Genomic DNA, 120611 nt, shown 5'->3' with positions numbered 1-120611 from the left:
CTCCTCAAGCTTGCAAGTAAAGGTCGTAGCCATACCTTTAGGGACTTTTGCCTTGAGCTTCGCTGCTCCCACTGCTCTCTCCATACTGGAATGACTGCCAATATGGAAGAATCAGAGTGCAACCAAGTATTATGATACATCGTTATTACAAACTTATAGACCTATTATTACTAGGAATAATAACTCAAATTTTTTGGGTAGGCTAAGTCTCAACAGTCTCTTACGAGCTTCGCCACTGATTGTATATCATTTTGAGTACTCTGTACTGTCCATGATTATGTGACTCAACCACTCAAATATTCAGATTATACTATCAGTAGCAATGTTACTGAGTGTTAGTGTATCAATTTTCCATGCTAGAGAATTGAATTCAATTCCCAGTGAGTCAATGTGGGATTTCTAATAATCCTGATACAGGTTCATAGAGTATGGTACTCATCACATTTCCCTTGCTTTCTCACCATTATGTACTGATACTGTGATGTACTCGAAAATCTTAATGATCAGCAATAGATGCAACAATTACCCCTTCAAGAAAGGTACTTTTGGACATGAAAATGGACCAAGTATAATACTAGTAATAAAAAAATAAATAATAATAGATTCATGGCCAATTTACATGATTAATACTTTTCATATTTTATATAACTTTTGACAAAATATATATTTTTTTAACTCCCATCTGCTCCCCAACTCCCTCAGCTAATGGGAACTGGTCACTCACCTTTCCGGTGCATAGATATATTCCCTAACTTTCCTTCCACGCTTATCTGCTTGCCCGTCCACCTGCCGACCCGTCCAGTTGACTATCTGCCATCGAGGTAAGTGAAGGGGGAATGTTGTTTAGTTAAAACAACTCATTTTGACTCTATCATTCCATGTGCCTAGAGATGTCAGAAGCTGCATCTTTCTTCCCAACCATAATAATAAGAGGCGAATGGGAAGTATAAATAATCTGCCGATTTTACCTACAGGAAAGAACTGTAGTTCATCTCATATGAGGCTCAGTAGGCCTTACAATTAGAGCAGCCAATTTTTACGATCCCAGTACTAACTTAAGAATTAAATAATCAATTAAAAAGAATTCTCATACAACCATTGGTGCTGCCACATTTTCACTATTGCGACATCCTACTAACAGATTTAAATTCTAACTTAGCCCGAAGATTGCAGTGCGTTCATAATGTCTGCATACGTTTCATCTGCAACATCCGCAAATACGACCACATTAACCTTCCCTTGAAACGCTCCAATGGGTAAGATTACAGGACCGAAGATATGTCCATTCACTAATTTTCCTATATCACATCATCAATACTTCTTCGCCTATCTCTCGGTGTGTTTTAATTTCTTGTCCTCTTATCACAGCCTGGGTACTCGTTCAAAAAATGATCCTTTTTATTATCTATGCCTTGCCATAAAATAGCTCACTATTCTTCCTCTTTCACAGCATCAGCAATTCATTTCTGGAACTCCCTACCCAGCTCCCTCAGGAACTGTCGAACAATATTGCAATTTAAAAGTAAATTGTTTAAACATGTAACCAGTATTCATGATTAATTCTCCTTGGCGTGCGTGCGTGTGTGTATATATATGTATGTAATTTTCCTCAGTGTTCTTTAATTCTAATTTATTTCAATCGGTTATTCTTGTAATTTGTAATATTGGTTCACTTACCGCTTGCATATTCATTGAATGTAACTTCTAGCCTTATATTATTTTGTAATTATTATTTAGTATGTTTGCATTAATTTACTCAACTTGTGCTTGTATGACTATATAAATTTATTAGTGTTCTTTAAATATTAGTGAAATTGTATCAGCTTCTTTTTTCTTCTGGCTAAGTGGAAGAGAAGGCCTGATGGCCTTAACTTCGCCAGAATATATTATTATTATTATTATTATTATTATTATTATTATTATTATTATTATTATTAACTTGACTGTCACATTCCCTATAGATGGAATCTAATCTTCCAAATGAAAATAGTTCAAATAACAAGTCATGTGTCTCAGTACTATCACAGCTCTTACAGAATAAGTTTATGTATTAAGTCTTCATAATACTGAGAAGGCACGATATATGGAATATAAATATATATGAACTCTGGATGAAGAAAGCATAGCTTTACTAAGCTGCATATCTTTCATGTAAGAATTACATAAAACCCTAGATCATACATACCCAAATTGCTCGGCCTTATAGACTTTGACGGTAACAACTTTTGTCAGGTTTACTATGCTGCCATCTAGTTGTTACATAAGGAGACATGTTGTAACTCCCATTTGAATTGCATTAGCAACTGTTCTGCCATCTCGTGTTAGTTTACAGCAAACGGGTGGCGATCCTGGTGGTTGTTCTCTTCAAAGTGCCACCTATTTTAACATAGGGATGAACAATCTATATGTGATCTGGGATAGAACTAAGTGTGAGTGTGATCACCTGTCGACAGGTGCGTAACTTTACTATGCTCCATAGACCTACGTGTGAGTGGTGTGAGAAATGAAACAAGGTTGTGTATGTAATCATCATTTATTGGGTGACAGATCATGGCACTCTACAGATTCAATGGAATCCTACATGGCAAGAACAGAGCAATGATGTGAGAAGTATGATATGTGGTGGCTGTATCGTAAGCTGTCCAAATTTCTTACAAAGATCATATTGATGCATGAACTGCCAAGTGTTGTAGGTGCTGTTGTCGAGGCAAGTCTCAAACCAAACAGGTCGCACAGGAAGTCAATGAAGGCAGCACTGTTGCTTCTGGATACGTTTATGTTGAAATATCTGGTGAGCATAATGGACATGTTGCGGGAATACAAGGAGAACCAGGGGAATACAAGGACAACAATGGGGAATACAAGTAGCACAAGGGGAATACACGGAGAACAAGGGAATACAAATAGAAAATAGGGACTGCAAAGAAAACAAGAGGAATACAAGGAGAAAGGGGGATGCAAGGTGAACAAGGGAACAAAGAAAAGAAGAAAATAGAAGGAGAACAAGGGGACAATAATACAAGGAGTAGCAGCATTAAGAGACTGCATTTTTATGTGACAGTAAATTCCCAAGTTATCCCCCCATACCTCATGAGGAGAAAGACGTAGTTCTACGTAAAAAAAAAAGACACCCTTCATATAAAATGAGTTTTTACATCTGCTTTTCTTCCTAATTAATTCATAGGGAATTTAACAGGTTACACTTAGTTTGGAATCTTAACTATTGGATATAATGAAAAATATATTAAGTGATAAACAACAGCGTTTTTATTTGTGTTTTATTTAGTTAAGAGGATCTTCCCATGATTGTCTGCAGGTGGCAGCAATAACAAGCCGCCCCGCGTCAAAAGTAAAGTGCAGCTAGAAAATACAAAGTTGGACAGAAACACACAAGAAAACAGGCCAGTCACTTAGGTAAAAACTAGGACAGTCTGGTTCACTTTACATTCTTCAATAAATATACACTAGTGATAACTGCATTTACTGTATATAATGTCGTTTTAAAACACATAAAATTAGAAAGTTAAACTCATTCGGTTCCTAATAATTAGTTTGTTCAGAAAAAAAATAATAAAAGCAAAATGAATCTATTGTCAAGATGGTTACATTGGTTGCAGGTGTACTAAAAATCATAATATCTTAAAGCATCACAAAGACTACCTATTCAGTTTAAAAAAAGAGAAGCTGGGGCACGGGAGCTGTGTTGTCATGCAAAAGGAACACTCATCAATAGAAAAAGCAATGTGAACACGGAGGTCTCACATTCTGTTCAAGCTCGATAATAAGGAAATGCATGACTGACATGAAGCACTGTCAAACAGTTCCCCGCTAATAAATGCTGAGGTTTCTCTTTTAGCAGGATGTGTATCACACTTGTAAAGTTGCTGCGAGGAGGGATTCAACTGTTGCAGTCAACATGATGATGGACATGAATCCGCACTCTTCAATACCGACTACTGTTTGTGAATCCGGTAGTCTTCATCACCTCAGTATTTTATATTATATATATTTCTCTTTCCCGTTCGTCACTTTTTACACTTCCATTGTCACCGGAAATTGCACTGCTCCATCAAAAACAAAAATAAAAATGCATATCCATTCCATCTGATTAATCTGTTAAAACCTCCTACCTACATAATTGCATCTTGATGGATCGATAAAAATGTATCTACAATTGAGTTCTCTTTACAAAATGGTACAACAAACTGCAATATCATGCCTCTGGCAATATTCTGCCCAACAATGACATCATAGCTAAAGGCTGAAAGATAACAACGGTCGTCACTTTGAACTATACACATCCAACAATACAACAATTTTCTTACGTCAATATATATATATATATTTTTCATCTGTCTATATTTATATATATGTATATAATAACAATGTAAATATATAAAATATTAAAGGGTACTCACTAACTGTAAGAAATAATTACAATGTGCTACTTGCTTTGCAGCAAGAATAACTTACGTTAAAATATAAAATAAAAAAAAAAAAGATTGTAGCACCTACATATAGTTAAAAGTAGCCAGTAGCACTACTAGAAAATCATGTGTGCATGGAGAGTTAAATGACACAAAGTACACACTTAATACATTACTCATCTTGAGGGATAACATAAGTGATACCCATGGTTCAAATCTTGTGACTACTTGGGTGGAGATAAAAATCAATTGCTCTTCATAGTAATAGGAATTGAACAACAATCCATGACAAACACTGACGAAGAGAAGCAATTTCCAGGGATGGAATTAAGTCGCTACATTTGACACATTTTCTAATTAAACGTGAGTGTGGCAAATCAACTAGACCTAATTACAGTTCATACATCGATACAAATTGGTGAAAAACAAAAACTCGACATTTATTTTGCTGTGACATGTCCATATTTTATTGTGTAAATATCTGAAGAATATTCCATCCCTCGAAATCTCTTTTTTGTAACAATCAGTAAAGAAGGAAGGAAGAATTGCTAATAATATAAGGTATTTCCTTATTCAAAGGATAAAATACTGCACTTTGAAACTCGTAACTCACTTCGCTTGCTCCACGAGACTTCCATCAGGTAAATTTCATTCAATGGCTAACACCAAGTGTATTTTGAAATATAATTTTCGAAGTCTTAACTTCTTGTATTTTTAAAAAAATCAGTAGTAATCTATCTTACTGAATAATTATTCTCTGCTACTACAGTCCAAACATGTTAACTAACGTGAACCTCGTTAATAAATCAATATCCTACATTCCGTTTCGTGGTTCTATATAGGTTCAAGATAAAATGATAAAATTTAAAGTAACGACAATGCCCAACAAATACCATAACAAAATTTCTAATGGTAAAACGAAGCTATTCATAAAACAACTTTACATTACTATTTCAAATCTATTGCTCTTTTTGTTCTTTCGGTATGTGTGCCAAATAGTCTCATAAATCTTTATTTATAACATTCACATACCTCAGAAAAAAGAAAAACTAATATATGCAGTGTCTTGTTAACAAGAATCCCTTGATACTATTTGAATACCAGATGGTGGTATTGCCCATTGAAGTTGGTCCCAAAATGGCAGGGCTGGAGCGGCAGCTAGCTGCTTGAAGATGCAGGGATGGACAAGGGATTGTTGGCAGTGGTGGCCAAGTTGGCCGAATGCGGCAAAGTGGACGACCCTGCAACAACAACTGCACGATTCCAGCATGCCATTCATTTGTACAGAAAGGATCACTGAAAGATATTCAGTCGGAAGACTTTCTACTATTTTGAAAGAAAACAGTGGAACTGAGCACTATATTTACCTGGTGTGGTTGCAGCGGAGTCTGTGCCAGAAGCCATAGGGCTTGGTAATCCACTTGGAGTCACTGGAGTCAGATTATTCTGGGCCATTAGTTTCTGACGAACCTCTCTAATCTTCAACTGCAGACTTGACTTGTTTGGGAAGATATCAACATGGGCAGCCTGTAAAAGCAACAGTCTTAACTCACGGTATGTACCACAAGCTCTCAACAATTAGGTGTGACAAAGAATTTGTGCAGCAAGGAAAATGACAAGATCTACTGGGTCTGAAAGAAAGCGTTTTCACTGGAACACATTTGCGAAAGAAATGCAAACACAATCTCATTCTGAAAACCAGAAGTTTTTAATATAGATCGCCTGCACAAAAATGACTCAAAATAATATTACAATGAATAAGGACTGTTATCAATTAACATTCACCTTTCTTCCTTTCCTATTTACAGAATTAATGTTAAATCCTGAATTCATATAATTGCATATCCCTTGGGATATTTCTGAATTAAAATAATACTTATTCTGTTTTGGGTAAACAATTGTCATTGCACATCTAAAATTAAATTTCAAAGAAAAATAACACCAGTATAAAATAAACTCACGAACTTAAGAAGAAAATAAATATACATATTTTAGACGAAAGTGGGAAACTTAAATATAACATTCTGTCTTAGTCTTTTGGCTGATGGGACTACTACTTCCTGTGTATAAATATTGTGAATAGTACATCGAATAGCACATTTATCAGAATCTTCTATTTCTGTTATTCTTTTTGGAACATGATGTTTTTGTCTTCAATAAAACAGAATAACATATTATTTCAGTGTGCATCTTTCTGCTATTTAACGCTCTTGAAATCGAATATATCGAAGATTCCTGTTGCTTCCAAAACTTGTTCTTGTACTTTTGAACTTTGAAGTAAACACTGAAATAATGAAACAATTGTCTTTAGAGACAATTAATATTAGGTACCCTCCACAAAACTGGCTTCATTTATACACCAACAGGACCTTGATCTCCTGGGAACAAGGTGCAGGTGCAGGTGTTATGTGCTGTCTCTTCTCACTTTATAGATCTCTTGGATATGGAACAAGTTTTTATGGAGAAATCACTGCAATAAGTCTCAGGAATCTTCTATACCACATCAATAAATTTAAAAATGCAGTTATATTGTCAGACTCCAAAGCAGCTATTTTATCAATAGTCTCTATATACACACCTTCACCTCAAACAGCAGAAATAACTGAAATGCTCTCTTAATTAATAACACTCAATAAAAGAATTGTATTCCAATGGATACCATCCCATTGTGGAATCCTGGGAAACGAGAATGTGGATGTTTTAGCAAAGAAGGGCAGCACTGCTACTTACAGACCTGTTACTAAATCTACCTATTACAGTACTCTGTGAAAAGATTTATTAAATCTATATACTTAGACTTCAACAAACAAAATTTGATAATACAATTTCAAGGGAAAAAATGGAACTCTCTGCATCATAATTCACAGTTGATTCCCAATTTACCATGCAAATCGTCTGTAGCTGCATTTAGATTGGCAACAGGCCATGACTGTTTTGGCCTAGCATCTGCATAGAACTGTAATATATCAGTCCCATAACTGCCCATTGTGCAACTCAAATCAAGAAATGGATTCAGAACACCTCAAAATCTGTGCTTCAGTGGCTGACCATGACAATATCTTTGAAAAATATTGGAGTGCAAGCAGTCAAATAACTTTATTGTCAAATGCCTGGCATTAGAAAACAACAAGAACAACTTTTGTCATGAATCTTAGGGAACACAATTCATACCTGTTTTTTTACCTCCCACTTCGTGAATCCATAATTTCTCGGTTCTCGCTATGAATGTCTTTCATTTTAATTTAGGAAATGCAGCAAACATATTGCAAAATAGTTGCAAATGGAGTTCACTTATAGCATGCTATGAATTCACTGAGACTGTACTATGGTTCATCAGTATGTTTATAATAATCACATAAGCAGAGGATGTGAAAATATAAATAGCAATGGAGAACATTATCGCAACTGATTCATATAGAACAACGACTCAATGTATGTCACATATCAAAATCAGTTATGTCAATTGTAAACAAAGAAGTACTGGTAAAAGTGAACGAAGTAGACCAGAGCTATTTGGAAGGTTGGAATAAGCGACAGCATATAGGTAAGAAACATGGAAGATGAAGGAAGTCTGGATCGCAACCTCTGGTGGAAGAAGAGTGTATTTATTGGTTGAGAAAACCTGTGAAGAACTTGCATTATGCCTTAAACCATGGAGATGTTAAGTTTAAAAAGATAAGTAGCTCTCTGAAGATCATCTTCTAACTTAACTATGACAATTCGATCATCAACAAAAAGTAAAGAATCTAACGTAGAATTTCCACTTATATTCAAACCAGAGCTGGACTATTCTGTTCATATAAATTATGAAGAGATGTGGGCAGATGACACATCTCTGTCTTCTTTATTTATGGATATTCATGACGAAATCCCACATCCACTACATTATGATGATATAAATTATAATTAGCTATGTTTTATTTAAAGAAAACACAAAATTTAAAAGAATATACGGTGTGGATATGGTAAGCCAATAAGAGGAACTGTGTAGCCTATCATGGTGTTGTCACATTTAATGGAGCACGGGCTCAGAAATCCATTTGAATACATAGTGGTCTCATCTGTAGCAAACTGTACAACACCTATCTTTCATAATATTTTTGTAAAATTAAACACTACTATTATGCAACCAAGCTCGGAATAGAATCAGTGAGTTTGGGAACTATAACCCTTGTACACTTGTATTACAGCTGTCAGTTGCTTCCTCGCACACTGATGTCTTATTACTCTGTTAGATGGCTGACTCTGGACTTCAATTTGAAGCCATGTATGGAAGGACACTTGCACGGCAAAAATGCACGTTGCATTATATATGGTAGGAGAAATTGGTGTGGTTAACTGATGTTATTGTGAAGTAATGATTAGCCTACAATATACTTTGCTGAAAATGGTCAGATCTTGCAGTTCATGTAACTGTACAGACAACACAAAATAAGCAAGAAAACAAATCTTTTCATAGGCAAATAATTATTGTGGACTTTCTTTAGATATACTACCGCAATATATATGAAAAAAAAAAAATAAATAAATAAATAAACACCTTTTTAATTATGTTTATATACGATTTAACATCTATGGTTATATCGCGTGTGTAGGATCTTTGAGTATACCAGTAGGCCATTGACTATTGTTGAGTTGCTGTTTCCATTGTCGCTGTTATAGATGGTTTGTGTTCATGTAGCTGAATTAGTTTTAATATTTATGCTTATTTATTTACTGGTATATCAGTCCCCTAACTGCCCATTGTGCAACTCAAATCAAGAAATGGATTCGGAACACCTCAAAATCTGTGCTTCAGTGGCAGACCATGATAATATCTTTGAAGAATATTGGAGTGCAAGAGGTCAAATGACTTTATTGTCAAATGCCTGGTATTAGAAAACAACAACATTTATTTATTGGTTATGAATCATGGTATGTAAATGTCTAATCTGGCATTTGCCTTTGTGACTGAGGGAAACTATGAAAAACCCTAATTAGAATGGCTAGCAATGGCGTTTGAACCATTGACCTCCCGAATGTGAGTCTCAAATGTCACCATCTCAGCCACTTCACTCGTTAAAAAAGAAATATACTGATTTAATTCAGAAAATGCTAGTTGGTATAGAAATTTTAGCAACAAACTTGTAGACTTATTATTCTTGGGATTGTAACAATTAGGGTAATAAAAACATTTAAAAAAGCAAAAAGTTATAACTCATTATTGGCATCAAGTCAGTTGCCTCTAATGATGTGTTAATACTCGTGACATCATCGGCTATAAGGTATTCTTACATGATGATAAACATTTGCTGTGCAACATGGCAGCATTCACGGCTTCATTGAGAACCAGTACAAAACAAGTCAGTGATCCATCTAGCAGAGTAGTAGAACATCATTGTGCTCGCTATAGTAGCACCGCCAGTCCATTCTATTCTGAGCATGGTTAAGTAATAATAATAATAATAATAATAATAATAATAATAATAATAATAATAATAATAATAATAATAATAATAATAATAATAATCAGGGAACGGATTTATATGGACTAAAAATATATGAAATATGTAAATATATATGTAGTTATTTTTACCAAAATATGGAATTAAATATGGATTTTTACCAAAATATGGAATTAAATATGGACTTAAAATTATAAAAAAATGACTATGTACGTTAAATATTGGTACATTTTAATCAAACTAAACAAAAAATATAATGGACGTACCTTATCTTCCAATGTAGTTTCAACAAAACACAATTTTTATTGTCTGTTACCATAACAATAGGTTACAAACATTTCTTTCAAGTGCTGAAAAGTGAATCTTCTTCTATTGTCTCTGAGGATAGATTTATACTGACTAAAAGAGCGTTCGACGTCACAAGAAGTAACTGGTACATAATTCAATTTCACAATGTCTGCTGGGGATAAGTCCAAGTTAATCTTCACTGTTGATTCACCACTCATCACAGCAACAACCTTTTGTAGTTCTTCATATCCAGGGTTTTTTGAAAGTACAGTGTCCACCTTAGCTCTTACTGCATCTGCAACTTTACCTCTACCACGATTCAGTTGTTCCACAGTACTATTTATAATTTCAAAACTTTCAGATAGTGAAAGGTGCCTATTTTGGAGACTTTTGAGCGTTTTTATGATGCATGAAAATGTATGCTGAATGTGAGCTAAGTCATTCTTCACACTTATGTCACAGGTAACTGTTTTCGCAGTATCAATTGAGACTGCATCTTCAGAGTCCAATGCAAGGAGAACATTGTTAATAGAGTCTATATGTTCGGCATAATATTCAACTGCTTCTAGCCATGTACCCCATCTAGTTAAAATTGGCTTTGGTGGCAATGGAATTTCAGGGTACATTTCTTTCAACACGTTAACTCTACTGGGAGCTTTGAGAAATACTTTTTTCACTGATGAAATCAACAAATCTACTTTAGGGAAATTGTCTCTGACCACTTCTGCCACACGATGAAATGCATGCGCCACACAAGTAAAATGAGTCAATTTAGGATATACAACAGATAATGCTTGTCCAGCTTTGACCATATAAGGGGCAGGATCGCTAATAAAGAATAACACATTATCGTACATAATACCCTTTGGCCACAGGATACCCATAGCTTCGTTGAACAGTTTAACTATAGTTTTGTTATTGCACTTTTCTAGAACATCACAATGTAAAAGAATTCGTTCAGAATATTGTTCACTTAACAAACCGATAACTACATTACCAACAAGTCTACCTTCTTTGTCGGGAGTCTCATCAATGGAAACCCAAATTGAACTATCTTTAATTTCATCTCTTATCTTCTGTATTGTCTCATCGTAGATGGATGGAGCATACGTCTTCCTAAGTGTTGACTCATCCGGGATTGTATGTTGAGTATATTTTTCAAGGAATTCCCTGAAGACCTTATTCTTTAGTTTGTAGAGAGGAATATCAGCAGAGATGAGAGAACGGCACAGGTCGATGTTAAACTCGGCACAGGTCGATGTTAAACTCAGATCTTACATTCGATGTTGTTGGTTGTGTTAAAAACAATTGTCTCTGCTTGGAATTTAGTTGTTTGTTGGCCTGATGTTTACTAGTTGTAATGTGTTGTTGCACCAGGAACTTTTGTGTAGATGATACTGCACACTGACACAAATTACAAAATAATATTTTATTGTCAGTTGATAAACCATCTTCTTTAAATTCTGAAATGTAACTTGTTAGTTTTGATTTTAAATTGACTGAATGACGTACTTTTGGCATATTTACCGTCTTTATAGTATGATTTACAAAACTGAACCTATGTGTACTCTGACTGGCATTTAACTGTTGAGCTGCACAACTGAAGTCTGTTAAAAATTTTAAATTAAATTAATACAGGTTTGTAACTTACTTTCCCATTGTTGATAGGACTGCTAATTTTCAAATAACTCTGATGTTAAAGGGATTACTGAACATGTGTTTAAATCTCTATTGTTGAAATGTATTTTTAAAAGTTAATGGAATTTTGTTTTGTTTTATTGTTAAACCTAATATAATATGGACTGTTTTATATGAAATATGGAAAATATATGGAAATTAACGAAAATATGTACTAAACTCTAAAATATGGAAAAATATGGAAAATAAAAGTAGGATTTTTCAACCCTACACATTGCTAATGCTAAATATAAATTATATTAGCTTTATAAGTAAATATGTATTTACATATAAATCCTTTCCCTGATAATAATACTAATAATAATAATAGTAATGTATTTATTTATACTGACAGAGTTAAGGCCATAAGGTAATACATTAAAAAAAAATCAACAGAAAACAGAGGAGAGTGATATGGTCATTGGTTGACTTAAATTCACAAACAAATTTAAAGGAAGGAATATTTTACGTCATATATTCTAAAAAAAGAGGGCCAAACATACCTGGAAGGCAGAAGTTGCTTGAGTGGAAGGGAAGAATCCATTATCATGGAACAATTGCATAACAAGGTGGCGTCGCTGCTCTAGAATTCGGCGATGTCCTTTCTCCTGGTCTTTGCCCCCAGGTGTTTTAGGTGTGCGAGGTGAACTAGCTTCTCCACTGTCTGTCACTTCTGCTCCTGCTATATGACAAACAAGCAATATTATTTTTCGGTAATTTTTCAAGTATGGTGACAGGCACTTGCAACTTAGAATTAAATGAACAGTAAAACTTCTTTTATATGTTTCATACTTATTTTCAGGGCCGGATTTAGATATATTGCTGCCACTAGGCAGTGATAAAATTTGCCGCTCCAAACTCCCACAAACAGTTTATGAGCAGCTATTACATAAGTCATGTTTAGTAGTTTAAATTAGTCTTAAATGAAATGTTACATTGCAGAAAACAATAAATTACTGGAACCAAAATACATGCTTCTTACTTGTGAATTATAAAGATTTCCTTTGCACTTTCTTCACAGAGAAAGCATTGATGATGTCATCAAGTCGATCTGATGAAGTACATCAGATCAGACTCGATGCAAAGAAACATATTCAAACTTATACATTGTTGAAACAAAATTGATTTGTGAAAGGCAGGTTGCAGTTTATTTCTCAACATTGGTTTTGTTGGTAATGTAACTATTACGAGTATTTCTTAATTCGATAGGAAGTATAGAGTACTCACGCTTAAGCAGAGGTTTTATTACTAAACTATCTAGATTACAAAGGTATCATACACAGTGGTGTAGGCAGGAGAGTGGGGAGGCTCACCAGCTCAAGTATAAAGAAACAATCCACCATTAGCATTGCAAGTGCAACAATGAAAAGAAAAAATTGTTTGATTGTTTCTACCAACAAACCAATATCTAGAACAGGCCTGCACAAGGTTTCCGTTCTCCGAGCCGGCTCACAGCTCATGAGCGGAATGCAGATATTAGCTGCGCTCAGTATAGGATGGACTGGAAGAAGGGGTGATCTCGTACAAAATATACACAAAAGGAAGTACTAGTACGAGTGTTTATGAAATGAATTCCCGTTCAGTGTTTGCAAAACTATCTTGGACTTATTAATTAATACAGAAATATTCATTTTACAGAAATAATAGAAATTTTATACCTACTTAAATGTACAATATCATTTTGTTATATTTTTATTTATCAGTACATGAAAACGAGGTTTTATGCTGTTGGCAGCTGAAAGGAACAATAGCCTACTGATCATAATGAAACATCAGTTACAGATGTTCGATGCCTGCCTTTATTAAAGTTGATTATAGAAAACAGTTGCTCACAAATATAAATGTTGAGCCAAACATAGCAATCATTTTCACAGCCAGCCTGTGTAGTCGTGGATATTATTGCTAATGTTTAGTCTTGTAAAACTCAACCAGGCCAGTAGTATTATTCAAACGATCTTTAGCCTTTAGGCCACATTGAAGATCAATAAGTCCGAGCTGTAAATCGTTAAATGTTATGTTTTATTTAACGACGCTCGCAACTGCCGAGGTTATATGAGCACACTTAAATGCAATCGACCTGGCCCGGAATCGAACCTGCAACCTCGGGCATAGAAGGCCACCGCTATACCAACTGCGCCAACCAGGCCCACCTGTAACTTATATGGCATTGTTTCAACTGGTGTTGAAGAAACTTCTTTCCAATTAAGACAAGATTTTAGTAGGTTATTTTACGACGCTTTATCAACAGCTTACGTTATTTAGTGTCTTAATGAGAAGAAGGTGATAATGCCGGTGAAATGAGTCCGGGGTCCAACACCGAAAGTTACTCAGCGTTTGCTCATACTGAGTTGAGGGAAAACCCCAGAAAAACCTCAACCAGATAACTTGACCTGGGAATTGAACCCGGGCCACCTGGTTTCGCGGCTAGATGCGCTGTTACTCCACAGGTGTGGACCTTAAGACAAGATCTTGGAACCTAGAATTAAATTCATTTTGAATTTCAATTAATATTTGCACATAATCGTTTAATATGGCTTCATCACGAGCAGTTTCTATTGCTCGAAAGTAAGCCATATTACCTTCCCGAAACTGACTTACGAAAAGTGTAAGTTTACGACTGAAATCCCGTAATTTATTCAACATATCAACACTGTGCTGGCCTTTTCCCTGAAGAGAGATATTTAAATTGTTGAAGATTAATATCTTTAGTATCTTATGTCTGGACTCGTAATGACGCATTATGTTATGTTTCTTTCTACCTTTCAAAATGTTGTGGCAGATAAAGCACTGAGTATTTACTCCAGTAGCTATAAAAAAATAAGCATTTTCCCATGCAACATTGAAAGAATTTGCCTGATCACTACTTTTCCGTCTTTTAGATTCCTCCATACTGTACTGTAGCAGTAGGTAAGCAACGTGAAACAGTTACTGAGAATATGCACTGCACTCCACTAGATAGCTGAGTGGTCGTTTCCCTCTCCTCTAGCTATAGCAGGTCTATGTCATTCTGACGTATCTTCCTCTCCGATTCGGCGAGCAGTAAACACAGCTCTCCCGCTCGTTGAGCGCTGTTTGTGCAGGTATGATTTAAAATAACAAATTCTTTATGTTTGTTGCTCCCCCCCTCCCATCTTAAATTTCCTGGCTACACCACTGATCATACATATTCAAGCTACAATTATTCTTCCCTTTTTAAATCCTGTGTGACACTCACCTCGGAATGCATCGAGATTGAAGTCAGGTCCAAAGAAAGTGCTTCCTATCAGTTTTGCAGACTTTGGTGCTGCTGAAACAGGCTCAGACTCCGATTCCTCTTCTGCATCTGGAAAAAACGACCAAGTCCTATGTGAGATAATGGCACGATTGCAAATGAGATGGTGTGTTAAACTGGTGAATAGAAAAATTTGCAAGCTGCTGACTTTCACCACGTTAAATTACTATTTTTACATTAGAATACTACAACTTTTGATGGCGAAATAACCGCAATTCATACATCCTTAACGAACCTTCTATACTGAATAAACAAATTTCAGGATGGTGTTATACTGTCAGATCTCAAGCAGCTATACTAGCCATTGCAAGTCTTTACTCACGAATATCACAACAAATACACGAATGCAGAAAAATGATATACCATCTAATAAAATTAAAACAAAACATTATTCTTCAGTGGATCCCATCATATTGTTTGATTAGGAATGAATCCGCACACTTTTTGACTAAGAAAGGCATAGAAATCAAGGAAGCCCGCAGATCTAATGTCAATGATAGCAAGATGGTTAGAAAATTAGAAGAAATGAATGGACGAGGAAAGAGCAAAATTGAAGATGAAAATAGCCAGTTCTGAAATCAAAATTACATTGCACATGAATTTATAGTTTAAAGCACTCCCTTTTGTTGAATTGTTTTCCGGGGTTTTGAGAAAACATGTATGGAACATGTAGAGAAGAATAAAAAACCGCGTAAAAAAATAAAAATCTCAGTGGTAGCAAATCCTACAAAAACATTCAATAAAGTTTATCCTACTATTCTATAAAACTACTAGTCAAGAGAAAATTTCAATCAATGTACATATAAAACTGCAAAAACAATGCTGAAGGCAAGAAGTGGCAAATTCTTGTGTCTAATCCAGGAATTGTTCAATTATCACGAAAATCTACAGTTGCAATGTACTGATTAATTACTGGCCATGACTGTCTGGCAGAACATCAAACTCTTCCTTTTGTGTGTTATGCAATATAAATGAACTCATGAACTTAGAACATACAGGAAGATGTATAACTCTAAAAAAAGAAGATACACCACAAAAATACTGGAGTACAAGAGGACTAATGGCTTCGATGTCAAATGTCTAGGCATTGAACAACAGTAACATTAGAATTCAGTAGAATCACAAGAAACCTTCACAATAGTCTGCCAGAAAGTGACTAACTCATATGACTCTATTTTCCTGTCTGGTCGAAATGTAAGACAGACCTATTTTCTGTCTTCATATTTTTTCCTACACTTCCATTTTCCATATTGAGTGAACAGTGGAAAATGGAAAGAGGAAATAGTCGTCACTATGGATCTGAAGATAGCAATATCACACTCAATTTAGGGTTGAGGAGTGTTGCTAATGTTAATTTACAAGGATGGAAAAGTGGACAGTTTATGCACATCGAAATATGTCCTCCTCAGGCTTGTAATGTTGACTGCAGCATGGTACATAGACCGGAAATGTGAGCTAGTATGAGGACATTGACTTTGTTCTGCGATCAACTACGTAAATAACAAGGTGAACATAAACAAATCTGGACAGCTCTAAAAGAAAATATAAGCTACATAGCATTACAAAGATATATTTTTACATACCTTTCGATATGTGCAGAAGAATTATCATAGAATTATTCGTGGGTTTGAGTTTCCTTCTTTCTTTTCTTGTGCTACAATGTCTCTGTATATGTTGTTTTCTAATGCCAAGCGTTTGACAATAAAGTCATATGACCTCTTGCACGTCAATATTTTTCAAAGATATCGTCATGGTCAGCCACTGAAGCACAGATTTTGAGGTGTTCCGAATCCATTTCTTGGTTTGAGTTGCACAATGGGCAGTTAGGGGACTAATATATTCCAATTCTATGCAGGTGTTTGACCAAACAATCATGGCCTGTTGCCAATCTAAATGCAGCTACAGATGATTTGCGTGGTAAATCGGGAATCAACTGTGGATTATGATGCATAGAGTTCCATTTTTTCCCTTGAGATTGTGTTATCAAATTTTGTTTGTTGAAGCCTAAGTATGTAGATTTAATAAATCTTTTCACAGAGTAGATTTAATAACAGGTCTGTAAGTAGCAGTGCTGCCCTTCTTTGCTAAAGCATCTGCATTCACATATCCCAGGATTACACAATGGGATGGTATCCATTGGAATACAATTCTTTTATTGAGTGTTATTAATTGTGTCTCTGTATTATCGCAGCGGTCCCATGCTTAACATTCGGCAGGTCTTCGAGCGGCCTCGTGCGTAACATTCGGCAGATCTTTGAAATTTAATTGTATTATTATTTTCAATTTCTTGTGTCGCCGCTCCAGTCACTCACCTCAACTTCAATGTTGTAACCAATAAGCTGCTTCCATTATAAAATGACACCTACTTGTCTGATCCACGTGGACTAAAACCGAGGTTGCAATGTCTTGTGTTGAGGACGAATATTAAGGTATGTGATTAAAAATTATTATTAAAGAGTTATTATTAAGAGATAAGAATGTCAACGTACTTGTATATGAAACAACAATAATAATAATAATAATAATAATAATAATAATAATAATAATAATAGCAGCCATTTAACAATATAACAAACTAGTGCTTATTCATATCGAGGAAATAGATGTGACGTGACACTTAAGAGTGAAACCTACAGAGCAACAATCAGTCGGCAAAATTATGTTTTAAAAGCACACCACACGTTATTGTATGATGCCGGCATGTTAAGTATGAGTCCGCAGCGATAATATATATCGCTTGTCACCTCATATTTTTGTATTACATACAATGTTCACATCATTTATTTCAAAACACTCTGCTGCAAAAATATGCGCCACAGAACCTTTAAATTTCAGCATTATTATTCAGCAGGTACACTGTTTACACATGCTACGGTAGTGACTGGCGAACGGAGAGTAAACTTCAAACCACTGTAACGTACCCTATCAGTCCTCAACATTACAAGCCTAATCCTCATGTACTGCAACTCTCCACCACTAGGAAAGCAGATGAAATACAAATCTCTAGCAGACAATGTTACTAAACCTTTCGCAAGGAAAGAACCGACTTCTGACAACTCCATAACATCTACAGATGTTGTTGCATTATATCTCTGCTGGTGACCAATCATCAAGTTTCAAGTGGCTTATCTTGATCCTGGGCATCAGAATCTGGTTGCCTTGATTCCAATGCTGTGGCATTGCTTGCCTAAGTGTAAGCTGAGCATTTAGACATACTTTTTCTGACAGATTGGTACAACCTTTTGCTATCTCTCTTCCCCTCTCCATAAATTCTGACATTGCACAGAGGCAGAGATATAATATAAGATCAGTATTTTTGAACTCTCTTCTACTTGCTATCTGCATGAGCCAACCAATAGAAACTGAATCAGACTGATGTAAAGAGTCTCAACTACTCTACTACTTACTGGGAGGCCTGGGTGGCTTCTTTCGATAATATACAACCCGAGGACTTGATGGCACAGAGATAGCACTTGGTGACTGGCATTCCTGAGGGTTGAATTCGGGTAGAGAAGAAAACTTCTTTTCGAAATTAACTGTCTCCAGCACCCTAAAAACCCAAGAACAAAAGGTTATTGTTATTATCACTATCACTATTATTATTATTATTATTATTATTATTATTATTATTATTATTATTATTATTATTATAATACATGAAAGAAATATTCCAAATGTTAAAGAAAGATCATGAAAACCTAAAAATTAGAGAGATGTTAAAGTGGTGACTTTTCAAATAACAGTTTGAATTATGTGTTGTAAATTTTTGTAAACTGTAATGTCAATGGAAAATATTTGAATTATGTAGAGCAGTGATTCTCAACCAGGGGGGAAAAAGACCACTTAATGGGAACCATGAACAAAATGATAATAATAATAATAATAATAATAATAATAATAATAATAATAATAATAATAATAATGACCTATTTTGCGACAAAAATAAAATCATAATTAATTTTTTTTTTTTTTTAATTTATATCTATCAAATTCCACAGTACTATGTTCTAAATTTTACTTTCTACCTTAGGCCAGGGAGTCACACTAAAGTAATGTGAGGAAAAGAGGCCGGAAAACACTGATTTAAGTGCATAATCTTTCTCACTATTTTATAAGTTCTGAATTCATTTCTGGAGGTAAATATTAATATTACGAGTATTAATTCTGCAATTAGTTGATGTTCTAGTTCTGGAACATACTACATAATGTAACGACTAGGAATCCAATAGAAGTGTTAACTTCTTTGTTTCTATACACTGGATCAAGTGATGGTAATAACTAAACAAGAAAAAAGTTACAAGCTCCAAAGAAGAGATTTTTAAGAACAATAATGGCGATCATATGGATAGATAAAATTAAAAACTAAAACAACACAATTAGATAAGAATTAGAAATATACAGCATAAATGGAAGAATTAATTACTATTATAACAAAAATGACTAGTCCAGTACCGGTATACACTTGCCCAAACAAATCATAAATTACAGACCCAGAGGACAGAGATATATACATCGATCTTACAAAAGTGCATAAACCAATTCTGGGTCTTAACTAATAGCCTAAGTTTACAGTTTATGTTAGTAACGTATTATAAATTTGGGTAATAGTATCAATTTTTAATAAAATACTATGAATGGCTAATCATATGTTATAAGAATCTAAGAAAGATAATTTCAAATATAAAAAAATGGCTACACCAGTGTTTACAAAAACCTAAAAATTCTGACATCAATCACAAGTTCCACAGAATTGGAATTCACAATACCATCAGGCTAGAAAAGTACATTATGGATGGGAGAACTCCTGTAGATCACGAAGCCAAGTTAATGTCAAATGTGAGGACCTAGCAATACATACCTATCCATACCATCTTCCACATTCTTCTTGAAGAAGCTTTTTCTAGTTGAAGGAGAGGAAGGTACTGTATTGTTAATGCCAACTTCTGACCTCGCCTCATCCTCCCCTCCACCTCCTGGACCACTATTATTTGTGCTTGAGCTACATGCGATTCCTCCAGAAGTTTGTGTCATCACCATACCTTCGCCACTTGAGTTTATGACACATGTTGACACAGCTGCAAGCCAGGAAGGATATCACGAAACATTTTAAAATTTTATTTTATTTTATTCTTGGGTGTTCTGCCAATGCCAATGGTATTTTGGTATTTCGGGCTCTGAAAAGTTCATTTAAATACATGAAAGCATGTATATGAATGAATGTACAATATTTTTTCATGTTTATTAATATGGCTGCCATAGCCACCACAGATGACTACAGTTGCAGTTTTGTAGCAGAAGTTACATGTAGCTCTCTCTCCACTAGTATTATTTACCTCGATAATCACGTCAAATACCAACAATTATTACTTTTTTAATCATATTACGATTGAGGTGGAAGTGTACATGTGCACTATCGTTTATTGGATGGTTCTTTAATTAAAAAAAAGCATTGCATCTACTAGTAGCACAGAGCTCAATATGTACCTATCAGCCATATTACTACTAAAAACTTCTGCAAACAAGGCATTGGATACATACATAATACATACTTCTGCAAACAAAAGTAGCTATAAATAACTAAAAAATCACTAACAAAATACTAGTGGAAATATCTATGGACGACGATACTGAACTTGAAGTTACCTCAACTATTAGTTACAAGCGCTGATAAATCTATATTTAACTTCCTGGAAACTCATGAAAGTTATCAGTGCAGTTAAATTTATAAGAGCAGTTAAGTAACTGAGAGTTAACTGAGGTGTACCAGAAACCAGGCATAAAAAACTTAAATTAGCGCTTCTTTTTGGAAGTAAAATACTAAAGAAATTATAACAAATCTACACTTTCATATAATTAAACAATTAACATGTCTGAGTATAAATAAAGTAACCTACATGACCTTGGTGAGAAAGCTATAGGTAAAAAATGAAAATTCTTTGAACCAATCAAAACTTTATATACTAAAAAAAAAAAAAAATTGCAGTGGCAACCTTTAGATTTTCACAGGTCATTACTGTTTGGCTAAGCACAAGATTGGACTTTATCCATAACCTCTCTGTTCTCTATGCAAGAAGAAATGGATTAATATCATCTCTAATAATATTAATTAAAAAAAAGGTCTACTTGTGAAAAACAGTGATAGCTAATGGCTTCATTGTCAGCAGTTCAGCATGTTCCTTTATTCATCTTTGTTTCTGAACAGAAAAATCTTCTGTATGCATTAAATGTACTACATAAAGGCTTAGAAAAAGAGTTTAGAATATTCTATATTGATCAGATCTTCATCAAAAATTTAATATAAAGAAAGAACAACACTACAAAAAATTTCCACAATTCGAAAAAACTGTTATGCAATGAAGAAAGTGCAACACATCAGCTGAAAATGCCTATACTCACCCATGGATTGTCTACGTTGAAGCGGGGCTCTACCCAATTGAGCTGGAGTTGGAGCCAGTACGAAAGTTTGGTTCTCTTGCACGCCCTGATCATTCATAGGAGCTGCTGAAGAAGATGCCGGTGACTCAATCACAGAATAGCTTTCAGTTCGAGGCGGGGATGATGGACGAGGGTTGCGTGGGGATGCCTCCATATTCTGACAAAACATAAAAATGACTCAATTTTTAAAGAAAGATTGTGAAATTGTAACAGTAAAATTATTCTGTTGCTATAACAACATAATTTACCGTATTGTGGTAGTACTGTAGTTTTCAATTGATTTATTTTACGATGTTTTATCAACTGCTATCGTTGTCTAGCATATGAATGAAATAATAGTGATAATGCCAGCGAAATGGATCCAGAGTCCAGCACCGAAAGTTACCCACCATTTACTCTTAATGGGTTGAGGGGAAAATCCCAGAAAAAACTTCAACTAGGTAGCTTGTCCCATTCAGGATTTGAACCCAGCCCCACTTATTTCACAATCAGGCATTCTAACCATTAGTCCACAATGGTGGATGTAGCAGTAGTGATTAACTTGAAAATAACTTGGTAACTTCATTAAAAGTGGGAATATTAACTGAACTTGATAAAATTAATTGCCCAGATAAAGTCTGGTTGGCAATTAATTGAAGTAAACTGATAATTTTAATCAGTCTTTGTTTTCTGGCAGTATACATCAGTACACTTTACTGGCACTTCTTTAGACAGAAACACAAATTTTAATAATCTTGCAGAATATATATAATTCATATACAATTGACTACTCTCCAACTAGCTCAAGAAAGAACCTCACATAGACAATGCAGTTTGTATCACTCCACACTCAAGGAGCATGACTGGTCCATGGCATCTACCTATCTACAGTGACTTCCTCTCAGCACATATTCTTTCTGAGCATCACGGAGTATTAGACAAATGCTGTTTCTTATTAAAAAAATATTACAGTTGAACCCTGTTTATCTGAATCAAAGGGACCGTTTCGGATAACGTTTTTTTAATAATCCAGGGTTACTATTTTCAGTACTGCACTAACAAATGTTTTACATCTATAGCATGACAGAAGTAAATACACACAGAATCAGTTCCTTATCACCTCTCATTCAGACATATCTGGTTCCAGAATTCTTAGGGTACATGGTAGACGGAACAAAAAGTATATAAACAAAGAATAACTTTCACCTGATGGGACCAACATACACCCATTGATTGCTAGGAACACAAAACAGTGAACTGAGGTTGAGAGCACCCAAGTTTCGTCGAGATAGTACAACTTACGTCCTTTTGCTTGATACTGCCGCACTACTTTTAAATACCAATATCTCCACAAAAGTTTATTGTCCTAACAAATTAATTTTACCCCTTCTTACAAACTCAAACCCAATTTCCTTCAATTGCATGCGAAAAGGTTATATTTAAAATCTCGAAGTTTCAGATCACTGTTTACAAGAGAGTGTACTTTATCTATCATAGGCAGCTTATTGTAAAAAAAAAAATTATGCACTTTAACACAAACAGGCACTTTTTGCAAAATCGTCCACTTGTCCTAATACACTATGAATTTTTCCCTCTTTTTTTCCGGTATTTTTATGGTTCCTGTCCCTTTTTTTTCCTTACTTGTATTATAAATTGTATGTCCACATACACCTGCTGCTTCTGATGTTAGCTTAATAATACCTTTTACTGCAAGAATAGGGTAGCATTTGAGGAAAATATTAAAAATATCCACTACAATAATTTTCTCTCCACTCTATAGAACTTTACTGCTTTACTGCTTCACACTCTGTCATAATATCATAACTGTAGGACAGGTTGTGAGTGGTGACTTATGAGCAGGCAGTGCATTTTCGTTCCCAAACAAGTTAGGAAAGTTATCGGTTAGTATATCCTGGAGTTTTAGAGTTTAATCTCTGACCCTAAATGCTTATGCTAGGATGCTACGAAAGGTATAACCTAGCTTTGGTACACAATAATAATGGAGCATGACAACTGTAAGTGGGATTGCTACTAAATTGAAATGGTCTGTCCAGCTACTTTTTGATCATATAAACGCACTAACACTGCAAAACTAGCTCTGTACAAAATATTAGTGCTACATATTACATAAAATATACATAATTAGATCGATAACACTACTGAACTAGTATATACAATATATATTATAGAACATAATAGTAAATATGATACACATTAACTGTAAATACTCTATATATAATATAGTATACAATTAATTCATTTAAAGAAATCAACTCCATTACGGTGAACAAAAACATATATTCTGAGATTATGAAATTCATATCTTTTACTATAACTGTCAGCAAAAATTTGTTTAAACTAAGAAAATGTTCTCCCTATGTCACATGACGTTACAGGGACAAAATAATAATAACAAAAATCAATATACAAATTATCAATATTTACATTTTACACAGTATATACAAATAATTCGTTTATCAAAACCTATCCAGTTGCAGTGAACGAAAACATATATTCTAAGGTTATAAAATGCAAATCTTTTACGAACATCACATAAAATTTGTTTAAACTAGGAAAATGTCATTTCTACGTCATATGACATTATAGGGACATATTTATAATACATTACATCATTATTATTTAATGACACCATGCGTACCTACTTGCAGTTCTACCTTGCTTATGAATCCACGTGACGTAATAGATGTAGCTACCGGAAGAAGCTACTCGATCTGCTGTACGTTTGGGAATGAAAATGAGCTGCTTGCTTATGAAAGATGAACTCTTTTGAAATAAAAGTATAATGATTTATTTAATATGCAAGGCTGAGTCAAAAAATAACCTTAATATATAAATAAAAAATCGGACTCACATAGTAGATCGTAGTACTACACACACATAACATTTGTATAACAGGAACATTTGCATTGAACGTAGTGAGGACTATGTTGAAAGTGATGAAGTGTTTGTAGTCTTATTGTGATTGCAATGATTTGGGGACCAAATATACTGTAAGATCAAGACATGGGGCATTGTAAGAATTATGATTGGTGCTAGAGGCACAATCTCACGAGAGTCCTTAGAAGTCTTCTGGAAATTAAAAGTTCATGACAGTACCTTGGAGATGATATCCTCAACTGCACTGAAGTCATCGATTTGCATAATTAATCATCATTTATATTCTTTATAAAATGTAATTTGTGTTGTAGCCTAAATTGTCTCTTGAATTTCCAATAAATTTTTCAATGATAGCCTACCTAACTAGGGTTTCTATTAAAAGAAAAAATTGAATTAAATATATTCATTTAGAATTGATTAGGAGGCCGATTCCCTGGTTGGGACGGCTATCAAATGCCTATCTTCAATTAATAAAACAATTATTAAGGTACTTTTTGACTCTCCCTCGTAGATTTTATTTCATAAAAAAAACACACGCATGCGTGCGTGCGCACACACACACACACATTCTTTCATGCTGAGAAGTGTACTATGGAGACATAATAACACAGGCATTTGTTGACTCTTGAGTTGCATGGACAATAATTCATGGAGTAAATTTTAGAATCAAGGGCGATATTACATCCTACATATTCTTAACAATACCAATGTGCTTTTCAATTCATTAAAGTGCAGTGATTTTAACTGCATAAAAGTAACTGAACCAACATTTTTAAATAGGACTATAATTTATGTTAAATAAAAGCAACTTAAGTAGATATACATTAATTATGTAGCAGTGAAGGTATTAGTGGTATAGTATGTAACCTTATTGTACTCACCTGATCGTGGAAGTTAACTGCCAATGAAGGTGAAGGCAGAGATATATTGATCTTATCTTTATTGCCACTTGGGATTTCATTTTCCTCACTAGCTTTCTCACCTGCAACTGTGAACATAGTCTTCTTGGCATCATGTCTTTCGTTATTGTTATTAAATATAAAACATTACAATTAATGACCTCTTAAGTGCACAAATTAGCACAGTTCTCAATGTACTGTCATTTATCAGTATGATATTCACATTCAAAGTTACAAACATTAAATACAATTTCAGTAAACATAAATTTAAATAAATGAATATTGATCGTTTGCAATAATTTGATAATTGGCCTGCATGTGAGGAATGTCAGGAAGAAATATGGAAATAGCTGGAGCAGGCCAGAAGAGTCTTGCTATTCAGATGGAATCCGAAACAGTGAGATTAGTCTGACATAAACAACAAAAGATACACTCACCAGAGTATCAAATTTAATTAATATTGCTTTTAAAATATTTTAACTTTGAACTTTTAGATATTTCTTCAAAAACGCCTTCGCTCTTTTGTGAATAGTTTTGGTAAGTATATTGAAACTGAGGGACTGGAAACATAGGTTAAATTATTTATAGGAGTCATAAGAATTGCCACTCATTCATCAGATGAGAAGGCGGGGTGATATGAGTATCTAATATACTCAGGAGTCTACCTCGAAGTTATTCTCCGAATATTTAAAAGTAAAAGCTTCATGAAGCTTCAGGCAAAAAGTACAAAAAAATTGCTCTCCAAATAGGCTTATATAAGTAGCTTGGATAATGATACAAATTTACCTATATATTTCACATGCATTGCATTAATCCTTTGAGTTCCATGTATTTCAGCAGTTTTTCAGATTCTTTGCTTATTATATTTCTATCAGCCTTGATAGTTACGTGACTCATTTTATCAGCTTTGATATTACTGTCAAGTATTATGGTGTCTGGTTTATTTGCTTCTACGTACTTTTCTGTCAGTCTGCATTGCAAAGCACAGTAATATTAATGTTTGTCATGATAACTTTTGGAATAATAATAAGCCATAGCGGTCCAGTGGACTCATAATCCTGTGAACCTGGGTTCGATTCTCGGAATACTCTCTATTTATGACTTGTGTTGGATAAGCCTGTGATCCAGGTAAGAGGGTTTTCTCCAGGAGCTCCCGTTCTCCTGTGACATCCCAACAAATCTCCAACTTCATCTCATCATGGTTCTAGGTTTCCTCAACCAAAAATACATTCTTCTTTTTCCAAATGTCACGATCCAAAAAAATTAATCCTGCATGTCTCTTTTCTGCATGCTTTCCCTCATTCCATCATTCCATGTACATTGTGGTCTTCCATGCTTCCTTCTTCCAGATGGTATCCAATGTAAGATTTCTCTACTTAATTTGCTATCATCTCTTTGCATTACATGCACATACCATCTTAACTGTAGTTATATTTCTTCAACAATATTTATTTGTAACTTCCATTTTTTCTCTCATATTGTTTTCAAATTTACCTATTCTAGAAATTAATGCTGAACGTCTTAGGTAATCCATTTGTGTGACTAGCAATTTATTTTTGTTTCTGTTTGAGAGCAATGCCTCAGCCACATAAAGTAAAATACTTTTGACTGTTGCTTTGTATATTAATTTTTTTAATAATGTTCCTGCTCCATAAGACTCGTAAGTAAAATACTTTTTTTGTCTAATAATAATAATAATAATAATAATAATAATAATAATAATAATAATAATAATAATAATAATAACACTAACAATAATAATAACCCAAGCGAAGGGATGAGTAGTATCAACAGATAGCAGCATGGTAACTGTTCTAATGAGTACAACTCACTCCTGGCCACCTAAGTTGTCAGCAGACAATTCAGAATCCTAACTTCAAACTCAATAATCCACAGTTGATTATTGGGACAGAACAGCACTTAGCCAAATTAGAGAGTCCTGCTATCATCCCCACTGGAAAACTCTTCTTCTTCTTCTTCTTCTTCTTCTTCTTCTTCTTCTTCTTCTCCTTCTCCTTCTCCTCCTCCTCCTCCTCCTCCTCCTCCTCCTCCTTCTTCTTCTTCATTATTATTCTTATTATTATTGATTTTGTTACAGCATGCATAAAGTATATTGTATTTACCTGTATAATAATGATTACTTTGGTTGTTTGGTACAACTTGACTGACTCTTTCTTCATGGGAAGAATCATTTTGATTCGTGCTCACTGACTGAACAGACCTTCCGTTGTTTTCTTCATGATGAAAAATGCTGTAATTATAAATATGGAGTTATATTGCATTATGCTATATCAATAAAAAGTCAATAATACTTTCAAGAAGCAATACTTTTTTTTCCATTCTCATTTTGATGTAGATATTACTTTCTAATCAGTATCCTGTATAACTATTTAAAAAATGTTTTAAGAACTCGTAATATTACCCAGTCCTTGTACTATGACTGTAGCTTGCAGCCTGGGTGACTGGTGACTGGGCTACACTGTATGGCTTGCTGACTATAACTGTAGGTGGATCCATTGGCTTTGAATGTACCAACTGTAGAGGTGTTATAGGCGTCCCTTGATGCACGGAAATGTTATGTCCAGATGTGTCTTAAACCAAAAACAGTTTCTAAAAATACCAACCAAAACATAACACATGAAGTGAATCTAATATGGAGATCAACATGCAAATTCTGGAAGATTTTTTTTTTTCTATAAAATCCGATTATCTATCACCAAATCTTGTGTTTTCCGAAATCCCCTCAGAGTGAGAACTTATTCAATCCAGAATAAATGCACTTTATTTTGATCTGGATATTTGCTATTCAATGCTGATTGAACAGATCCACAAATAGACCAAATATAACAAATGATTCTCAAGTCTTTACTATTACAAACCATTCTCATACGACAGCCACTAGAAAAAATAGATACATGTCTTCACAGGTGGTACTTACTAAATGACTTAAGTCTAAATTTAGCCTGTCCATTCCCATGGTGGTGACGAAATACCATATGATAACATTAGAATACGTTTACCATTATTAGAGTTGGAGTGTTGTAAGAAAGTGGGTGTCTCCTGCCATTTGATGAATGCACAATGGCAGAGGAAATGATGTAGTCTGTTTTGTCCAATGAGTGTCAGTCAGTCTTTGTACTGTGTGGATAAGTAGCTTCATTTGGACTATTTTCTGTGAGTTCTGATCTTTATTCTATATTTATACTCCTGTTGTCCAGAATATAAGTATGGAAATAAAAGGGAGAAAAACGTAAACGTCAGGTTTTACATAAATAGGCATGTGAAATTGTGTTTCAGATGCATTAGTTCTTTCAGAACAAGTCACGAGTTCTAATGTGTGTCCAGTGTGCTCTTCTGCTAACAATATAGCAAACACTTCCCAGCGACCTGGCTTTCAGGAAGTAGTGTTATTGAAGGAGCACAAAGGAAATATCTTATAACTTATGATTGTTTTATCCAATTGCAGAAATAGTGCCTACATTTTTTTTTTCAAGCATGCACTTCAAAACATTAATTTCTCAGCATAGTTATTACTAGAGGCATGAAAATATAGCAATTGTGATAAATGCAATAAAAATAAGAAGTGTGCTTTTTGCTTCTTTATTCAGTTTTCTTTACATTTCATCATAATTACAACTCTTTGAAGCCAGCTTCATTATTGCGAACTAAACCACCATAAATTGAGTCCACTGCAACAGGGAGCTATGTCACAACCACAACCACAATAAAGAGAGAAAAATAAGACCTTCACAAAAAGGTCCGTATCCTACAATTAGTCAGAGTGCGGTAGCATTGGCAGGTGCAATGCCACATAAAATGATAATGGATTGTAGGAGCTGCCTAAAACACATGAAATTTCATTTTAAAGAATTCTGTGACACAGCTCCTTCTTGCAGTGGACCACACATTTTCAGCGAAATACAAGCAATTTCGAAGAAAGCATACTCTTTTCTTAATTTCAATTTTAATAAATTTTCAGATTTTGTTTCGTTCTTTAGAACATGGGCAGGAACTTCGTTTTGTGGAGTCTGGGATACCATATATAGGCCTATATACAGAGTGGAAGTGAAATAACCTTGCAGATTTTCAAAGTGAATAGCTCATGTTGTTTTTCAGGAAAAAAAAATTTTTCCCAAATGTTTAACAACCTCTTATTCAGTAGCTATTGCGAGTAGGATCGCGATTTTTGTCCACATTGGTAGGAAATCTAATAAAGAATAATTTATCCCTCTGGCATATTTCAATAGCGTGGATGGTTTTCATGTAAATTTAATTTTAAAAAACCTCTAATTTCAAGCCACTGCACGATGCCAGCAAGTGGCAACATCGAGGCAGAGAGCAGCTCACCTACCGAGACATACTGAGTTCGTTGATCTCTTACATCTACGAGTAGTGTGTGTTAGTGGCGATGTTGCCAGACTGCTGACATTTGAAACTTAATTTTCTAATTAATCGTGCATTTAATCACAAAACATAATACAGATTTTCTATTCATTTAAGTGTACCTACTCTATCATCCCTTTCAATCTGCAAGGTTATTTCATTTTCACTCTGTATATTGCAGTTTCATAGTTTATCTTTTTTTTTTTTTTTTTTTTTTTTTTTGTGTTATAATTGAAACTATAGTTATTTAGCTAAACACTGTAACATTTATCATGTATGTCCATTCCTAATAAATTATATATAGGGCTAGGATTTTGATGACCTAAAAATCACGAAAAAATGTCCTAAAACAATGCATTTATGATCTAAAAATCTTTAAAAAAATGCCCTAAAAATTGATCTTACATTCTAAAATTGGCTTAGTAGGAAAAGAGGTTTTGTCCTACTTAATATTTAGACTAGTAATTAAATTAAATTCTAGTACCAACATTCAAGTTTATTATTTAAATTTACATAATTTTCTTTAAGTAGTACACTTTAATTATTTTACCTAATGTAGTTTCCATGTAGTCCATGTTACTTTACACTTACTGAGCAATTGCGTGATTGCAGTGTACAATAAACACTTCATGTAAATTTTCAAAATCGAAACTCTGACGAGTGTCAACTAATAAAGTCTTGTAAGCTTACATAGAAAATGTCCTTTCTACCTCAACTGAAACAATAGGTGCATACTTAAATACGCAATGTCACTGACCAGTAAATCACAGTCAATTGTCTCCAGAGAAAATTGTTCCCCAGACAGAACCTTTGATATGGAGCACATCACTGCATAGCCTACATTCTAATTTAAAACTTTGATTTTTTCATTTATGCAAGATCCAATATGCCCAGGAACACCCTCTAACTTGTTCACTAACACTAATTGTTCCACTAGCTTGACTCCAGACTTCTCCAAAGAAGTTATTGCAGACAATAGAAAACCAAAATTAGATCTAATGTAACAGAGTTTTCCTTACATCTCTGAATCAGAAAAGAGTTTCTGTGCAATTCTGATGGAAGCGGCTCACCATTGTGGAAAGAATCTACCACCTCTTTCACACACTTGAAATATTCGTTGTAATATACACAGACTTCAATCCAAAGTTCCACACCTCGTGAGGATAGGTGCTGGCGGCATTGGTACTCCGGGGTCCATGGCCTTGAAGGATGCTACTCTTGACGGTGCCTTCACAAACACTTTCTTTACATTGCCTATAAATTGGTCTACCATCGGAAAATGACTTCACACTTCCTCTGCGACTCTGTGACATGCATGCGCAAGGCATGTCAAGTGTACCATTTTCGAGTAGAGTGCCTTAAGGGAATTACCTGCTTTCACCATATATGGCGCAGCATCAGTCACAAACAAAAGTACATCATCATGTTTTACTTTGCCTGGGCACAGTAAATTCATTGACTTATCAAGAAGTTTACAGACTGTGGAATAGTTCACTTTCTCAAGACACTCACTGTTCAGCAGAAATGTTGAACCTGATCCTTCTTCCTCCATTGTTCCAATCACTACATTGTTTACAAATTGCCCTATTGAATCAGTGGTTTCATCCATCGACACCCATATTTTCTTTCCACCAACAGATTGTCGGATATTTGCCGTTGTTTTTTCGTAACACCAATGTACGTAGGTTTTTTGTATAGTAGAAGAGTCTGGTAGATTTTTTCCAGTGTACTTTTCCATGAATTCTCGTAATTTCACGTTGCTCAGTTTACTCAATGAAATGTTGGCACTAATGAATGCTTTGCACAAATCCTCGTAAAACTGTGAATGATTTGATGAACAATGACCCAGAAATTGCTGCTGCTTATTTTTTTCCTCCTGAAGACGTTGACGTCCGCACGTGTGTTTATCACGATTTACTGTTGTTCTACGGTGAATTTATTTTCTGCTGCCACCTTCACACTGCAGAGCTGGTAATACAAGACTGTTCCATCTGTACTAAAACCTTTTTCACCTTACTGCAATACATACTGTTCCAATTTCACCACCTTACTGCGATACATACTGTTTAAATTTCACCTCGGTATTTACTCTTGTTTTCAGCATAATACACTCTGAATTTAGTACACTACCTTTTAGCCTGCAGACAATATTAAGAGTTGAAATTTTTACTTGTCCGACCCTACAAAAGTGGAGGTGAGTTTCTCGTTCAATATGCACAATAGAAGACAAGTTTACTGAAAAAGTCTGGAGTTTAAGAAGTCGCTGGTCGTAAGCTAGTATAATGCCAGTTTAGTGACTGAGTTAAAAAACCCACTGGAACCTGAGTTTACCCCCACATTTGGCAACATTGAAACTTAGGGGTCTCTTTTGTCGGCAAGTGGGTCAGTTTACTGTCACGCGTGAAGAGGGGTGAGTATTTATGGCCTTCCTTCGAAGGAAGAAAGCTGTCATGGTCTGTCGCGAAGTATACATTACAAATACAAAGAATGAATAGGCGCCCTGTGTGGAATGGACAGACAGCCTTGCGGTCACTTTTATCTGGAACTAGCAGGTATAGAGAAGTCTATATTGAAGGAGTGGTTGGACTAATCCATTACATGGGGTGTACTACGTTAAAATGGCAATATTTGTGTGGAAAAACGATTAAAATATTATAGGCTACAAAAGAATGGGTATTACTTACTTACTGGCTTTTAAGGAACCCGGAGGTTCATTGCCGCTCTCACATAAGCCCGCCATTGGTCCCTATCCTGAGCAAGATTAATCCAGTCTCTACCATCATATCCCACCTCCCTCAAATCCATTTTAATATTATCTTCTCACCTACGTCTCGGCCTCCCCAAAGGTCTTTTTCCCTACGGCCTCCCAACTAACACTCTATATGCATTTCTGGATTCGCCCATACATGCTACATGTCCTGCCCATCTCAAACGTCTGGATTTTATGATATTATGTCAGGTGAAGAATACAAGAATGGGTATTAATGGACAAAATATGTAGAGAAAATATCAAAGGAAATAAAGATTATGTTACATTAATAATGGGGATTTATGGCCAAAATTAAACGAAAATACCAAAAAATGACCGAATAAAACAAAAAATGCTGTTGAAAGAGGTAAAAAAAAAAAAAACGCAACAAATATGTCTTAAAACACTCAGTTTATCACATAACATATAAATACTGAAGCAGCTATGTTTCTGACTTACTAGAAAAAAGATGCAATTTCATCAAAATCCTAGCCCTAATTATATATCTTATTTTCATTTACCCTCTCTCAAATGCATAATATAGCAAAACAAGTTTTAGCCAGCTAATAAACATTATACCTTCAAATAATAATTAATACTATAAAATGCTGTTTTTAAGAACATCTTTGCTATAATTACAAAAAAAAATTAATGCTATTATTTCACACCTCTACGTAAACTGTAATGTCAAAACAACCACCTCACGAAAATTACACCTGCCTCATTCATCACAAGGTCACGACTTTCACCTGCTTTAATGTAATATCTAAACTCTTAATACATATTCAGATTTTACGAAGGAGTCAGTCAGAGGTTTTATCTACAGACAATATAGTATCTAGACAGTCCACAAAAATAGGCTTCTGTTACACATAATCATTACCCATGTAAAGCATAATTACCTGGAATCGGGACCTGGAACTGTGGCAGGTACACATTCTGAAGACGACCCCCTTGCACAGTCACTGAGGGAACCAAATACTGCACCGTCTCTGTGGCAGTGGACGTCTGCGTGCCATTCCCTGCATTCTGCTGTGGTGGATGAAGGGAGGTGTGATCCACTTCCAAGTTGATGCTTCGAGTGCCAGCTTTGAGCAGCAGATTCGTGAAGGGCCCAGAGTCAGTCAAGCTGAGGGTGGCAGCAGTTGGGGTGAGAGTGGTAGGACTGAGAAACAGTGTCAAGGGTTGTGTCTGGTATGTGGAGGTAGGAACGGAGTGTGTCTGGGACTGAGATGTAGAAGGGGTAGGTATGGTCCTGCTCACCAAATGCTGCTGAGTATCAAATCTTTGCTGTTGCTGTTGAGCAGTGATGGGTTGCTGAAGAATGGTAACTGTTGTGGGTTTGGTCATGTTATTGGCTTGGGAATGTGTGAGGAGTTCAGACGATGTGGAGGTGGCGGCACTCTTCATCCAATGTCTATTATTCTCTGTCAGATTGTGATTGCCGGGTGTCGTGATAATATTGACGATGCTCCCGACAGGAGCTGATGATCGAGAGGCTGTCACAGATGTCACCACACTAGCACTCCAACCTGTCGATACATTTGAAATCCTCTGTTCAGCATCACTGATTTTAGTATTCACTTGCGACACTGGAGGTGGCAACTGCTGTTCTGGCGAACTCTTCACAATCTTTGGTGAGACAGGCATAGTCTTGAAAGCTCCTCCACCTGTTGGCTGGAACCCTGATATTCCCATCGGATTTACAGGTGAGTGGTAAGGATACAGGACACCAACAGAGCCAGTCTTTTCTCCCGAACCATGATGAATCTTGGAGCCAACTTCTATACTTCCTGAGGGTAATCTATTCGAAAAAGAACAACAAATGACTGATTTGAACAGAAATGATATACCTCATACCAACAACCATATTTTGTAAACAGTTCAACATTAACATGCACATATTACACACAGTTTCAATTAGGAGACTAAAAGAATAGTTAACTTCAAGAATACATGTAGTGGCAAATTATGCAATATACAGAGCCATCGGCATGGCTCAGTCAGTTAAGGCGCTTGCCTGCCGGTCTGAAGTTGTGCTCGGGCACGGGTTCGATCTCCACTTGGGCTGATTATCTGGTTGGGTTTTTTCCAAAGTTTTCCCCAACCGTAAGGTGAATACCAGATAATCTACGGTGAATCCTTGGCCTCATCTCGTCAAATACCATCTCACTATCACCAATCTCATCGACGCTAAATAACCTAGCAGTTGATACAGCGTTGTTAAATAACCAACTAAAAAAAAATACAATATACAGGATTTCCAGGTCTTCACACTTCAGCCCTAATGAAACAAAACAATATTCAACCTAATGGCTTATACTAATTACAGCAGAACTTCATTTACACGTTATTTTATGGGGATCTGAATAAAAAAAAAAAGTATGTTAGAAAAACATATAACTGAAATGATATTTAATAGCATCCAAAATAGCATTTGAAGACTATGCTAAACTGGAGAATTAGCTACGATACCTTTCAACCGTGCCATAACGGTTACAACCAAATAGAACTAAATACACAACGTCGCCAACATAAGATCATGACATTGACCTGTAGTGTCATTAGGAGGAGAAATTTGTTTTTTTTTTTTTTCCTCTTTACCTCCTTCGTTCTGAACATTACTGAGAAACAGCACCACTGTTAGCGATGAGGTTAGGTAGGATTTAATGAGCAGATAATATTAGTCTAAATTAGAAACTCGGACAGTGATGAGGCTTATTAATATTTTGAAATATACTCTCGTTAGAATTATGTTGTTCTTTAAAAGTATTTTGAAATATATTATCATTAGAACTGTTTTTTTTAATTATGTTATTTTACGACACTTTATCAACATCTTAGGTTATTTAGCATCTGAATGAGATGAAGGTAATAATGCCAGTGAAATGAGTCTGGGTTCCTGCACCGATAATTACCCAGCAATTGATCATATTGGGTTGAGGGAAAACCCCGGAAAAAAACCTCAACCAGGTAACTTGCCCTGACCAGGAATCGAACCCAGGCCACCTGGGTTCGCGGCCAGACGTGCTAACCGTTACTCCACAGGTGTGAACATTATGTTGTTCCTTTATCAATATTTTCAAATATAATGACGTTAGCATTAGATGCTGTTATTTTTTCTTATTAACAAAAAATCTTAGGAGGGGCTCGCAACAATAACAATTTGGCTGTGGAACACGTGCGGACCTCTCATGCGGTGCCGGCATGATCCTTATCTGGATTTATTTTGTATGCACATTCCAGACCAAATCAAGACGTTCCCTTTGTGCTCCGGTTACACATCTTGCATATACAAAGGTAAGGTTTGGTTAATTTAGGTCAGTGGTTCCCAAGCTTTTTGAAGGTACGATCTACTTTTGGGTGAAACATTTGTTTGCAACCCCATCCCCATTACCATACCAGCAATTAACCCCATTCAAAAAATACAAATGACTGTAAGCTCGAGAACAATGATAGTTTTACTCAAAACCAGTAGATATCACCTAACTTCTAATGTGCTGATACCTGCAAGACGAGAATTTGCAATATGCAAACCTATTTTTAAATTCTTTTTGGCTTCTTAGACTGACCTTCCTTTCTGATATATTTTTTCAAACACTTAGAACACTTGAAATAACAGTTTGTGAGGCCAAGATGTAACATAATAGCCAGAGACCCAATTTACTCAATTTTATAAAACATTTTTGAAGAATATAAGATTATTTGTATGAAATCTTAGTTGCTTAGAGTCAAAACTGGCTGATATAACATTTCAAACTCCAATCCAAAAAATTTTACGACATTGACTTACCTTATTTTTCCAGTGTAATCTTCATTTAATAACATGTGATTATTTTACAAAATATGAGTTATTTTGGACTGCTTGTTACTAAGGAATAAACCATGCCCTCAGATTGTGATAATTCTTCCATAATTTGTTTAGTTACCCCATGGTGTGTTATGAAACATTTCACTGTCAAAAGCAGTAACAGCGTCTTTAAAGGACACAATATTGTTAGAGGTAAGCATGGGCAGTTTCGAATTTCCAAGAATTTCAAAGTGGGCCGCATCTTAATAATGAACACATACTGTATTTCTGCATTCTTACATTTTCACGATGAACTTAATTTCGATAAAAACTGATTTAGAACATACAAATTACGTTTCTAATCTTCTGAGATTTAAATGTGATTGTATAAGTGTAAAAAGCATATATATGAAAAACGTATAACCAAAATAAATTAACCTGAAAAGTATGGGAATTTTGCCAGAACTTCAGAAAAAAAAGGCATAAGTGTGAAAAATGTATAAGCGTGAAACATACAAAACAAGCTTCATTGTACTTAGACACAAGTTGTGTTTTTTACAAAAAATTTTACGAAACTGTATACTTCTTAATAACATGCACAGCAAAATTGCTTTAATCATTAAGATAGAAATAATGCTCAATGATAGTTCAAGTATCACTGTAACTGTACTCAGTGAACACAATATGTTATTTTAGTGTAGGACCACAGTCTTGGATCACTGATTAGTGCTAATGAGATTAAAGAAAGTGAATCAGAATGAGGAACAAGCAAACAGGAATACATACCTTGCTTTTATTGGTTTGGGGCGGCAGGTCACCTCTCCAGTACTGCTTTTGATGCCAGACACTGGACTGAACCTCTGTTGGGGGAATGCTTTGTTCTCTATCAGCGGTTCCAGATCACTTTGTGACTCTGAGTCAGAGTCAGTTACTTTCTCTTTACATTTCAAATCAATTTCAGGTTGAGGATCCTCGCAAATCACCTAAAAGTAGTAGAAAGACGAAGGTTAATGAAACAGACGCAATAAAACAGAAGAGAAAGAGGAACAAGAGTGGCAAAATAGGGAAGGAGAGAAATACTTTTAACCAATAAATGTCATTCATACAAATGCATTCTTCCCATATGTGTATCTTCAGATTCATTGAATATTTTATATTTACTTGATTACTGAACAATGTAGATCAGGCTGAATGAACTTTTTACACGGAGGGACAATCATTACATGTGGGATTGGCTGTGTCCTCTTTTTATTTGTACTCATAGTGTGACAGTGCATGGAGGGCCAAGGTCGACTAGCTGACTGCTGGCCACATGTCAACATGTCTCAAACTAAACAATCATCCAATCAGTACGGGAATAACATGTGGTCAGCACAAAAATCCCCCAGTTGTTACAGTTGGCTTACAAAACCAGATTATGCTACTCACTGTAGTTTCTCAAATTTATCACGATGCCAGAGGGTACTGGTCCCATACAATAGCAAAAATTTTATGAAAAAATTTCTTCCCCCCAATGAAAACTCAAAACGAACAATCATTCTGTACAGCTAGTCCAAGATATGACGCCTTACACCAAGCAGTTACAGCGCAGGACATACATTTATAAAGATGCATTATACTAAATCACATTTTATGAAATTAGTTATTACTTGTATGAGTTGTATGAAAGCATTTAATGTAACTTTGTATTACATTCAAATCCACAAAAATTGGTAAAAATTATATATGATTATTATCTGAAAACCTGGTTTTACTATGGCAACAAATAAATTGATATGCTACTGGATAATGAGTCGAAAATATGAGTCCAACATGATGTACGTAATTTATCAATTAATTTTAATAAGTGCTAAAATAGATCAAACAGAAAAACTTGGCAGTCTATCTTACAAGTGATGGAAGTGACGCAATGCAAAGTATGCTTTACTTGGTTTGCATTCTTGAAGAGTTTTAATGTCTCTAAGGCTGACTCCTCTAGCTTAAATAACACATCCCACTTTCTATACTACTCTTGCTCATGAATGTTATCACAAACAGACAAGGAGAAGTTTTGAACGAGAAACATAATATTTTAATGAAACCAGTAACATTCCAACACTCTTTGGTTATAGGCATTAATACTTTATAAAATGGTGCTACCAACATAGTCCTCAACTACAATTCAGCTGAAGTTTGTGTATACCAAGTGCAAGGATAGTTGAATGGATAACAAGAGTAACCTGCATGTATCAAGTTGTAAGTCTGAATCTAGTATTTAGGTTTTTCTCTTACTTCAATATTTCCTATTATTCAACATAATTTACAGTATGGGGTGTCTATAAATGATTGAAGTGGTTTAAAAAAAATCACTAAGTATATTACTTAACATACAATCACAGAACTGTACAGTTACATAGAAAAACTGACCAAGTTCTTTTGGCATATTACAGGTTCTCAATAATGCCCCTCTAGTGACTCTGCACACATCAATTCTGTAATCAAGATCGTCCTACACTCGATGTAGCATGTTTCTGTCAATTTGAACAATGATGTGAGCCCAGAGTTCCGGTAGATCAGCCAGTAATGGTGGCATAAGCACTGAATCCTTCACATATCCCCATAAAAAAAAATCACAAAGGTTTATGTCGGAAGAGCATGGAAGCATGGAAGCCATGACAGCAATTTGTCATCAAGACTTTCCAAATGATCGATGTTCAATTCACTGCTCCCTCTGCGAGTTGACTTTTATGGGCTACGCACGAAAACTGCCCATACAAGCTCAACTGTTTCTTCAGGTATAGGACAGCCCATTGATTTCCCTTTACATCCCATAGATTTAAACTGTTCATGCCATCACAGAATGGAATTGGCACTGAGTGAATCTTTATAGAATTTTGTTCTAAAGTGTCGCCAAACAGTTGTGAAAAATTTACTTCCTTATTATTATCATTATATTCTTCCACGATCCCCACATAATGCTCTGTGATAGTTTTCCATATTAGCCAACAGATGCTGCTATAAACAATAATCACCTGTCAAAATTAATTGTTACGAAATTGCAAACACTGCAAAATTATTGAAATGGTGTCACAGAAAATGAAATTGTTTCTTTTGAAGGAAATAGAAGGAAAGATATTCTAGACCACAAATTTATCAAAATATGTATACATTAGTACATGTATGTATTAGTTTTGTGAAGGATTTTACATAAGGGCACAAATAGCCATAGCAGCTGATGCGCCCTTTTTAAACCCCACTAACTAACTGTATGTATTAGTCTTTTCATTAGTAGAGAATACTTGGCAATTCAGTATTAAGTTATAAATACTAGTACTTTTGTGGAACAATCATGAAACTTCACTGATAATTTGTGTAAGTATGGAGTGGTAAAGTACAAAAGTAGAAAACTCTTTTGTGGAACAGAAACTCTCGTACTTGTACTACTTACTGCAGAATTCACTTTTAATGTACAACACCATACCTTTGTGGAATAGGCACCTGGTTGGGACAAGTTACCTGGTTGAGGCTTTTCTCAGGAATTTTTCCTCAAGCTATTAAGAGAAAACGCTAGATAAGTTTCGACTCCAGACCCTGGATTCATTTCCCCGTCATTAACATCTTAATCTTCATTCATCTTGCATATTTCCATGACCATGTCATCCCATGATATGAAACGAACAGAATCTGACCCCACCCCAGAATAGAATTCTCTATCATAATCGCCAAAAAAAAGTATGCAGAGGAGCAACTGACTGTGCACAGAACAGAGTGGAGGTGTTTGTGAGATCAGTGAGGAGATGACATGCTCTATGATGCCTGCATGAGTGACTGAATGATTAAAACATACTTTATATAAAGAGAAATTAAAGTTTTTCTTTTTTTATTGATTTTTTTTAACTAATGGCAGTACATGACTGTTCATCATTCACCCATATGAAGCTGGTCTACGCTACGCTCACAATGACATGATTATGGAGATTTGTTGGGATGCCACAAGGGAACTGGAGCGCCCAAAGAAAATCCCTCTGTTACTTGGACAACAGGCTTGCCCAACATAAGTTATAAATCGGGGGTACGCCAGGGATTGAACTCAGGTTCACAGGGAATTAAAGATATATAATACACTTTATTAAGTGGTACAAGTTACTCTAGATCAGTGGTCGTCAGCATTTGCTGAAATGGGTAATGGGTAAGCAGTGTATTGGAATATTCACCGTCGTGCAGAAGGGATAGAGAGAAAGCATACCTGCTAGCAGCCACAGATGCACAATAGTGCAGTCTCTTATCCGCAGGTAAGAGATGCTAGCCTGAGGGTGCACTGTGCTGATAACCACTGTTCTAGATTGTTACTTACCATCTGATCATCATCTGAGAATTCGTCCTCAGGTAATGGAGGCAGTCTATCTCCTTGATTTTCATCAACCTCAGATTTCAACTCTTGCTTCAGTCCTTGCTGCTCAGCACCCTACATGAAAACAAAGTATTAATAATGCGCTAATGTATGCTTACTTCTTTTCGGTATTATATTTTTGTCATACAATTGAAGAGTGTGACACCAAAATGCCGTAAGTCCATTTTTATGAATGGCTGGGCTAGTTTTTGGATCCACAGGTCTATGGACTGAGAGAATTTTCGAGTGAAATACATAACAACACAACCCTTTAGACAAGGATTGGCATTGTTTTGGAAGAAAGTTTGCATAAAATATGATGACAGAGGGTTCAAACAATCATGTATATGCATAAATCATAAAAATGGACAAATGGACTCGGCAAGTTTTGGGATTACACTCTTCAACTGTATATATTATGAAAAAGTATTTGCATTCCAACACGGAAGAAAGTGAGAATAAGTGAAGACACAAATTTAATTGATGACGACAAAAACAAATCATTAAATTTTGATAACACAATCTCAAGGGAAAAAAATGGAACTCTCTGCATCATAATCCACAGTTAATTCCCGATTTACCACGAAAATCGTCTGTAGCTGTATTTAGATTGGCAACAGGCCATGATTGTTTGGCCAAATACCTGCATAGAATTGGAATATATCGGTCCCCTAACTGCCCATTGTGCAACTCAAACCAAGAAATGGATTCGGAACACCTCAAAAATCTGTGCTTCAGTGGCTGGCCATGATAATATCTTTGAAAAATATTGGAGTGCAAGAGGTCAAATGACTTTATTGTCAAACGCCTGGCATTAGAAAACAACAACAACAAATCATTAAATTAACCACATTTTATTATTTTGGCATTCACTAGCATGACATTGTTGTGTAGCAGTAGGAGAGTCTATCTCACTTGGATCTTCACAATCAATAGCATTTAGATAGAATATAATACTAACAAGAATGGAACCTTTCATAAAAAAAAAAAAAAATCTGTGCTCTATCAGACATACACTTGCACACAGAATAACAGAATATGCCACCCAGTTTTGGGAGTGGAACTACAGTTGTATTGATTTGAATGTTTTATTTTTGTTTCGGTTTATAAATGGAGAGTATGAGTCTATGATAAGAGAAGTAATTAATGAAGAGCCTGCAATATATTTTCTATTTATATTAAGCAACATTTCGAAATTATTTCCAGCTTACAACAAATTTTTCACTATTATTAACTTAAAATGTACCCTATTATCATTTTAATATTGCAGAACTCGTGATTACAAATCAAACACAGATCTGTAGCTGCTCTCGATGTCGAGATATTACTGAAAGAACCTGCACAGCATGACTAATTTTATAGGCAACTTCAGTGCCCTCATGCCCAAGCAAGGGGAGATGGTGTCATTGGGCGTGGTTATAAAAATCATATTGATTCATGGCCTAACTACTAATAACATTAGTATTCGGCTGTGGTTTAAATAAGCATTTGAAATTGTTACATTTTTTCGTTTCATCACGAATCCTGGAACAGGTGTCCGCACTCGGTGCAGGGAAGACATACTTTATGTCAAAATAATTGCACGAGAATGAACAGTAACTAATTACCAAAAATGGCTGCTTTCATACAAAAACCGCATGAGAATGAACATTAACTACAAAAATGGTCTCTTTCATTATATAAAATAGTAAGTAGCACAAGTATGAACAATTTCTAATTAGTAATTTCCATTACAAAAATAAAATTTCAACAGAATAAAGAAAAACAACCAAAACCAATCCTTTTCATTAAAAACATTTTAAGGGAAAGCACCAATTGCAAGTAAACTATGCATTAACAATATAGTTGAACAAGTAAATACACTTCATTATTTAGGTTCCAGCATTTTATTCTTAGAAGGAAAAGATATAGGCATAAAAATATAACAATTTGTTACAGTTACAGGCGCAATTAGCCAATTTTTCAAACCATCAAAAGTACACACTGAAAGTACATATATAAAGTCTGCACATGACAAGTTTTGGTTTATGGCCGTGAACAAATTAAAATCTGTTCACAACTGTAGAAATGAGATTTATAAAATGAATTGCAGACTACTAGATCAATGAAGAAAGTAAGACATATTGAAAGAACTGGAAATAAAATCTATACTATAATACATACAAACTTGTAGGATAATAATTAGAGTAATCATGTTGACAGAATGGATAAAAAAAAAAGTATAACCAATAAATCCTGAACCACACCCCCAGAGGACACAGGAATTTAGCAAGACAGAAGAAGAGATGGGCAGAAGACAATAATTACAGTCTGGGTCAGCTTACTTCATACCGTAAGGGTGAAACCTAACCATTTTTCCCCCTTACTACATATGCTAATGGATTGTGGTGATTTTCTAGTTTACAGGTTGAATTTTCTTTTGCCAACTTCGTTTCGAATTTCGAACTGACAAATACTACAAAAGGTAGTGATTTTGTAACTGGTATGTTGGCAGCTGAGACAAATATTGACAATATTTGTCGGTACTGGAGTACCATGAAATTAAAATTGTACTAGATTTCTCAGCCGGTTACTGGAAGCTAGTGAAATTTGAACATACTAATAATTAATTAATATCAGTATTAATATTAATACATAACAGTTATTTTGTGTGTTGCGTTGTGGTTATAATTCAAGACTATAGTCAGGTAAGTTTTCGGAGTTAGTACTAATAATTTCATGTGGTCAAACAAAATACATTTTTAGGTTAGGTCTCGTGAGTCAATTGTTTAGTCAAACCAATGAATTTCGTATTGCCAGACAAAATACTTGATATGTTGATCTCTTTCCCGTATAGTTTGCCTATGAAAATATGTTAAAAATTATTGAATTATTTAGAATAACCTTCCAACATAAAGTACGGTAAGTAAATAAGTCATTTAGTACGTATGATTGTGTGATATCTGGTAACAGTTGGCAACACTGACAAGACGACAATATTTGCTGTTTAGGAACTGTTCTTATGTGACCCTCACTATACACTAGAATGAACTACAGCCAATTACCACGAAGAAACAATAATTACCAAGAAAAGTTCACACTCTGCATCAAAAGTAGTCAAATAAGATGAAATGTAACCAATACAGATCAGTAAGGTCTAAAAATTGGTAGGAAGAAAAAAAAAAGAGGAGATAGAAGAGAAGACTAGAAAGAGAAAAGAAAAGTTCACACAGTAACATATCACTCCAAATCTATTTCTCACCTCAATATTTACTTGGGAATCTTCCCCATGTGTTGAGTAATTCGTTGAGGCCTGCTGTGTACTGCCATCACTTGAGTGAGGTTGAGCATCTGACAGAGAAGGTCCTGGACTGTGAGATGAAGACTGCACTCCTTCACCCATTCCACTTATCTGCTGGGAACTTCCTTCAGGCCCTTCATCTATTGAGCCCAACTTCCCCCTCGTCTCTCCTTTGCACGAACTAGTAGACGACTTTCGTCTATCTTTACTGCACCATTTCCAGTCTGGATGAGCCTTAAAATGTGCCTCTTTCACCTACAAACACACATTCCCTTTATATATTTTACACCATAACTAATAAAATGTATAGTTATGTTAAAAGAATTATTGTTCACGGTCATTTATTTAAGTATCCTGGTGTTTACAAATACAGTGTATCACATAATTAAGCCAAAGCTAAATAATAACCACTTCAAATGAAGGAAACAGACTCATGTAGATTCTCTACCTGTTCTCCTTCCCATTTGTCTAGAGAGACAGAGAGAGGCAGAGAGAGAAATTAGAAGGGAATAAGAAAAAAGAGAGCCACACAAAAAATGAAGCATAATGTTTCTTATGTCACTCATTATACGTACCTCTGACGCCAACTCATGATATTTCTGCTTTTCATCAGGTCCTAGAGCATACCACCATTCACCCAAAATCTTCGACACTGTTCGATTGTCTTGATTTGGATGTCGTTGATGAACCAAGGCTCTGTGTCGTTTACTAAATATCATGAAGGCATTCATGGGACGACGAATTCTGTCTCGCTCCTTCACCTGTTATTAAAGCAAACTCTTTTATATCACTGCTCACTCCAGTTACAAGCAATATCTCAACATAATTCGTATAACAGATGAGGATGATAGATCACCGAAAAAATTATTGTTATGTATCAATGAATATTGATTTCAATAAGTTCCCATTGCTCAAGCCACTAGTAATATCTTGAATGTAATGTATATAGCTACAATGACATTCAAACTTATTTATTTTTGCAACAATGATATGTTGCACGATGCATTGGCCCACTGCATCTAAGCAAGAATGGTATGTTTCAAATTGCATTGGTACACTCCCACTAAAGAGAAAGATGTGCATACAGTAGTACAGAAATAAGTGCTCTCATAAATGTTCCATGTTAAAAGGAGCTGTTAATCTTTTCTCTGATGAAGGATACCACTTCGAAACTAGTCAGCCAAGTAAATTGCAAAAGTTAACACAGTAAAGATAATAAAGTTATACAGTTAGTAAGTTTTATCCAGGAGGGAATCAGGTAAAGCTGGATCCTTTGCCACATAATATATGTGACATTTCAAAGAGTCTTACGACATTTTGTAAGTAAAATTCTCAGTCCAACTTATGGTGAGAAATTTCTAAGTGTTAAAGGAGTGTATCGAATAATGAATATTAATATTTTGCTGGCCAGAACAACGCAAATATCACTTTAATAAGTATGAAGCAATAAAATATAAATACACAAAAAGCTTTCGCAGAATAATTTTCTGTTTTCTATTAGTTACAAACAAATTTACTTCTTAGGTATAATTCTGTATCTGTGTAATAGACTAGCCTCTGCTCTCTACACCCTAGTGTTTCAAGGTGATGGTTTTAGTTGTTTAAATAAATAACTTTCTAATGAACATGTATTTTTTGGTTGTTTAGTATTTTATTTAAGGAAATGAATATTGCAGTTGTTCTACATGATCTAGTTTTTTACATACTTCCTTTTAACACTAGATATACTTACTTACTTACTTATGGCTTTTAAAGAACCCACACATTCATTGCCGCCCTCACATAAGCCCACCATCGGTCCCTATCCTGTGCAAGATTAATCCAGTCTCTACCATCATATCCAACCTCCCTCAAATCCATTTTAATATTATCCTCCCATCTACGTCTCGGCCTCACCAAAGATCTTTTTCTCTCCGGCATAACAACTAACACTCTATATGCATTTCTGGATTCGCCCATACATGCTACATGCTCTGCCCATCTCAAACATCTGGATTCAATGTTTATAATTATGTCAGGTGAAAAATACAATGCGTGCAATACACTAGAATACACTAGATACAAGTTCAAACCCAGTCAAAGGCATGAGCTTTTTTACACAAATCAAATTAATCCTTCATTCACGAGGGAATCAGGTAAAGCCAGAGTCCTTTGCCACATAATGTATGTGTCATTTCAAAGAGGCTTAAGACATGACATTTTGTAAGTAAAATTCTCAATCCAACTTATACCATTCACATACAGCTCCCATTTTAAACTGTACACTGAACTCCCAACTAACCCCTGATAATTGAACTCTGGCATCTAAAGGTGGAAATGTAATACCTCAATACAGCAGATGCACCGGAATTCTTCAAATAGTTGTAGCAATGGAAATAGATTTCTGTGCAAGAGACACAAACACACCTTCTGCGGACTGTGAGGTTCCTTGCTGCTCTGAAGGGCACTCAAGGACTGTGTCCTTCGTTTGCCTGCCGCCACTGCGTCGAGTCCACCTGGCTCAGAGGGTCCCTCAGGCTCAAACACATCATCATCTTCATCTCCTGCCTGAAGATCCACTGTTTCCCCATCGAGATCATCACTATGTCTTGGTTCCACTGTTCCCAAACCACCACCATTAGCACCACTGCTACCAACACCAACAGGATTTCCGTTGTTGCCAGCAGCAAGAGCACTGCCTCCTGAGACCGGTGGTGCTGAACGTGGAGTTGAAGGAGATGAGGGAGGTGGTGATGTACTACACTGAGTTGCTGCTAGTAGTGGAACCAAGGAGTTCCAAGGGTATACTGATAAAGACTGTGAAGTGTTGATTGCTGTAAGAGATGTTTTCGAAATTTAACTCCTTTCTAGCTCTAAAAAAATCTTATCACACAATGTACAGTAATTAAAATACATACAGTAATTAAAATTAAGAATGTGGGATGAAGAAATTTGTAATTTTTTTTCAAATTCCAAAACATTTTTCTTTTCTTGGCACCTTGCTCCATTTTACTATGTGTAGCACCTGTTTGCAAAGATTGTCTGAAGTTATAACCTGAACTGCATATCTGGATTACAGTATGGTACACAACTTCCTACCACTGTTTGTAAAATGTTGTTGGTATGACACAAGAAAAGAGTTCGACCTAGTTTCTTAAAATTCAGTTCTTGGCCAATGAAATGTTTTTGTCACAGTAAAGTGAAAACGTTAGTGATCACTAATTAAATTAACAGCTACCTGTGAATTCCTCTAAACAACAATCTCTGTTTAATGTACGTAGAACATGAATTTTTTTGAAGAACTTAAACTGCTGTTAAACATTGCTATAAACGAGTTTTGTTAAAAAGTGTTATAAAAATAAGATAAAAACTGTACTTCTTAATGACTATCACTGTAGTCGAGGTGTTGTTATAACCAAGTTCAACTGCACAATATATAATCACTAATTACTTTTTCACAAATTTACATAAAATAGGTAACTATATATAGTAACCATTTCTAATATTGTTCTTCTACTTGTGAAAATCAGCATTTAAAAGAGAGGGAAATGTTAAAATGTATTAGACTTCGCTCTGGTTAACTTAAACACAACAAACACATTTTTTATGAAAAGAGGTGCTACTCCTATAACAATGAGATATTCTTTACTAAGGGTAATGATTAGGGAATGGAATATTTTGTTGTTATAACCAAGTTCAACTGCACAATATATAATCACTAATTACTTTTTCACAAATTTACATAAAATAGGTAACTGTATATAGTAACCATTTCTAATATTGTTCTTCTACTTGTGAAAATCAGCATTTAAAAGAGAGGGAAATGTTAAAATGTATTAGACTTCGCTCTGGTTAACTCAAGCACAACAAACACATTTTTTATGAAAAGAGGTGCTACTCCTATAACAATGAGATATTCTTTACTAAGGGTAATGATTAGGGAATGGAATATTTCGCGACCACGAATTTCATTTTGGAAAAAAATATTTCTGAACTTCTAATTACAGTAAATATTTATCCTTCAATCCATTTATGCCTGATTTGAACTCGTGAAACTTCGCGAAATCCGTGTCAAGTCGGGAATTTATGTTTTTCCGAAAATGACGCGATTTTTTTAAGCACTTAGCAAATAATGTGCGCGAATTTCCAGTTTTTTATTTTTTTTTTTTGTATCTACAATCGATAATCAATAGCCATAGCATAGGCAAGGTCGATATTTATGGTCGCTAGTATTGCACATTCGATAGTACTAAATCTGTTTTAGTTCAAATACCTGGTCTGAACACACTCTTAACGTCACATCCGACGTATGTAGCATGGTAAGCATTGTTAGCCTGTTGAACCATTCTTTGTTAATATTATTTTGGAGTATGTGCGTGTTTTATTTGTTTATAGTGTCGCGCATAGGCAAAAGAACGTTATTGTGTCCCTGTGCAAGTAAGGCTACAAGAATGCCTAGTAATAAAATATCTGCAAGGGACAGAGCTTTCCAGAATAAAAAGCATAGGTTTTATTGCACAGACAAAAGTACAGTCATGTGTCGAATTCTGTTCGGATCTGTGTGATACTGCAGTGATAACAGGCTACAGTGAATTGCAGAGACTGATGAAAAAGAAGCTGAGCTCTGGTGAAGAAGTGAACATTATTTCTGTGCTGTAGGGAATGACCATAAACTATTCTGATTTTGCACAATCTGTGCTTCGAGTTATACGGATGCCATATGCAAATGCAGACTGTGAAAGATTCTTTTCATCATACAATAATGTTTTGTCTGATAAACGCCATTGTATGTCAACAGAAAATGTCAATCCTCTTTCTGAAATGTATTTTGAAAGCTAGGATACTTATCGTGCTATTAAAGCTGTGTATTTTGAAACTACCAAAAAATTCAATTGAAAAAACCGATTTTCCCATTTGAAAATCCCACATTTTGCACTTTGACCTCAACAAAAAAATCTAATCTCTAGTAAACTAAGAGTCTAGCAAAATTCGCTATGAAATAATAATTATCCCAATGCTACCAATGATATTTATATATAAGTCATAAGAGCTACAAACATATTTTTTAAATTCTGAGTAATATACAGGGTGGAAGGCAACCACTACACCAAAATGAAACTGGTAATAGATCATGAGGAGAGGTTTGAAAAATCTAAATAAGATTTTTTTTTTCTAAAATTCACCATTTTAGACGAAACTGTTATCTTTCTACGAAACATTTGGCAACATCACGACTACTGCAATAACTGTAGCAAGAGCAGCCACCCCTCTTATCTTCCCCTCCCCCTCTGCTGTACTCATTCGGAGACACGTGACAGTGCGTTGTGTTGCAAGATTTATGTTAACGATTTTCACACTTATTCAATTTAAATTCATGGCTAAATGGTTTAACTTGCAAAAAAAAAAAAAAAAAAAAAGGCTGTGTTTTTCCTGCTTCACGGTGCTACATCAAAGGAAAACTGTAATGAAAGTTTTGTTATATTTAACATGTAGAATCACCTCTTAAACTTTGGTGCATCGATCCCCTTCCATCCTGCATAGAGAATGAAGTCTTTCTTGGTTAAGTCTTTCATACTTAGTGTGGAATAACTTTTGGTGTTGTTTTGAAACTATTTTCTTAATAGTAAGTAATGCACGTAAATAATAAGAGATGAAGTGTGTCTTCTGGGAATGCACATGCTGAGTTTCAAGTGACAAAGAACAGGAAATAGTGATCGAAATCCAATCAACAATGTACCAATAAGGTGCAAATTTTCTGACATACAAGCAAAGGAATCCAACAGTAGGGTTACCAAGTGCACCCCGTTGTCCTGAGAAAAGTCTTCAGGACAGCGTTCCATCCTGTATTTTAGAGTTCTAAATTGAGAAAAAAACGGAAAAGTTACAATGTCTATTCTATATTACAAATTACAAACATCGCACTTCATCAATGCAGGTGACTGTAGATGAACTATTATGAAACAATATTATTATGAGTTATTAATTTTCCAAGGCGAGTGATGGCAACACCAAACATTTAGATGAAGCCTGGGTGGATCTTTTGAAAAGTACTGAAGGAGAACTCTCAAATTTGAAGAGGGTAGTGGAGTTCATTATGTGTATCCCTGAAACAAATGGGTGTGTTGAAAGATTATTTTCTCGCATGAATGCTCTATGGAGTGATGAGAAAAACAGTAAAATCAATGATTGTTGTAAAATCATTCCTCAGTGAGGGTTGTGTTGCTTTTCATGACATGATTCTTCAAAATAAACTTAAGTGAAATTCAATCTTCAGAGAAATATTGCAAGCCCAAGGCGGATTGATTTATAAGAATGTCATGCAAGTAGAGTATTTTGTAGCTATTTCTGTAATAACTTAGCAAAAGCAATTTGAAGGCAGTTTACATAAAGAAGTTTAAACTTAATGCAAATATGCTCCCTAAGAATTTTGTTTACTATTTGTTTACTTACCCTTAGTAAAGTGTTTGTATAGTAAACTTTACTACACACACTTTGAAAGATTGGCATATTTGATGAGTGCGCATACTAAAGTTACTCAGTGATAACTCATAAGTGTCCCGTATTTTTTTCCCTATCCAACAGAGAAAAAGAAATCTATCTGTTACCAACAGCTATTCTCTAGGACTAGAAATGGTCAGCAAGTTCAACCAACAGGTTCCCTTTTCTGTGCCTTCCTTTACTCTGCAACATTGGAAGTTTCTGCAGCCAAGACTTTTGCACCATGTTGAACAAAGTGAATGTATCAAAATATTTTTAAAGTACCAATATCATTAAATAAAAATGAATTACAAACTTACCAAGAACTCCATCCCTTTCCTTTGTGTCCGGTTTCTTTGTTGCTATTGGCAGAACTGGAAGGAGCTGTGTAGGATTCACTATCACAGGTTGAAACATGTTACTTGGTTGCAGTACAGTTGTGGGTGTAGCAGGCCCATTATTTGTTTGTTGTTGATGTTCTGTAGTCTGTTTAACGACTTCCATGGGTTGAGCAGATGCCTGTGATGTTGATACATGAAGACCAAGCCTATTTGCTGACTGTAGTACAGAAGCCTAGCAATAAAAACTCAGAATTAACATGAACACAATTTTCAATTTTATGACAAAGACATTGAATGTTCAGACACTAAAAATTCAGAGTGGATTCGTTTTTTCTGGAACCAGTTTCACCTACTGAAGTTATAAATAGCCTTAAGCATAAAAATAATAAAACACGAGTTGGATTAACAAGTTCTATTATAAAGAAATGTAAATCTTCCCTATATTTGGCACTTTCTGAGTGAATTAATTACTCATTTCAATTAGGTTCTGTGCCTAGAGGTTTAAAAATAGCTAAAGTGGTTCCTGTCTTTAAAATGGTGATTTTTATGATCCTACAAACTATAGTCCTACATCAATATTGCCTGTTATTTCTAAAATTTTGGAAAAATGTATGAAAGAAAGACTATATAATTATTTGACGAGAATAGAATTTTCCTACACTCATCAATATTGGTTTCCAAAAATCGTTTATTTTAAATGCTCTGTTGACAGGTTACTTGTATAGAACAAGCTTTGGATGAAAATAAAATTCCAGTGGATTTATTTGATACTGTTAATTATTCAATTTTGTTGCGCAAACTGGAATCTATTGGTATTAGACATGTTGTTTTACAGTGCTTTTGGAGTTATGTAAGTGAACGGTACAGTATCAATATGTCTCAGTGAATACCTAACTTGGAGTTAACCTTTGCTAGCTGTTATAAAAAACAATGAGTTCCTTTTTCCTTTCTGAACAAGTATCACATAGTGACCATGCGCATTTTTAATCCATCTATATGATGACAGGAATGCTTTATACAAGATCACACCTTTAGGCTACTTTTCTTGTAAATTGCTCCAATTTTCGAATTCTCGGTCTCACAGAATAGCCCTAACTTTTTTTGAGTCTAGAGAATTGTCAGAATAATCAAAAGTGATTCAGCAGGTGTTTGTTTAAGATTCTTTAAATAAATCTTTCTTCATCAACGTCCCTGGTGGAAGAGATATACGAATCTTGAGCTTTTTATAACACCCTCAAACTGTTGATTTGTTGTAATGTTGGCTCCTAATAAACTCAAAATAGACAGAGAGCTTAAATTTGCACTGGGTATAGATCATAGAATTGGCAGGGAGGTGTAGAGTTTATTTTAGAGTGCTTTTACTAATTTTATCAGCGTCATCTAGAAAACTTTTGGATATTTTGCTTAAAGGCAATGTTTCAAAGGTGGGACAGATGGGTGAATTTAATATATAAAACTTTTGATCGCAGTGAAGTAAAGGGGATGAATACCTGTGAATAAGAACTTTCCACCTTTGCTAGCTGTTATAAAAAACAATGATTCTTCCTTTTTCCTTTCTGAACAAGTATCAGATAGTGATCATGCGCATTTACAAGTTTTTAATAGTCTATTGATTTTGCAGCATTCAAGTATTTAGAAATTACTTTTTTTTTTATTTAATGCCACCAAGTTCTTTCGACATTTCTGTTTTCTCTCCTGGCAGTGGGTTACACTTCTGAGGTTGGAATGCCTGGAAGGCAGAGTTACCTTACACTGGTGATATGATAGGATGACTATGTATGATTATGTGGCACCAGGAGAAGTCTTAAATCTAAACTTGACCCCAAGTTCCTGACAAGAGACGAATACAAAAACAACTCCCTTTAAGGAAAAATTCCTATATTCGAACCTGGGACCTCATGAACTGTAGCTAGAACCTTTAACCACCAGATCATATGGCTGAAATGTTATTTTATTTAACGAAGCTCGCAACTGCCGAGGTTATATCAGTGTCGCCAGTGTGCCGGAATTTAAGCACACTTAAATGCCATCAACCTGGCCCGGGATCGAACCCGCAACCTCGGGCATAGAAGGCCAGCGCTATACCAATTGTGTCAACCAGCCTGACTTCATGAGACTGATCATTTATAAGTTACTTATTATATGTGTTTATCACATTGGGTGCATAGTGTTAACACTAGTGATATTAGTGTGATTTAGGTAGTTAGTTTAATTAGCTAATTAGAGTCAGTTTACCTAGATACAATAACAAGGAACAATGGCTTCTCTTTAGTCTAACATGTTACACTGAGATACTGTACAATTTCACTGAATTGCAATGTGTATTCAAAATTAAAAAAATATTTAAGGATTCTTTTATTGAAACTGCAAAATATTCTTGTGTATTTTTGTCTCTGAAAATTACTTTTATCATATTATTTCGCACAGCATAATAGGGCAGTAAGCTTAGTTTATGAAAAGAATGTGTGTATCTAGTGTAGTATTATTCCTGCACAAATTGACATTCGCAGCAGTTTTTCAAGTATTTCAATTCACATTGCAATGCAACTGGCCACACAATTGTGAATTACGTAGGTTGGACTGTCTAGTCAAGTGAAGAAAATAAAATTGAAGATCCACATTCTAATTAGTCATGTCACTGCTAGCATATTGATAAGTTGCTGATATGTCACGTCATTGTTTTTGCCTATGGGAGTACAAATAACAGTGACTTACATTTCTTACTCCAGTAATCAAACTTAATCAGTATACAGAAGTCTGTTTCAAAATGACGAACACTTACAGATTCACGAATACGCTCCATAAGTGCGAGTCAAACTTGGTGAATTATCAAGTAAAATTAAATTACTTACCGAAGCTTTGTCCACGACCACAGACTGTGTTAGAGAGCCGGTATTAGTTCCTGTTGGAATTCGATTCACCATTACAGTAGTTGGAAATTTATCTACTAAGTCACCGTCACTTTTTATCACTACAAACTTTTTCTCTTGCTGAGAGGACTGATGTGGGACTAAATACAAAGTACTGTTCCCACCACTGGAATTAGTATTTCCGCCTGGAGAACAGTCTATGGCTTCACTCTTTGGCATGTGCATCAACGTCAGGTTCTGTTGCTGTGCAGGCGGTTTCAGAAGCCTAATGTGCTGCTCTGGCCTGGGCCCCTCCACGAGATGTTGACTGTTTGAACTCAAGTCCTGATTGCTTGTCAGTGCACTCTGGAGAATCAGACCATGTTGTTGCTGGTGATGCTGCTGCTGATGATGATTATGATGCTGTGACTGCTGTTGCTGCTGATGCTGATGTTGTTGCTGCTGATGTTGCTGCTGCTGATGTTGCTGCTGCTGTTGTTGTTGTTGCTGAGTTGTAGATGTCACAACTGAGGGGAATGAACTGACTGGTTGCTGCTGATTAGCGACTTCATTGTATGATGGGACTCCAGGACTTTCTGTTCTCCATGACGTGTGCTGATGCTGCTGTTGCTGTTGAGAACTAGCAAGGGTTGAAGCTGCTATAGAACCACCACGTGCCGGATTTGGTGATATTCTAATCACACTTGTTGCCATTCCAGAAGGATGTGAATTGGATGGGTGAGGGTTGGGCGGAGATGGTTGGACTACCTGACCAGGACGCAACAACTCAGGCCTGCAAACACAAGCAACCAATTACAATATAAAAAAAAAAGAAAAAAAAAAGAGGAACACAAAATATAAAGCTCCAAAGAGAAGAAATGGGAAGAGACATAGAATAACACATATACAATATCAGACGCAACATGTCATGAGCAAATTACCACCATTTTATTTGAGAACACCCTGATTAAGAGCTGGCAGTTATATTGTCCATACTCAACCTCCAATAAGGACGAAGGGCCTCACGTGTCTTTGGTCTATGGGTCCCTAGGACCTAGCTGGGAGGACTTCACTGTGTCCATCAAACCATTCCCACCTCAGCCACCTGTGGGATGGTCCTACAAATTTTCATATGAATCTATTAAAAGAATTATAAAAGGGAGAGTTAACTTCAACCATCACAACAATTCAGTAGTGGAACACCAAAATTCAAAATGAAAAAATTCACTGAAAGATTTAAACTTAATTCTTAATCTACCTCGAAAATCAGCTGTAGCCATGTTCAGATTGGCTACTGGTCACAACTGCCTCAGTAAACATCTTCATCGAATCGCTTATTAACTTCTCCTAAATGTTTATTATGCATAAAGGAAGAAGATATGGACATGGAACACCTGGCAAATTGCGAATCTTTTGACACTTTTGTAGATCTTACGTCCAAATATTGGGAAGCAAGAAGGAAGATAACTTCATTGTTAAATCCTGAGCATTAGATACACACACACAATATCAGACATACCCAGAAAATCAGCAGTGACAACTTAAGATGAAAAAATGAACCATAATCATCTCACGAAATGTTCAAACCTCCAGAATAAAACTATTTATGAAAAATATTTACGTGCAAGAGAACGAATGGCTTCATTGCTAGTGTTCACCATTAGAAAACAACCATTTAGATTACGATAATAAAAAAATTAAAAGAAGAGTATTATGAAAAGTCACAAGTATTACACAAACAAGACAAGGTATTGCATATATTTATGTATCAAATAGGGTTCATTGAAATATTATAATATTATTTCTTAGTCTAAAATGTTGTTGTTGTTTTCTAATGGTGGGCGTTTGACAATAAAGTCATTTGACCTCTTGCACTCCAATATTTTTCAAAGATATTATCATGGTCAGCCAATGAAGCACAGATTTTGAGATGTTCCGAATCCATTGCTTGGTTTGAGTTGCACAATGGGCAGTTAGGGGGACTGATATATTCCAATTCTATGCAAGTGTTGGCAAAACAGTCATAGCATGTTGCCAATCTAAATGCAGCTACAGATGATTTTCGTGGTAAATCGGGAATTAACTAAATGGCAAGTTGTAGCCGATTTAAGTGAACACCATTTTTTAACGTTTTGGTGGCTACTTCATTGACACACAACCCCCAAAGTGTCTGGAGGACCACACCTGCTGTTGGTTGATGGGTCCATTGAACCTAGCTGGGAGATCTTGTTGATCACCAGCTTTCCCTCCTTAAGCCACTGGAGGACGATTTTAGTACCATAGCCGGGTCAGCACTAGGAACAGAAAAGTAGAAAGAGGAGGAAGGAAAGTAAAATGAACCCCTAGGGATCGAATGCTCTAATGCCGTCAGGGTCGAAGAAATTAAGAGTTCAGTCAGAGGACTGGATAGGAAAGGGTATAAAGAGAGAATAAGGTATTGAATAGAGAAAAATTATACCAAAATTCAGTCACTAACTCATCAAGCTGACCAGTGCTAATTGATGAGTAGCCCCTCGCTTTAGTTCAGCTTGTAAAATTTAGTCTAAAATGTAACTTCATACATTTCAATTTCGTTTTCAAATAAAGACAAAAACAAAAACTGATTATTCAGAACATATCTGAATCGGGTTTTTTTTTTCCATTTCTACTAGTGAAAAATAAAAAAATATAATATAAAAAGATTCATAATGTTTCGAATGTTGAATCTAACTTTGTCTTCAGGTGAAAAACAAAGAAAGTCTAAGGAAAATAAGATGGCAGACCATAAAACAGTAGTCACCGGAGAAAACATTTTCCAGGTGGAAACCATGATAAAAGAAGGGTATAGAGGCGGCCTAAGGAATTAGTTCACCAAATGGTTCGACTATCCTGCATTAACATTTAGGAAAAAGGAACAATTTCTTCTCAATGGGTGCTACACATTCTCTCCAAAAAGCAAAAATACATCAGGGTGGAATGATACAAGTAAATGCTAGAAAGTTTCCATGTTGACCACAAAACCAAGTGCCAATCATCGATCTAGGTCTAAATAAGCAGCCACCAACCAAGGTGAAAAGACCGAGGAATATAGGAAAGAAAATGGTGGCACAAAGCATTCATGCAGCCACTGTTATGCCGGAAAACCAGAGGCCAATTACTGCAAAATAGTATCAGACACATGTCTAACTTAAGTGTTAACACAAATCCAGGAGAGTTAATGGAGAACAAGACTGTGGGACATTTTGATATATCACAACAATGCCTCTACATACAGGCCACTGCAACAGTTGAGTTTCCAGAGAAAACCCCTGTTAAATTAACACATCCTACCTACAGTCCCAACTTAGCACCATGTGACTTCTTCCTTTTCCCAAATGTAAAGAATTGCTTTTGTGAACACTAATTTTCCAGAATTGGTTCCAGTAGATGCAATGATGTGCAGAATGTACTGGACAATACTTTGAAAAACTGCAAGAGGTATGACAATTCTCTTACTGTTCACTGCTGCTCATCTCAAAACTTTCCTAGTGAACCTTGTAAGGAATATTTTTCTTATAAAGAGAAACATATCACATCAGGTGGCACTTCCTACTACAATGTCCAGAGCACGTGTTGTGTTATTAATTCAAAGTTTACAAACCTGATCACATGCTGCTGATGGTAGGAAGTGACCATGAAGTGTGGTGGGACAGGTGATGACTGTTGCTTCCATTTGTTGTGGCTTGGGGATATGAGGGTGTTGGTACGTGCTGTTGCTGCTGCCCCAGGGAGGTGCACTTGATTTGGGGCTGCTGGACTGGAGATTGGCATAAACACATTCTGACGAGGACCAACAGTGATGGGGGACTGCATGATGGATGGGGATGAGGCCTGACCCGTTGGAGAAGAAAATGCTGGAGTAGCTGATCTTGAACTCCCAAGAGACACTGCAACATGCCAAAATTACAATTATGCTATTGTTTCTAACTGTGAAACTTCTCCATCTTCTCAACACCATAAAAAGGCTGCTCTGAAAGAGATCTGCTAAACTTTGGAACTGTACTTTGGTACTTAAAGTGTGTCCCAAAAATTAATTACCCACTATAATAATTATTTATTCATATTCAGCTTTATGGATATTGTTCAAAATGTCCTCCACCTTTACAATAAATCCACACCTATGGAGTAACGGTTAGCACGTATGGCCGCGAAACCAGGTGGCCCGGGTTCGATTTCCGGTCGCGGCAAGTTACATGGTTAAGGTTTTCTCCGGGGTTTTCCCTCAACCCATTACAAGCAAATGCTGGGTAACTATTGGTGCTGGAGCCCGGACTCATTTCACCGGCATTATCATCTTCATCTCATTCAGACACTAAATAATCTAAGATGTTGATAAAGCGCCGTAAAATAACCTACTAAAATAAAAAAATAAATAATCTTTACAATAAGCCACACCATCCTGTTCCCAAATGAAACAAGGAAACAGCTGAATCGATAATGAACAGTGTTGCCAACAATGTTCCCTGCGTAGGAAAAAGTACTTCATTGTGCAAAATAAATGTACAAGAGAACCATTACTGGATTTTGGTTAAATGACTTTAGGGACACTTTGTTTCTTGTTCTGTAAGTTCAGTTGTTAATTTCACGATATCCATAGAGAGGTATAGATCTCTCAACATTTGTACTATATACTGCTAAGGAAGTTTCACATCATTTCTACTAAAAGACAAAACAAAACATTATCAGGAGATAGTCAGCAGTGACATTTGCAACTGAATATGGAAATAATAATATAATGGCCAATTTGGAAATTTTGCTTACAACACTGCCTAGTAGATATTCATCATCCTCTATTGGCTTTTAATCTGCAATACTTGGGCCCGAAGACAATCAGGGAAAATAATACACCTTTGAGAAGATCTCTGAAAATATGTTAGGCAAACATAAACTTATATTTAAATACTGTAAGCTTGAGAAAGGAACAAGATACATGAGCATACTAGATTAAATTATGGACAAAAATAATAATAATATGAGAGAAAAATTATATGGTATCCTCTGTAATAAGGAAAAGAACTTAATCTGTATATATACTCTACCAGATATCAGATGATAGATGACATTAAAATATATGGATCATATATGGAGAATAAGAGGAAGGCAGAAAATAGAAAAGATTAGAGTATGCTGAGTTTGCAGTGAAAGATCTGCCCTTGGGCAGAAAACTATGAATGAATGAAAATATTCTATCAACCTATAATACCCATAGCTCAGTATATGCGAGAAATATATTTAAATATATGTCAAATTCAATAAAAGAATACAGTTCCTGTCACCCCCCCCCCTCAATAGCAGGGCCATTAACTTGTTATTCACTCTGACTCTACATAGATGTTCCTAGTGCTGAGGAGCACAGACCACTTAGTTCGTCAGAGACTATCTAGAATGCATAACGGGTCGTCATCCACATTACACTTGTAATGAGTGATAATAATGAAGAAATTTGAAATGCCACAGGGGGATCGGAATACCTGGAGAAAACCCCACATGCTTTCCCAACACAAGTTTTAATTCAGAGTAGAGTGGGATTTGAATCTGGCCAATAAGCCCAATGCTCTAGTTATAGGAAATAGTAGGGAGAAAAAAGTGGAATCATAGACATTTGAACTGCAGTATTCAGCATACTGGTCTGTATCATTTTGTAATTGTTGGGCTATGCCGAATCCTCGTACTTAAATTAGTTGTGAGACATCAACAGTCATGAAACCTGATGACTGCACACATTTAAATTTTTTAACAACTGTCTCTATGCCTAAAATGTGTTTTTTAATTTACTCTTTAATCCTCACAATCTGGTATGGATCTCGTTAAAATACGACTACTGCCTTTGGTGTAGTGGTTAGTTTGTCTATAAATCAGGAGGTCTTGGGTTCAATTCTGGCTAGGCTATAACCAAGAAATTTTTCAATACATATGGTCTGGAATGGGGAAAAAACTGGGAAGAGAACTCCAGTTAAAGAGAAGTCGCTTAAAACATTTGTGGGAACTCAAAGTACTGAATATACAGCATACATTTAGTTAATCACCTGGTGCTTGGCTCGGTCCTGACTCCTTGTGTGGCTGCAGGACCACGGAGTTTACTTAGTTCATTAAGACAGAGTTTACCACCAGTGACTTTTTGTAAGAACTAACATCTTTCCAGCATGCATTCCAGAGAACTTTGCTGCTAGTAGTATTTTACATATAGGAGAAAGTATGGAGAATTCCATTATATACAATGGGGACACACCGTTAGTCGAATGGCTAGAACATTGGCTTTCCACACTGGTGACATGGGTTCGAACCCCAGAGGTCCAAATGGAATTTGTGGTGGACAAAGACGGTGTTTGGAATAGATTTTTGTGGGATATTCCAGTTTCCTCTACCAGCATTCCACCACTGTTCCATTAATCATTATTGTACAGTGTTACATACTTCATTTCCTATGGTGTGCACAAAGGCCTTTATGACAGCTGAAAGAGAACTATATTTGGCATGTTGCACACTAGATGGGAACAAGTGCCCACCATTAGTTATATAATAATAATAATAATAATAATAATAATAATAATAATAATAATAATAATAATAATAATAATAATAATAATAATAATAATCCGTGGTGCTACAGCTCATGAAGGGCCTAGACCAACCAGCTGGCTGCTGGCCTCACGTCCATATGCCAAAGCAGAGGTGGACGATCATTCAACCAGAATGGAGGTATCGTGTGGTTAGCACGATGATCCTCCCAGCCATTATAGCCGACTTTCGCAACTGGATTTCGCTACCTATCGTAGGTCCCCAAGTGCATCACGATGTTGGATGGGCACCGGTCCCATACACTGACCGAAATTTCATGAGAAAATTTCTTCCCCCATGAGGACTCGAATCAGCGCGCATTCCGTAACAAGAGTCCTAGGCAGGATGCCGTAGACCATGACACCACGGTGCGGGACGAAAAAAATATATACAATGGATAAATAACCAAAAGAAATTATTTACATAGTGTTCTACACTCTCTCATGAACTGTTGAGTCTGTGTTTGTAAGAATGGTCTATTTTAATTTTCCATGTATAACCTGGGTATGGAGTTTATTTGTCGAGGCTGCATGAGGAACTACGAGGTTTGTTGATGTGATTGCGTCACTGATAATACCTCCCATATGAAGTGATTTAGTAATGTTACATTGTCACCTGTAAAACAACGTGTGTACCATAGCCAAGCAACTTCTGTTTCTTATTTTGTTCAGTTATTGTTGTATTAGTATGTGCATATGTTAAGTTTAAAATCAGATTGAGTTTCCAACCAAAATGAAGTGAAATGAAACAGTTCTGTGGTTTTGTGCAAGAACCCTGTAACTCTCGCATAGTTTGTTCTGAGAAAATCAAATTTAAAGAAAATTTTAAGCATTGTACATAATGGTATTGCAGTATGTTGTCATCTCTCTTTTATCTCTGATGTGGATATTAGACCTATAATAAGAGGTATGATAAATAAAAGGGTCAGATCCGTATTAATAACATAATCTAACTTTTTTATGGTTACAGGATTCTTGCACTGAACCATAGAGTTGAGTTTTATTTAAATTGCACTTCACTTATGAAAATGAGAGGAAATAACTCCTACTGTGGATCAAATCTTAAATTTTAGTCCTAGAATCCAGAAATTCTGACATATCTAATTCTAACGTCAATCTTCTATCTGTACCATTATTAAAATCTTACCAAGCATGTTTGCTGCTTCAGTTTCTTCTTGGTCAAAACGACCAGCTATTCTTCTCTCTCCATAGTTAGGAGATGTATCAGAATCCCGGGATGTTTCTTCTCCTTCAATATCTCTGCCTAGGCCTTTACCACTCCTACAAAAAATTGTGTATAAATCAAATACATTGCATTCCTTCAAAATAATGAGTAAAACGTAATTTCAAGTCAGTTAAATTCATAAATCCATTAATGTCTATAATGTAATGTGTTATAACATTCTCTGGTTATATTTGTTGACTGTTATAACATCCTGTACAATTTTAAATGGAAAAATTCAAGAAGAAACAGAAATATAAGAATATAAAGTTACATTATCACTGCTGATACATTTACAGTTCCCAATGACAGGAATAAAATCTACCACATTCCACACTTAAAGACCTTTTCATAAAATAATTCTTGAAATCAAACATACTTCACTCAAATCTAACCAGTGTTCAAAGTAAATTCCAGATACTCAATTTTATAGTAACAATATTAAATTATATTTATTAATTAACATTTGAGGAGAAAAATTCGCTCCAGAGATCCACAGCACCGGATCGAACTCTCCAGTTGACTTGAAATATAAACATCAACGTATATGCCCAACTTGAAGTCAGGCCACAAAAGGGAAACACTGAAGGGGGAGAGTTCGATCCAGTGCTGTGGAATGAATTCGGCTTAGCTCTGGTCAGAGCGCTTGGTACATAGAACCAAGGACCAGGGTTCGATCCCCGGCATCCATATTATTCTGTTGGACCAATTAATAACATCTTTAGTAAATATATTTATTAAACATATCCAAGTATTTTTCCTCCCAAACACTGAATCTAAGGAATTCTGGTCATAACAGTTTGAAATTAAATTACCTTTAAGCTTCAGACTCCTCGGTAAATTCTTTTTAATCTTAAAGTACAGAAATAAGAGAATTATACTAGTCTAAAATATGTATCAATTCACAAACATAATAAGATAAAATTATATGTGGTCCTGTTAAAATTGGCAGAAATAATAGCAATTCCTCTTCGTTTGTCAGCACTATGGCCAAGTTGAATCTGACTCGAACTTGAAATAACCACTACGATATAGTGGTGAATCAGTGTATTTGATATAATTATATATATATATATATATATGTGTGTGTGTGTCCGGCTTCACAGCGAGAAGGGTTGCCTTCCGGATCCTAGTTGCCATCTTCTTCTGTCCTCCCAATCACCGTCTTGTAACTCTCTCTGTGACATAGCATTTTTCACTCCTTAAATCCATGTATCTCGCAGTCGCCCTCTTCTTCTTCTCCCATTTGGAACCCATTTCAAGATAGTTTTCGGCAGTTTTTCGTTTTCCATCCGCTGAACATGTCCGTACCAAATTAACTGTCTTCTTTGTATTTCTTCGATGACTATTTTCTCTTTATGCACAAGTCTTCTAATATCCTCGTTCTTAACCCTATCTAGTCCTGACTTCATGGTTGATCTTCTCAGGAAATCCATTTCAGTAGATAGAAGCTTATTTTTCATACGCTCAGGTATCTGCCAAACTTCACATCCATAGAGTAATGTGCTTTTAACTATGGATTCATATATCATCATTTTTGTTTTTGTCCTAATGTTCTTCTGCCATAGAATAGAATTTAGTGTTCCTGTAACTTTCCTGGCGTTAATTATTCTTGAATTTATCATACTTTCATATCTTCCTGTATTATCAAATTTTGCTCCTAAATATGTGAATTCATTACATGATTTTGATAATGCACATAAATTCAGTCCAGAAGCTAATGAAGAGAAACATCGTTTCAAAGTAGCCTTAGTGTGATTAATATTTCAGACATATTCTTTCTATTCTCTACAGAACCAGAATGCGTGAATCCAAAACAAGTACACGCAATCAAAGTAATAGATGTCTACATTAATAATTACCAGGGAACGGATTTATATGGACTAAAAATATATGAAATATGTAAATATATATGTAGTTATTTTTACCAAAATATGGAATTAAATATGGATTTTTACCAAAATATGGAATTAAATATGGACTTAAAATTATAAAAAAATGACTATGTACGTTAAATATTGGTACATTTTAATCAAACTAAACAAAAAATATAATGGACGTACCTTATCTTCCAATGTAGTTTCAACAAAACACAATTTTTATTGTCTGTTACCATAACAATAGGTTACAAACATTTCTTTCAAGTGCTGAAAAGTGAATCTTCTTCTATTGTCTCTGAGGATAGATTTATACTGACTAAAAGAGCGTTCGACGTCACAAGAAGTAACTGGTACATAATTCAATTTCACAATGTCTGCTGGGGATAAGTCCAAGTTAATCTTCACTGTTGATTCACCACTCATCACAGCAACAACCTTTTGTAGTTCTTCATATCCAGGGTTTTTTGAAAGTACAGTGTCCACCTTAGCTCTTACTGCATCTGCAACTTTACCTCTACCACGATTCAGTTGTTCCATAGTACTATTTATAATTTCAAAACTTTCAGATAGTGAAAGGTGCCTATTTTGGAGACTTTTGAGCGTTTTTATGATGCATGAAAATGTATGCTGAATGTGAGCTAAGTCATTCTTCACACTTATGTCACAGGTAACTGTTTTCGCAGTATCAATTGAGACTGCATCTTCAGAGTCCAATGCAAGGAGAACATTGTTAATAGAGTCTATATGTTCGGCATAATATTCAACTGCTTCTAGCCATGTACCCCATCTAGTTAAAATTGGCTTTGGTGGCAATGGAATTTCAGGGTACATTTCTTTCAACACGTTAACTCTACTGGGAGCTTTGAGAAATACTTTTTTCACTGATGAAATCAACAAATCTACTTTAGGGAAATTGTCTCTGACCACTTCTGCCACACGATGAAATGCATGCGCCACACAAGTAAAATGAGTCAATTTAGGATATACAACAGATAATGCTTGTCCAGCTTTGACCATATAAGGGGCAGGATCGCTAATAAAGAATAACACATTATCGTACATAATACCCTTTGGCCACAGGATACCCATAGCTTCGTTGAACAGTTTAACTATAGTTTTGTTATTGCATTTTTCTAGAACATCACAATGTAAAAGAATTCGTTCAGAATATTGTTCACTTAACAAACCGATAACTACATTACCAACAAGTCTACCTTCTTTGTCGGGAGTCTCATCAATGGAAACCCAAATTGAACTATCTTTAATTTCATCTCTTATCTTCTGTATTGTCTCATCGTAGATGGATGGAGCATACGTCTTCCTAAGTGTTGACTCATCCGGGATTGTATGTTGAGTATATTTTTCAAGGAATTCCCTGAAGACCTTATTCTTTAGTTTGTAGAGAGGAATATCAGCAGAGATGAGAGAACGGCACAGGTCGATGTTAAACTCAGATCTTACATTTGATGTTGTTGGTTGTGTTAAAAACAATTGTCTCTGCTTGGAATTTAGTTGTTTGTTGGCCTGATGTTTACTAGTTGTAATGTGTTGTTGCACCAGGAACTTTTGTGTAGATGATACTGCACACTGACACAAATTACAAAATAATATTTTATTGTCAGTTGATAAACCATCTTCTTTAAATTCTGAAATGTAACTTGTTAGTTTTGATTTTAAATTGACTGAATGACGTACTTTTGGCATATTTACCGTCTTTATAGTATGATTTACAAAACTGAACCTATGTGTACTCTGACTGGCATTTAACTGTTGAGCTGCACAACTGAAGTCTGTTAAAAATTTTAAATTAAATTAATACAGTTTTGTAACTTACTTTCCCATTGTTGATAGGACTGCTAATTTTCAAATAACTCTGATGTTAAAGGGATTACTGAACATGTGTTTAAATCTCTATTGTTGAAATGTATTTTTAAAAGTTAATGGAATTTTGTTTTGTTTTATTGTTAAACCTAATATAATATGGACTGTTTTATATGAAATATGGAAAATATATGGAAATTAACGAAAATATGTACTAAACTCTAAAATATGGAAAATAAAAGTAGGATTTTTCAACCCTACACATTGTGAAACATAAAGATAATGCAAAATATAAATTATATTAGCTTTATAAGTAAATATGTATTTACATATAAATCCTTTCCCTGATAATTACCTTGGAAAATTAGCCGGACCAGCTCGGAGACTGCTGCCTTTAAGACTGAGATGTCTCGAACAATATCCTCGTCTCTGAGATTCTTTGGTGCAGCCATCCTTTGAGCATAATCTTCTCCACTGCTTTCCATTAAATTTCTTTCTTATCCCACTTGGTGTGGATACCACATCACCCTTCTTATACTTGTGAGGAGTAGCCGCCTGAGACCTGTTAATTTAAAATTAAAAGCATCAAGTCAGAAAATATTTATATTACTCTAAAAATATCTGAAACCATGACTGGTAGGCTGAATCTACCTTTCCCCTCACGACATCTGAAAAACACGCTATTTAGTAGCCCAGATCTGCATTTGCCCCTAAAAAGTGTGAAAAATGCAAGTTTTGATATACTGGATTTACATTTTTCCTTAAAAAAAGAATGAAAACACTATATTCGGTAGTCTGAATCTACTTTTGTCCTTACAAATGTCTATAAAACAACATATTTGATAGGTTGGATCTACTTTTGTCCTTATAAAGAATGAAAAACACGACATTTTGTAAGCTCGACCTACCTTTCTCCTTAAAAATGCCTGTAAACACTATGTTTAGTAGGTTGGGTCTATCTTTGTCCTTAAAAATGTTTGCAAAACATGGTATCTAGAAGGCTGAAGCAAACTTTGTCCTTAAGACTGTCTGAAAACACAAATTTGGTAGGCTGAATCTACCTTTGTGTCTAAAATTTCTGCAAAACAGATGACTTGATAGGTTAGATCTATCTTTATCCCTAAAATATCTAGGAAATACGATATCTAGCAAGCTCAATCTACAGCACCCTTAGTTTGCTGCTTTCGTAAGTCAAGTTGCACAGATACCACAAGGGAATTGCTGTGCCAATCACTGCCAGCACATATAGCCATTCGTCCTTGGTGCAACGGCCCATGAAGGATCAAGGCCAACCAGTTGGCTACTAGCCTCATGTCCACATGCCTAAGCTGAAGTGAACAATCATCCAACCAGTATGGAGGTACTGTGTGATCAGCACGATGATTCTCCCAGCCATTCCCGCTGGTTTTTTAAACATGATTTCGCTACCTATTGTAGCTCTCCAAATTCATCATGACGCTGAGTTGGCACTGATCCCATACACTGGCTAAGATTATGACAAAATTTCTTTCCCCATGAGGACTCGAACCAGCACTCATTCCATATTGTAAATCCAGATATGGTGCCTTAAACCACGACACTATGACATAGGATATGTTTGCAATATAAAAACCTGAATAAGTATTCACTCTATTTACAATAGCTGCCACATAGCCTATATTCAGACATTCTTAGAAAATTATTATTTCTCAGCTGTTTTAGTCCCAATTTTTTTTCTTATGCTCTCTTAGAACTCTTCTATTGTATATGTGGATTTTTTTTATAATAAATCCTATTCATGAAGGCTGTCCAAGGATAATAGTCACAAGGTGTAATATTAGGGAAGCATGGAATCCACAAATCTATATTGATCACTTTGTTTCCAATACACAGCAGATTTTGATCTTGGAGTCATTTGCAATGTGTACAGTGGCAAATTTTTGTTGAAAATAACAAACACGAAAGTGCTACAAGACTTCGTTTTTATGTACAGCCTTAAATACAAAAAATGATCGCTCTCCTGTAGCGTGAATTTGTCTAAGTCTACTTTGGGCAGCGCCTGATTCACACGACTGAGAAAAGGATGTTTATTTTGCACCAATTTACTCCTTGAACATATCTTCATTATAGATTATTCATAACACTTGACCTAAAAACAGACAGAAAAAGCAACAAACAAACAAAACAAAGGAAAAACAGAGCAGAGTCGTGCATAAGAAATTCATTCATGTGTAAATCTAAGCTCTTACAGAATCAACCAAAGTCTTCCGAAAGAGACTTAGAGTATTGCAGCTGGTCATTTTTTTTTTTCTAAGACTTTACATACCATAAAAAAGAATTCGTTCAAGTAATATTTCGTTCTCAGCATCACTAAACATAGATCACGACTGATGTCTCTTATCACACAGCACTTAATGGAGCCACTGTGAAATGACTCACCTGCTTAATGTGCATGAATTGAAGAGGTTAGCAGTGTGGGATGTAAATGGAGATTATTTCCAGCAGTTATTGTGAATACAAACTTGTATTAAATAGAAATGTAATGAACAACTATAGGTGTTGGCAGTGGCTGGCAGAGCAGTTCCCTTCCACTATCCACATGACTTTACATACCATAAAAAAGAATTCGTTCAAGTAATATTTCGTTCTCAGCATCACTAAACATAGATCACGACTGACGAAAGAAGGGAACTAAGGGTCATGTCTGGAAAGCAAGATGTTTGGTAAGTTCTGTCTTCAGGTGATCAGATGCAGGAAATCTACTTACTGAAACAATGTAACTGGTTATTTTAACTCACTTGCCAATTTTTTACAGTTATATTGTTTCAGTAAGTAAAAAAACTGGCAAGTTATATTTCAGCGTGACTTACATTTTGAGTCTAGCGCAGGCTCGTTGATAAACATTATTCAACATTAGAAAATAAATGATGTAGCATAAATAATCAGAATTAACTGAGAAAATCTTACTGTGACTAAATAATTTAAAACGAAAAATCAAGTTATAATATAATTTATTTTCCGTACCAATACACGCTTTAAACTTGTAGTCTCCTTGTAATTAAATCGTTTTACCTTGGGGTGGCAGGCTGTGAGCGAGGTGTGATACTCCTCTGCTCTACAAGACTGGAAGTGCTGCCCCGACTCTGCATGCTGCTGCGCTTGCTGCTACCCGACAGTTTCCCACCATCTTAAAAGAGACACAAACAGTTTCATTTACATTACTGCTGTTTCGTTTCCTTATGGCCATTCTGATCTTGGACACATTAAGGTAGTGCCTCATCTGCTTAAAAGGAGGTACAGCCACCTTTGAGCACTATAAATAAAATAAAATAAATGAAATATTTTTTCTCAGAAACCAGGAAGTGTATTAAACTCAGAAATGGTGTGATAAATATTCACTACTACTACTTTAAGAAACAATATTCAGATACTAAAAATAATTTATAGTTACCAGTGATAAAATATTCAAAATGGCGCCTTTGAAAAATACATTTCCATATTTCTCAACATATTTTATGACTTCTTTTCCAATCTAATATTAAATCTTACCTCTAAAAAATGTACTAGAATCAGATTTGTAACATGAATAGTTAAAATAATATACCATATTTACCAGCATAATGGATCCACCCACACAATGTATGTACCCCAATTTTTCGCGTTAAAACAAAAAAAAAAAAAAAAAATTCCTCCCACAATAGACGCATAGAGGAATGTGAATCTATGACAAATGACAGCAGTGATGCTGAACCTGACAGTGAATGAGGTAAGGCTAGTGTTAATAATAACAATAAAGTGTCTTATCTTATTGTCTCTGTGTTCATTGTTACAAGTTATCATCTGTTTATACAACTGCTACTAACTATCGATCATCTTAAGTGCGACGCAATCGATATATGAATTAATTGCGGCCCATATATCATTACGTATTCTATCGATTATTTCAACATTCGAGCTGGTGCACCTTTAATAGATTTTTTTCAGTAAAATGTTTTCCTCGCATAAAGGGCAGACCCTAGTTTTTTTGTTATAAAAATCGACAAAAAAAAAAGTGCGTCTATTATGCGGGCAAATACGGTAAAACATTAACCATCCTAAAATTTACAAAATTCAGTAGTCGTTAAAAAATAAAAAAAATATATTTATCACACAGATACATAAAAGATTCTGGTACATTTAAGATTTAACAATAGATGGGAAAAGGAATCATAAAAAATATATTGAGAAATATAGAAATCAGGTGGGAAATACTTCCCACTGCACTTACTTACTTACTGGCTTTCAAGGAACCCGGAGGTTCATTGCCGCCCTCACATAAGCCCGCCATTGGTCCCTATCCTGAGCTAGATTAATCCAGTCTCTACCATCATATCCTACCTCCCTCAAATCCATTTTAATATTATCTTCCCACCTACGTCTCGGCCTCCCCAAAGGTCTTTTTCCCTCCGGCCTCCCAACTAACACTCTATATGTATTTCTGGATTCGCCCATACATGTTACATGCCCTGCCCATCTCAAACGTCTGGATTTTATGTTCCTAATTATGTCAGGTGAACAATATAATGTGTGCAGCTCTGCGTTGTGTAACTTTCTCCATTCTCCTGTAACTTCATCACTCTTAGCCCCAAATATTTTCCTAAGAACCTTATTCTCAAACACCCACTGCACTATTTTGAATATTTAATTACTGGTAACAAATTATTTTTATATCTGAATACCGTTTCTTAAAGTGGAGGTAGTAAATATTTATCACATCAATCCTGAGTTTAATACACTCTCTGGTTTCTGAGAAAAAAATATTTAATTTTGTCCTAATTTATAGTGCTCAAAGGTCGTTGTACCCCTTTGTCATAATAATATAGTGGTGCGAATTTTTTTATGTTTACACAAAATGTTTATGTTTATGATTGTTGCCAAAATTCCCTTGTCAGAGGCTAATTGTTTAGCAATTCTAATGATTTGTGTACACTGTTTTTTAATTTTACAATAAGATCAACTTTCGAAAATTGTTAAGATTTGTATTTTCAACTTTCTATCTTCCCTAGCATGAAATGAGTCAATCAACTTTTGTACCATATGATCTGAACTGTCATGATTTTTGTATTGTTTTTCGTCTGAAGTAGAGTCACTTTCAATGTTATGAAATACTTTATCTCTAAGTTTACTTTTTATTTTTTTCTAATTTCTGATGCGGATAATGTTTTTGTCAGAGTTCTCTTTTCTTAATGAGACTTTCACCTAATGACACTAAGCTCTCATTAACAATGGATATATTGGCCCTTTTTTCAGTTTCTTTTAAGAAAATCATACCAGATGAGTTTATATCACAACTTTCTGCAATTTCATGGAATTTGGCTTCAGAAAGATTTTGAGAACTACTCTCCGGTACACACATACTTATTTATATCTCCAGGGTTAGGAAGTTTTGAAATTTTTATCCAACAAATATCAAACACTTTCACTTGACATGACAAATCATAGTTCTCCAATTTCAGTTTCACTAACATGGCATGTGTCACATGCTGCTAAGACATTCTATTTTTAAATCTGTGATTTTTTTTTCATTAAGTGGATTAAAACACGCATCATATCGGCTTCTATTTGCGTCAATCATTATTTATTTCACTGAGCAGGCTTATTCTGTAAAAACCCGTCGAAGTGAGATTTAAACCGGACAAGATATTCTCCGCAAACAACACAATACATGAAAGACTGGAGTTTCTAAGTTTCAACTCTTCATTCTCTTTGATCTTCCAACAAGAGGGCCATAAATACTTCAAGGTCTTTGTATAATCATAGGGTTCTCAAAACAATTTTAGGAAACCTTCCTCTACCCTCCCTTTTGTGGCAGACCAGAAACACCAAGTAGGCCTAGTTTGTCAATTGCGGGATAACTCTTGTGTCTCAAATAAACATTTATTTCATATACTTCTAAAAGGAATTCCACTTTAAAAATTGGATGACCATTAGAATAAATAAAAAGGAAAATGTTAGTATTTTTTTCAAATTTTTAACATATTGTTTTAAATTTCTATTGTCAAAATAGAGAGTGTTAGTCGGGAGGCCAGAAGAGAAAAGACCTTTGGGGAGGCCGAGACGCAGATGAGAAGATAATATTAAAATGGATTTGAGGGAGGTGGGATATGATGGTAGAGACTGGATTAATCTTGCTCAGGATAGGGACCAATGGCGGGGTTATGTGAGGGTGGCAATGAACCTCCGGGTTCCTTAAAAGCCAGTAAGTAAGTAAGTATTGTCAAAATTAATGTTAAAACATCTAAAATTTGTTTTCTTTTCATTTCAATTAAATTTAATATTATATGGCGTGAAAAGCCACTTTTTAAACTTTAAAATTAACTATGAGTTAAACTTATGTTGTAAACTTAAGAGAAACAAGCATTTATGAAATATCTTAAGTAGCTAATTTCTATAAATTTGACTGCGAATAGACTTGTAAGAAATAATGTTCGATTAAAATTGACACTGTGTGGCTATTTACTTTGATATACAAAATGTATAAAAAAAAGTTTGAATCTTTTATAAAACTGCAGTGTTTTTAGGTGTTCAATTTCATGTAGAATGACTCAAATGTCGTTTCGTGACATACAGATATGTCAATGCTACGACTTGATTTCATCATCAGATCTCGATGCTTAATATTTCTCGAGTGAATCTCACATTAATCTGAAACGACACACAAATTGATGCTACACGAAAGTGACTATTTCCTGTTTCAAAGGACGTACATGAAGTTTCTTCTGTCTAATAAAATTCTATTATATTTGCTGAACAAGAATTTCTGTCTGTGTATATATATATGTGTGTGTCTCACTCTCTAGAGGGTGTTAGGGATATACGTACAAATATATTTATATTAAGAAAAATGCATGTAAAACATCCTATTTACTTTTCCCTTGCTCTAATAGTTTTTCCATAAATGTGTAATGTATTTTACTATTTGATGGTTTACGAATGCTTGTACTATGAAATGCCTGTCAGTTTAGAGACTGTATGTTTTTGATCACATGTACTGCATAAACACTTTTTCTCAGTTAAGGGTCATTAACCTTGCAGGAAGCTCATTCACCAAACATCTGACGGGTAATGGAAGGATTTTCTGATGCTGAATTAGCAGATATTCATTTAATGTATGGAACAAGAAGAGAATCTGCAACCTGGCAAGGAAGCTCTACTGGCAAAGATTTCCAAATCATCGGATTTCAAATAGATAAAATGTTTGTTACTGTGTAAAAGACTCTGGGATACAGGATCTCTTCATCATGGAAAGCAATGTGAAATTGTTTCCTTCCATTATGTGACAAAAAAAAAAAAAAAAATTCTGCCACTAACTAATAAGAAAACAAAATATTAACTTTTGATAGTTACTAAGAGTTTATCTTATTTCGTATGTTTCTTTTCATTCCAATAACAACCGTCTTTAAATGTCAATTTCTCTTTAATTCTTTCGTTATAGTTTAGAAGTGAATGCCATATTGTTTATAAATAATTTATTTTGATAATTTAGATGAAATTACTTACAATGCTTTTGTTTTATTGCAATCTATTGTTTTTATGAGAACAAAAAAAATTGCTGTTTCCGAAATTAGAACATATTATAGTACAAATTGAATTCCATGTGTTAAGACAACAGAATAAAGCAATGCAGAAATAAATGGTTACTCCCCATACAAAGAATGTAACAAATTAGACTACCACATTGGTTTATGAATTACACACCGATTAGTAGAAGAGACAATGGACATCCAAGAAAATGATGGACAGAACAGTTATAGATTGCTACAGGCTAAGTTGCCTAATAGTAGTAGGTTATTTTGCGACGCTTTATCAACAGCTTAGGTTATTTAGTGTCTGAATGAGATGAAAGTGATAATGCTGGTGAAATGAATCCGGGGTCCAACACCGAAAGTTACCCAGCATTTCATCATATTGGGAAAACCCCGGAAAAAACCTCAACCAGGTAACTTGCTCCGACCAGGAATCGAACCCGGGCCACAAGTTGCCTAATGCATGCATGCAGGATGATGATGATGATGATGATGTTAACGTAAAAAGGTATCGCAAAACGTATTTGTGTTTGGATACACATTAAATTATTTGGTTGCCTGTTACAGTATAGTGCAAGACCTTCAGGATAAGCCTGGATGATAAAAAAACCCCATCAGCCTGAACCTCTGCATATAGGCCTACCCAGGTGTTCATAAAGAAAACAAATTCCCTGGAAGTATTAACGAAACTAAAAACATAGTATTTCTTCATGTTTAAAAAATAACTTCGAAGACTGAGAAATTCTTTATTTAATAAATGGTTCATTATACCATATCCGATTATGCCTAAAAATATTTGAATATATACCCCTAACACTCTGCTTAAAGTATATTTATGTACCGATATATTTATTTATTACATATTCTGGATGAGTCACTTGCATCTTCCTTATATGAAGTTATGCAATCCCGTATATTCATACAGGGCGAGTCAGTAGAAAAAGTACATGGTTCGAGGGGTGATAATATTGGTGATTCTGAACAAAAAAATTTATATGAACATAAGTCCTGTTCTTAACAGTTTCAGGGAAGACTAATCGAAACAATGAGGAACCGGAAAAGTCCAGGCGACAGTAAATTAAAATCCTGTTCTGTTTAATTGTGCACTTTTCTTTACAGAATATGTTTAAAAAGTCCACAGTTAACTTCAATTCACTTTGCAGCTCTTGTAGACAGCTGGTGTGTTGCTGCTCTGATCTGATTCGGACATTCCTTTACTTTTGCACATGCATGTACAATGCGAGCGAGAAGTTCCTCCCTTGTTTCCACTTTGCACTTGTAGACTTCGCTCTTAAGCCAACCCCACACACAGAACTCCAATGGAGTAAGGTCAGGTGATCTCAGTGGTCAAGAAATGACTCTACTGTGACCAACTCAACGCCCAGGATACGTTTCATTGAGGTACTGCGTCACTGGCCATATGAAATGTACAGGAGCTCCATCATGCTGAAAGTACATACGAAGTTGTGTTGCCAAAGGAATATCCTCCAAGTATTCTGGTAACATGTTGTGAAAGAAATCATTACTCATTAAGACGGTTATTTAAAACAACTGGCTCGATGAGTTGGTTATCAATGACACTGCACCACACATTAATTGAGAAATGTCATTGAAAATTGTTTCCATAGTAGTGTACGGATTTTCATTTGCCCACACATGATAGTTGCGCATGTTGTTGATTCCATTGCAGGTAAATGTTGACTCATCAGTGAACAGAATATGTGGCATTAATAGATCATTAGAAATGATCTATTGACAGAATTCTTGCCAGTTGGTATCACATCCTACATGCAGAGTTGCACGGATAAAGACCTTGCTCATGTACTATGCGCTTCACTCGTGTTTGTAGAATACCAAGCTGTACAGCAATTTTTCTAGAGCTAGTAGTTGGGCTGTGTTCCAGTATTTGAAGAATGTTCTCAACTTCATTAACATTTTGTTGATCGGGACGTTCAGTTGCAACATGGACGCTGGGAAGAGTACCACACTCATGCAATCTGCTAAACACTTTGCTATTTGGAACTCTGTGATTAGGAAATCGTCGTTGGTATTCTCGAACAGCAGCTCTGGAATTTCCATTCGAAAAACCATAGACAAAGATCACGTCGGCATACTCTGCGCATGTGTAAAGAAGACCCATGGCATTTCCCTACACTGAACTGTATTAAATGTACATCTAACAACTGCAGTACACTAGTACAACCACTGTAGAAATGGAAACTTGAGGTAAACAGCTAGACTTATAGGACTTTTCACCCCACTTCACTACACTGAACTGCAATGGATGTACACGTAACAACTGCAGTACACTAGTACAGCCACTGTAGAACTGGAAACTTGAGGTAAACAGCTAGACTTGCAGGTCTCTTCCCCACTTCACTACACTGAACTGCATTGAATGTACATGTAACAACTGCAGTACACTAGTACAACCACTGTAGAACTGGATACTTGAGGTAAACAGCTAGAATTGCAGGACTCTTCACCCCACTCCACTACACTGAACTGCATTGGATGTACACGTAACTGCAGTACACTAGTACAACCACTGTAGAACTGGAAACTTGAGGTGAACAGACTTGCAGGACTCTTCACCCCACTCTACTACACTGAACTGCATTGGATATACACGTAACTGCAGTACGCTAATACAACCACTGTAGAAGTGGAGACTTGAGGTAAACAGCTAGACTTGCAGGACTCTTCACCCCACTCTACTACACTGAACTGCATTGAATGTACACATAACAACTGCAGTACACTAGTACAACCACTGTAGAACTGGAAACTTGAGGTAAACAGCTAGACTTGCAGGACTCTTCACCCCACTTCACTACACTGAACTGCATTGGATATAAACGTAACTGCAGTACACTAATACAACCACTGTAGAACTGGAGACTTGAGGTAAACAGCTAGACTTGCAGGACTCTTCACCCCACTCCACTACGCTGAACTGCATTGAATGTACACATAACAACTGCAGTACACTAGTACAACCACTGTAGTACTGGAGATTTGAGGTAAACAGCTAGACTTGCAGGACTTTTCACCCCACTCCACTATATTGAACTACATTGAATGTACATAACAACTGCAGTACACTAGTACAACCACTGTAGTGCTGGAGACTTGAGGTAAACAGACTTGCAGGACTTTCACCCCACTCCACTACACTGAACTGCATTGGATGTACATGTAACAACTGCAGTACACTAGTACAACCACTGTAGAATTGGAGACTTGAGGTAAACAGCTAGACTTGCAGGACTCTTCACCCCACTCCACTATACAGAACTACATTGAATGCACACGTAACAACTGCAGTACACTAGTACAACCACTGTAGAACTGGAGACTTGAGGTAAACAGCTAGACTTGCAGGACTCTTCACCCCACTCTACTACACTGAACTGCATTGGATGAACACGTAACAACTGCAGTACACTAGTACAACCACTGTAGAACTGGAGACTTTAGGTAAACAGACTTGCAGGACTTTTCACCCCACCATGTGCAAGTGGTGCACATTTAAAATGGCCAATAAAGGCAATACTACAACCTAATGTCAATTTGGTTTTGCATCCACATGTGAGTGCTGATGAAGGACATGAGACTGATTCCATGATTTTCAAAGAGCTATATGTCAGATACTGTTAAGAACAGGACATATGTTCGTATAAATGTTTTTGTTCAATTACCAATATTATCACCCCTCACACCATATACCATTCCTACAGACTCACCCTGTATTTTATTCTGTAAATATAATACCCATACTCAGATATGAAATGCAAAAGACAACATTGTTCTGACACAGTAGCTCAGTTAGTTTGTGTGTGCAACCAATAATGCTAATGTTGCAGGTTCGAGTCTCATACTCTACGTGCTATTTTAATGTAAAAGGCACAGAATTTCCCACAAACTCTTTCTTCAATAATTTTACGCCATCCTGCACTAATCCAGAAACTTCTGATCTCCCATAAATTTCCAGCATCGGTTGAAATACAATTCATTAAATTGAAAGAACAGAAAATAATCAATAAGGAAGAATATGTGGACATGATCTTGATTTGAGGGAAGACAAGACAATGCAGAAGAGGCAGGGCATCATCTAAAAGAACAAATCGTTACAGCTTGGAATTTCATTAGGGTGTGCACACATCCTTGGCAACTCATTTTATTATGTATATGTTATTACCAATGAGGGAAGTGAGATGGTATGCACCAGTACGGAATACCATCATTGGTTTCTATGGCCAGAAAACATACTGTTAGTGAAAAATGATATACCATCACTGAACAAATGTGATCCGTAAAAATTTGTTTATACACTTCTTTACAGCAAAGAGTACTATTTGTTTGCTTCGTAAATCTAAACCTCAGCCTTCTGGAACTGTGTTCAATGTGTATTTAGACATGATAAATCAACCCCTGGAATGTTTACAACGGTAGCATTTCAAGTATAAAGGCTGTGGTCTGTAGCTTGTGGTGGCCATTGTTGCTAATTTAGTGACTGTGTCATTTTCATTGTTGTTGTATATTTTATTAATAATTAAATAAGGCACTTTGAAGCTTTAACATAATTTTAAATAATAAGTCTCTCTCAATGGACATTTCAAAACAATCTTCTAAATAACTGAAGTAACTTGAAATTATTTTATTAAGAAATCTGAGTGTTGCGTAAGCTTCAAAGATTCGCATTACTCACTGTATGAAACAATTTATTATGTAAATCATGTATGTTGTAAGGGAAGGGGTATGTCTTTTTTCAAATGGAGGTATGCCAGGGGAAAATCTTGGAGTAACATACCACCTCAGGTTTTTTCCCACTTCCCTCACTGATTGCTACTACTGCAAAAGCTGATCTCTACACAAAGACAAATATTGTGTGACAATTTATGGTATGCTATTGGCTACTGGGGAGCAGGAGCTGTTATTAAGTTCATTCATTTGTTTAAGAGTTGATAAGTTACATTCCACTCTCAAGCCACTGACTCCTTTGTGAAAGATCAGATAGCTTGTTACTGCTCAAATGAAGGAGTCATTCAAAAGAGTCAATTCGTTCAAGCACCACCCAACACTTAGTCTTAATAACGTCTTAGGGAAACTACAGGAAAACCAGAGGTAGGAAGAGCAGGTTTCAATTTAGGAGATAAGGCAATTGGCTTATTTGTATTGATTTCCGCATGTTATGAAACACTCTGTAACTTATATTTCTGCAAATGGGAAGCTGTAACTTTTATTTACCCTACCTCTACACACATACCTGCATCTAAAGGAAAGAGGATATCTTCTTTCCGGAGATCATCATCACTCTCACAGAAATCATCATACTGACGTCGGCGGAGATCATCTGCACTACCATTAGATAGAGCTGTGCTAGTCGAATTGATGCTGACTGGGGTCGCCATGCTGTGAAGTGGAGACGTAGCAGCACTCCGGTAGTAATTGCTGGCATCAGCAGGCTGCAGTGTGGGCACGTGGTGGAGTGGGAGGGGAATAGGGTGTGGTGGAGTAGGTTGGTGAGTGTGTAACACAGATGGCTGTTGAAGCTGTCCATTTGAACTTGGTGGATATATCCTACCGTTGTTACTGTTGGTGCCAGTTATTACGTGATGAGGCTCGTCCTCCATGCTCTCCAGTTCATCCCACCATGGAGGCAAGAGCAGTCGAAGATCTGCTCTCTTCACTAGCAGTTCCTGACTTTGTTGTCCTCCAATAAGCTTAACAAGAAACTGCACTGGCGAAGTTAAAATCTTATACACAATACCCTCGAAGAAGACTCTGTGATTGTTGTCCGTAGCACGAACACATACACGTGCACCAAGTGTTACCTGGCCCATCGAAGGGCTTGCGTCTCCAATCACGTCATATTTCCCCGAACCCAAAACATCGGTAAAAACAGCTAACTCGTCATAGTAATCGAATTTGACCCATACTTCTCCTGTGCGCAAAGCCCTACGTATAACTCCAGGAAGATAAGTCTTGTCCTTCTTGGCCAACACACGATTGTCTTCCCATTCACTAAGATCAATGTCACCTCTACTTCCTGGAATTTGCATATGCTTTCTACTACCACCAATTAAACTACTGTCTATTGTTAATACAGGCAAACAATTGCTTCCATCCGATCTAAGCACACCAATGCCGTCATTTGGACGAGGAGCCTGATCTTCTATTACAATATCCACTATAGTCCCAATGGAAGACGTTCGACTCTGCTGTGCCATAAGAGGTGGAACAATGATTTCTTGAGAGAGTTTGGGAGCGGGACTGACATACGAATAATCTACTGCTGCTGACTGTGGAGGCATCACTACTACACTCTGTGCTGGAGGTGTCACACTTGCACTGACGACAACACTATTATTCTGATTTTGAAAATGGTTTTCTGTCGATGTCTTTTCCAATTCTTCTAACTCTGATGGATCAAACTTACGCTTCTTCGGTAATTTTCTAGCACTTACTGCAGTAGCAGTCTCCTTATTCACAGTAGCAGTAGTAGTGGTAGTTGTGGTGGTGGTAGTAGTAATAGTAGTAGTAGTTCTTGACACATTACTGGGAGTTAATTCACTGCAGTTATTATTGGTAGACCTATTTAAATTTGAACATAGTGTAGAACTGTTCTGAAATCCTTGTACTTGTGAAGTTGGAGCTCCACCTCCTTCATACCGTGGAAAGTGATCAGACATTTCTCTCTTTTCATGCATATTAGACTCTGTACTCATTCCATATGTGCTAACATTTGTATTTGAAGTGTTTGCACTGCTGATAACTGCTGCTTCTGATGTCACATTGTTCTGAAACAAGGGAATAAATATATTAGTACCGTATTAATTTTGAATCCAATAAATATTTTAATCTACAGAGTGAATAAAAAATCTGGAACCATATAAATATCTTCCATATGCTTGATTTTCGATTATTATAGGTGTTACCAGTATTTGTAAGACCAAATGCTCTACCAGTGACACATTCGATTCTAGCCCTCAGCTATCTCAAAAACCGCCATTTTGGATGCAACTTTGAAATTTTAAATGGAAAGGGGGTCATGTAGGTAGTCAAAATCATGTGAAATTTTCTAAAAAAGAATCAATGGCACCATCTGTTTTGAGATATCTCTAATCGTTTTCAAGTTTTTAAAGATAACTCTCATAATGACACAAACATTAGTTACTGCATCTATAGATATTTTGTAACATGATACAGTACTAAGGAGGCTTTGGAAAAGGTATTTTTATGCAATTCTGGTAATTAACTTTTTCTGCTTTACTGTTTGGTTAACCTGTGACAGATTCAATGCATTGCTGTAATTATTTGAAGCTTTCCTATAACAAATTTCTTGATTTTCGTGATGGCATTATCGAAAGAGGGAAGAATTGATACCATTCTTCATTCTGGTGGGTTTAGCCACAGAAATGTTGCAGCAGAATGGACGAATAGTTCCCTGGACATTGGATTGGTCGGTGTGAACCAGTAAAATGGCCAGCCAGTTCTCCAAATTTAACACCCCTTGATCTTTTCTTTTGGGGTTACATAAAGAGCTTGGTAGGCCTATACAAAGAAAAAATTGAGAATGTGGAACATTAAAAAAACTGTATCATTGAAGCTTGTGCTAAAATCACCCCGGAAATGCTACAAAATGTTCTCTCCACATTCTCAATTTTCTCTTCATATACCAAGCTCTTTATGTAACTCCAAAAGAAAAATTCAAGAGGTGTTAAATCTGGAGACCTCGCCAGCCATTCTACTGGTCCATGCCGACCAATCCAATGTCCAGGGAACTGTTCGTCCTGTCTGCTGTAACATTTCTGTGGCTTAACCTACCAGAATGAAGAATGATATGAATTCTTTCCTCTTTCCATAACACCATCACGAAAATCATGAAATTTGTTACACGAAAGCTTCAAATAATCACAACAATGCATTGAAACTGTCACAGGTTAACCAAACAGTTAAGCAGGAAAAGTTAATTACCAAAATTGCATAAAGATACCTTTTCCAAAGCCTCTTTAGTAGTGTACCAAGTTACAAAATATCTATAGACACAGTAACTAATGTTTGTGTCATTATGACAGGTATATTTAAAAAACTTGAATAACGATTAGAGATATCTCAAAATGGAATGCACCATTGTTTTCTCAGAAAATTTCGCATGATTTTGAGTACCTACATGACCGCCTTTTCATTTAAAATTTCAAAGTTGCATTCAAAATGGCGGCTTTTGAGATAACTGAAAGCTAGAATCGAATGTGTCACTGGTAGAGCATTTGGTAACACCAATAGCAATCGAAAATGAAGCATATGGAAGATATTTACATGGTTTCAGACTTTTGATTCACCCTGTATTATGATACATCCCTGACAGACAATGAGAATACAACTGGTACAGTACTTTAACATAAAACATGAAATCAATACTCTGCAATGTAACTATTATCCTTTATGAGCAGAATAACTACAATCCCTTATGGAGAGAACAGCAACAAGCACAGTCTACCTCAGAAATAGACAGCCACATCTCCCCCCACCCCAAAAGAAACACACCACTATAACACTACATGTATTTCTAGAGACTATTTTATTGTTAAAGATTAATAATGCAGAAATAATGAAAGCAATGATGGGAATTACTCCCTACTCCCTAAAAAGAATTCCCCAGAATCAACTTTGATACTTACAGTACCATTTGAGTACCATTTGTATGCAATCCCGAACATAAAATATATACTATCAGTTACATCTGGCTATTCAATTTCAACTTCAAACAGCCAACTTAAGATACTTGTACAGCTCTTAAGAAAAAAATATAAATATCACGATCATAACATATACTTCCTCACTGTAAATTTCACGTGTTTCACAACAATTCAATGCTTTTATCATGTTTTTTAAGTCCGTTATTTAACGACGCTGTATCAACTACCAGACTAACACTGGTGGAATTAGTTATAGCAAGATGATATTTGGCGAGATGACACTGAGAATTTGCCATTGATTACCTGACATGTGTCTTACAGTTTCGAAAAACCTCGGAAAAAATCCAACCAGATAGTTAGTGTATGCAGAAATCGAACCCACACTCATGTGCAACTCTGGATCAGTAGGCAAACACGTTACAGTCTCAGCTGTACAGTGGTTTTTATCATGTGGGGAATGACAACACCATTTATAGTTTAAGTTCTTGAAGTACTATGGGTAAATATACACAACCAAACACACAGAACGCACTCCACTTCAGGAATCACATGATTGATGATCGCGATTTTTTTTGTTTTGTACAGAATAAACTCAAAAATGAGGTAACAACTTTGTATCAGTGGAAAAGCATTTGGCTAAGAGAAATTAATTATAATATAAATAATTATTTCTTCTATTCATTGCGAATTTTCTAAGTTTTCAAGGTCTATGTCTAAACAACAGGAGCAGGTATATTGAAACACAGAGAAAAGCTACCTCACTGTTCAAGGATTTACCATCTTTTTTAAATACATCTGCTACAAATGGGTGTAACTCTGAAGCAAGATTTTTAATAATCAGAATTAAAATGGGGTCCTCTGATTGAGGTTCTGGCCGATATATAGGCCTACATCTAATATCAGGCAGTACATCTCACTTAACGGTATACAGTATGTCAGAGAAAGAACAATTGTCTGTATACATCTGAAGTCTGATTAGTGTAATATGTAGCTAATCGGCGAAGGATGGAATGAAGAGGGAAAGGAACTGGTCCCCTACCCCATTATTTCCTGACCTAGTTGCCTCATAAATAGTGTCTTCTTGGTATCACTTGTGAGGTTCGGACCTGTCTTCGGACAGTTGACTAAACAACAATTAAAATGGAGAAGTCAATATGCCACTAATTTATTTTAACAGTCACATATATAATCCTAGATTTTATTTATAATTGCTTTAACTTCAAGGTCATTTCACAACTGTTTCGAATAGTACATTGTATATCTGACATCCATCAGCCAATATGCTTACCCCTGTGCTATGTAGTGGCCATGTCATCAAGTACAGTCTTAAAAAAAAGTTTTGTCGCACAGATACTTAGATACTTTGTAAGTCCCAGAAAGAAAGCAGTGCTCATGATCAGATATACAACGAAACAAAACTAATTTTATTATCTCAACTAGTCCTTCTCTTGTGAACCAGGTCACCCATCCTCTAATCATGCGCGCTGCCTCCTCTGGGATTTAAATTTTCTAAGACTGTATAGTATAATCAGATTGAGATCTCAGAAGCACTTTTTTTTAGTGTAAATGGAAACCAATGCAGCATTTTTCTTTTAAATAACTAAATTCCTAGTTATTTTATGACTCAGAAAAACATTAAAACACATCAGATTGACCACTTCTGAGTTTTGAACCTCCCAAATGCAAGTCCAGCCACTTCGCTCAGTGCATAAATTTTAAATTTCACTTTTCGTAATAATATTACATACAAATGATTATGATAAACACGTAGCTATTTTATGTAGATTTGTGATAAATTACATGTATCCACTGAACTTTACAATTTATAAATGGAGTCAAATGTAATATTAGCATTACAGAGAAAAAGCATTTGTGTGTAATGCAGAAAAGTAAAGTTCATCTGCTTTTTATTTGGGTGCATATTAAATCAATTAATTTAGATGCAACTGTATTTTTCAAAATCTAACATTAAATTTATATTTTTATATCGCTAAAGAACATAACAGAATATAAATAACTTTAATATTATTTATATCGCTAAATAATGATAATAGAATATAAATGATAACTTGAATATTATTTATAATGCTAAAGAACTGTAAAAGAATATTAATGATAAGATGAATACTATTTATATCACTAAAGAACGATAACAGAATATAAATGATAACATGAATATTATTTAGTAGGTTATTTTACGACGCTGTATCAACATCTCAGGTTATTTAGCGTCTGAATGAGATGAAGAATACTATTTATAACGCTGAAGAACTGTAACAGAATATAAATGATAACTAGAATATTATTTATATTGCTAAAGAACAATAACAGAATACAAATGATAACTTGAATATTATTTATAACACTAAAGAACTGTAACAGAATATAAATGATAACTAGAATATTATTTATATTGCTAAAGTAAGATAAGAGAATATAAATGGTAACTTGAATATTATTTATAATGCTAAAGAACTATAACAAAATATAATAGTAAATTTAATATTATTTATATTGCTAAAGAATGATAACATAAATGATAACTAGAATATTATTTATATCGCTAAAGAACGATAGCAGAATACAAATAATAGCTTCTTTTTTTTTTTCGTTGTTGGTAACTCTGTAGCATCTATTAGATGCTTTATGGTTGTCCTAACAGATGGAGTTACATGTCAACAATGTGACGCTGAAACATGTGTTCAGGTTACTGCCCAGCGACAGTCCTGATGTATTTTTTATTTTTGTGATGATTGGTTAATTAATATTAACCCGGCACACTCACAATCACACTCACATTCATACAAATTTCCAGACTCTAGACACCCAGGGAATTCCTCTTCTTCAAGAAAAATTCACCGAGAGCCGAGCCCGGGAATCGAACCTGGGACCTCCTGATCTGGAAGCCAGCATGCTGACCAACAGACCACAGAGGCAGTCAAAATAATAACTTGAATATTATTTATATCGCTAAAGAATGATAACAAAATAAAATGATAACTTGAACAAACTCGAACTCACAACCTTTGAATCATTAAGCAGCACACTACCGCTACTCTACAATACGCAGATTCAAATGACTCCATAGTTTCGAAACTGCTTTTACAAGTGCGAGCATCGTCTAACATCACCGTGATCCGAAGTGGGCTTAAAAAATATTCGCTGTTCACGAGTGTGACCACTTTTTTTTTTTACAGCTGTACAGTGCAACTCCAATTATTCAGACTAATTATTGATGATTGGCATATCCGGATATACAGAAATCCGGATGATCAATTCAGAAGTGAAAATCACTCTAGCAAAATATTATTGTGGAAGTGCAGTACTGCATGCTGTGACCAAATGGAGCACAAGTAGAACTTGGCGAACTGCAGTTCGAATCTTGGAAACCACATCTCCATGGGTTGATTAACATGTTTACTGTACACAATGCTGTGTAGCATCTCATAGGACAGGTAAAGTTTAACAATGGAAACATAACATTTTGACAAATTAATGTCACATCACCCCATTGACGAATATCATACAGTATGTGTTTTTAAAACAATGCAAAATAAACTATATAGAAAAGAAAGAAACAAACAAAGATATGTTTCCATATAGCTTTTTAGTTTCCGCAGTCTCCCAAGTAATCACTTAGCTTGCCTGGATAATAGGTACTGCTTTTTTGCATGCCAAACCTCCTTACAAAGAGACATGTTTATTATGTTCCATTAGATTTGCAGAGAGAAATTAACCTCCTACAAAATGGCACTTCTGCCAAAAGTATATGTACTAATTTTGTTGGCTTGGATACACATAAACAATTTTGGAAATTAATATACCCAAATCTACTTAGTTTACCTATAAAAATTGCATCAATGTCTACATATGTGAACAGTTTTTTTCGTACATGATGGTGGCTAAATAAAAATCGAGATCCAGACTTACAGACGAGAATTGGAAGAATCAGCTCACAATTGCAATGATTAATATTATTCCCAATTTCAGACAACTACAATTCCGGGATGACAATGAGTAATTTTTTATAAATCTGATGAATTTGTTTTCTAGTTATCTATTTCTTAATAGATTATGTTTCCATATTGATTTTAAGGTCTATTATTCCATATGTGATGCTTACTGTTAAAGTCACTAACTATGATAAACTTGCGATCAGATGGGATCAATTGTTCTATATCAGGCCTGCACAAGGTTTGCGCTCTCCGAGCCGGCTCACAGCTCACGAGCGGAATGCAGATATTAGCTGCGCTCAGTATAGGATGGACTGGAAGAAGGGGTGATCTCGTACAAAATATTCACAAAAGGAAGTACTATTATGAGTGTTTATGAAATTAATTCCCGTTCAGTGTTTGCAAAACTATCTTGGACTATTATTAATTAATAAATAAACATTTATTTTATAGAAATAATAGAAATTCTATAGCTACTTAAATATACAATATCATTTTGTTATATTTTTATTTATCAGTACATCAAAACGAGGTTTTATGCTACTGGCAGCTGAAAGGAACAGTAGCCTACTGATCGTAATGAAACGTCAGTTACAGATGTTCGATGTCTGCCTTTATTAAAGTTGATTATAGAAAATAGTTGCTAAAAATGTAAATGTTGAGCCAAACATAGCAATCATTTTCACAGCCAGCCTGTGTAGTCGTGGATATTATTACTAATGTTTAGTCTTGTAAAACTCAACAAGGCTAGTAGCATTATTCAAACGATCTTTAGCCCTTAGGTCACACTGAAGATCAGTAAGTTCGAGCTGTAAATCGTTAAATGTTATGTTCCGTCTTTTAGATTCCTCCATACTGTACTGTAGCAGTAGGTAAGCAACGTGAAACAGTTACTGAGAATAGGCCTACACACTGCACTCCACTAGATAGCTGAGTGGTCGTTTCCCTCTTCTCTACCTATAGCAAGTCTATGTCATTCTGACGTATCTTCCTCTCCTTTTCGGCAAGCGGTAAACACCGCTCTCCCACTCCGAAGGAGCACGCGCGCTCGTTGAGCGCTGTTTGTACAGGTATGTTCTATATCATCCATTACTAGGTCTGGAGGTATACTGTATATACATTGACAAGTGAAAATGAAATGTTATTATGAAGTAATAAATTTGTCCTAATGTATTCAATTTGGCCTTTAAATTGTTGTTTAGATTCAATTACATGAATGGAGTTGTGAATCATGGTAACAACACCTCCACCCTCTCTATCTTCACGAAACAGATTAAAAATTTTGTAGTCAGCAAATTTGTAAAATTTTAAAATATCATCAATCTGAAAAGATTCTTGTATGCATACTGTAGAAGGCTTTTTGTCTTGTCTTCTTGCTTTAATAAATCCATTTTGTTTCTTAAAGACCTAGAGTTTCATTGTACAATTTTTAGAGTGTATATATCTTTTTCGTTAATGTTGCCTTTTCATTTTAATTCTCGGTCTTTAAATGTACTACCCAATGAGACATGGAATTTATTCTTTTTAGCCTCATTTTTTTATATTACAGAGAATGGATTTTGCTTCTGCATTGGACTGACACCATACTTCAATCCTTTTGGTATTATATTTGCTTCTTTGTCTCATTATATGGTTCTTTTCAATATTAAACTTGGCTCTAATGACTTTTGGTGTTTGGTGTTCCAAATAAATACTTTAGTACGATTCTTGGCATCTCTCAGTGCAGTCCCTATCCAGAGATCCGATTGAGGGACTAAAAGAAAGCAACTTCATATATAAGTATTATATACTGACTACACCCCAACTCTGGCTACTAGCAACAGGCATCTATAATGAACACCGATCAAAATACCCCTCATTCCTCGTGAAAAACAACAACTGAATAGACTACAGTAGACTATAGTGGACTTTATGTTATCAGCAAAGAGCTGGATACATTAAGAAGTTTGATTTCTTAATAGCACATTATTTTGAATTTGTTTCGTATATTGTAATATACATTTTTAAGTTTATAGTTTAAAATGTGTATATCACATGGTGTATAATAGTTTGCAGTCCATCGAATGTAGATTGGAATGAATATAGAGATTACATATTTAATTTACACTGTTGCAATGTACAGTCACTCCAAAAAAGATTGAGTGCTTAATATTTTCAAAGCATCTCTTGGGCACATCAGCACATATGTTATACCATCTCGATCTGTTTACACCATACGGAAAATAATATAAAGCCTTTTTCTCCATCCCCAACTTTATTACATCATAGAACGGAATGTTGAATTTAATTGATTGACCTTTAAATTAACTCATTTTATATTATGTTAAGAAATACACACATCACTTTTAATTAGGCATATCCATCAACGTTTAGTAGTATGCTACACAGCAGCTCTACTTTCACATGTAATTTAGCGTAGATGGTTAAGGCATACAGCAACAAATCTGAAGACTGAGAGTTCGATTCCAGTCCGTTACTTTTCTTTTCCATTTCATAGATGGCGTTTTTGGTTAATGTGCGGAAAGTTAATTATTTATTTTGCGAAAAGTTAATTAATGTTTAGTTCTTTACTGTTTATTATGAAAAATGAGCCGATTTCTTTTGTATTTTCTAATGGAATGTTTGAATAACATTTAAAAACAGTGAATCCAGGGGCATACGTAAGGAGGGGGTTACTGGGTTTGAATCCCCTTTTGAACTTGAACTTAAAAAAATTACATATTTAAATTTCAATATTCTTTTATCCATAATTGTCTATCTACCATATGCAAATAACTGTTGACTAAATATATACATACTTGAAAGTCCCGCACCAACTAAATAACTTTTTAAGCATGTGGTTCAGCAACTGGAAACTCTGTGTGTGGGAATAGCCATATACTAAGAACTCGATAACGGTACTACTGAGTTTTTTCTACTTCCGGTTTAACTGGAAGTAACTCCAACTGTCTTATTTTAAATGGAATAATCAATATATTTTTATATTTTCGAATAATGTTCACTAACAGCTTTTCAAAAAGTACTCACACTAGATACTTCTGTACAAATTTATTGTTGCTAAATCAATAAAACAGAAAAGTGTAAGTCTAACGAATAATACGAGTAAAATGCTTTTTTTTTACTACGATTTGACTGCCCTTTCTTTATATTCATGGAATACAAGTAAAACACTTCTTCTGTTTAGTGTGATTTGACTGTCCTTTGTTTATATCTATGGAATCATGTTTATTTGTACAGAAACATCTTATTTAAGGGACTGAGTCTGACATCTAGTGTGTTAAATCATCCTATCTGATGTTGAGCGAAAGGGAAAGAATTATAATTTTAATTATGCTTGGCTATGGAGACAGGCAACGATCTCATCACGAGGCGGTGAATTTATTTCATGATATGTATCCAGATCACAATCCAATTCCACATACAGTGACAAGGATCGTAAGGAAATTTACTGAAATTGAAAGCATAAAGGACTTACCAAGATCAGATCACCAACCATAGCCACAACTCTCATAACAATGTGGAATGAAATTAAAAAGTTAGTAGGAGAATCTGAACCTATGCCAGTCTAGAACTGTCACCGGTCAATTCCAATCAGTACTATACTGCTAACCGCATAGCTACCACGTAGCTCTCCGACTTGTCCTTTCTTTTTCTTCCATATCCGAATAAGAGTCCAGTTAACATATAAACTTACCTGAAATACAGAGACATGCATGTGTGAACGCAGCGTCAGGACTCTGTCATATGCACTATCAAGAGTGTGCTCAATCTTTTTTGGAGCGACTGTACATTCTTCAATACAAAAAATGACCAATCTCCTTTAGCATGATTTCTTTAAGTCCACTTCGGGCAGAGTCTGGTTGAAACAAGTAGAGAAAGGATGTTTATTTTGTACCTAATTTATCCTTTGCATATATTTTTGTTCTAAATTATGTATAAAAAGACAGAAAGAACAAACAAACAACTGAAGGAAAAACAGAGTGGAGTCTTGCATTTGTAACCTCTCATTTACTACACTGCCACATTAACACTATGGGTTTTCAGGTAGGTAACAGTTATGTGTTCTTAAGAGTCATTTGCAACATTGACAACAAATTGTTGGAACTTTATCACTGCATAGAACATTCACGAAAGCACACGAAGTTTTCCGAAGGGAACTTAGATTATGTCTGCCGATCATTATTTGTGTCTATGATGATACCTTTGGTTTGCACCATCCATCATTGGTTAAATATAAACGCAGTTAGATGATCATACATCAGAATAAATCACCATGTTTGGAGGGTTATCGCAAACTCAGTGAAAAGCATAACTACAAACTGAGCACGGCTTCATTAAAAGAACAAAAGATTCAAATATTTAAACAAAAGAAGTATTTTTACAGTACTGTACATAAAATTAAACATAAAAACTCTACATATTGCAGTAGTGAATAAGTTCTACAACATACTGCACAGTCTTTTGGTGTAAAGAAAACTATTTTAATCCATTAATAAATAATTTCTACATTTCCTCAAAATCGATCTGGATAACTAGCAAATTGGATATATGGTGTTCGGATAATTGGTATTCTACTCTATATTCACAACTAATATCTGCTACAATACATTTCAGAAATAACAGGTCTTAAGCATTAAGGAAATGTTAGTAGCTGTTACAAATTATAAATGTACTATCAAATTATTGACATAATAAATACACTATTTATAAGAGATCTTTAAAGAAATGCTACTGAAAAGTAAGCAATGATTTGTAGCAAATTATTACACACTCTCTTACAGTGTATTTGAACATTAGTTACACAAACTTAATTCTAACCTATATTACTGCAACTTATATTAGTTACTGTTGCATTATAGGTTTTTGAGAAAGATCATAATGAAATCAAATTTATATTTTATTATTATTTTTATTACGGAAATTAATCAAACCAATATCAAATTGTTGCATTGAAGTTTTACATATTATGTATTCTATTTGTTAGTTCGCAAAATATTCCCAGTCAAGAGCAAAGCAAAACAAGAACACAAGAGTGTCTAGCATTTACAACATGTAAGTAGTTATCATTTATGCAGATTAGTTATTCAACAGCATAATTCATATTGTGATCATTTCATCTGTTATATTACTTAGCTCTCTATATTCATTCGCATGTCTCTATTATAAGGATAACATATATCGACAGTTTTAGAAAGATTTTGAACACATAACACAGTATTAAGAAATAAGACACATGTTATGTACATGCATGAGTATATTCATAAAAGAAGTATTATACATTCATATGTTTCGATAATAACCTTTCAATTTGTTATTTTTCATTAACATGGCTCCTAAATGTCGAATCAAAAGTTCTACTACTTTAATATTTTTCAAGTATCAAAAACTATAATGTTAATACAAGTTTCATCGTTACCATTGTTTAGTTACATTACAAAATTTCAGTATAATACATTATATATCACATTCATATTACCATCAATGGCTTAGTGGTTAAAATATTATCACTAGATCGAAATTTCACGGGTTTAAATGTAGTCAAAGACGATAGTTTAAAAGTACGATAGAAGATAGTCTCCTCTAAATTGGAAGTAAAATTGGAGGTACTATGTCATAGATTTATAGCATGAAAAAGACCTCGAGTTCCTAGTCCTTCGATTATATTTAAAGCAAATCAAAAGCAAACGATCTAACAAAGGGGAGGGGGCTTTGCTCTATTCTCTTATTTTTTAGTTGGTTATTTAGCAATGCTATATCCACTACAAGGTTATTTAGCATTGATGTAACTGTGACAGCGAGATGGCATCTAGTGAGATGAAGCTGAGAAATCACCATAGATTACCTGACACTTGCTTTATGGTTGGGGAAAAACCTCGGAAAAAACCCAATCAGGTAAATCAGTCCAAATGGGAATCGAACCCAGCTGTCTATTCTCTTATTGTTGGACCAGAATCCGACCTTGAAAAATAACGCCACACAAGTAAGTCGGAGGTTGGTAAAAGTAAACATAACCTCTAACATAAGCCTACTGGAAAAGCATAAAATCGGCCATACGAAGTGAATCATGGGTCTGCTTCTAAATCGAGAAATGAGTTCCTATCCTTCAATATCAGGCAAGCTAGGGGCAGTGAATGGGTTAGTAACCGGTTATAACAGTCTAAACCATGCTTGTGCAACTCACCCGAGTGAGGGGAACAGCTTAAGTCCACCATCTACTGCTGTGATGTAATGAAACATCTCCTACTAATTTTCCTTACTCGGGTGAGGTGCACAAGCATGCTGTAGTCAATAGCAGAAAGTAGAACATCCCTCTCTCAGCCTGTTCCTCACTGTACTCATATAACATCACTTCAACATCATGGACGTCAGTAGTAGGAGACACTATGTCACTGCTCATTGGCACGAGTACTCTTGCGCGTCCGTGGTCTAAACAAACATCATGACATCTCCAGATGTGTAGGAAATGCACGTAAGGACAAATCAGTTCATGTTCTATGCTGTGTTATGTCCTAGGCAAACAAATCTGAAGCTCCAGCATTCAGACCGGATACGGGAGATGTCAGAGTTAGGAACCATCAATATCTTCATGAAGAGATCAAGTTCCTTAAGATAGAACGTACAATGGGCCTACTATGAGGCTCCCATGGAGAGAACACATAACTCACTAAACATACATTTACACATATTCATTCATTCATTCATTCAGTCATTCATTCATTCATTCACTCATTCAACACTTAAAAGAAACCTATAACATGCTAGCTAAAATTGCAATGGAGAAATATCAAGTGAAGAGAGAGAAATGTAGTGTTGCAACCACAATTCGAGCAAAAGACTACAGAATGTCTATTCTTCTGCTGCTCTAAAATGTGGAGGTAAACAAAAGTCACAGGTACGAAACTCCCCCATTGGCTACTGGAGAAGTAACATGACTAGAGGAAACATAATGTAGTTCTCATAATAATTTAGTCTTTTTTCAGTAATTTGATACCATATAATTCATGGTTGCAATCGGATTTTAATATTCTTAAACAGTGAATGACCTCCTGTTAACATTCTGTCTATAACTTCTGATTTTCAAGTTGCATAAAAACACAGATCTGTTGTTTGAAGTTTATATGATATTGAGGAATTTACTACATGAATTATTTTAATAGCCAAATTTTGAACACTTTATGGAAAACAGATAAACAGAGAACAGATAAAAATGTAATCTGAATTAATCTGAACTCGCCATCATCACCTTGCAATGAGTAAGTGTCCATATTTTACCTGAAACATGAATTTGTATAAAAACACTATCAGACAGGAGGAAATTATGGCTATGAGAAACATAGCCAAGGAATGCCTCTAAAGTGTGATGAGAATTATATTAAACGTATTTTATAAGTTTGCTGAGAAATAGCCTCAAGTCACAAGTGATGATATTACTTACTTACTTACAAATGGCTTTTAAGGAACCTGCAGGTTCATTGGCGTCCTCACAAAAGCCCACCATTGGTCCCTATCCTATACAAGATTAATCCAGTCTCTATTTTCATATCCCACCTCCCTCAAATCCATTTTAATATTATCCTCCCATCTATGTCTCGGCCTCCCCAAAGGTCTTATTCCCTCCGGCCTCCCAACTAACATTCTATATGCATTTCTGGATTCGACCATACTTGCTACATGCCCTGCCCATCTCAAACGTCTGGATTTAATGTTCCTAATTATGTCAGGTGAAGAATAAAATGCATGCAATTCTGCATTGTGTAACTTTTTCCATTCTCCTGTAACTTCATCCCTCTTAGCCCCAAATATTTTCCTAAGAACTTTATTCTCAAACACCCTTAATCTCTGTTCCTCTCTCAAAGTGAGAGTCCAAGTTTCACAACCATACAGAACAACTGGTAATATAACTGTTTTATAAATTCTAACTTTCAGATTTTTTGACAGCAGACTAGATGATAAGAGCCTCTCAACCGAATAATAACAGGCATTTCCCATATTTATTCTGCATTTAATTTCCTCCCAAGTGTCATTTATATTTGTTACTGTTGCTCCAAGATATTTGAATTTCTCTACATCTTCGAAGGATAAATCTCCAATTTTTATATTTTCATTTCTTACAATATTCTGATCATGAGACATAATCATATACTTTGTCTTTTCGGGATTTACTTCCAAACCTATCGCTTTACTTGCTTCAAGTAAAATTTCCATGTTTTCCCTAATTGTTTGTGGATTTTCTCCTAACATATTCACGTCATCCGCATAGACAAGAAGCTGATGTAACCCATTCAATTCCAAACCCTCTCTGTTATTCTGAACTTTCCTAATGGCTTATTCTAGAGCAAAGTTAAAAAGTAAAGGTGATAGTGCATCTCTTTGCTTTAGCCTGCAGTGAATTGGAAAAGCATCAGACAGAAGCTGGCCTATACGTACTCTGCTGTAAGTTTCACTGAGACACATTTTATTTAATTGAAGTGATGATATTACAGGAATTACAAATGAATTTACTGGTCTTTCTGTTTCATTTCATTTGAAGCATTAGGCATATATACTATATCAAGCATTTAACAAGCTACAATAAGTCCTTCAAATGACCCAAATATCAATGTAATTCAAGTGTTCTGCAACAATTCTATGGTATGAAATACCATTCTTAGCAGCAGAACTAGCATTACGTGGGGACCAGTTGAGATCTGTACTTTGTGTGCTAATATGTGTATATTACATAAACAGAAGGCTCTGAACTTAGCTTATGCTAAGAGTGCGGGTCATTCCATTGTAACAAACGTTACATTCTTACATGGATTTGAACATTTGACGTTTTTCTGCAGTCAACTGTAGACAAGAGCAATGCTTTGGAACATACCTGGTAATAGAGGAGAGTGTGAAGATTATATAGTACCAAAAATATAATATTGTGATGGTGTATGTTCTTGGGTTTACAATTTGAAAAAATGTAACAAACGTTACATCAAAGGACATGGATTCTCAAGTTGTGAAAGACTGTTGTGATTCTCTGTTCTTACAATATTTTATGTCAGATAAAAAAAATACAGCTTGAATCTAGGAAGATTACAGAACTAAATGACATAAACGTTTTTAATTCTACAGATGTATGTTACTTGAAAATAATTAAAAACTTAGAGTAACAAACATTACAACAGTGTAACAAACGTTACAGAGTCAGAATTGAACAGTTTGTAAAGAACATCCTAGTGATAATTTTAAAAAAAGGTAATTTTTGAGAGTACAATAATATTCTTACTCAACTAGCACAGTAAAATTTGTGTTGAAAATAAATTTTCCCCTAACTTCCTTAGGTTTAGGCAATGTGCTTAAAACTAGGTCTGGGGATATTTCATCTATATCGTCATTTGTAGGGTACACAAAGTAAGTGTTCTTTCCCTCTCTTCTTCTCATGAATTGTACACTACACATATTACTCACATAATTAAGAAGGATTATATATCCAACATAATATTGTCCAGTTTGTGGGTAATGAACCAATACGTAATCACCAACTGATAGTTCTGAAAATTTTGAATTCATGGCATGATCAATGGAATGAGTAGATTTTGTAGGACTGCTTGTTTCTTCCTGCGTTTCTTTTATTTTATGTTTCTTAAATGGTTCAACATCTCCAGTATTTGAGAAGAGCCCAACTGTGTTTGGTGCAGCAATTTTCACACATCGGGCTTGTTGGATTCCTACCACTGGCAATGCACTTTTCCATTCTTCTACATATTTTGCAGCAATTGAGTCAATTTTACCAGCAGGGACATAAAAACAATGTATGTTGTAAATGTTAGATTTTGTGATGTCATAAAATTGCTCAGCATTTTGCACGGTAGCATTTCCTTGTAAAACTCACTTCCATACACTGCGTTTAAGGGTAGCTCCAACACCATCGTGTGGGCCCTTACCATGGTAAGACTCGTTATAGTTCCACTCAACATTACATCCTAGAATTTTGGATAATGTGCATAAGTATGATATTGCCTTCCGGTTTTTAAAATGTTGTGCAGCACCATCAGTCCACAGATAAACTGAAGTTATAGGAGACTGCTTTAATGTAGACAGATAGTTTAGTAGGATTTCATTGAAAGCAGCAACTTCAGCAGTGCCATGACTCTGTGTATCACTAATGACTGCTAAACATATTGTTGTGACATCATCAGTAGAAGATTTTCGGAAATAGCAAACTGCAGTATAGATTGTCGTTGATGTTTCAGCTGATGTGTGTGTCTAGTGTGCTGCCATAACTTCATTCTGAAATTTTGCTACATAGTTCTCAGCAAAATCTGTTAGGAGAATCAGCTGTCCTGGTTGTAGTGATGATTTTTGATTCTGCTGTTCCTTCCATTGTCTTCTTTTATTGTATATATGATTGGATAGTTGCGTTAGCTGATTCTTGAAATAAGTGAAGAATTCATTTATAGACATATCTTTTTGAACCAGATGTCCACCTTTCCATTGCTTGGTGTGAACCTCATCACAGTCATCATCAATTTTTGTAATCAGCGTGGATTCAATATCTCCACATTCTTGGCAACTTCTTTTCATACAGTTCTTATTTTCAGTTTGACAAACTGTTTCTTTCAGAAGCTCCTGGATGGTTTTTGGTTTTTCACTTGTTTTCCAGGGCGCTGCTGAAATCATTAACTGCGTATTTTCACAGTAAGGGCAGCAGCACATTATCTGTCCTTATCAGAGACCAACCTGACATGTTTCGGTCGCATTTCACAAAATTTTGATAGACCAATCTTTACATTTGGATTCTGCTCTTGAAAAAGTGTGTATACTTCACGCAAATGATATACAAGCAGTCTTTTTTGCATATATTCTTTCTTTCCATCCTCATGTATTATAATAAAATCTTGTTTTCCAGGGAGTTGGCGGGAAACATCGTCACATTCATAAAAATCCTTCACCATTTTCATAGTATCTGCAGTAATAGACAATGTAGAAGATGTGGAATGTTTTGCTGGCTGTACTAGTAGATTAAATGATTGGGCAAGCTTTCTTACTACGGCTGTTTGTTTTCGAGGGCTCCTTGGAAGGTTTCTTTGTGCTCTTTTTATAGCCTTTCCAAAAGAATTTGCACTCTTATAAGGAGGACTTCCTGAAGAACCGTCTTTCAAAATACATGAACTTAAAACTCTTGCTTTTTGTCTTCTACGATATTCTTGTACTCGCTTCCTAGTGGCTTCTCTTTCTGCAGATTTTTCTGATTTTGATTTTGGCTTTTTCCTAAGTTTCCTCATAATATTACGACACTTTTCTAGTCTCTCTTGAGTTTTTTCTGTGTCCATTCTAGCTCTGTACTCACGCATTCTCTCAGCAGCAGATTTTGGAGCTTTTTTCATACTGAAATGCATATATGGCCCATCAAACATGAAAACGTATTAAAACACGTCTTATTTTAAATATAGGCCTACCAAACATAGGCCATTAATCAATAATTTCATGTATTAAATCTGATTATCTTATTATTTTTTGTGTAACAAACGTTACCACATTGTTATGTAACTTTTGTTATTATTTAATGTAATGTTTGTTACACAGAATTTATATAAAATTATTATTTTAAAAATCAGAACGTCTAGTATTTATGTAGCTTACATGAGGAAGTAAGATAATACAAAGTTTCATTTTAAAATAAAAAACAGTTTTCTAATTATGAAATAAAATTAATATTTTTGTAACAAACGTTACATAACCTAAGTATTTCTTTTAACAGTGAATAACTACTTTAATAGATTATATTTCCACTCATTGTTACTACATACAGGCACTGAAACATTTACTTTCAAAGGTAATATAGCACTAACTTCATGGAATTTAATATTCTGATAGCTATGTCCTAAAATCAAATGATGTAATCTCACCAGAATCCCTCTGTAGCAGCCATGTCGACTTTGCTTGTTGGGAACAAAGAAATTATGCCGCCAAAATTAAAATTATACTATGCTGTATAAAGTCAATGAATTGGAGAATTTTTTAATGCAAAAGAACAGTTTCTTCGATTAAATATAAAATTTTGTCTTTATGTCCCTCATCTCGTGGAATGACCCGTGCGTGAATGTAAAGGCCAATAGAAAGCAGCACTTGCTGAGGAATACATTAGCTATCACGTGCTTTCGATTACCTCCACTTTTAGTAAGAACAGCAAAAGAACAAGTTTAAAGCACATAAAACCTTACGAATAAAACTACCACAAATTACCCCAGTGATCTCCCACTCATGTTCTTAATACAATCACATACATCACAGAAAATTTTAAATAAAAAAAAAACATGGGGAATTATAAAATATTCATGAAGATAATGTAGTATTGCCCTTAGCTGAGTTTGCAACTGCGAGTCTCAGACATAATAGCTAGCATGGTAACCATGAGCCCATTAAGAATGACGCCAGATGTTTATCCAAGAAAAATGCTCTAAACAATCAAAAGTTTTTAACATAAAACGCATCATGACCATTACTCGTTTGTGGTTCAAGACATCTTCCAATTTTTTACCCAAAAAATTACACTGAAACTGGCTGAGATCAAAGTCTGTATATATTTCAACACTGCCATGGTACGGAAGAAGTCCTCCTAATATAATATGAAATAAAATCACAGTCTCATTTCAAGTTGTGTGATATATTAACAATCTTTTGACCATGAAAGAGATATATCTTGCAAAATATTCGGTAATCTTAGGACAGAAATACCAATACATGAAATAATAAATTTCTATAAATAAACTTAAATGAGTACCAGGAAATTTCTATAAATAAACTTAAAAATGAGTACCAGGAGTATTTCCTTGGGGATAAAGGCGGCAAGCACGCTACATCCCTACTGCTACTAATGCTGATTGTCTGGAAAGGTGGGAGTCTCAATCTCTCGCTATCCTGTGGGCCTCCATGGCCTGCAAGAGAGATAACTTTAACATATAGGTAACAATAATTAAATTTACTAGGAAGTTCATTCGAAGCATTGTGAAACAAGTTTTAGCTGCACTTTCAAAATTTCTGTAAAGTGGGCAGTGAATTGGGCATGAGTTAATTTTAGGCGAATATCAAAGCCTTCCCCACTCATGCTTAACACCAGACATGGAGCTATTTTCGAATTAACTGTCACAATGAACGAACTGTTCCATGTCAAGATTTAAGGTAGTGATTATTTCCCAACAACGCTTACATGTAGTCAGCCACCTCATGTTCTTCATAATAAAATCTGTTACATAATCTATTATGAAAATAGCATTTTTGTATATTTTTACGTTCATCTTTCCAGATTTTGAGGCCATGCGGTAATGTCACAGCTAAGGTAATGCAGTGTTAGCCAGAAGATCATGGGTTCCATTACTGATAGGGTCGTGGATTTTCTCCATTGTTATAATCCATCTGGTCCCACTATGGCCCTGGGGTTCACTCAGCTCCTAACAAATATGAGCATAAGGGGTATTTCCTTGTGGACAAAAGCAACCAACACATAGGATCAACATTCCTACTGCCACTCGTTGTCAACTGTCTCATGAGGTGGGAGCTGTAACATATGCCACAATAAAGGCCTCTCATAGGCTCAAATGGAATTGTTTTGTTTGCTTCCAGTTTTAGGTTCATGAAAAATTCGATCTCTACATATGACAATTTTAATCACATCCTGAATATTCGGATTCTCTTCTCTTCATATGAATGGATAAGATAAAGAGATTCATTACACCTGACTGAATCATTAGAACTGACTACTGTAAAACAATTATACTGCCCCACACTACTACCTACTTAATGTTACATTTGCCATAACCGGTCTATTGCCACACATAAGATTGCAATAATAACAGTCAGTCTGAACAGGGTCCAACAAATTCGAGTTCTAATAATTGCCATCAATAGAAGAACCCAGAAAGCAACGGTCTTAGACTCTACAATTTGCTTTGAACGAGACACGAATCAGGCACTGCAGATAAATGATGACCAAGCAAGTTAAATATGTACCTTGCCTTCCATACCTCAGTGAAAAATATTGCATTTCCCTCTGCAACTGGGATGTTACAGGCTTACTATTTGGAGCAAGGTGTTGTTTACCAAAGTTTACATGTAATATCCTTAAATCCTTTAAAATTCCTTTTTGAGGTTCAGAAGATTGTGATGGAAATTCTGAAGGCCTCTCTTCAAATTCTACACCATCATTTATATGTTGACAGAAAAATTTTTGTTTTAATGTACAAATCGAATAATTATTTTACTTGTTTCATTTCCCTTTATCTTTTTATGCTTGTTAATTCCGGATCCCAGTGGTCAACCTCACTTGAGGACGGATGATTTTAAATAAATCTTAGTAGTTCCATTACAAGGATTGTTTGTGTTACCATGGCTACTACATGATCCTGCGTTGAATAGTGATGAATGGAAGGGGTGGCCTGGGGAAGTGGGAATGGATTCCACGATGTCGCCTTCTGCCCAGAGATTTCAGGCTTTTTTAACTAAAAAAAATTCTGTTATGTAGATTTTTAGGTAGTAGTTTTCTTGAAATTTGGTGGTCTGCTGGCCGATCTTGATCTGTTGAAATTTAAACTGTCTGAATTTTCAGTTTTGATTGTTACAGTTAAGACAGGTGTGCTGTGTTCTTAAAATGAAAATTAAACTATATTTTATTTAACGACGCTCGCAACTGCCAAGATTATATCAGTGTCGCCAATATGCCAGAATTTTGTCCTGCAGGAGTTCTTTTACATGCCAGTAAATCTACTGACATGAGCCTATCGCATTTAAGCACATTTAAATGCCATCGACTGGGCCGAAATTGAAACTGCAACCATGGGCACAGAAGACCATTACTCTACCGACTGCACCAACCTGGCCGTCTGCTGTGTTCTTATTGGCGTAGTTTTCAATGTTAGTTTTGTTTATCAAATATAATAATCTTGTTTCCTAAATTAGTTATAGCATATTATATATTACAGCAAATATAAATATTTCAGAGTATGATGGCAAAACAAGAGATATTGTTTACTTAAAAAAAAAAAAGACGTTAAGTTATTGAGGAGTCAATGGAAAGTGTATCCGTTGCATTTAATGAAGAAAATTCTCAATTGCCTTTAAGTGAAAGTGAAATCTATGAACCAGTAATTCAATCTGTGTTACCTTCATCTAATTCTGTTAGTCAATGACCCTGGGAGACATGTTGTCACCATTACTGTGGTGCCTACTGATTCACGAACTTACTGATAATCTTACAGGTCAGAGCTTTATACTCAGACCTACACTGATGACTTAGTTAATATTAACTCTTGGACATCATGTCAGTACACTGTTTGAGCTTCAAAAGGTGGTTTGAGTAGGGTGCAGGCATGGTGCATGAGAGAGGGATTAAGCATAAATCTTAACAAAGCCGAAATGGTTCTGTTTACGAAGAAAAGAAAACTAGGAAATATTCTAAGAGTTTCCTTATTTGGTAAAGACCTAGTTTTAAAGAAATCAGTTAAGTATCTGGGAGTACTCCTTGATGCCGAACTGAATTCGAAAACTCATCTGGAATATCATACAAAAAAGGCTACTGCTGCCTTCTGAGCCTGCAGACGAGACTTTGGATGTACTTGGGAGCTACAGCTGAAAATCCTTTATTGGATTTATTACGTTGTTTTATGCACCTGATAATGTACGCAGTAGTGTATGGTGGTCCAGGATCTTGATTTCCCAAGCAAGGACCTTTTAGATCATGTACAACGATTTGGGTGTTTAAGTATCACAGGAGCCATGAGGACTACTTCAACAAGGGCTCTAGAGGACCTGCTGTGTTTACCTCCTCTGGATTTCCCAGTCCAAAATGGAATCATGTCGGCTACATCTCAACTCCATGGCCTTGGTCAATAAATAGGAAGGGATGGAACATTTGGACACACCCATAGTTGGAAGATGGCAACGGATATTAATCCTGCTGTTGGTATGAGACAGGATAGTATGATTTCTGCTCAACACATAAATCCTTTTGTTTGTATTATTCCTGATAGGGAAAAATGGGAAGGAGACTACCTTAACCAATTTTCACCTGGCAGTTTGGTGTGGTTCACAGATGGCTCCAGAACTGATAAAGGTATTGGAGCAGGATTTATAGTGTAAGACCTAGGGCTAGAATATCTATAACCATTGGTCAATATACTGACTTACAGTTTTCCAAGCTGAAGTGTTTAGTTTGTGCTCATGAAAACCTAAAAAGATCTTATTTATTAATAACCATAGCAGAGAATTCTGTAGGATCAAATAATTCAAATAATAATTAGTAATACGAGTGTTGTCATATAGATCTACTAAGGATGTTTGAGAATAAGTTGATTACGAAAATGTTTGGGACTAAGAGGGATGAAGTTACAGGAAAATGGACAGTTATACAACACACATAATTAGGAATATTAAATCCAGAAGTTTGAGATGGGCAGGGAATGTAGCACATATGGACAAATACAGAAATGCATATAGTGTGTTAGTTGGAAGGCCGGAGGGAAAAGGACCTTTGGGGAGGATAATATTAAAATGGATTTGAGGGAGGTGGGATACAATGGTAGAGACTGGATTAGTCTTTCTCAGGATAGGGACCGATGGCAGGCTTATATGAAGACGTCAATGAACCTCTGGGTTCTCTAAAAGCCATTTGCAAGTAAGTAAATAAGTATCATACAGATCTAAAAAGATTTTGCCAAGACACAAATATCTACATTTTCTCTGATAGCTAGGCTGTGCTGGATGCACTAAGTGCGGACAGAATCGACTCCAGTCTGTTGAAGAATGTATAACTATCCTGGAAAATGTATCCAGAAGAAATAAAGTACAACTCCTCAGGTCCCAAGACAAAGTGGAGTGCACGGCAATGAACAAGCCGAATTATTGGCCAAGCATGAAGCTTCAATCCAATGCTCTGGCCCAGAACTTTACGTTGGTATCTCTAAGTATATAATCAGAGAGGCTCTAAAGAAGAACCTGTTGAACAGATTACTAGGAGCCTGGAGATTTGCAACAGCTATGAAACAAGCTAAACTTCTTATTGGAGAACCAAAATCTGACTCAACTAAACAACTCCTGATCTTGGAAAGGAGAATTCTAAGACTGGTAACAGGACTTTTGACTGGACATTGCCATCTAAATAAGCACCCACACATACTGGGTCTTAGTGACGATCCAACTTGTAGGAAATGTGGGATGGAGGTTCAGTTTTCACCTCACGTTTTGCTGGACTGTCCAGGTCTAAGTCAAATCAGGCATCTTTGTCTCGAGAAATATCTATTGTCTCCCAAGGAATTTCAGAAAATTAAACCCAGTAGCATCGCAAGGCTGCTGTCGCATTGCGGTCTTCTGGGTTGATTTCCAGCTCATGGGGTGCACAATGGGCCATTTGTGCCTAAGTGCTAAAGATGTAATATTCACCCCTGAAGAAGAAGAAGAAGAAGAAGAAGAAGAAGCAGGAGAAGGAGGAGAAGAAGAAGAAGAGGTGAATCAATGAATAAAACAGTTGGACGCAAAATCAAATATAAAAACGATGGGGGAAACTGAACATGATTGCTGTATTTCGATCGTACTAGGAGTGGTGTACTTGGTAAACTGTGTGAAATGCATTCCTGGAGAAGAAGAAAAAAAGTGGGTTATTCATATCAGTGTCCTTTAAAAACTTCAGAAAAGCTACTGGAAGACACATTCATCTCATTTAATCAGTGAGTAATTATTACTTGTAGGCCTAGGTACTGGAAGGAGTCCATAATCGTACCTATTTTTAAGAAGGGGGACAAGACTAACTGTAGTAACTTCCGAGGAATATCACTTTTGTTGACGTACAAAATTTTGTCAAATATCCTTTTGAGAAGATTAACTCCATATGTAGATGAAATTATTGGGAATCATCAGTGTGGTTTTAGGCGTAATAGATCGACTATTGATCAAATTTTTTGTATTCGACAGATATTGGAGAAAAAATGGGAGTATAAGGGTACAGTACATCAGTTATTCATAGATTTCAAAAAGGCGTATGACTCGGTTAAGAGAGAAGTTTTATATAATATTCTTATTGAATTTGGTATTCCCAAGAAATTAGTTTGAATAATTAAAATGTGTCTTAGTGAAACTTACAGCAGAGTCTGTATAGGCCATTTTCTATCTGATGCTTTTTCAATTCACTGCGGGCTAAAGCAGGGAGATGCACTATCATCTTTACTTTTTAACTTCGCTCTAGATTATGCCATTAGGAAAGTTCAGGATAACACAGAGGGTTTGGAATTGAACGGGTTACATCAGCTTCTTGTCTATGCGGATGACGTGAATATGTTAGGAGAAAATCCACAAACGATTAGGGAAAATGCGGAAATTCTAGTTGAAGCAAGTAAAGCGATAGGGTTGGAAGTAAATCCCGAAAAGACTAAGTATATGATTATGTCTCGTGACCAGAATATTGTACGAACTGGAACTATAAAAATTGGAGATTTATCCTTCGAAGAGGTGGAAAAATTCAAATATCTTGGAGCAACAGTAACAAATATAAATGACACTCGGGAGGAAATTAAACGCAGAATAAATATGGGAAATGCCTGTTATTATTCGGTTGAGAAGCTTTTATCATCTAGTCTTCTGTCAAAAGTCTGAAAGTTAGAATTTATAAAACAGTTATATTACCGGTTGTTCTGTATGGTTGTGAAACTTGGACTCTCACTTTGAGAGAGGAACAGAGATTAAGGGTGTTTGAAAATAAGGTTCTTAGGAAAATATTTGGGGCTGAGAGGGATGAAGTTACAGGAGAATGGAGAAAGTTACACAACGCAGAGCTGCACGCATTGTATACTTCATCTGACATAATTAGGAACATAAAATCCAGACGTTTGAGATGGGCAGGACATGTAGCACGTATGGGCGAATCCAGAAATGCATATACAGTGTTAGTTGGGAGGCCGGAGGGAAAAAGACCTTTGGGGAGGCCGAGACGTAGATGGGAAGATAATATTAAAATGGATTTGAGGGAGGTAGGATATGATGGTAGAGACTGGATTAATCTTGCTCAGGATAGGGACCAATGGCGGGCTTATGTGAGGGCGGCAATGAACCTCCAGGTTCCTTAAAAGCCAGTAAGTAAGTAAGGCCTAGGTACTAAATTTATGCAGTTTATGTCAAAAGGATACTTAACAGAGGGTTTGTGGGACAATTTTGCACATAAAGATAGTTCATATTCACCATGTTTCACATAACAATATTAACATTTTTAAGTTAATGCCTATATAAACATTTAATAACTTATTTAAAACAAATATGAACGAATGAAAACTCTATTTATTTCATTTACCTAATTTTTCTATGTTCTTTTTTTTTTTATTATAGAATGCCTCTGTTGTAAGATCTGAACTATTGTTTCTTTTGCTGCTGGTTCCATCTCCCTCTCCAGGATAGTATAAATCTCCCTAGTGGTAAGGTCTGAATTCAATACTGGGTGAAAACATGCACATGGTCAGTTGATATGATATGATTCATTGGCTTTAAGCAAACATCCAAGAGGTGATGGCTCTTCACATTCCACATGGTCAGTTAAGGACGCTGAAGTGCTGATATGTGAACTAACATACTTTCTTTGTGTAATGACAGAGTCCTTAACTTCCCATGATTTTCCAACTCTACAAGCATAGTTTATTGCTAGTGCCAAGAAGTGTCGAACACTTAGTTCGTCAAAATCCATTCAGAATGCACTACAGGTAGTGGGTCTGCACTACATTCGTAATGAATGATGAAATAATGATGATAATGATGAATTATGAAAAATGCTGAGATATTACAGCAGAGCTGGAGTTTCCGGAGGAAACCCGTGTTGTCTAGTGGCACAGTAGTAGATATAATAATAGTAACAGTTTATTATTACTCAGGTCCATATTTACGCATGGGCCACATGGGGCCCTTGCCCAAGAGCAGCAAATTCGTATGGACAGCGAAATTTTGAGGAAAGAAAGAAAAATCGAGCTGAAAATAAATTTTCAATATTTTCCTACTTCGCATCTGCCTGTTTTACATAGTGGAATATGTTAAATTGTCTAAGATTTTCATAAGATTAGTTTGTTCGTTTGTTTGTGTGTGTGTGTGTGTGTGGGGGGGGGGGGAATGCAAAATTGTTTCAGATCCATGGGTGTAGCACTATTTAAATGTGGGAGTAGTAGTAGTAGTAGCAGCAGCAGTAGTACCAGCTTTATGAAGCATTCCAAGATAAGGTTTTTCTTTTGTGTCCCTGTGTTGTAGAAGTCAGCCACCTGGCATCAGAACCAACATTTGACAGCCATCTGCACCTCTCTGTTGATCCCACGATATGACAAATGTCTCAATTCCGGTGGGGAATATGTTGAAAAATAGCTCAACAATTGCTGTGTCTGTCCCAAAAAACTTTTACAATGAAATTGTCTTTTCTTTTTGTTCACTTAATTTTTTACAGCCCTCGTAATTGCAGACGAGTGGCCAAAATTTGTGTAAGCACTTCTTTTGACATTATTAACATGATGAAAGAAAAAAATTTAACTTTTTTATCTGCCCTCATGAGAATGTTTGCTTGTAAGCTGAGTATTCTGAGATAGGAAACCAATGGTCTGAAATACCTATTTCAGGCAACACGAGATCTTGAACGAGAAATATGTTTTAGGAATGGTTTTGTCAGCTCCTTTGGTTTTCGTAACAAACAACTCCTACTACATCGACATTTGATACTAGCATGCAAAACAATAACACATTCAAATGGGTCAACTTGCCCATGAAATTCATGCTTTGAGGATACTATGTGCCCAGTACTGAGGGAGCAGCAATTGCACCCCTATATCACCTACTACAGGTTGCACATAGGGCCAAATGATATTGCATTTAGAGTTCAGTTCTATCAATGGTTTATCCAGGACAGTGTTACTGTACCAAACTCCCTACAGTTTGTCCTGTTCATAGATAAGGCCTGTTTCACCCATGATGGTGTTTTCAACCTAATATGACACTATCTCCTGCCGCCCCATTAGACTGCTACATGTTATCTGCAGCAATTCTTTTGTTTTTTGCAAGCCAGTGCCACCAAATGTCGACGTGGTATGCAGTTGTTTGTTATGAAAACAAAAGCAGCAGCTTACAAAAAATGTTCCTCAAATGTATTTCTCACTCAAGATTTTGAGGCATCTGTGAAATAGGCATTTCCGACTCTTGATTCTCTATCTAAAAATACTCACTTTAGACTCCTCTACCATCTGTATTATTTTGATCTAAGAGATTTCAGACATCTCCTATTTTGATAATGGAAATATAATTTAATTCCACAGTAAATTTATTTGTTTTTCGTATTCTTCCAATCCTTGTGCTCATAAGCTATCAAATGACAGGCATATGAGAGCCACAAAGAATGATTGTAAACGTAATTTTGACAGAAATGTCTTGTCAGACAACTACCATGAAGGCTAAAATAAACAGATACAAATTCAACGACTGTGCATGCAGTAAAAGGTGTTCATCCAAACCTGGTTCTGAAGTTCATTTCAAGTAGCAATATTTCTACATTAGGACTAGAAAATAAGCCTAATATATATGAAATATGCATAATAAATCTAACATAGCAGGTATATGAATACTGCCAAAGATCAGTGGATTTAACTATCACACACTATGCTTCAAAGCTCATATACATACATATCATGAGAGTTATGCTCCAACAAACACTACTACATCTGACCTTGTCCACTAACGTAACTCAATCTCTATTTATATTATATTCTACCGAGTAGTAGCAGTGAGGAATGTCCAGAAATGGACCTTTTGGTATGTCCTATCTCCCATAGTTTTAAAATTGTCCAAGCCAAACTATCTAACTCTTCCACTTCCGTCCACCCTGTGATTGGAACTCATATATTTGCACTGTGACATTGTTCTCTCTAGTCATTGCAGGTTCATTCTACAGCTCCACAACACTTCAAATACTTCACATTTCTAATCATAAAATATAGTTTCCCTTATGAATTCTCAACTTACACCCTGTCAAAACTTTTTAGTAATTTCATTTCACTAACTTTTCTGCATTTCCTTTGTTGGACTATACTTGTAAAATGTTGAACTCTGTACAAAAGTATGGATACGATTGAAGAAGTATGAAGTTTAAAATAGGTATTTTTTTTTTTATTGTGTTATTGTGATGTACGGAAGTACATATATTTCCGTGCAGGAATTCTGCATTACCATATGATGAAGGATGGGGTGGAGCAGAGAAAAATTATCTCCGGCACTGGAACTAGAACCCGTGTTTTCAGCTCTACGTGCTGACACTTTATCCACCAGATTTCAGTTCCGATACTCGATTGAATTCTCTCAGTCTAAGTTTCACCTCTTAGTTTTCCTTTAGTGGCCAACCCTCATGCACTCTGTCACAGATGTGTAATTATTTAAGACGGTACTTATTCCGTCAGATCCCAGCCACTAAGTCACTCGTAATGAGTGCACCTCTGCACATAGTGTGTTGGACATTGTGCCACTGCCACACATCTGTGACACAGTGCATAAGGGTTGGCCACTAAAGAAAAACTAAGAGGTGGAACTTAAACTGAGAGGATTCAATCCGGCATTGGAACTGGAATCCGGTGTGGCTTAGTGGATAAAGTGTCAGCATGCAGAGCTGAAAACTTGGATTCGAATCCCAGTGCCAGAGAGAATTTTTCTCCACACCACCCATCTTTCATAATTTTTTTTTTTGCCATGCATCTCTAAGAATAATTCAGGCATTCCCTGGAATAAAAACTTAATGTATGTTATGTTATTTTTCCGTTTGCGGCATATATTGAATCCTTAATAACACATCTCCTGCCTAACAAAATATTATTAAATTTCTCTTCAACAAATGCAGCACTCTCTAGAAACATACGAATGTTCTGTGGAATGCTGTTAAAATCTGTTATTGTTTAATCAGCTGTCAGAAGACAGGTCTGAACCTCACAAGTGATACAAACATGGCTCCACTTTTGAGGCAATAGGTCAGGCGATAATGGGGTAGGGTGGCCAAATCCTTTCCTCCTCCATTGCATACATTGCCGATTACCTACATATTACATAATCAGACTTCAGATGCATACAATCAATTGTTTTTCCTCTGACACATATCATCAAGTGAGATGTACTGCCTGATAATAAATGTACATATCAGCCAGAATCTCAATCAGAGGTAACTGTTATACGAGATCTAAAAAATTTTTGAGGTTCTATATCTAAAATTCAAGATTTTGTAGTTAAGTTCTTGCTCCAGAGAACACCTCAATTCATTTGATTGCATGTAATAGTAGTAGGAAATTAAAAAAAAATATTCGTGATGCGACAGCCCATGAAGAACGATGGCTGACCAAACGGCTCCTGGCCTCATATTCACATGTTTAAGCAGATGTAAACCATCATCCAATCAGAAACGGAGTATTGTGTGGTTAGCACAATGATCCTCCCAGTCATGCTATGGTGTAGGAACTTGGTCAACTTGATTTCAACAAATTTCCAATCTTAATAAGACACTGCAACCTAACCAGCTATAATTACTCATTTTTTAATAATCTGTAATATTTTATTATTTTGTAATAATACTTACTTACAAATGGCTTTTAAGGAACCCGAAGGTTCATTGCCGCCCTCACATAAGCCAGCCATCGGTCCCTATCCTGTGCAAGATTAATCCAGTCTCTATCATCATATCCCACCTCCCTCAAATCCATTTTAATATTATCCTCCCATCTACGTCTCGGCCTCCCTAAAGGTCTTTTTCCCTCTGGTCTCCCAACTAACACTCTATATGCATTTCTGAATTCGCCCATATGTGCTACATGCCCTGCCCATCTCAAACGTCTGGATTTAATGTTCCTAATTATGTCAGGTGAAGAATACAATGTGTGCAGCTGCGTTGTGTAACTTTCTCCATTCTCCTGTAACTTCATCCCGCTTAGCCCCAAATATTTTCCTAAGCACCTTATTCTCAAACACCCTTAACCTATGTTCCTCTCTCAGAGTGATTATTGTAGGGATTCGTAACAAGTTGTTTTTTATGGTGATGGGTTGTTAGCCCTTCGCCCAACCCCCAAGCTGGAGGACCACCCCTTATCGGCTGTCCACGACTGCTTATTCAATATATTCGCAGCTACCCTCCATATCTGGAGGCTGTCTCCTTTAACCGCAACCTGAGGACGCGCCATGTCGTGATGATAGGGACCCACAATAATAATATAAAACTAAAATGTTCTTTGAAAGAAAAGTGAGAAATGAAACACAATATATGAGTAAGGGAACAGAATAAAGCATATAATTTGGCAGAACCCTTAGAAGTTTGGTATTATACAATGCAAAAGAATAACTACAAGTGATGACATCAGAAATGAAAAGACAATGGCGAAGTACTAGTCTTATACTATTCCAGCAAACACACTATTGGAACCTGCGAGGTGAAAAATGGTTTCAGTTGAGTCATTTTAAGCAAAGAAATGACAATATAATAATTTGAAATTCTTTCTTATATTCTTTGTAATGTGAATTGTTGTAATAATATTTTTATTAATTATTTAGACTTGAATAGCTTATATTATAGAGCATTTAGCCAGTTACCTAGAAAATTAAAAAATAAGTTATCATGAAGTACAGTAAAGCACAACTGGTTAACTTACATTTGAATGAATGAATTGAATTGAATTTAATGGAGAGGGGCACTATGGCCCAGCACTGCGACCTGTTAAGATCTATTGCACTAATCCTCTTGTGACGCATTCCCAAACCCACACCGGCCGATCACACTAAGGTTCTCTGTATGCCCAGGTTTCGAGCAGGCAACTCCACTTGTTCCTAGGCCAGCACCCTACATGCACCGCCGACCGGTGTGCGGGGAATGCTACCGAATGATAATGAAATGGAGAAATGGTGACGAAATGATGTAAATGGCTAATCTGGGGAAAAACGGGAGAACCCCGGGTTAACTTACATACATGATACCAAATTTAAATAAATTCAAGTAACAAATTAAAGATAGGTCTACAGCTTCAGAATACCACAATAATGTACATAACTCGCACTATTCCAGAAGGCACTTCATGGAGTAGGTAATTTACATCATAAAAAAAAGTAATTTACCTAATTTACGGAATATCAGTAAATGTTGAGAGGGTTACTCACACGATCTTGGGTGCTTCACTTTCACTTACCTATACAGAGAATCAAACCTAACCTGACATTACCATGGTAATCTGGAAACTAGTCCAGTATTAGGAGAATACCAATAAAACTGTAAAAATAAAAGTTACTGCAAAATATGCTCAATTTACAGACACAATGCCAAATTTAAATAAATTCATATAAAAACGTTCATACTTCGTATAGGTCTATATGATATAAGGAAAGACCGTGATTACTTTGTTACGTACAAAGCAATTAAAATATTATTTCCCTGTTGTATGCGACTACCATACTATACAAAATCATTCTCTAACTATAGTATCCAACTGATCAAGAACATGAATGAAGAAAGATTTTGGTAATTATGGAGTTTGACTACTGTGCGGCTCTTTAAACAAGGGCTCTCGATTATAGGATAGTGTTATAAGGTGAAAACAATGTTTTGGTTTTTATTTTTCGGAAATGTCAGGAATAAGTTTTTTATTATGATTTATACAGTTGAATTTGCCAGGCATTGTGACGATTGGTGGCTCGGTTTCCGTAGGGATTGTTGTGATTGGTTGCTGGGTGGAGGAATTCGATTGGTCGATCGATTGCAGTATTCAAGGATCTGTCTTTTGTCTTTATGACTTCGATGGGAGCGGATGGAGGAAGGGCTCGCGACAATCATCTTGCTGTGGAGCATGCACGGAAATCTCATGCAATGCGAGCGTGATTATTACCTGGATTTATTTTTGCGTGCACATTTCAGATCAAATCTGGAAGTTCCCTTCATGCTCCGGTTACACTTCTTGCATATACGAAGGTTAGGTTTAGTTAATTTAGGTTTTTATTAACCAAGTTCATACATTCGCACATGCACGTTATCATCTCACAGCCAATATGATCCTGTTGCGAGCCGTATGTGTGGATGGCGTGTTGTGCACAGAGTTTAGACTGTATTTTGTCTTTATGACTTTGATGGAAGTGGCTGGTGTGTTGTGCATGGGATGTAGAACGAGTGAGGTAGGATTGTTAGATTGAGTGAAGAAGAATTGCGTGAGTTTTTAATTAATCATGGTGTTATCTGATAGTTGTGCGTTTGGCAATTGTGGGGATATTTTGAAAGCAGATTGGAAGATCCTATATTCACCACTTTAGGTCCAATTGGTAAATTGTTGAGATTATTATATTCCCTGGTAATTATGGATTTTGGACTATTTTTTTCGAACTTTCATTTTCGTCGTATTTTACCGTCGTAAAAACGATAGAAATACTTTCAATTGACAGAGATCGCCTATAATAATGTAATCTTACCTAAGCTAACATTCGCAACAAGTATTTTTTTGTTTTGTTTTCAAACTTAAAGGTCTGCGCACACTGACGCGGGACATGGGAGTGGTAGCGAATGCGAAACCGACGCGAATTATTGTGAGTACAGCAGGATATGAATCCATTCACACTGCAGCGACACAATCCCGCCTAAATGGCAGGACTGCAGCATTCTACTCGCAGTTCGCTGCAAGCAGCATTTTCCCGCATCCCGCATTCATTTTGGCAATGGCGACTGAACAGTTTATAGAGTGCGTTAGGAGCGTTGCTTACTAGATTATGCAAGCTGGCGCATAGGAGCATTATTACAATTTCTGCCGCTAGGTTCGCCTAGCAATGATGAATAGTTCCATTACTAGGCATTGTGTATCGTAAAAATTCGTTGATTAATTTTGCATTACTCATCGAGTACGAAGATTATAAACATGCCAAGCATATTACAGTCTTATTTGAGATTTATTGATGACCTGTTAAATAATAGTATGCAAGTTTTCAGTGTGATTTAATGGAATTTACAAATTTGTTTCTCGTAAGTCTCGACTTGTTAGATTAATAATTTTGCTTTCAAACTACATTCTTCATCTGGTTCATTTACTGTGGCAAGTTGATTATTTTCAGTTCCGTGTTTTTACTTCAGATTTTGTTCCCTCCAATTCGTTTTAATTGTGAAAGTGAACTACCGGTGTCTTCTACTTCCAGACATTATTACTATTATTATTATTATTATTATTATTATTATTATTATTATTATTATTATTATACAGTAGTTATTGATGTAATAATAATACTAATGATTTACGTAAAATGTTAATCAAGCAAGAAAAATCAAGAATTGATATTGCAAAAGAAACTATAATATAATGCAATAATTATCAACAAGTATAATAAAATAAATGTTAGCATTTTAACATACGTAATCAAGACAACCATGGATTAAATACCACTGTATTAGAAGATGCGTGCTAAAGAAAACTACAAATTTTTCACGATTAGTGAAAGCAAAGACTTTATACTAACAAGACTAACAAGAAATATTGAGCGACATGAACAACAGCGCCTCTAGCAGCTTGACCTTGCGGAGAGTCAACTATGTGCTCTGCATGTGCCATTAAGATTCAGCTACTCTGTAATTAATTTCAATTTATTTATAATGTTTATGGTAGTGTAGTAATGTAGTGTGCACAAAGAAAATCCGAAGTATGCCTGGAAACTATTATGCAGTATACGGTTGCAATAACCATGACATACAAAAGGATTCCCGATCTTTCTTTCAATTTCTGAAGAACAAGTCACAGTAAGTATCTTGCCACTTTTGTAACGATTTTAAATAATAATTATTACAATGAAATATAAAATTTATATTTAGCCCTATAGTTTCCATGTAACTCTGTAATTTTCCCATTAATTAACTTTTTCTGCTAATTTAGATCTTCCTTGTAGTAAAAAACAAATAAGAAGTTAATATTTTGTTATTTTCCCACTTATGCCGTAAAGCGTTGGCAAATTGGATGAAATGCAGCAAGGTCACAGCACTCATATTTTCTATAAAGAGTACTGTACTGGAAATATGTGCTTCCAGACACCAATGCTGTTGCACTGTATTCTGTAATTTCAGGAGTGTATAATTCACAGTTTCTTGAGTTTTTAGAGACCAACAGGAACAATGTAAAAGTCAAGTTGAAACAACACATCCAAATTCCTACATGTGTAAGTGTTATTTGTTGTTTGAATGTTTTTACTGACAAATGTGTCAATGTACTAAATCAAAAGTCACTCAAAAAGGAAAAGGAAGAAAGAACACAAAAAAGTGCATCAAAGAATACGAACGCTAAAAAAGTAATGCATGATTAATGTTATGCATTAGAATCAATAAAGTGCAGAAGAAATGTGTAACTTTTGCTTTTTAATAATTTTTTCTCTTCAAAATGATTTTCCTCTTACATTTAAGCTAAATACTGAACAAAATATGATCTTAAGAACTCTTAATTTTTCTAGTCCCGTAAATTAAATGAAGAGTTTGAATTCCCGTCTGAGAGCTGCTAGGAGCGCCACATGTAAGATGTTTCCCTATTATATTGTGCGAAATACTGTAAGATGTCCATCTTGTTGGTATAAAGTCTTTGGTGAGAGCCACAGAGGACGCAGTAAAGAATGAGAACATATTGTATGAAAAAAAGAATTTCTGTTCTCTTAACCGGAGTTTCGGTTAACCAAGGTTCTACTGTGGCAGCAAGAGTGTAGTAGTATGAGCGAACCTATGATCATCTTCGGCAACTGCAAGAAGCAGAAGTACTTCTTCATAAGAACCCTATTCGCGACTGCATCCCACTTTGGTGTGAAGACAACGACGAATTTTCGCAGCGATTGCGGAACTACAAGTTTCGCTGTCGCTCCCGCATCCCGTGTTGGTGTGCGCAGACCTTTAATTTTCGACGTATTTTCACAACCTGCAAAATTCTGACGACCAGATACATCACACCCTAAGTAATCGAGTCGTTAGGTTAGATTAGGTTATGTTATAGTTGATTTTCGACAAATGGAAATATTTCTATCGTTTTTACGACAGTAAAATACAGCGAAAATGGAAGTTTGAAAAAAATTGTCCTAAAGTAGTCAATCTACACAATTAGGCCTACCAATATTTAAAAAATAGCAAAACGAATAATGCCCAGACAACAGAGCACCCAATGAATTATCAGTTTCGATAGAATGGTCGCACGTTAAAGTGGAGACATAAATGGAAGCAACTACTTACTATACTACGCCTATTACCATACTTTCAGTTACAGTACATTTCCTTCCATACAATCTACAGTAAATAAAGACGAGTATTTTTCCTGGACAAAAGGCATAATGAAGGTTTGGGTAAATAAATACGAATATTTTCCCTGGTCAAAAAGGGCAGGAGGCGAGATCTGTGACAAGGTTAGGTTGGATTAGTTAAAGGGATAGTTAAGTGACAGGAGGCCAAATTTCCCTTCATTAACAATGCTACAACTTTTCAAATATTGGCAACATTACTTCTACGACTTCCGCTAGAGACTGTTCAGTGTTCTCATAGAATTCGTCTCACGCTGCCAATCATAACACTTTTAATGAATGCTCATCGTAGTTCGCTTACAAATTCTTCTATAAAAGAAAATGCAGTATTTAGGGCGGGTGGATCTCAGGAGGAACCTCTTATAAGCATTCTGTGCTCGGATAATGGCTTCCTTAATTAATATGGTGTAAGGAAACGAAGTGTTATGACATTGCAACTCCACAATACTCTATACGTAGTAGCAGCAGCACAGCAGCAGCAGCAGTAATAGTAGTAGTAGTAATAATAATAATAATAATAAACAACTTACTGAGGGAACAGAGTTGTGATGGACAGCATCAGCGTCATTGTTTTGTTCTTGTGTAGTGGTGGGTGGAGCAAGTTGTGGAGGTGATGGCTCGCTGTTAGTAACATTAGCACTATCACCATCATCTGGAAGCCTCTTTCTTCCCCGTGTCTGTCGGATGTTCCGCTCACTGCGTCTCTGGGCCCGCCCGTCTCCACGCCGGTTCATGGCAGTTCCGAGGCAAACCCAAGGCCACGCTTTCAAGTGCCTCTGTCTTCATTCATTACACTGTTCCCCACATGTCAGCTGAATAAACATTTAACACATTAGTGTCCAACAGTTTCTAGATTTTAAAGTATAATTGCAGTTTATTGTCTTATTTTAATAATATCTTACTTATATGTTAATGCAATGTGTTCCTATAGACTGTAAAGTATAATAATGACTTCATATTACACTTTAGTGCACTTTCTACAAAACATGTCCTAATGAGGAGTTCTTAAGGAAGTCACACTTACGTAGTAAAATATCAGTTTTAGATGTAAATATATTCTCAACTGCTTCACCCAAACGGGTGTCATTTCATACAATCATTATTAAAAACAATGGTAAACAATGGTTAAATACATCTACCATTCGCATTGCACTGTTAATATATTCTGTAAAAGAGAATTACGTATATCAAAGCAGAACAGATAAATTTACTGTGTAATTAAGTACCTTCTCAATATTAAAATACAGTTTATAATATAAAAATATAGAGGAAGTACCAAAATTCTTACGATAAATCCATCCCTTCACTACTAAACCTCAACACAGGGTTAAGCCTTGAACCTTTCTGTACGGAACAACGTTTATAGAATGAACTTCACCTATTTTTTAGTGTTGTAGTATTAATTTATACACATCAAACACACGTTAGAACTTACACAAAATGATTCTTTGAAAACAGCAACGTAGGTCCTAGATTACTACACGACTCATCGTAGTATTTCCCCCTCTGTTGTCACAAGCAGTAAATAAACATTTCACTAAAAATGTCAATTATTTTGCCTATATAAGTCTACTAACCTCTGTAATGTTTTCAGATCAACATAGTATCTACCCAACACTACACTTGAGTCTTGAATACGATTATATTTATGATTAAACATTGAATTTCAGAACAAAAATATTGACATCTATCACATGAACACCTACAAACCATCATAACATCTCCTTCCCCCCTTCCAGAATCACCCTAACCCTAAAAACGGTGGTGAATGAGTTTTACTAAACCAGCTGACTATTGGTTTATCTGTGGTCACGTGTATCACTTTACATGAGCTGAAGAATGTGATTGGTTGCTACCGAAGCTACTATGATGTGAGTAATAGAGGGGAGGAATGAAGATACACTGTAGAATTTCAATATTGTGATGTCTGACATTTCATAGTCTAAACACTGAGTTTCGAAATAATATTACCAATAAATTTCATATGCGAACGTTGCAATAGTCCATTTAATATTTGTGTTCTTCTAAACAAAGGCACAATTAAAACACGGCTTACATGACTAATTAATGTAGTGATCTAACAGACCGTGCATACCTCCATGTAAATATCGCCATTTTAAGTCCTATTGTTAGGACTTGATTGATTTAGTTCATTGCAAAATCTAGAAAACTGGATTATGTGGCTGTAAGATGTGGTATAACCCTCCAAAGTCTTTTGACACTGTACGGTATGTAAATAAAAGTTATATTAATAAACAAACAAATGTATGAAAACGATGAATTTTGTTACATGTTTCTGGAATAGGATTCCTTTATGCGTACGTCAGGCTCACGTCCTGTAATTGGTGGTCAGTCTTTAATAATTACGCATATGCAATTCGACATGATTATAATATTTATATTTACAAAATAAAAGTAAATGTGCCCATTCTCCGGCTCAATATCCCAAATCAGCCGATTCGGCTTCACTACCAGGCATGCTGTATTTATACTATAGCTTAATGTGTGCGGACTATACAAATAGCATAGCATCTCTGAGCTGTGCTTCGCACAGTGTTGCCAGGTCGTTGACATGGTCTCTGCACCTTAATTCAATACTCATGAACAGGAACTTTTTACCTATACAAATATTCTATCCTACATTGTTTTTTTTTTAATTAATTTTATGTCTTATTTAACGACGCTCGCAACTGCCGAAGTTATATCAGAGTCGCCAATGTACCGGAATTTTGTCCTGCAGTTCTTTTAGTAGTAGCAGTAGTAGTAGTAGTAGTAGTACAGTATATAGCATAGACAAATAAATAGAGGTACGTAGACTGCAAGTGATCCTTGAATATACACGGCAGTTGGTTGCCAGCCTTACATATCAGTAAATCTACTGACGTGAGCCTGTCTCATTTAAGCACACTTAAAGGCCATGGGCCTGGGCCGGGATCGAAACCGCAATCTTGGGCACAGGCCAGCACTATACCGACTGCGCCACCCAGGTCGACCCTACATTGTTTTTTTTTTCTTTTTTTTATTTTATTGGGTTATTTTAGGACGCTGCATCAACATCTCAGGTTATTTAGCGTCTGAATGATATGAAGGTAATAATGCCGGTGAAATGAATCCGGGGTCCAACACTGAAAGTTACCCAGCATTTGCTGGTATTGGGTTGAGGGAAAATCCCGGAAAAAACCTCAACCAGGTAACAACCAGGATTCGAACCCGGGCCACCTGGTTTCGTGGCCAGAAGCGCTGACCGTTACTCCACAGGTGTGGACCCCTACATTGTTAACAATAAAAAAAAAATCAAGAGTAAAATACTTTGCTAGTCAAAATTAGACCTTGGTATGAATATGTAATATCTATTTCTTCTGTTATAATTGCGTCATAATAAACGTAATCTTTTCATGAAATTTATTTTTGATACATTACTGCGTTACTTTGATTTCCTTCCTATCAACCGAGTTTTCAGACCTGTAGTGTGCGTCCAAAGTTTATTATTATTATTATTATTATTATTATTATTATTATTATTATTATTATTATTACTATCATCACCATAATTTTTTTTACAATCAAACTGGGATTTATTTAAAAACAATGCGAAATTGTTACTTTTTTCCTCTCTTGATTCACTAAATACCAGTATAGAGGACAACCAGTGATTCTGTATATAAAAAAGGTTTTGTAGATGTTATTATGATTGCTCATTATTCTCAATGCTTACAGCATAGCAATATTACACGGTATGATTAGTTTTTCCGGATATCACTGAGATTTCTTTTTTCGAATAGGTACTGGTATGTCGTCGTTCCTAGAATGTATAATTCGTACTGATATTAACTTATTTTACATTAATCTTTCAAGAAAAAAATAATTATATTGAAGACTGAATCAAAATTGCATAAATCAACGAACCTCGACTGCAATAGTATTTGACATCGTTTGACGTCTGAAAACTTAAAATTATCAAGAGTATCTTACTACAGGGAAATCGTTGTCTGGAGATTGAACTGCCGACGAAGTCTGAAATGACTAATCATACTTACTTACAAATGCCTTTAAAAAAAACCGGAGGTTCATTGCCGCCTTCACATAAGCCCGCCATCGATTCCTATCCTGAGCAAGAATAATCCAGTCTCTAGCATTATATCCCACCTCCCTCAAATCCATTTTAATATTATCCTCCCATCTTCGGCTCGGCCTCCGCAAAGGTATTTTTCTCGACATAAGACGCATACACAAAAAAGTGATTAATAAATTCTGTTCCTTTATAACCCCCATCGTATGGTGATGAAAACATGGTCACCAAATAACATTATACCGAACGACATTTTGACTATTAACATTTTAGTGTATCCTTTATTTTATGATACATTACTTGATGAAAAAGATATGCCGTTGCATATTATACGTAAATAATTGTTCATGTAACATAAACGTCTGTGTTATATTCTCTCTACTTGATGGAAATTAGTCGATACCTTAAAATATATAGACCTACTTCTATTATACTTTGTATGAGCTTTCGAACTTGGAGTAACGATGTGTATTTAACATCGATTACGATCGGTTTAAATTAAGTTATTTATAAGAAAGTGCAAGTCACAGAAAACTAAATAAAATACCATTAAAGTACTGATGTTTAAATTTAATTTGAATTATTTTTAGCGACATATTTACGTGAAAATTCTAAGAAATGTGCACTGAAATTGTTTCACGTGGAAGCCTACAAAGATATAATCCAGAAATAAAAATAATATCTTCAATTTTTTTTGTCTATCTGGTCTCATTTTTCCACAATGCCTAAGTACCGATTACCTCACCACGACGAACAGCTGATTCGCGTCCTTTGATTTTTTAATAAACCTTGCCAATCCGAGGGTAATCAATGCTGGACCTCGGGGGAGGGGATGGATAGAGGATTTATATCTGTGCAAAAGACAAAATGGCTCGAACTGAGCACGTTCTCGGGACAATTTATTTTGTAGTTTTCCCCCCCTTAAAATAGCACTCTAGAAATCTTTTCGCTTTTCTTGTTACATCGTGTAAATTAAATGTATCCGAGATTAGGTTATTTTTTTTTTTCCAAATGTTCATTAATATTAAAATTACTGTCAGGCAAATTTAAACATACGCCCAGAAGTTCGAAGTTACGGTACAATCGGTTATCAGGCTACAGAGAAGAATCGAGGGTTATCCAATTGATAGCATTGAACAGTATTGCAGTATCCGCTAAATCATTTTGCAGAAATCTGGGTCAGATGAATGACGTCGGATAAGATAGTGAAGCTAGTCAATATAAAGTGCCAATGTTACCTGAAATGACTATTTTGTCCAAACTAAACATTGTCGGGAACATGAGGCCTGCATCATTTTCCAAGGTTATATTTCTCGGTTAATTTAATTTACGCAGATCTTTTGATATTCTAAATATTACATCTAAAGCAAATTGTCTGTCTGGAGCATTTGTATGCAAAATTCATTGTTCGAAAACATGAAACCCTACATTGCTCTCCAAGGTCAGATTTCTCAGTAAATTGAATTGTGAATGTTGTATGAACGAAACGCGTCTTACGGTTTACATGACTACACAGAAGTGTAATTTCAAGAACTACCCTTTCGGCATGAGTTGAAACTATATTTTATTCTAGTCAAAATTTCGAAATCGATCCCTTATATATTGATGTGTACAATATATGTACAACGAAAAATTAGTAACAAAATATCCGTACAGTAATAATCCAAATCAATATCAAGTACAGAAGCTACTTACTCTGCATGACGTAATAATTTCGTAATGAATGGGTATTATTTCTGGCAATACGTAATTTACCAGACATTGAAATGTTTTCAAGAGTAGCAAAGTAACACTGAATCTCATTAAAGTTTTGCAAACCTCTTTTACAAATAATTGACTTTGTAATTAAAAAATTGTAAAATTTCTGAATAATATGGGCCTAACAATTATGTAGACAACTGGGCAGCCCAGTTGGTAGAACTGATTACGGACTGTAAGGTCCCAGGTTCAATCCCAGGTGGTGGCAGAATTTTTCTCGTTGCAAACGTCTTTTACAAATAATTGACTTTGTAATTAGAAAATCGTAAAAT

The 120611-nt window shown here is 35.6% G+C and overlaps 1 protein-coding gene across 9 annotated transcripts; it reads right to left on the bottom strand.

Moving 5' to 3' along the window:
- Positions 1 to 3244: 3244 nt before the first annotated feature.
- Positions 3245 to 116891, bottom strand: cic (Putative transcription factor capicua). Of its 9 annotated transcripts, none has more exons than XM_069841713.1 (25): positions 116608 to 116891; positions 115043 to 115324; positions 77847 to 79380; positions 68085 to 68199; positions 65389 to 65595; positions 61258 to 61391; positions 57155 to 57440; positions 53539 to 54328; positions 50666 to 50918; positions 46296 to 46702; positions 44465 to 44650; positions 43851 to 44144; positions 40574 to 40684; positions 37027 to 37223; positions 33353 to 34254; positions 27741 to 27909; positions 27442 to 27569; positions 25301 to 25407; positions 21504 to 21699; positions 19966 to 20182; positions 18515 to 18657; positions 15051 to 15158; positions 12340 to 12518; positions 5795 to 5954; positions 3245 to 5680 (listed from the first exon to the last, which is right to left on the bottom strand). In XM_069841713.1, exons 2-25 carry the CDS (start codon positions 115244 to 115246, stop codon positions 5586 to 5588), a joined length of 7122 nt encoding a protein of 2373 aa, XP_069697814.1. In that variant the 5' UTR covers positions 115247 to 115324; positions 116608 to 116891; the 3' UTR covers positions 3245 to 5585. The 9 variants fall into 9 exon arrangements, with proteins under 9 accessions (XP_069697814.1, XP_069697815.1, XP_069697811.1 ...); XM_069841714.1 differs by lacking the exon at positions 116608 to 116891 and adding an exon at positions 116484 to 116502; XM_069841710.1 differs by lacking the exon at positions 116608 to 116891 and adding an exon at positions 116090 to 116268.
- Positions 116892 to 120611: the final 3720 nt, after the last annotated feature.

The sequence above is a fragment of the Periplaneta americana genome, chromosome 12, assembly GCF_040183065.1.
Source record: "Periplaneta americana isolate PAMFEO1 chromosome 12, P.americana_PAMFEO1_priV1, whole genome shotgun sequence".
NCBI classification, from domain to species: domain Eukaryota; kingdom Metazoa; phylum Arthropoda; class Insecta; order Blattodea; family Blattidae; genus Periplaneta; species Periplaneta americana.
Note: the sequence above shows the minus strand (reverse complement) of the source record. Positions and strands in the feature narration are given on the sequence as shown.

Bases quoted from the DNA above. Each gene is read 5' to 3' on its own strand.
- cic (XM_069841713.1), bottom strand. From the start codon at position 115,246: ATGAACCGGCGTGGAGACGGGCGGGCCCAGAGACGCAGTGAGCGGAAC. The intron at 54,329-57,154 runs GTTTGTAAACTT...TTGTGTTTGCAG, and splicing joins CATCAGCAGCATGTGATCAG to GCCTGAGTTGTTGCGTCCTG. The intron at 5,955-12,339 runs GTATGTTTGGCC...TTGCTTTTACAG, and splicing joins AAGCAACTTCTGCCTTCCAG to GCTGCCCATGTTGATATCTT.